At 52.9% G+C, this 141,475-nt stretch overlaps 2 long non-coding RNA genes across 3 annotated transcripts; one reads left to right on the top strand and one right to left on the bottom strand.

The window, feature by feature from the left end:
* Nucleotides 1-2,178: 2,178 nt before the first annotated feature.
* Nucleotides 2,179-6,331, bottom strand: LOC123285066 (uncharacterized). The gene is made up of 3 exons (XR_011503068.1): nt 6,097-6,331; nt 5,601-5,703; nt 2,179-5,482 (listed from the first exon to the last, which is right to left on the bottom strand). It is a non-coding gene; the product is annotated as an uncharacterized lncRNA (long non-coding RNA).
* Nucleotides 6,332-34,617: 28,286 nt separating this feature from the next.
* On the top strand, nt 34,618-136,864 carry LOC123285360 (uncharacterized). 2 transcript variants are annotated; one of them, XR_006527106.2, is made up of 8 exons: nt 34,618-34,755; nt 58,826-58,957; nt 100,253-110,397; nt 115,704-115,937; nt 116,068-116,130; nt 116,954-117,088; nt 131,782-131,926; nt 135,435-136,864. It is a non-coding gene; the product is annotated as an uncharacterized lncRNA (long non-coding RNA). The 2 variants fall into 2 exon arrangements; XR_011502726.1 differs by having other exon boundaries at nt 135,393-136,864.
* Nucleotides 136,865-141,475: the final 4,611 nt, after the last annotated feature.

Below are 141,475 nucleotides of genomic sequence, written 5' to 3'. Positions count from 1 at the left end.
GCAGAAGGGGAGCCATGCCTCGTGAGGGAGGCCCTTTCACTCAGCCCTAATCCTCCACCCTGCCCGCCCGGAGAGCAGGGAGAGTGCAACAAGTTTTAACCAGACTGACCCACGGACACTATTCTTCTGGACTGGATTTTTTAATACTTCAATGTGCCCAAAGAGAGATTTGACACACAGGGCTGAAAGTAGTGATTGGAGGAAAAATAAAGCCATTTTGCATTCAAACCACTCATCAGCCTCATAGGTCAGCTCAGTGCACAAGCTTTTCCTGTCCCACCTCCCAGGCACAGATGAAGAGTGCCAGGGGCCGGGGCCGGGGCCGGGGCCGGCATGGGGAGAGGTGGTCTCTGTACAGGTGCAGGTGCCAGAAAGATGGCTGTCATCCAGTCAGCCGTGTCCTGTCTGCTGTGTTCTGTCTACCGTGTCCTGTCTCCTGTCCCGTCTGCTGTATCCTGTCTGCCGTGTCCTGTCTGCTGTCCCCTATGTCCTGACTGCTGTCCCCTGTCTGCTGTGTCCTGACTGTTGTCCCCTGTCTGCTGTCCCCTGTCTGCCATGTCCTGTCTGCTGTGTCCTGACTGCCATGTCCTGTCTGCTGTGTCCTGTCTGCTATCCCCTGTCTGCCATGTCCTGACTGCTGTCCCCTGTCTGCCATGTCCTGTCTGCTGTGTCCTGTCTGCCGTGTCCTGTCTGCTGTGTCCTGTCTGCTGTGTCCTGACTGTCATGTCCTGTTTGCTGTGTCCTGTCTGCTGTGCCCTTCTGCCATGTCCTGACTGCTGTCCCCTGTGTGCTGTGTCCTGACTGCTGTCCCCTGTCTGCTGTGTCCTGTCTGCTGTCCCCTGTCTGCTGTGTCCTGACTGCTGTCCCCTGTCTGCTGTCCCCTGTCTGCCGTGTCCTGTCTGCCGTGTCCTGTCTGCCGTGTCCTGTCTGCCGTGCCTTGTCTGCCGTGTCCTGTCTGCCGTGTCCTGTCTGCCGTCCCCTGTCTGCAGTGTCTTGTCTACTTCCCCCATCTGCGGTCCTCTGTCTGTTGTGTCCTGTCTGCTGTCCCCTCTCCGCTGTTGTGGGGACACACCTGTCTGCAGAGGTAGTACAGACAGGTCTTGGGTACATCATCTATTCTTGGAGATCTGTTCTTTCCCACTTCGAAAACCAGACTAGTTTCTTGGGGGTTCATCAGGGACGTGTGCCTTTTGGTGGGTGAGACCCCTCTTTCCACCAGCCCCTGACTTCTTGGGGCTCCCTTGGGTGGGGGCCCCTCCTAAAGATCACGGCCCTAGGGTGGGGTCCCTGAGCTGCATTATCAAGGAAGACAGGGACCAGCATTCCTCCTTGGAGCTGGCCCACTGGGCACACAGGGAGCCTTGGGGGTGTGCAGAGGAAATCCCCAGGCTAGCCTGGGGTTAGGGTGTGAGTTCCCCTCGTCAGCGGGAGGGGTGGGGGTTGGGTTTGCTTTCCCCAGCGGGAGGGGTGGGGGTTGGGTTTGCTTTCCCCATCTCACCGTCTGAGTCCCGGGAGGCCAGGCCAGGGGGAGGAGGCGGAGGCCTGAGACAGGGGTGCATTTTTGGAATTCCAAGCATGTCTGCTTCCTTTTCAGGCCGGGCTTTGCCTGGAAGTCAGGAGCTGTGCAGAGCAGTTGGCTCCAGGCTCCTGTTTAGTCCTGCCCCAAGGGGCTGGGGGCTGGGTCTTTTTAAATATTGCCAGATGAAACTTGATCCGCCTGCCAGGCTTTCCGAATCTTCCCTACCGCCTCTGCTGGAGGGGAATGGGGGTGGGGAGGTGGGGGGGGGAGGGGGTGGAGCCCTACCACTCAGCCTCTCTCCAGCAGCTGGATGGGATGGCGGTGGGGGACTGCTCCAGGGGGTAATAGGAAAAGGCCATAGAAAATGCTATCACTTAATTTAGGGACCAAAATGTCATAGGGACATTTTTTCTTTTTACTTTGCTTATAGTAGTTTTGGGTCTGCAGACTTTTTTTTTTTTTTTTTAGCTTTTATGTAATCGAATGTATATATATATATTTTTTTTTAAATTATTTTTTATAACTTTCTTTTTAAATTTTTTTTATTGAGCTCATAATAGTTACATCGTTGTGAAATTTCAGTTGTACATTATTTCTTGACTGTCACCACATAAGTGGTCCCCTTCACCCCCTGTGTCTACTCCCCACCCCCTTCCCCTGGTAACCACTGAACTGTTTTCTTTGTCCATGTGTTTGTTCATATTCCACATATGAGTGAAATCATCTGGTGTTTGTCTTTCCCAGTCTGGCTTATTTTGCTTAGCATAATTCCCTCCAGGTCCATCCATGTTATTGCAAATGGGATGGTTTTGTCTTTTTTTCTGGCTGAGTAGTATTCCATTGTATATATATATATATACATCTTCTTTATCCAATCATGGGTTGATGGGCACTTGGGTAGTTTCCATGTCTTGGCTATTGTGAATAGTGCTGCGATGAACATGGGGGTGCATATGTTAATTTGGAATTGCTGATTTCAAGTTGTTTGGGTAGATACCCAGTAGTGGTGATGTGGATTAAGGCTGCCCCAGGTAGAGAAGCCCAAGGTGACCTGGCCTACATGCCAAACTATATGACCCGGTGGATTTTTATGGTATGAATTAGGAGTGCCCCAGGGAGAGAAGCCCAGGGCATCCTCAGCTACATGCCGATCTATATGACCAGATTCGTATCTAAAAGTTATATGACCGCACAATAACCAGACCCCATCTGCACTGAAATCATTTAATGACTTTTTACATCATCTTTTCTTTTTCCAGTAAAAATAAGTCACGTACCCATGCCTTGTAAAATTAGCCCTAACCCTCAACTCAGGGCAGCAGCAGCTCTGACTGCCCATGGGTCCTGTCTCCATGCTATTCCACACTATTCTCTAAATAAAAAGAGCACTACTGCCAGATCTTGAGAGTCCAAGAAATCTTTCTTTCGACTCCTCGGCTCACCGACCCCGCATCATTTCGATGGCTGGGTCGTATGGTATTTCTATTTTTAGTTTTTTGGGGAATCTCCACACTGTTTTCCATAGTGGCTGCACCAGTTTGCATTCCCCCCAGCAGTGTATGAGGGTTCCCTCCCCTCCACACCCTCTCCAACATTTGTTATTTTTAGTCTTAGTGATTATAGCCATTTTAACAGGTGTAAGGTGATATCTTAGTGTAGTTTTGGTTTGAATTTCACTGATGATTAGTGATGTTGAGCATCTTTTCATGTGTTTATTGGCCATCTGTATATCTTCTTTGGGAAAATGTCTGTTCATATCCTCTGCCCATTTTTTGATCAGGGGGAAATTTTTTAAAAAGGGGTTTACATGGGACATCATATTGCAATGCTAAACGAAAACATTTTTTAAAAAACTCACTTTTACCTAATTCTTAAATTTTGGTTCTGATTACTCCTGTGCAAAGATGATATGTGTGTGAGTGTGCCTGTGTATATGGTGTTCCCGACAGAGCTGGACATCTGGCTCCTGTGATGTGATCATAGGAAAGGTTGCTCTTGAAAAGCAACATCTGCCGGCTCAGCAGTTTCCCTGGGCACCCTGTGAGCCACGGCGCCCAATGGGTGGCCTGGTGCCACTCCTCCCGGTTATGGATGTCATCCGTCCTCTTTAGGTGGTTACCTGCCCACCCTGCTGACCCCTCTTTATGAGGATTTGGGGAGTGAGGGCAGCAGCTGTCCACCATCTTTCCTTGCCTTCACCACCTTCTGAGTTTTTCTTGCAGGATTTGCCATTTCCACGTGCAAAGTCTCTGACGGGTGTGTGTGTTGCTGAGATGGGCAGGAGACAATCCAGGGTTAAGACACCACGGACATCTCCGTGTGGTCACGAGAGGTCCCTCTGTGAGAAGGTTCCTGAATGTGACCTGGTTTCCCGCCCGCCTACTGGGAAGGGAATGCTGGAGGCTTGTGTGAAGCAGCCTGGGACCGGCAGTTCCTCCCAGACTCCAGGCTCTCCAGCCCCCGTGCCTGGCTAGGCTGGCGCCTGGCTGCGCTGCCGCTCGGGCCGCCACCCCATCCTCTCAGCCCCAGAGCTGGAGTCTTTTGTGGCTCAGTCCCCACTTGAATGTGGCTGCTCTCCGTGGTGGCCATCCCCGGGTAGTGCCCTCCGTGTGGGAACTCTGATGTGCCCCCTCCTGCCAGCGAGTCTGGGGATGGTTGTCTGCTGCTGAAATCAAGCGTGCTTTCCGAGTCAGGTCCTGCCCACTCTCACTGGGCACACGTCCTCAGGGGAGCTGTTATGAGTCCCCGGAAGAGAGGCAGGGCCGCCTGTCGTGGCCTTCCTCTGGGCTTCAGACTGCTGCCTGAGTTGACCCTGCCCTGCTGCAGCCTCATACTTCCCAGGGTCGCAGACGCTGGGGGACGTCTCACTCTCCACTCCAGCAGACTCTCTTGTCTTCACCAGAGCCACAGCCTGGCACCCGTGGGACTCCACATGCTCACTTCTTCCCAGCCAGGCTTGTGAGTTCTTCCTGCCAACCTTGGCCTGGGGGTGGTGGACTGGGAGTCCCTCAGGTTCATCCCTCCACTGAGAGGGGACTTGTGGGAATTGTATTGGTTGCCTATCATTGGGTAACAATCCACCCCAAGATTTAGTTGTTTAAAAATAACAATAATTTATCTTTCTCATGAATCTTCAATTAGGGCTGCTCATGGCGTCAGCTGAGGGGTCCCTTCCAAGAGGGTGCAATCACACGGCAGGTTGGTGCTGTGTCAGCTGGAAGCTCAGCTTGGGCTGTGGGTCCGGGGTCTCGGCTCCTCTCCATGGGCTGCTTGGGCTTCTTTAAAGCAGGGCAGCTGGGTTCCAAAAGTAAGCGTATCCAGAAAACAAGGTGGAAGCCTTAAAAGTCACATCACATCACTTCTGTCCCTTCATATGGATTGAAATAGTCACAAAATTTCATCCAGGTGCAAAGAATAGGGACATTGGCTCCACCTCTTGACAGGTGAATGGCAAGGTTCTAGAAGAGCATGTGGGGTGGGAGACACTGTTGCAGCCAGTTTTGAAAGATAACATTGCCACAGGAATAAAACATGGTAGGCAGCCTCTGAGATGGCCCCAAGAACCCCCTCCTCCTGGGATTTGTGCCCTCATGTAATCCCCTCCTGCAAATGTGGGCTGGATTTATTGGTGAACAGAATATGGCAGAAGTGAAGGGATGTCACTTATGAGGTTAGATTATGAAGAGGCTGTGGCTTCTGTCTTGGGTGCTTTCTCTTGTTCTCTGTTGGATCACTTAATGTGGGAGGTACCAGCTGTCATGTCATGAAGCATCCCTGTGGCAAAGCCCACGTGGCAAGGGATCATGGCCTGTCAAAACTCTGTGAGAGAGTTCGCAGGCAGAGTTCCCCAGTCAAGCCCTCAGATGAGCCTGTCGCCTCAGCTTACGTCTTGATTGCATCCTCATGAGAGACCCTTTGCCAGAGTCTCCTGCTGAGCCGAGTCCAGATGCTGACGCACGGGAACTGTGGGATAATAAAGATGTGTTGTTTTAGCTGCTAATTTTGGGGTAATTGGTTACATGGTAGTAGACAGCACAAATGGTTTTGCCACAGAAGCAGCTTGAACCCATGGTACACTCACGTGTCCTTTCAGCTGGAGAAGATGAAGGCCATTTCCTCTCCTGATGTTCTCTTGCTCTGCTCTGCCTCACGGCTCCAAGTAAACTGGATCATAGTGACAGCAGCTAAAAATTGTTTGAGTGAAGAGTGAAGGAAGGAAGGAAGAAAACGGTGTTTTGGTGAAACAGTTTCTGCATCAGGAAGGAGGGTTTGCCAAACTCCCAGCTCTCCGTGAATTCCCCAGTTCATCCATGTGATCCACCCAACATCTGCTGGGTGCACCCCTGGGCCATGCGGTGCTGGGGAGAGACCCACGTTTCTCCAGCCCCATGGCGCGACAGAGGCACAAGCCCCGTGTGGGGCAGGCCAAGGTTGCAGGAGGGGAAGTGTTGTAAGTCTTGCCTGGGGGAAAGGCCACAGAAAAGGGACATCTGAGTGGGCCTGCCAGGAGGCACAGGTGTGCAGAGAGGTTCGGGGAGGGAGGGTCAGGCTTGGAGTGGAGGGGAAGAAGGACTCACCGCTCGCTGCTTGGCTGAGGCAGGGGGCTGAGACTTTCCCGGGAGCTACCTTCCTTCAGCAAGGGTGGGAGCTGAAGGCACACTTTCCGGCCTGCGGTGGAGGCGACGATTTTGGAGAGGTTTTGGCAGCTGGCCTGGGCCCTGTGTCACAGGTTGTCACGGGAGAGTGAGGATGGAGTAGGTGCCAGGGCCGCAGCTCTTCTCCACAGTGGGGGAGGCTGTGAGGGGAGGGCTAGTCCTGGGACTGTCTCCCCTGTAAGGGGAGGCTCACACCCCCGGGCTTGGCTCTGAGGCCCTGATGCTCCAGCGCCAGCCCCTCCCCAGCCTCCACCACTCTCGTTCACCTGCCGCCACTTCATCACCCTGAAACCTGTGCAGCACTTGGAGTGGCCAGGCTGTCTCAGATGCTCCTCGAAGATGCTTCCCCCATCCCTGGAGCACTCCTTCCCTGCTTGCTATTGTGACCTGTTCAGGTGTCTCCTCCCTTCTGAGGTGGAGCGGGTCCTGCTGCCCTTCCTCCCTGTCTGGCGCATCTCCACCTCCTGCATCCCCAGCTTACCTCCCGCCCTGCTAGGCTCTCCTTCCAGACCCAGGGCTTCTCAGCTAGTGCTCAGTGGCCGTTAGCCCAGTTCGCTGTGTCCTGATGTCCTAGCTGGGCTGTGCAGACATCCTGACCAGGGCACCTGCCAGGGACTCATTTTGAGGCACTTCTTTGCATGAACACAGAGTGTTCTGGAAATTGAAGCTGGCCAGAAAGGACATAGGCCTCCAGGTCTCCTGACTCCCACCCCACCCCGCCCCCCCGAGATACACACTCCCCTCTACCCGCCTCACCTTTACTTTCTCCTCTCCTTTTGTAGTCTGGACCTTGAACCCATGTCCCCATGGTTCTGTGTCCAAGTCACACCCTATTCTGCTGACAGAGACTCCAAATTTTGTCCATCACCAAAGTCCCCACGGCTGGGACCTCCTGAAGGGACGTTAATTAACGTTTGGACAGATTCCAGGAGCCCCGTGTGGAAAGGTGCTAGGTGTAGGAGACATTCTTTCAAACCTGCTTCTAGACTCCCTCCTGAGACCTGGTAATTGGACAACTCTTGCTGCGCCTGAGTGGCTGCAACTTCAATACTCACCTAGATTGTAATTAAGTTGGGCCTCCCGGATCGGCCGCGCCTTGCTCTGCAGCTGGGGAGAGAAGAATTCCGTTCCTAGCAACTCATTACAGGAACGTACTTGGATTTCAGGAACTTTGCCAATTATTTTTTCTATAATTAAAATGTGGTTTTAGTCTCCCTTCTTGCAATTTCCTCTTAGCTGAGTGGAAATGTCTTCCCATCGCTCTACACTTCTCTGGTATTTAATTGATCAAACATCCTGCAGCTAAAGCCACATGTAGGTGCTTCAGTTTGAGCAGTCTTGGTTCAGCCCCTGTTGCAGAAGGAGACTCAGAGAGGCCATGTGTGGGGGAACCCAGGGGGAGCTGAGTGGTGGTGTGAGGGGAGCTAGAGCCTGGGTATCTGACCTGGGCAGGTGGGGTCCAGCCCGATGCCCCAGTCCCAGGTCCTCTTCCTGGGGTCACTGGGACTACATTTCCCAGCCTCCCTTGTACTAAAGCTGTGGTCACATTACTGTCTTGGCCAATGGGATGTGCGCTGAAATGAGGGGTATGTCACCCTTCAGGCCTGGGAACCACATCCTGCGCGGTTCTCCACATTTGCACTCATTGACCTGCACGATGTGCAGGGTCCAGGGAAAGGCCCCAAAGACCGCCGAAGACAGTGGCCCACACCTGGGGAAGTAAAAGTGCCAGAGCCACCACAGCAGACGGTGGAGGCAGGGCATGAAGGACTCCAAGAGTGGGCCTGCTTGAGTGGACAGACTATGAAGGAAGGAAAGTTACCAGGTGCCCATGTTTCCAAGAGGGCTTGGGCATGCCCCATCCGCTAGTGAGGAGGACCGGGATGGCGAGTGGAGCCGGCGGCCTGAGGAGCCCAGTGCTGCCTGTCCTCACAGGCTGATGGCAGGCGACGCTGCTGCAGAAGGGGCTCCCCCGCAGCAGTGGAGAGACGGGAGTGCACCCATACATGGGTACTCAACCTTCCCACCTGCCAAATGGACAGGATGACACTTTCTCCAAACCGCCTCACAGGGCTGTTGAAAAGGCAGACGAGAAAATACTTTGAAAGGGGTAAATGTCCTCAAAACAGGGACTATATTGAATGATCAGAGTTCATAGGCAGCATTTACGGCTGTGCTTCATATATGGTTCATAGGCTGGCTGGACCGAGGCCTGGGCGGGAGGGCATAAGCCTGGCAGCTGAAGCCCCAGGATGTATGGAGACTGTTGCACGGTGGTGGGAGGCTGGGCCTGCCTCCCCGGGCGCTGTCCTCCCTGGGACCATGGCCTGATCTGGCTCTCCCTAGCTCCTTAGGGAAGGGCCGGCAGGCTGGCGGTCAACACTCCCCCCAGAGGGCCACTCAGGGGAGCCCAGCCCGGAAGCTCACAGCCTCCATCCTGCCTTGCCAGCTGTATGGTGTCTTTTGTTGAGGAGAACGTGGAAGAGCCTGGCACCAGGAGCCGGGGAAACGTGTGCTCCTCCCGCTCCCTGTGCTCCTGGCTGGGAGCCCTGCACAGTGAGGGCTGGTCCTGGGCCAGTGCCCTCCTCGGCCAGGCACTTAGGTTCTCTGTAAGGGACTCTGCCCTGTTTACTGAGACAGCTGCTGTCTCCCTAGTTCTCACCACACCCTCCTTTGCTCCTGTTCAGCCCCTGCCACATTTCCCTCCCGGGCCCCTGAGTGGCACACCCCTACAGTGTAGGCTCGGGGAGGGTGTTGCCCGCGGCAGCCGCCCCTCCTGCCCCCGTGCTGCCCACTGGGCTCTGGAGATGGGCTTCATTCCTGGTTCTCAGATTGCCCGTATGGCCTTGACCACCTGCAGCCTGGGTTTCTCATTTCCTGGGTTAGTGATACCACTTTGCAGAGATCACACAAGCATTCAGTGAGGCTGTGTGTGAAGAGTGCAAAACGACAAGAGCAACAGCGCTTTTTATCAGGAATGCCTACCTGCACTGGCACTGCCCCGTGTCTGTGCCGTGCATCCTCCCACGGCCCAGAGAACAGGGCCCACCATGCACAGCCCCAGTGAAGATAGGGAACATGCCTCTGTGAGGCGCAGAGGGTGGGGGCCCATGGGCACACGGCGGCAGTGACGGAGCTAGCATTAATTATCCTGACTAGGTGCTCAGTGACAGTTGCTGGATGCCAGTTATGGTCAGCACCCCAGGCCCATTGGCTGACTCATCGCAGACACTCACAGGACTGGGGCTGCCTCTGGTGCCGCCGATCTTCCCACCCACCGGGGAGGCCAGGAGCTCTGTCTCTCTAGCGGGAAAGTGTGTGTGGGGGGTCCTTCACGATTGCTGGTTGTTCTGAAAGCCTGGATGCGGGCGGTGGGAGATGGGCCTGGGATTGGGAGCCCAAGGGGAGGCTGTGAGGATGCAGAGGTGAAATGGGGGCTATATCAAAGCTTCTGTGTGCCTCTCACCTCCCTCGAGATTCTCAGAGAACAAAGCTGTTGAGGGCACCATCCTGCCCAGGAAGGCCACGGGCAGGCCAGGAGGCGTGGGGGTGGGGCTGGGACGTCCCTCAGCTTCCCAGAGAAGTGACTGCTCACTTCTGGGGACAGGTTAGAATCGTCAGTAGGAGGGTGAGCTACGGACCTAGAGAATACATTCCACGGTTCTGATGGCTCAGAATCTGTAAAAATGGTGTATTCATCTGCTCAAGCTGCCATAACTGGACTCTGTAGACTCGTGTCCTAAACAGCAGACCTTTATTTCTCACACTTCTGGAGGCTGGAGGTCCGAGATCAGGGCACCAGCATGGTGGGATCCTGGGGAGGGCTCTCTTGCCGGCTTGCAGAGGGCTGCTGTCTTACTGTGTCTTCACACAGCAGTAGAGAGAGGGAGAGAGAGAGAGAGGGCTCTTTGGTGTCTCTTCTTATAAGGGCACTAACCTACAGATCAGGGCCCCACCCTTATGACCTGGTTTAATCTTATTACCTCCTTATAAGCCCTATGCCCAGATGCAGTCACACTGGGGGTTAGGGTTTCTATATAGGAATTGGGGGGTGGGGGGGTTACAATTCAGTCAATAGCAAATGGTGACTTTTTCATCAAAATAGAAAAAATGAAACATTAATGAGTAATTTCTGGGCACTCTGGTGGTTCCATGCCTGTGATCATCATATTGGGGTCAAGAGATCTGGGTTCTAATTCTGGCTCCACCTTAAACCACCATCTGTTTTCTATTTTAGGCTTCTCCTGTACCCAAGGCAGGCATCACCAATCCACCACGGAACACTTTCATTCTGAACTGGCAGGCAGCCTCAGAATCCTTCTCAACATACTGCTCCAGGCAGCTCTGATCAACCAGCTGCAGGTGGCCTCTGACTTAAAAACAACCTATTTGTTTTGTGTTAAAGTATGAGGCCGCTCGAGGCAGGGCAGGGCCTTCTCAGCTTTGTGTCTTGCCAGCCTGGCCCTCTGCCTGGCATGGGGCGGGCCCTGCAGAGGCTCTGGTGAATGAGGAGCTGGGGGCTGGGCAGGTTTCCCATCATTCACCTGGTGAGGATAGTGCCGGTCTCGCTACACCAAGAACCTAAGGGTAACTCGAAGGCAGCAAGGGAGGCGCGAGCTGCCTCCAGCACGGAGGCTCGTCCGGGGCCGTGTGCTGAGGGGAAAGTGTGCATCCTGAGAGCAAGAACCGTGAGTGCACGGGGTGCTCACCACCGGACAGAGCCTGCCTGAGCACTTGTCTCTGACTCCACTCACAAGGTGTTTCGAGATTAGGCAACTGAAGCACAGAGAGGGGAGGCCACTTGCCAAGGTCATGCGGGCGGGTAGGAGGGCAGGCAGAGAGGGAAGGGGCTTGGGGGGCACCCGCCTGTGCTTGCCCCAGGCCGTCAAGGCCTTCTCTAAGCACCCAGACTTTTCTGAGCAAAATGGCAGACACTGGCCCGTCCACCTGGGCCAGAGCCGGTGAACAGGCCCCGACTGTCTGTCGCTTGTTGGGTAGGGGAGACAGGACCAGGGCGCAGAGCCGCTGCTGGGCCGTTGGCAGAGGGGGCTGGCTGAGCGGGCGGGGGGCCCACGGTGTGTCTGGGCTGGGACGGAGCACCGCCCGGGTCTCTCGGGAGCTTCCTGCCTGCTCCCGGCACAGCATTGTTTCTGGAATGAGACACGCTTTTTATGTGGGTTTCCTGGGAAATCGGACCTGTCCAGGCCCCCTGCTGGGTGTCCGTGCCCTGCGGGCTGGCAGGAGACGCCTGTTCGGGCCTTACCACTTGAGAACAACTTGAACAAAACAAAACAAAACAAAACAAAGCAACCTTACTGTTTTCTTTCCTCCCCTGAGTTAAAAAGTAACGCACGCTTTCTGCAGAGACTTTGGGCACATACCGAAGAGAATAAAAAGCAAGTGAAGCCATCAGTAAGCCCACCGGCCTGAGGGGCTGTGGGGGAAACAACCCCTGCACACAGGGGGTGAACGCCCCGTGAGCTGCCTTTCTGACCCATCCATGAGGGACAGCCCACCCGACCGTGGGAAAAGGCTGCCGCGGGGCCTGGGCGGGGTGGCATTGTCCCCCGTCCCTCCCATCCCGTAAATCCTTCTCAGCTGGAGCCTGCACTGTCCCGTGGGGAGCTTGATGGGGACTTGGCGCCTGTCAGCTGTCCCTGTCTGGGACACTTGTGATTTAAGTCCCCAGACAACCTGGGGGAGCCTTTGAAACTGTCCCGTGCAAAACCAATGCCATTCCTGACCTGGAGTAGGAGGAATGTAGGGGATTTGGGGTCACCCCTCAAGGCGACATGTGAGGTCAGGGGTGGCCAGAGGCCAGAGCTGGCCCCGAATGATGAAACGTTTCTCTTCTTGCAGCTCCCCTGCGGGAAGGTCAAGGGGCACATAGGGACTGCGGGGAAGGTCAAGGGGCACAGAGGGACTCCCCGAGAACATCTGGGGAGATGAGCACCACCTTCTCAGCGAGGCTACACCTCGCCCTGGCCTCCCAGCCTTCTGTCTGCGCTGCTGCAGTTTTGGAAGAATTTCTCAGAATTTCCAGGAATGAAAATGTGAGGATTGAGAATGACCCCACTGAGTATCTCTGTGGGGAGATTTGAGTAAACAGGCTTGTGCTGAAGAAGCGGCTGGTATAAGCGAGGGGCAGAGTCTTGGGAGCTGGGGACCTGTCTTCCAGGCCCGACTGCCGCTTATCAGCCCCGCGCTCTGGGCGAGTGATTTCTCTCTCTGAACCCCAGTTGTCTTAACTGTAAAATGCGAGTGCCTCCCGTGCGCCTTCAGGCAGGAGGCCACCAGAGAAGGCTGCAGGAACCAGGGGTTACACTGTCATCCGTCTGCCCCTGTGCAGACACAGGCTCTCGAATCCTCCCACCAGGGCTTCTCAGTTCCACTGGATGGACGAGGAGAGCCAGTCCTGGAGAGCTGGAGCGGACAGCCAGTGGTTCCACGGTCAGGTGGACATGGTCTGGTCACCCAGGGCTCCTCTGGTCTCACCATCATTGAATCTTACTTCTCTGCGTCCTATCTAGTACCAAGCCGGCCTGTGCACCGAGCAGCCCCTGCCTCTGGCCAGCCTGGCCTCCGAGATGGCCCTCCAGGGCCTCCAGCCTCCAGGCTGACCTGCAGGGTAATGAAGAACCTCTCTCCCTGCGCAGCTTCTCCCAGCAACAGCTTCCACCCTCCTGTCCCTCTGCCGTGACAGGCCACACGGTCATGTCCCTGAGTGCGGCTCTGGGTCGAGCTCGCTGTCCTCCTTCCTCTCCCTGTCCCCCACCCCTCCGTTCCTAAACCGTCTCTACCTCGGCTGTCCTGAGGGCAGCTCTCCTGATGGGTGGTGGGCGGGCTGGGACTCAGGAGCCGCCTCCGCTGGGCGTCCTTCTCTGCCCTCTCCAAGACCGCTTTCTTCCCAACCCTGAGACGCCTCAGGAGCTGTGATGAGGAAACCACAGCCTCTCGGCAGATCACAGCTCCTTGGGGCTGGGAACCTTATCTGGCAGTGGCGGAGTCTCCACCCCAGTCAGGCAGGCCCAAGGGCAGTGGCGCCCAGGTCCCATGGCCTCTGGGGCGGCTCCCCGACAGACGGAGCGTGCTGGTGCTGGAAAGCGCCCCCAAAGCCTGGTGGTCCAGGGTCACCGCCAGCTCATGGCTGGTGGGATGGGAGATCCAGAAACTCCTCTGCCCTGCCCTGGAGATTGCTCCCCAGGTGTGACTGCCTGTCCGTGCGAAGAGCACAGGAAAGCAAGGCTCTGCTTTCTCTTGGCTCTGAGACCTTTCCTCCATGATCTTTTCAAGTAAAATGTTTGGCACGTGCAAGGACAACTGTGAAATGAACACGAGTATCTGCACCCACCCAGCACCCTTGCCTGATGGTCACCCGGGCAGCAGGGATGGGTTGGTGGGAATGTGGGTGTTGGGCTATCAGATATGGATTTGAAACTCATCTCCACCATCAGAAAGGTCACAGCTGCCCAGAGCTCAGCGTGTCCAGCTGAAAACTGGGTCGATGAAAGGTTCAGGGCGTCCTGAGGAACTCTCCCGCGGCTCTTCCTTTGCTTGCTTTCTACTCCCGGTAGCAGGACTGATGTTGGCTCTCTTCTGGGGGTCCTGCACCAAGAACGAGCTCTGAGCTGCCACACTCCGCCAGCGGATGCCCACGGCGCTCAACTGTGGGAGCTGGGTGGCTGATGGGGTGCTTGTCACCTGAGGACCCACAGCCGCCCTGGCCCAGGGGCCTCAGCCCAGCCTTGCGGATGTCCCTGTCAGGAGGGCCCCAGCTTTCTGCTGCAGCAAGAAGGCCGTGTTGATTCCCCAGAGGCTCCTGCCTCCCTCAGCAGCGCCTGGGGCCTGCGCCTTCTGTGGGTCACTTGTGCAGGTGCTCCTGAGTGATGCTTGGACACCCAGCAGAGAGCTGAGCGCGCCTGGGCCTTTGCCAGCCCTTCCCCACGCTGCTTGCCACCCCCAGGCCCACCCTCCTTCAGGGCCCACTGGCCGCCCTCCCTCCACGAGGCACCTCTCTGCAGCCGCGCCTGCTCCTCCTGGGCTGGAAGAGCCTTGCTGTGGCCACAAAGTATGCACATCCAGGCAGCCCGTGGACATTCACGAGCTCCTTTTGGCCGTGGACCCACGACTTCTCTCTTCCTCCTCATGTGCTCGGGACTGCCACCACCCTGGCTTGGTCAGCTCCCGGAGTGGCAGCCACAGAACCTGTGCAATGACCCATGACCACCACGTAGACAAGGGGAAGGGGTGCCGAGCCACGTTAGCAGCGTTTCTTTGGGAGGCGGCATGTGGGGAGGGGCGAGGTGGGCCTGGGGAGACACGTGTCTTGGGGAGACTGCGCTGTGGGCAGGGCAGGGGCGTCACCATGGAGCCGCAGGATCCCTACGGCTGTCCTATGGCCGAGAGCCGGGCCACGTGCTGCAGAGCATGCGGCACTGCCCGGCGGATCTGGGCTGGAGCTTCCCACTGTTTCCAGCTGTGTGTTCCTGCCCAAGGTGCCTGGCATCTCTGTACCTCCTTCCCTTGCCCCTGCGTTTTCACACCTAAGCTTGTCGGGAGGCTTCGTGAGAGAAATGATGGCCGCAGGCAGGACGCTGTGGTCAGTGTTGCTATCTGATACTCATAATTTTGGTCTCTGGAGGCAGGGTTTCGAGAACCCAGGGAGGAAGAGCCACTCGAGCCTGGGGCCTGTCGGGGGTCTGTAATGACACCAGGACCAGGGCTGGGGGGGACGTCCTCCCTGCCCCGCCTGAGTCACTCATTCCCATGTCCTCTGGGCACCCTGCTTCTCTTTCCTGCAATCCGTGTAATCATTCCAGGTGGGTCGGCCGGCAGGTTTCTGCCTGTGCACAGCCGTTGCTCAATGACATTTATGGCACCAGATGTCAGAGGCCTTCCAGGAACCCCGCTCCCCTTGACAACAACCCCTGGGGGCTCCTGAGGCTGCCGGGCCCTCCTGAGTCGGGGGGTCATTCCCTCCCGACTTGGTCCTTCCAGGCTGCAGGGTGCTGGCTGTCCAACTCTGCCTCCCTGAGACCCTGCCTGTGGGACCACACGGACCCAAGGCCAGGGCAGGACTTTGCTTGGAGAAAGTCTTGCAGGCCCTTTCGAGTCTGCTCTTCCTGACTCTCTCCAGCATTTCCTCTTTGGCTGCGTTCCTCCAACCCTCCACGGCGCCCCCAGCGATATGTCTTGGTTTCAAATTGGAGCTTTCCTCCCCAAGGCTAAAACCTGCCTTGGCTCCCCAGTGCCCTCAGGCTAGAGTCTGTGCTTTCTTTCTAGCCATGGGTCTTGGCTTCTTGTTCATTCCTCACCGCTGCTGCTTCAGCCAGAGAGCTGGCAGGGGGTGGGGGGGGGGCGTGTCTCTGAACCGGGGATGCCCGCTCCCCTGACCCTTGGCTCACACCACCCTCTCTTCCTGGAACACTTCCTAACCTGCAGGCCTCCTCTCCGGGGCTGCCTTCTCTCGGAACCCTCTCCTCCCTCCGAGCAGGCGGCCCGCCGCTGGGCCCTGTGCCTCTGGGCCTGCTGTGCACACAAACTCCACTTCAGCCCAGGACACGGAGGCGCCTCTCCTCACTTGCTGGTCTCTCTCGCTGGGGCTCTGGGCACCTTCAGGCATGTGGCGTCCTGGAGCAAGTCAACATACCTGCTCGCTGGACAAACAAAGGGCCTGGCCTTCCATCCCCTTCCAGACTCCAGCAGGAGCTCAGGGCTGGACGTGGGGGGCGTCCCCCTCCCCTGTCCACCTGGGTCTTCCACTGAAGACACAGCACGCAGCCAGGCTGCTGGAGCATGGGTGGGAGCCGGGAGGGAGCAATACCAGGCCATAAGGGAGGGGAGGGCTCAGCGGGCTGGCTGCGGTCCCCGTCAGGCTGGGAATGTCTGCGGCTGCGTTGGCTTGGCGTGGTGGCAGGAGAGGAATTGTAAATATGTGTGCCGTGGAAACACCAGGTATGTTCAAACGCACTGGCGTGTGTCAAGTGCAAGGCCAGGCTGTGTGGCTCCCCCTCTGGTCCCTGGCCCCAGGGGAGTCTGACCTGTACCCATGGCTCAGAGAGCAGTGGCTCAGGCCACAGCCTTCCTTTCGAGGGACATTGGGCATCTGGAGAGTGGGCAGTGTTGCCAGGTGTACCTACCCCAGATCCCACCAGGAATCCCGTGCTCTTACTCTAGTGAAGGGGGTGTGGCCAAGCTCCCACAGCTCATGGGTGGCACCAAGATGGGAACTCGGCTCTGTGCTTTGACATGCCTGAGGACTTTCCTTCAGACCACGCTGCACTGCATGTGGCTCATGGGGAGCTGCCCTCAGGGCTGGGCTCCATCGTCAACCCTGGTGCTAGAGCAGACCCTTGGAGGCGGGCAGAGTTGAGGGGCTCCGAGCTGTCAGCCCGTTCAGGCCCTGCCTGACCCCGCCTCTGTGAGGGCCCCCAGTGCTGGCTGTCCAGCCTGATGCTCCCCGGCCCAGGACCCAATGCCGGGGGCAGGAAGAGAGCCCTGTCAGCCCTGGGGCAGGGCGAGGAGGAGTGGGGCGAGAGATGGGCGGCAGGGGTCAGCTCGCCAAGGACCTCAGAGGGCCACTGATGTGGGGGCAGGCGGCATGGGGAGAGTGAGCTTTTAAATTTCACTCCAGCTTACTTCATTTCTCTTTGCTGTCTAGATTTCCTCATTTTCCCTCCAGGCTCTTCCCCTCTGGCTCTGTTGCCCGGGCCCAGAGCCTCACATCCAGCAGCCCGGTTCCGTGGGGGAGAGCTGAGAGCAGACGCCACAGGCCTAGGAAGGCCCATAAATAAATGATGGCGGCGCACTCTCCATCTTGAGGAATTTGGAGGAAAAACAGATGGTTGTAGCTGGGCGACATTTACTTTACTGTCTGTCAATATTTGAGAGCTTTTATTACTTTGCAGTGCCAGGTTTTAGAATAAATTAAATGGCTAATGGAAATATTAAAATAGAATTAATTTAACTAAACAAATAAAACTGGGAGGGTTGTGCGATTTGTTTAGAAGTTACTAAACGTATTTTCAAATGAAGCCTCAGGGAAGGGAGTAATTCCTTACTCACTGGGTAGGGCCCCTGCCAGCTAGACTTCACCCGGCACTTTCTGGGTGCCAGGGCCTGGGCCGGGGTTGGCGCAGAAGCCAGGCTGGCCTGGGCAAGTCCGCCCCGGAGGGCTCACAGGCTGGCAGAGGGATGAGGGGGAGACAGACATGTGAGCTGCAAACTCGCCCCGGGATTCCATCGTGTGCGCAGGGCTGGGATGGAGGCCCGGAGAGGCCGGACTCCTCCTCCTGTCCCTTCACCCAATCCCCAGGCACTTGCTCAGCGCCCAGTTGGAAGTTAAAGATTCAGAGAATAATTGGTCATCCCTGACCTCAGCGAGCTCGCAATTTAGGGAAGGGAGCAAGACAGGTGACAGGTGACAAGTAAGATACTTTTAAATAGCATGGTGCTAGAGACATGCTCAGCTTGTTGGGAGAGTATAAAGGGAAGTTGTGTGTTTTTTTAAAATTTTTATTTCTTTTTACAAATATTGGTTTGTTGCCCTTTGAAAGAAATATGGAAGCAATTCTTTGGCCGACAGCACTTGACTGCCTCATGGCCCTCCCTGCCTTTTTGCCAGAAATCGCATCATTAGAAAGTCTTTCTTAGGCTAGAACATTGCTTTCTTTTTGTGTCTTTTACAATGCAGGGCGTGAGACCATCAGTGCCCACTCCTGGGTGGCTTTCCTCAGAAGCAGAGGTGGGCCTTCCAGGTGTGGCTCTTGAGAAGGAGAAGAAGGAAGCAGAGAGGAGAGGTGGCCATCCAGGACGGGCAGGGGACCTGGCTTTTATCCAGGGCAGTCTGCGGGATCTTCAGCACTCGCAGCTCCCAGGGCTCCAGAGCCCGCAGGGCCTGGGCCAGGCAGGGCTTTGAAAGCCACATCCTGCCTCGGAGCTCATTCCGCCTGGATGGGGCCCCAGGGAAGGATGAGGTCTGGCCTGTGCTTTGCCTGCGGTGGGTGGGTGGGTGGGTGGAGGGGCCTGTGTGGAAGCAGGGGGCCTCTGCGGCTGTCCCCTCCAGAGGCGCCTGGTCTAGGAAGGCAGGCAGAGCGGGAGCGAGGTAAGCAGCGTGGGGTAAACAGCGTGGGCTGCGGCTCATTGTGCAGCGGGGGGAGGAAGAGTCTGGACGTGTTCCCTTGGAGGTGCCTGCGAGAGGTGAAGAGAGGCCCAGTGAGGGTGGGGAAGAGCCTGGAGGGAGGGCTGGGCTCAGACATATTTGGGAATCAGCACATACAGATTGGCCTGGATGGGAGCCGGAGGGCTTGGAGAGAAAGGACACGGGTCTGGAGTGGCCCTGGGGCCCCCTACACTCAGAGTTGGAGACCAACAGGCCAGTCCAGGGACCCCGTGGACCAACTGTGAGCTGAGTGGGGCCAGGACTCTGTTGGTACCCGGTCCTTACACGCCCGGTCTAACAAAGCAGGGAGGCCTGGGCATTCCCATCTCCCCAGCCACCGTTACCGCGTAAACGGCCTTGGGGCCCTTTGGGGAGGGACTGAGGAAGATCACTGAGTACATATGCCAGCCCGGATGTGTCGGGGCCTCCTCCTGGGTTCTCGTCTTCTCCTCCAGTCGGTGGCCCCCAGACTGAGAGCCAGCTCAGGACGTGGCCCTGGGCCAGGGCTTGGGGCTCTTTGGGGAAGCCTCCGTCCTGTCTTCTGATGCCCCAGCCTGAAGTATTCCGATGCTGTGAATGAAGCAAGCCCTGTTCTCAGCCCTTCTCTTGCCCATAGGAACTAACTCCATGTTCTTTGGCCACCTGCACCACTCCACCCGTGGGCGCCGCCGGCTGCCCCTCAGGTCTTGTGGTCTGTTATGCTAACACACTCGCCTGGCTCCTGACGGCAGGCAGGTGCTGCCACCTGGCCCCGTCAGGGTGCGCTCCCGTCTCTCCACTGCTGCGAGGGAGCCCCTTCTGCAGCAGCGTCGCCTGCCGTCAGCCTGTGTGGACAGGTAGCGCTGGGCTCCTCAGGCCACCGGCTCCACTCGCCATCCCGGTCCTCCTCACTAGCGGATGGGGCGTGCCCAAGCCCTCTTGGGGACATGGGCACCTGGTGACTTTCCTTCCTTCATAGTCTGTCCGCTCAAGCAGGCCCACTCTTGGAGTCCTTCATGCTCTGCCTCCACCGTCTGCTGTGGTGGCTCTGGCATTTTTACTTCCCCAGGTGTGGGCCACTGCTTCCTGCCAGCTTCCAGGAGCTACGGGTGTGAGCTTGTCAGAGAGCTAAACCTGTGTCCAGGAAAGCCCTCCCGTATCAGCACTTCCTGCTTTATCCAGCTTCTCTGTCCTTGACCCGGCACTCCAAATTCAGCCGCACGCATAGCCTGGCTCCCGCTGCGCGCTGCTGGCCGGCCCCGCAGTTGCTGGGGACGCCGTCTCCTCCTTGCCTGCGCAGGCCCCGTGCCCTCCTGGCCAGGCTGTGCTGGCGGTGGTCCTGGCGCTCGGGCCCGTTGCCAGGAGGGAGGTGGGCATGTTCTCAGCTCGAGGCGTGGTCTTGTCCGCTGACACCTGGTGTGAGCCGCTGCAGGGCCCTCTGTCAGGCGGGCGCCTTCTTCTGAGAGGGGAGTGGGCTGCCCCGCCCTCTCTCCGCAGGCTCAGGGACCTGGGAGCCGCACCCCAAGATATCCCGCTCCTGAGTCTTGGGTCCTGTTCTTCGCACAGTGGGGCCCTCGCCTTGGCGTTGGGGACCTGCCGGGCTGAGACTCCGTCTCTCTGAAGGCCCGCACACTCACAGTTACAGCTGAGCTTGGTCTCCACTCTCTGTTCTCAGCTCCGGGAGATCAGAGTTTCCTTAAAAGCTGCCGAGGAGGCCCCTTTAGCGCTCACATTTTGCCTCGAGTTGGTAATTCATCACCCTGAAGCTCTCATTTTCTTTCTTCAATGAATCAATGACCTCAGCAAGTGCCACCCGCTCCCTGGTCCTTGTATAAACCGCTTCTCTCAGCTTCTCAAGGGCCCCGGGGCACTGCCTGGCCTCTGTGTCCTCTTCTGCACACCTCCTGTCCCTGTTTCCGCCAGCAGGCTTACATGTATGCCAGCACTCCAGCAGGGCCTCCACCCGCCACCCGCCACCGCGCTGGCCCAGGGCCAGGGCCACCGAGAGCCGGCTCCAAAATCCTGTCTGCTGTCTGCCTCCCGGGACTGCTCCGGCCCCAGCCGTCTCAGGTTGGGTTCTCGAGAAACAGATTTTGAACTGGGGAGTTGGGTGCAGGATATTCACTGGGGAGTGATTCCAGGGGGGCAGGGGGCAGAGCTGGGCAGGGGGAGGCGCTGATGGCAACTTGGTTGCAACTGAGGCCTGGGCCCATCCTGAGGGCACTCTGGGGCAGGGACGGCCCTCAGAGCTGTCCCAAATGGAGGCAAGGGGCTGAGCCTTTGGTCCTCCCTATCAGGAGGACTGCCCTGCAGACCAGCCCTGGAGGGGGTGTGGGTTGGGGGAGTGGCTCTCTGGGGCTGGGGGCAGTTGCCGGTGGAAGACGCAGCTCTGAGCCGTCTTCCCAGCAGCTGGCTGAACACGTTGGCTTTGTGAAGATCTGCTCTCCAGATGCCGGGGCGGGGTGTGTGTGTGTGTGTGTCTGTGTGGTCAGTGTGCTTCCAGAAGGAAGAAGGGGTCCATCTTGTTTATTGCTGCTTAGGGTCCAGTAAGATGTGGACAAGGAGCTGTCCCTTGTCACAGGCGAGTGGTGGGACTAAGGCGCCTGAGCCTCTGCTCAGGAGTGAAGACTCACCTTTTGAGTAAAAACCCCCCTGGAGTTGGGGGGTGCCATCCTAGGCACGGGAAAGTGGCTGGACCAGGAGGCAGGAGGGCTGTTGTGGGGTGTCCACTGTGCGCCGTGTGGAGGCCTCTACCTGAACTTGGGCCTGGGGCAGGGCAGTTAGTGCCTTCCGTCGCTGCGCTCCTTTCTCTCCACCCCAACGCGTTCCAAGAAGGTTGAAAAGGAAGAAAAGGAAGGGGGAGAAAAGGAAGGGGGAGAAAAGGAAGAGGAGAAAAGGAAGAACAAAACGGCTGCTGGGGGAGGACATCCTGCTCTTCCCTTCCTTGCACCCTGCGGGGAGCCGCAATCTGGAGCCGGCAGCTGCAATCTGGAGCGGGCAGCCGTCCATGCCTGGTCTGGGGCACAGGCTGCCTGCGCCCCTTCCCTGGGCTGGGTCCCAGCCTGTCTCTGAACAATGGCACAGCTCCAGCTTTGTTCAGTCAAGAGAGAGAATGTTCTGGAAAGAGGCTACATAGAACTTAATTGGCCATGTGGTGGGAACGAACAGGAACACCTCCCAGCAGACTTTGAGGGATCTGCTGGTTGAGGAGCTTTGCTCTCTCTGCCAGTGGGCCCGGCTTTCACAGCCTTGTTGTCAGGTCTGAGGGCTGGAGGGAGCCCCGGACAGCCTTGGCCTGCACAGTCCCTCCCTGAGCCCCGTGGAGGCTGGCTTGTGGCTCACTCCGGGGGAGGGACATGTTACTAGGGTCTGGGGAAGGGCAGGGCTGGCAGGAGGGATCCTGGGGTCTCCCTCTATGCTGCTCAGGTCTTTCTCCAAACAGCCGGTAGCCAGGTGTTGTGGGGAAAGGCCGTGTGGGGTGCAGAAGGGGCATGGTCTGTGTCATTAAGGACTCATCAGACAATATTTTAAAGGCTGCATAATATTCCCCCCAGGACCACACGACAGCATCCTGACCAGCCCGTATTGTTGGGTGCTCCAGTCGCTTCAGTGCTGGCAAGTCTCGTCACCTCTTCAGGCAGGCTCCCTTGACTTGGGCTGCTGGGGGCAGGCGGGAGCACTGTCCTGTGCCACCTTATGACTTGAGCTTTGCACACTCCACATGGTTGCTGGGACCCATCTTGCGTCCCCAGCCCCTCCTCCTGCACCTCCCTCTGGGCCTCTTTCACATGTGTGCACGTGCTGTTCCTCTCCTTCCCGCGTCTGCCGCTGGCGCAGGCTGTGCTGTGGGCTGTGGACTCAGTAGGTAGTGTGGGTGGCCATCAGCAAGTCCCCGTCCCCAGGAGCACTGCACCCCCCTCCCAGCCTAGTTTGTCACAGAGGAGGGCCACACCACACCTCCGTGGGGCGGCAGTCCTGGGGAGACGGAGCTCCGTGAGCCTGTGAGCCCCAGAGCCCCGACAGCTGACGGCTCGCATGGTGAGGATGCCGAGCAGAGGACAGTGCTCCCAGGCCTAGATGACATCACGGACCCCAGGGACCCGCCTGTCAGTGGAGGAGGAACATGCAGGTTGTCCAGCCCCCTGGAGCCTGGCCTGGGTTCCTGCTGCCCTGCTGTCTCTCTAGAACAGTTCATGGGGGTCCTTTCCTCCTAACAGCGTTCTGACATCTGCAGAATCTGGGAGGCATCAAGGGCCTGGCCGGCTGCTAACATATCAGGGTGAGTGTGCAGGGGGGACCTCTCTCTCCTCGGGGTGTGTGCATGTCACCCTGAAAATGCAGTCTGGCCTCTCCCTCTGTGCTCCCTCCCCCATCCACGGTGCAATATGTCTCCTCTGTGGGCTCTGAGGTGAGAGGCTGGTGGGCCCCGCTGCCCCCTCCCTCTTTCTCCAGTCCACAAGGTGTCTCATCCTGCGGGGGTTCATCCCAAACACGTACGAGGGCCTGGGACCCAGCTGTGGGCCCAGGGCCAGTTCAGACAGGCCTGGGTGGGGGGATGATGGGTCCTTGACCCTAACACATGATGCTGACAATGGCTCAAGAGTGTGTCCCTGCTGAATCCAAGGAGGAGAGCCCCATGGGAGGGTGCTCACCCCTGGGAGGGAACCCCTGCCGGGTCCCAGGAAGTGAGCCCTGGGGTGGGGGCAGGGGATGAGCGTGGAGTGGGATGGGCACCCAGACCACCAGGCTCGGGTGTAGGGGCTGCTCATTGCAGGCCTGGGCAGGCCCCTGAGTCCAGGGAAGCTCTCCCCTGAGGCCCGTCCAGAGCGCCCATGTGGGTGACTGTTTATCCTCCCCGATGTCTGAGGACCAGGCCTGAGGAGGGTGGGCAGTGCCAGCACAGGGGTCAGAACTCCAGCCCCACCAGAGCCGTGAGCAGGGTGGGATGTTGGCAAGAAGGGAAGGAGTGGCTGGCAGCCCCTTGGGGCCTGGACGCCCAGCCCAGCCAGCCTGGCGAGCCCCTGCTGGGACAGAGCTGCTCCTCTGGCTTGGCAGGCCCCTCGTTTCTCTTCCCTCTGCCTGGCACCCAGAGCTTGCACGCTGTTGCTGCCCTGTCGTGTGGAGGCTGAGCTGCCTGTGGCCGTGCTGAGGGTCCCCACGACTCTGAGCACGTGGGCTCTCTGGCTGGGGGAGAGCTTCTTAGACACAGATAACAGCTCCTGTTTGAAAACAGTAGGCACCACACTAAATAACCTGCACTCATTAAACACCTGCTGTGTGCCGGCACTACGCTGACTCATTTCATGCCTGACCTTGTTTGATTTAGTTCCCACAACAGTTTGACTAGGTATCTATCATACTTCCGATTTCATGGATGAGGGAACCAAAGTCCAGAGAGGCTGAGGAACTTCAAGGCTCCATAGCTACTCACGGATGGAGATGAGACTTAAACAGAGCTCATCATTATTGACCAGGACGCTGCACGGTGAGGTTCTGGAGATCCTGAACATGTCCGCCTCACCTTTCATCTACTTAGGCATCTTTGAACTTCGATATCACAGTCCTGACCCGTGACCAGCCGGCTGAGTGTGGGCCCTGGCCTGGGCCAGGGTTTGGAGCTGGGCTCCGCCTCTCACCAGCTGTGGGCTCTCGTGCACATTACTTAACCTTTCTGTGCCTCCGTTTCCTCCATCGGCGGTTTGGGGATGTTTGGGATTACGTGAGTTAATACCCGTAAAGTGCTTACAAGAGGACCTGGTACTACGTAGAAAGTGCTTAGTTCTTGAGCCGCTGTAAACACTTAGTCCTGCTTATGTGCAGCCACAGCCCAGAATCTCAGGATGTTTTTTCTATGAACGAAATGGCTCTTGGATGTGCTAATGGGCCCTGAACGTCTGAGATGATCAGGCGAGAAAAGCCGGGTCTACACAGCTGCGCTGGTGGGAGGCACGGGAGGGGCTGGGGCAGGATCTCTGCCTGGAGGCCGTGCTTCCAAGTGTTGGGTGGGGGCAGACGTGGGGAAGCCGTCTCTTCCCACATGCCCGTTATTTTAAAATGTTCTACTGAACAATGTATACTTCCTTCAAATGGTAGATTTTCTTATTGTTTAAAAATTCTAAAATATATTTTTTATATATTTTATATTAGAAATTCCTTGTTTAAAAGACGTATTTGTTTTATCTGGAGTGGCTAAGGCCAGCCCCGGTGAGGAGAAGCGCAGGGCAGTGGAAAGGCCGAGGGGAGGCCGTCCCGCCGGGCACCCCCACCCCACCCCCAGTGCCGGTCACCGATTCCTCCCGGCCTTTCCAGAAGCATTCGACTCCTGTACACCTATGAGCTCGTCCCGCCGCATCCTCAACGCTCAAGAGGCCGACCCTGCTTTTCTCAGTCCTCGGGACGCCTTGGGGAGGACTCGGCCGGGCACGCAGGAGTGAGGCCTGTGCCGGTGGCTGCGGGACCCCCGTGCAGGGACTGACCATCCAGTCCAGTTCACCCTGGTGCTGGCGGCCGGGTTGTGCGAGTTAGGGAAACACTGTGCTAAAGCTGCATCCAATCACGGTGGCCTAACCGGGGGACAATCCTTCTCGGTCACTCAGGGGCCCAAAGCGTTTGATCAGCCTTCCACCTGGGCGCTGCCATCGTGCCCCACACAGCAGCCTCCAGGCGGCCACGGGGGGACGGGTCCGGGGATGGGCGCAGGAGCGTCTCAGGGCCACCACGGGGCAGCGCCCGCGCTCCGGGGGGCGCAATGCCCGCGAAGAGGGGCTCCGGTCGGGCCAGAGCCCGCAGGAAAGGGAAAGCGGGTAGAACGCCCATCGCTGCTCGCTGGGCTCTTCCTAGGTCCACTTCAAGGCGAGGCCGCGGCCCGAGAGGAGAGCCGGCGGGCGATGGGGGTGGGGGCGCTCCTCGCGCGGACGCCGGGGCCACGGGCGTGGGGGTGGGGGTGTCCTCGTGTGGTCGCCGCAGTCGCCGGGAGAACCCAGCGCCGCCTGGGCCCAGGCTGGCGGCCTGCCTCCCTGTGTGGGGTCCTGGGCGGACAGCACTGCAGACCCACGGGGAGAACCCTTGCTGCCGGGGCACACTGGCCGCAGGGAAGAGGGGCGGCGTCAGGTCCCTGAGCCGGGTGTGGAGTGCCTGAGAACCGCAGGAAGCCAAGGGCGCCTCTACAGAGCGCTGGGAACGTACAGCTTTCTAACCTACTGGTGTCTGATCCCAGGTAATCGAAGCTACTATTTTTGTATACACAGCCATGCATCGCGTGACAATGGGACCGTGCTGAGAAATGTGCCGTTAGGGGATTTCGCCTTGTACGAACATCACAGAGTGCACTTACACACACCTAGACGGTGTAGCCTATGCACACCTAGGCTGTGTGGTACTAATTAGTCTTACGGGGACACCGTGCTCTACCCGCCCCATAGTTGACCAGAACTGGTTAGGTGGCCCCTGACTGTGGTGCCAAGCTTTAGCACAGGCATGTAGGGTGAACAAACTGTGCAACTGCTCTTTACCAGTCACAGCTTAGGGTCACTTTGGGGACACATTAAAATCACCTGAGTGTTCACAAACAGACCACGCCTCCCCTTACCACCCACCTCCTCAGACACTTTGACTCACTTGGTCTGCGGTCGGCCTGGGTGGTGGCATTTTCAAAGAGGCCAGGGAATGCTAAGGTGCAGCTAGGCTGATAACCTCGGCTCTAAGGAGAGAGGTAGACACAAGCCTGTCCTCCAAAGCTGCTAACAGGGATCATTAGAATGACAAGTCTTCTGAAGAGTCTGAAGAGACCTGTAAGATGGGGACAGGGACCCCAGTATCTGCTGGACGTCCTCTCTGAGCCTGGAAGTTTACACATTACCTCATTTAATGGGCATTCCAAGAGGATTGTCCCAGTGTACAGATGAGGAGACTGAGGCTCCAGGAAGCCTAAGGACACACATCATGTGGCAAAATTGGTTTTGAGCTGAGGTTGGCCTGAATCCAGGGTTGGGCTGTCACCACACCTGACCTGTCCCAGATGCTCCTCCCTGGTTCTGGGTTTGGGCCCCAGTGCAGGTGGCCCCAGGGCAGTGGAATTTTGACACAGCTGAGCCCACCCGGCTTTGAGTGGAGGGTAGACTGGGAGCCAGCGTGTCAGAGTTGCTGGGGGTGGGAGGGGTTCATGGAAAATACAGATTCCTGAGCCCTCCTGTGGTTCTGATTGTGAGGGTTGGGCAGGAAACTGCATTCTGATGCAGCTGGTCAGCTGACCGGCCTGGAGATCCCCGAGATCTTTCTGTCTCTGAAAGACAAGGGTGTATTATTAACCGGCCCAGGGCAGAACAGTCTGAATCTTGTCCTAGGACAGAATCCCCCTCAGTCAAGCCTGGTGGACTCAGGGGTGGCTGCACACAGGAGTCCTGGAGGGCTGGGCGGAGAGGGCAGGGGAGAGAAGGGAGGGGATGAGTGTCTGCCAGGACTTGCCAGGAGCTTGGGGCTGGGCTTGGCACTCACACACTTTACCTCCCGGAACTGTCACAGCAACCCTACAAGGAGGATCTTGTATTACTCTCCAACTTCCTGAGGAGAATATTATTCTATTTATATATTGCTGCTTAAGCCATTTCAAAACTTAGTGGCCAAAACAAAACTATCATATATTTTCCTCAGGAGTCTGCCGTTTGGGTAGCGCTCAGCTGGGGCAGCTCAGCTCTGCCATGTGGCTTCGGCTGGAGCCGCTCGACCTGGGCTGCTTCCAGATGGCTGCCCCATGGCTGGCGAGGCCGGCGGTTGCTGTCGGCTGGGGCTCGGCTGGGTCGGGGTGGTGGCCCTGCTGCCTCTGCGTGTGGGCCTCTCCGTCCTGCTTGTGCTTCCTCACAGCATGGGGGCTGGGTTCCCGGAGTGAGGGGCATGAGGGGACAGGCACCTCTAGTGCTGGCATTTTCATGATGCAGCCTTGGAAGTCACGTCTTGTCAGCTCTGCAGTACGCCAGTCCCCCCTGATCCACGGAGGACACCTTCTAAGACCCCCAGGGGATGCCCGAAACCATGGGTAGTACTGAACCTTATATATACTGTGTTTTCTCCTATACATACAGACATACCTGTAATAAAGTTTAATTTATAAATTAGGCTCAGTAAGAGATTAACAACAATAACCTAATAAAATAGAACAGTTATAACAATGTACCATACTAAAAGTTACCACAGATCTTAGCAACCTCAGGATACGGTTTTTTTCTTTCCTTATTAACTCAAGAACTTTCACCTTTTCGCTTAAAGGGAGCACCTTACAACTTCTCTTTGGCATATCCAAATTGCCAGCACCACCACTCCTGTGCTTTGGGTCCATTATAAAGTAAAATAAGGGTGATGAACACAAGCACTGTGCTATAGTGACAGTTGATCTGATAACCAAGGTGGATACTGAGTGACTACTGGGCCGTAGTGTATACAGTGTGGATCCACCCGACAAAGGGGTGAGTCATGTCCTGGGCAGGACGGAGCAGGAAGGCGCAAGAGTTCATCATGCTACTCAGAATGGCAAATAAAATTTAAAACTTATGAATTGATTATTTCTGGAATTTTCCACGTAATATTTTTGGACTGTAGTTGACCATGGGTAACTGAAACCTTGGAAAGCCAAACAGCAGCTAAGGGGGGTGCTACTGGACTCTCTTGCTTGAGCACTCACAAAGGCCTGCCCGAGTTTGTGGGAGGGAGGTGGAGACCCTTCGCAATCTGATGGGAGGAGTGACAAGGTCACGTGGCAAGACGAGCCTGTGGGACTGAAGACAACGTTGCTGCCATCTGTGGAAGACACAGCCTGCCCCAGATGTGAACATTTGGAGAAGCTCCTGGCTGTCTAAAGCCATGGCTTAGGGAAGGAAGGCCCCAACAAGACAGGAAGCTTTTCCTGCTGGGCTCCTTGGTAGGGAGGCCCTGGGTTCACCAGTCAGAAGCCGTGTTTTGTGTCCTGTTTCTGATCTACAACCATGCCTAGTTTCCAAAGTTAATCTTTTCATTGGGAAAATGGGTTAATAATGCCCATTCTTCTCAAATGTTTCGTTTTCCTAGAAAAATAAAGGCATGGGGTAGGGCAGCATGATGGAGGGCTGTCCCGTCCCTAATTCACAGCGTTTGGCAATTTTTGAATTCAACCATGACAGATTTCAAGTTACCAACAGTTTAACAATAAGCCTGCAAAATTCCTGGATATTTAACAGTGCCAATAAACTGGCTTTCATCACTGTAAAATGAGGCTAAGACAGCAGCCTTTCGCTCCAACGCCCGATCCCTGTGGGAGCTGTCCCTGAACATGCTGCACCCTTTGGCCTTTGCCCCTCCTGTTCCCTCTGCCTGGAACACCTGCTCCGCTTGTCCACCCATCTGTAGGGCCCAGCTCACATGCCACCTCTCCTGGGAGGCAGGCCTGGGACATCCTCCCTGCCTCTGTGTGCCCTTGCCTTGGAGATCTGAGTGCACGCTCCTTAGTACACGCAGCCTTTGGGTGGAAAGCGTTCTCTTGCATCCAGCAGTGCTTATCAAGTGCTTACTGTATGCCAGGCTGTGTGCTGGGTTCTGGGAAACAGCTTACTTCTGGGGTGAGTACCTACTGCACATGTTAGATGCCAGGCATCATGTAGGCACCAAGGTAGGGCTGTGTGAATGACAGGCACCAAGGTACGGCTGTGTGCAATGACAGGCACTAGGTAGGGCTGTGTGCAATGACAGGCACCAAGGTACGGCTGTGTGCAATGACAGGCACCAAGGTAGGGCTGTGTGAATGACAGGCATTGGGTAGGGCTGTGTGAATGACAGGCACTGGGTAGGGCTGTGTGAATGACAGGTCCTTCCAGAGTGTAGCAGAGGCAGCCAGAGACTGGGGAGGCCTCTGTGAGCCTTGAGGGTCAGATGGCAGAGCAGGGAAGCTCGTTGTCGGGGGCAAAGCTGGGGAGCCTGAGTGCTTGCTGGAGCACTAAGGGACAAGGAAGGCCTGGCTGGGGGCCAGAAGAGGCCACAGAGAGCCCTCGGAGCGGGCTTGGGCTGCAGCTCTGAGCAGGGAAGTCTCGGGGTCTGCCCCCCATGCTGAGAGATCCCCTGGCTGCCTGCTCAGGACAAGGATGGACGGGCTGGGGTGGTGGGCATGGGGGGGTCCAGTGTGGAGACAGATACGGTGGTCAGGGGAGAGGCCAGCCTGGAGGAAGGGGCTGTGGGCAGGTGTGCTGGTGTCTGTTCCCCGCACTGTGGCTCCCCAGTGTCCTTGAGGCCCTGGCCTCTCCCCATGATTACTCACTCACACTTTTCCTCACGTATTTAACAAAACACAAAGTTTGTTTAGATGTCGTGGTCCCAGGAAGCTGTGCTGCTGGTCAGTCTCCTAAAAGAGGTGGGAAGGTCTTCACCTCCAGTGCTGCCGTCCAGGCTGCCTCATGCCTGGCTCCAGGTAGAGTCCCCTACTTTTGCGCTCTACTTTATCTGTTCCCACCTTGTCCTTATGCGATCCCATGTTATTTGATAGCCATGGTGGGCAGGTTTCAGCAGAGCTTCCAGACTAAGATAGGCTAGGGAGAAGGAACCAGCCACTCACTTCTGGAAAAATTGGCCATGAAAACCCTGTGAACAGCAGCGGAGCCTAGTCTAGGGTTGCCAGGAGTCAGAATTGACCCAATGGCACTGATGACAACAACAGACGTTATTTTGTGCATTTTTGTGAACTGACTTAAATCCTTTAGGGTGTGAGATGGTGAAATAAAATCAGTTAAATGTCAACCGTTTGGTTCCCTGACTTGCGCTGGAAGTGCTGGTGTGTGTGTATGTGTGTGCACATATGTGTATCAGGGGCATGCCTGGCTCCAGGGTGCCAAAGGGCAGAGGAGACGAGGCTCTGTGCTCAGCTGCCCCTGCATTCAGTGGTGGTTCGTTCGTGTGACTGAGAATCCGGGTCACAGGAGGCCCAGGCACGTGGCAGTGGCCAGCTCTCTGGGGCCAGGCTGTGCAGAGCAGGGGATACAGACGGCTCGGGGCAGCCCTCCACCCGCTGCGCAAGAACAAGCCGCAAGCACAGAGCCTCCATCACAGACTCAGCTCCTCCGTCTGCACGCTGCTATGGACAAGACAAGTACTTGGCATTAATGTGATGAGATGTAGATGACAGAGTTGGGAATCAGCTAGAGGTAACACCTTTGCATTTTACAAAGTGCTTGTGTATTTCTCACATCACTTAGTCTGCCTTGGGCTGAGTCTCTCCTGTGGAAAGAATTTCCAACTTGTGTTTCAAAATGCTGGACCAAGCCTAAGTTCACCCCCTAGAAATGATAAAAAAAGATATTTTAAAAGGAGACTAACTAAATACACAGCTGTGTTCAAAAACAAGAATGAGAACTCTCAGGAGGCCAGAAATTGTGAGGAATCCTGCAAAGAGGAAAGCAGACAGGAGTGGACTGAGAAGGCACGTTGTCCCGTGGCCTGGGGACTCCGGGGTGCAGTCAGGGCTGAGGAACAGTGCCACTGACAGCAGGACAACATGGTGGGACCTGGAGAGGACCAGGCTCAGACACAGCCTCGAGGGAACCAGTTGGGGCACCTCAGTGGCACAGCCAGTGGGCCCACCCCAGTGCTTTGCCCTCTTGGTCCAGGCAGCAGTGATGGGGATGTCTGACTCCAGTGGGGAGCAAGGAATGTGGGGTCTTAGGTTAGAGACAGAGCAGTGCCCCAGGTGCACGGGGGGCCCAGGAGAACAGGGTTTTCATCTGCTCAGGCCGCCCTAACAAAGCTCCATGGACTGGGAGCTTGAACAACAGGTATATATTGTCTTGCAGTCTGGAGGCTGGAAGTCTAAGGCCGAGGTGTTGGCAGGCTGGTTCCTCCTGAGGGCTGAGAGGGAGGATCTGTTTCATGCCTGTCTCCCAGCTTCTGGTGGTTTGGCGTGCTTGGCTGTGGAAGCATCCCCTGATCTCTGTTTTCATCTTCACATGGCGTCCGCCCTGTGTGTGTGTGTGTGTGTGTGTGTGTGTGTCCGAATTTCCCCTTTTAATAAGGACATCTGTTATGTTGGATTAGGGGCCCCTCCAACTCTAATATGACCTCATCTTAACTAATTACATGTACAACAATTCTATTTCCAAATAAGGTCACATTCTCAGGTTCTGGAGGTTAGCATGCCAACAGTTGAATTTTGAGGGGGGTGCAACTGAACCCATAACAAACAGGGTTACCCAAATTTAGAAAATGAGCTGTAGAGATATCCCACCTAATGGCACTTCCCACCCTTCTCCCTCACATCTGCCCCCAGCTGGGCTCATAAACTATGAAGCAGACAGTGTAATTGTGCCTCAACTACCAAGATGAATACATGATTAAGAATCACTAAATATCAGAGGAACACCAGCATCAGAAATGAATGTATAAATAGAAAAACTCACACCCAGGGAAATGAAGTAGTAAAGAAATTAGAACTTAAGTAAGAGTCGATAAGAGAAACTATTACATCCATGAAACAAGAACAGGTGGTTATGAAAAAGAATGAATTAAGAGATTTTGGTGATGAGAAACTCAATACATTGTTGGACAACAGAATAGGCAGAGCTGAAGAGTGCTGTGTAACTAGAAGAAAATGTGCTACAACCTTGCTGTCAAAGTGTGGTCCACAGACTGGCAGCATCCATATCACCCAGGAGCTGGTTAGAAATTCAGTCCATCTCAGGATCAGAATCTGACTTAACAAGATTCCCAGGCAATGTGTATGGATATGATGGTTTAAGAAGCAATGGACTAGAACACAAAGGGATAATGAGATGGAAAATGAAAGAAAAGTTGAAATGGGAAGACACATTCTGACATTTAAGCATTCCTCTACATAGGTGTTCCGGAGGAGAAGGATAGAGAGAAAGGAGAGGAGGCAATATTTAAATAAAAATAGATGAGACTATTGCAGAACCCCCCCCCCCAAAAAAAAAAAGACAAATCCTCAGGTTATAAGAGTTGAGTAAATGCCAAGCAAAACAAAAAAAGTAAACAACCAAGAAAGTCTCATACCTGGTCATCTATATTGAAATTTCAGAACATGAATGGTGAGAGCTCTGAGAAAAACCAAAACAGTAAGAAATAAACCAAAGAAAAAAAACCTTTTTGTCTACAAAGGAATGAGAATCACATGACATCAGTCTTCTCATTAACAAAGTGCAGAATAAAATAGTAACTCTGAGCCTAAAATTCTACACCCAGCTAAAATATCAATTTTGTGTGATAGCTGAATAAGGACGTTTTTGACGTACAAGGACCCAGGAAATCTCTGGTTCACAGTGCTTCTCTGGAGGAAGGAAGAGAGGATTACTTCCAGCCAGAAGGAAAGTGAGTTTGTGATCCCCTTTTTTCTAACATAATGTGTGAGGAAACTGAGGCTCAGGAAGTTCGAGCAATGTGCTTCAGGTCATGCAGCTCGTCGGGGGAGAGCTGGGACTCCAAGGCAGCCCAGGGCCTAAAGGCTTTAGAGCTTCCCCTCATCAGCAGTTCCCCACCAGGAATGTGTGTGGCCCTTGCCCAAAATGCAGATCCCCAGAGCCGCAGAGTCGGCCCTCAGGGTGGGCCCGGCCTCGCACTGTTAGGGCTCCAGAGGAGTTCTAAGGGCACCTGCGAGGTGCAGTCTGGGGAGGCCCTCTGCCACGCTGAAGAGGGACCAGGCGCCTGGACTTCCTAGGAAGTGCTGTGCGAAGGAGCAGGGGCCTCCGATACGGGGTGGGCTGAGGAGGGGGGCAGGGAAGAAGGCATCCTCACTGAACCAGGGACAAAGGCAGGAAGGAGGACAGATGGCAAACTTGCTGTGGACAGGGACCGACTCCTACCCGTCCACTCAGCAGCCTTCTGCCCAGCCTGGCCAGTAGTTTTCGTTCTCAGGTCTTGGCAGCATGCTTGCAAACTCCAGGCCTTTGAGGATTCCTTGCAGGGAATAAAGCTCTCAGACTAAGAGTTGTGTCTGCTTGGGCTGTCATAACAACATACCACAGACTCGGGGCTTACACAACAGAAATATATTTTCTGACGCTCTGGAGGCTGCAGGTCCGAGGTCAGGGGGCCAGCATGGTTGAGCTGTGGTGAGGGCCCACTGCCCGGCTTGCAGATGGCTCCCTTCTTGCTATGTGCTCGCATGGCCCTTCCTCAGTGTGTGTGCATGCAGAGAGACCTAGCTCTCTGGTGTCTCTTCTTCTAAGGGCACTAATCCCATGAGGAGGGCCCTGCCCTCATGGCTTCCACTACCCCTAATGACCTCACTCAGGCCCCATCTCCAAACACCATTATATGGGGGGTTAGGGCTTCAACATACGAATTTTGGGGGGATGCTAATATTTGGTCCATAACTCTAAGCGTGCACAGATCAGGGATAATTTCGGCTCAGTCCTCACTGCAGTGTTATCATGCCCAGTTGCGTTAGTACCATCCCCGCACTTCTTCCATCCCACCTTGGTTGCCCTTGGGCACTGGTAGTGTCTGGGTGACTGGTTTACTGTGTGGCCCTGCTCTCTTGTATACGCACAAAGCAGAGTTCTCTCGTGTTCCACAGGTGCCCAGTCTTCCTTTAGTGTGGGCTTGGTGCCGTGCTGCCTGCCACCTCTTATGCCCAGCACTCGGAGAGCCCAGGTGTGCTGGTCACCAGCCTTGCCTGGCTGTGCGTCCTCCCCAGCACAGAGTATTGCTCAAAGCCACATCTCCCAGGGGGGCTTGCGGCTGCCCAGCGTGTGGGGTTCCCCAGCTGAAAATCTCCCGTCTAGATCCCCTAGGATGTCTCTGTTGGGGGCCCGTTGGATGTGGGCAGAGGCCAAGGTCGTAGACCCCATCTAGTCTTCATCCCCAGTTTTGTTTGGCGTGTGTGTGTGTGTGTGTGTGTGTGTAGATCATGCTTGTTACAATCTTGGGCTGTATTTGGAGACTTTGGGTGGGGGTACAATTTCCCTTCTCAGCTTGTCCAAGCCCCGCGCGAGTTTACCAGCCCGGGACTAAAAGCTGAGCCGAATTAAAGCGAGGACTTTATTCTTGGCAAAAATACATTTTCCTCTTCCTTGAGAAAAGAGGACTAAATGACGTATGAGGTTAAAAAAAAGAGCTTTGTGATGTTAAAAATTATTGCAAAACATGTTTTTAATGATTTGAGTGTAAATTAATAAGAAACAAATGCGTAGTATTTTCTTTCCTAGACTATGAAAACAAAAACAACCGTAAGCAGAGTCTAAGGGGAAATCACGTGTGGGGGATTTGCCCTTTTCTGTATGGCTGTGCGTTCCACCCAGCCTGAATCCGCGTCAGCTGGGACCCACCAGGCAGCTTCCGGCTCAGTCAACAGAGGCTTATGGGATGGACGACGCTGAGGCCCCTCTCCCGGCCACCTGGCAGGGCTGGCTCGTCCGCACTGGTGCGTTCAGGATCCTTTGCTGCCTGCCCGTGACCGAGAGGACCCTGGACACGTGGAGGTGGGTCAGCCACGTGGGCGTCCTCAAGAAACTCACAGGCAGTCACTTTTCCAAGGAGATATGCTGTCTTAAAGGGCCCCAGACTTTGAGACTAGACAGAGACAGCAGTCACAGAGCCTACCAGGCAGGCTCACTCCCTGTGCGTTGGGAGTTCGAGACAGTCCTGATGTTGGCCTTTGATGCCCGGCAGTGCGTATGCCCACCCCATCTTCCCTCGGGGTGATTGCTCCTTCCCTTCGAGACCCCCAGACTCCTCCCCACGGGGTTTGAAGCCCCCTGTGTTGGCCTCTCTCCATGTGTCTGACCTGGTCTTCCCTGCGCCCACTCGCCTTGAGTTCCCTGACACATGCTGCAGGCGGTGTACCCTGCAGGAGGAGAGCTGTGGAGGCCTCCCGCTCAGACCTCACACCACATCAGCAATTAGCAAAAGGGATCTCCTCGAGGGTCCCTTTGACCAGAGCGGTGTTCTCCAAGGTGAGGTTTGCAGGGAGCAAACTTGTGCCATGACGGAGGCAGATGGCCTACTGGAAACACAGCCGCTCTGTCACCACTTGCTGTGTGACCTCAGGCAGGTTCTCTGTCTCGTTTGAGTCGTGCTCCCTCCACCTCACAGGTTTAGTGTAAAATGAGTCGAGGTGACAGACATAGGCCCACCGGAAGTGGTGAGTCTTGCCGTGTGTTCTGATGCTGTGGTTGTCATCTCTGAGATAGGACGCCTATAGTTACAACAAACCGGTCCTGCCTTAGTGATCTCAGCAGCCCCCTGTTTGTAAACCTTTTCCAGGCAGACAGATTACCTTTTAATGCCTTGAACTTAAACTAGCACTCATAGCCGGCAGAGGAGGGCATTTATGAGGGGCCCTCCCGTGCTGGAGGCAGGGCAGCCCTGCAGGGAGAGTGCGGGTCCGGGCGCAGCAGCCTTGACAGTTACCCTGAGCAACCCATGCCTGATCCCGTGCCCACGGGACACGGTGTTGACACCCAGTATTTCAGTTCCACTGTCTTATATTTGCAAATCAGTATTATTATACTGATTCATACAATCAATGTATTATTTATATAGTCAATGCTTGAATAGGTTTGCAAACTTCTTTACCCATTTTGTTGTTTATCATTATTTCTTGTGCCATCACCTCCTTCTGGCTTCAGTTTTCTTAGAGTTCTTTGAGTGTTCTTCAGTGACAGTCTGGGAGAGGTAAACTCTCTGAATCCATGGTCATCGCCCTGTGTGAGGGGGTGGGATCCCCCGACCCCGGTTTCCTCTTCTCTGGGTCTGCAGCCCTTTGCAGTGTTGACCTAATCCCACCCACTCAGTGGGGGACTGCCGTTCTCACCTCCATGTTCACTCACTGCAGGCCTCGTCTGTGCTTCCCCATGCCTTAGCTTTGCTTTCATATTTCTAATCGAATCCCATTCCTCCTGTCAATGTGTGTAAGTACCTACCGTGTCCCGAGCACTTGGAGCTCCAGACCCTGTCCCGCTGGCTCTTTCACACATGTAGATGAGCCCCACCCCACCCCACCCCGGGCCTGCCTCTGCTCGAGGAGCATCAGGCTCCCCGTTTTCTCCTCCCTTTGCCTCTGAAGTAATCCCTGAGTTCATTCTCTTTCCACATCTTAACAGGAGCAGTAGGAGAGCAAAGGTTTTGGTCAGACCACGCGTCTCTCTGTACTTGAGTGGCGTGACTCCTCTGGTCGTCTTTGTTCTTAGATTTGGAAATGACCTTAGTTTAGTTTTGATTTCCCTTCTCTCTGTGGCAGCCAGCCTCTGCTATCTGTTACAACTGAAAAGAAATGTTGGCTAGCCAGTTGATTGAGGAAGAAATCAGCTGTGCTGAGGACAGGACGTTAAGGAACTGTTTTCAGGCAGGCCTGGGGACAGTGGGACCAGCACCAGATGTGGAGGCAGGAAACGTTTGTCCTAAGGCTGCTACTTTGCTGTGTGACCTTGGACAGATCCCTTAACCTCTCTGAATCTTGGTGCCTTGCAGGGTTGTTGTGGAGTCAGATAAGGTAATACATAAGAAATTGTTTTTTTGGAAACAGTTTATAGTATGAAAAAATGTAAAAGACTATAAAGGAACCTGATTTAATCTGAGAAGGTTTTTGAACACCAATACTTCCAACAAAAGAGTGAGATGACAAATGACCTTTGGTCTGGGCCAGGCTTTGAGAGTTTCTGTCCTTTCCTGCGGGAGAGACTTTTAAGCTTCTTAATTTGAATTGTAGACATACCCAAGGTGCACCGGATATGTTTCAACCAAGTGGAGAGGGTAGACCACCATTTCTGCCCTTGCTGGGAGTTGAGGGCTGAGGCTGTCCACCACGGGCAGCAGGCTCCCCGGGAAGCTGTGTTGGGTGTGACTGCACGTGGACTGAGGGCTTCTCCAGGGGCCACACGCTCCAGGGCAGCCTCTTGGCCTGACGCCTCCTGGGACTGCCCCACGCTGGGGCCTCAGGTGGGCTGCAGCTGGGCAGAAACCCTTGCCAGGGCTACAGCCTTGGTTCACACGGGCTTTTGTCTCAGAAAGAAGAATTTAGAACATCGCCTCCAAGTTTAAGTGTATTACACGAGCACCTTTGTTACAAAAAGAATTTTGAAAGGAAAGAACCCTTTTATGCTGCCAGTGATTATTTCGTTAAAGATTTTGGTTGGAAAGTGCATGTTTTCATCTTTTGTATGTTCTAAAACGGGGTCCCTCTGAAGGCTGGAGTTGTCAGACTGCCTGTAGAGCTGACGGTGCTGGGAGCGTGTGCAGGAACCTGGGCGTCGCTGGGTCCTGACTCTGCCCATCCTTCCTTGCTTTTCCTCTTTTCACTGGGCAGGCCTGGGGAGGCCAGGGCCCTGTTCCCTGTCCTGCCTTTCTCTCGCCCTGGAATTTGAGCATGTGGCCTATGCTCTCTGGCTTTAGCATTCTCACCTCTAAAACCAGGGGATTCAAATACTGGGCAGAGACAGAGGTGCCTCAGTGCCCGACAAATGCTGCTGGGCGAAAGAATGCCCAGGTGTAACTCCAGGAAGCTGGCACTGCCGGTAAAAGGCCGCCTCCAGCTGGATTCCGGGTGGGGGTGAGTACCGTGCATTGTGGGCCATCGCAGCTCTGCAGGAAGGAGGCAGGATCGCCAGGTCACAGAGTATGGCAGCCTCTGCCAGGATCCTGACTCAGACGTCTTCCGGCAGGGCTCCTGCTTCCCCCACCAGGTCGCCTTCCGGGTGGCTCCGAGCCTCAGGGTCCAAGCCCTCCCCACCTCCCACCCCCGCAGCACCCCCCCCCACCAGCCCCGGTTGCTGTGGGCGGGCTGCTAACTCCCTGATGGCTTGCACATCTGGCTAAGTTCTCGCCCATTTCTCTTTAGGGAGGGAGCACGGCATCTCCTGCCAGTCATTCCTATGGCTGCATGTGAGGCACGCAAAGCTCACTGGCATTTTTTGAGGCCAGGTTGTTAATTGGCTTAACCAACAGTCACGGGAAAAGGAGGGGAGTGCTCTGGAGGCTGCCAGCCAGGACTGGAGAGCGGCAGCACCCCCAGCCCTGCGTGCCCAGGGGAAGCCCGTGAGTGCCCTGGCCGCCGAGGTGGGCTTTGCCTGGCTCCCGGTTCCCTCGTGCTTTTGCTGTCTGGCGTGACGATGGTCACAGAGGGGCTCTTCCTTCTCTTCATTTCTAAATTTTGCGGGGAGCAGCTGCTCCCTGTGGCAGGGGAAGAGGGACAGGTAGTGGCAAGGTGTCCTGGTCTTGACTGCACTTCCGCGGTGGTTGGTGAGGGGACATCTCATGTGCTAATGCGGCATCTGTGCATCCTCTTCTGAGAGGGGTCTCCTCTGCGTTTTTGCCCGTTGTCTAATTGGGTTGTTTGTTAGTTTTACTGTTGGCCTTTAGAAATATGTGTATATATATATATAAAAGTGTTCATTGTATATTCTAGAACAAGTCATTTGTCAGCTATGTGGTTTGCAAATACTTTCTCCCAGTCTAGTGTGTTTGTTCATTAAGATCGTTCACAGAGCAAAAGTTTTAAATTTTAGTGAGGTACAATTTATTTACTCTTTCTCTTTTGTGGATAGTGCTTTTGGTGTCAAGTTAACTGTTCACCAAGTCCTACGGCCTGAGGACTTTCCCCTATATGTTCTTGTAAAAGTTTTACAGTTTTATGTTTTGCATTTAAATCCATTTTAGGATACGTTTTGTAGATGGTGTGAGGTTTGGGTAAAGGATTCTTTTTGGCCTTTAGATGTGTATTTCCTCCAGCACCATTTGTTGAAGAGACTCTTTCCTCCATTGCTTTTGCACCTTTGTCAAAAATCGGTTAGCCCCGTTTGTGTGGGTCTCTTTCTGATTTCTCTCTTCCGTTCCTCTGCTTCGCGTCTGCCTCTCTGCGTGGTCTTCACTCCTGTGCTGGTCTTCACTCCTGTGCTGTATATGTCCTAAAGTTGAGTAGAGGGCTTTCTCTCACATTTTTCTTTTTAAAATTGTTTTAGATATTCTAATTCCTCTGCCTGTCCATATGAACTTTCGAACAATCTGGTCTATGTCTTCAGAAATTCTGGCTGGGTTTTGAAAGGAGTTACATTAAATCTATAGATCGATTTGGGGAGAATTGACACCTTTACTAAATTGAGTCTTTCTGTCCATGAACGCCACGTGTCCCTTCGTTTCAGAGTTGGATTTCTTTCCTCAGCATGTGTAGTTTTCAGCTCCTAGTCAAGTACATGTTTTATTAGATTTACTTGTATTTCATTTTTCTTGCACAGTTGCAGTGTTGTGCTTCTGGTTTTGGCTCCATGTGTCCGTTACTAGTATATAGAAATACAGTGGATTTTTGTGTGTTGAGCTTATTTCCTGGAACCTTGCTGAAATCACTTACCAGTTCTCAGAGTGGTTTTGGAGATTCCTTGGTCCTCATAGACTGTTGTGTCACCTGTGAATAGCTTTATTTCTTCCTTTCTGATCTGCACCTGTCCTTCCCTTCCCTTTTCTTGCCTTGTTGCACTGACTTAGAACTTCCAGTATGCTGTTGAATGGTGGTGGGGAGTGACCATCCTTGCCTTGTTCCAATCCTAGAGAAAAACTGTTAGTCTTTCGCTATAAGTCTAATGTTAACTATAGGTTTCTGTAGATTGGCCCTGAGCTAACATCTGTTGCTAATCTTCCTCCTTTTTTTCCTTCCCCAAAGCCCCAGTACATAGTCTTTATCAAGTTGAGGAAGTTCCCTACTATTTCTGATTTTTTGAGTTTTTTTAAAATTATTTATGAGTATTGAATTTTGGCAAGTGCTTTTTCTGCATCAGTTGATATATGATCATGTGATTTTTCTTCTTTAGTCTGTTGATGTGGTAGCTTACACTGATGGATTTTCAAATATTGAACCAGCCTTGCATACCTTGACTAAATCCCACTTGATCATAATGTATAATTCTCTTTATTTATTGTTGAATTCTGTTAGTTAGTATGTTGTTAAGGATTTCTGCATCTATGTCTGTGAGGGGCTTGGACTGTAGTTTTCTTTCCTTGCGCCCTCTTTTCTTATTTTGGTGTCAGGGTAATACTGGCCTCTCCATTCTACTTTTGAGCCCATCCATTGAGAGTTTTTTTGTGTGTGTGATTATATTTTTTCAGTTCTAAAATTTCCTTTTGGTTCTTTGTTAGATACTCTATTTCTTTGTTCAGATTTTCTGTTTTTTCACTTATTTCAGGTGTGCTCATCATTGCACTTCTGTGTCATCATTGTAGCATTTTATCAGGGCTGCTACAATCCTTGTCAGATAATTCCAACATCTGTGTCCAGTCAGTGTTGGCATGAGATGACTGTTGTTGTTATCATTGACTGCTCTCATTTGAGTTGAGGTTTTCTTGGTTCTTGGTGTAATGAGGGATTTTCATTTGAACCCTGGGTGTTTGGGGTCTTCCAGACTCCAGATCTTAGCAGGTGGGGAGGGATGCAGCCTCGTCGCTGCCAGGCGGGCTGGGATCCTGGTCTCGTGTGGCCCGTGGACACGCTGCGGGGGGAGGGATGCCTGCCAGTGCGGGCAGGGGTGGGAGGGCCCCTCTTCCCGTGGTCTCCCCGACTCTGCGGGTGGGAGTGGGGGCTGAGCTCCTTGCTGCTAGATGGTGGTGAAAGTTCCAGCTTCCTCCTAGGCCTCCTCTGACACACTCCAGCATGGGGGAGCTCTCATTACCAATTGGGGACAGGAATAGGGTCTTCATGTGGACTCCAGGGACCCCAGGTGTGCAGGGAGAGCAGTGTTGCTGGGCTCTGAGCTTTGGAGCCTCGTGGTGCGGAAGGGTGTGTGTGCCCCCAAATGACAAAGATCTGTCAGAGACTTTTCTCAAGGCCAAGACAGCTTCTATCTTAGCTCTTACTGAAGTCTCAAATCCGGGGGACTCTAAATGAAAAAGGACAAAATTCAAGATTAAAGTAAATAAATGGAAGATTAGCCCCTGTTAGAACTGCCTGGTGATTTGAGTATTCAGCCCTTCCAAGCGGAATTCCAAGGGGTTTTCAGGAGAAAGAAATGAGGATTATCCACATTTGTAGAAGATCTTAAAATAAATTTGTTAAAAGTTATGCTCATCAGTTAGCGGCTGGAGCTGGCATGGGGGGGATGGCTCTTTTCACCAGACAGTGCTGGGCTGGGGGCAGGAGGCCTGAGTGTGAGGTCTGCCCATTTCCCCTGAGTCCTTCTGCTGTGTGAACTTGGGTGATTTCCTGCCCTCTCTAGGCTTGGGTCTCATCATTGGCCATCTAAGACAGTTGGACATGTGGTCCTTAAACCTAATGTTGAGTCCCTTAAAATTTTTCAGGGGATCTCTGTGAACACTCAAATCAAGTCCAGACTTGAAAGGGCCTCCTCGTAGCCCAGAAATAGACCCACATGGACATGGTCAACTAATCTTTGACAAGGGCACCAAGAATGCACAATGGAGAAAGGACAGTCTCTTCAATAAATGGTGCTGGGAAAACTGGAAAGCCACATTGAAAAGAATGAAACTGGACCCCTATCTCACACCATACACAAAAATGAACTTGAAATGGATTAAAGACTTAAATGTAAGTAAAACTCCTACAAGAAGACATAGGGAAAATGCTCATTGACTTTGGGCTTGGCAATGATTTTTTGGATAAGACATCAAAAGCATAGAAGACAAAAGCAAAAATAAACAGGAAGGACTATATCAAACTCAAAAGCTTCTGCACAGCAAAGGAAACCATCAACAAAACGAAAAGACAACCTCTAGAAGGGGAGAAGATATTTGCAGACCATACATCTGATAAGAAGTTAATATCCAAAATATATAAAGACCTCATACAACTCAACAGCAAAAAACCAAATAATCCAATCAAAACATGGGCAGAGGCCAAAAGAGACATTTTTCCAAAGAAGACATACAGATGACCAACAGGTGGATGCAAAGGTGCTCGACATCACTGATCGTGAGGGAAATGCAAGTCCAAACTGCACTGAGATCTGACCTCAGACCTGTCGGAAAGGCTGTGAGCAGAAAGACAAGAGACAACGAATGTGGGTGAGGACGTGGAGAAGAGGAAATCCTGTGCGCTGTTGGTGGGAATGTAAATTGGTGCAGCCCCTATGGAAAAGAGTATGGAGGGTCCTCAAAGAATTAGAAATAGAACTAGCGCATGATCCAGCAATTCCACTTCTGGGGATTTATCCAGAGGAAATGAAATCAATATGTTGAAGACATGTCTGCTCTTCCACATCTATTGCAGCATTATTCCCAAAAACCAAGGTATGGAAGCAACCTAAGAGTCCTTAGATGGATGAACGGATAAACAAAATATCATGTTATATATACACACACACACACACACAACTGAAAAATATTATTCCACCTTATAAAGAAGGAAATCCTGCCGTTTGTGACAACATGGTGGAGCTGGAGGACGTTACGCTAAGTGAGATAAACACAGAAAGACAAACACTGTATGATCTCACTTATGTGGAATTTTGGGGGAGATGTTGTTTGAAGGGTACAAACTTCCAGTTGTGATGAATAAGCTATGAGGATCTAACACACAGCTTGATGACTATACTTAATAATACTGTATTATGTTTTTGAAATTTAAGAGAGTAGATCTTAAGTGCTCTCACCACACACACACAAAGGTAACTGTGTGAGGTGACGGACACGGTAACATGACTGTCGTAAATATTTCACAATGTATATGTGTATCAAATCCTCACATTGTACACTTTAGGTATAGAGAATTTTATTTGTCGATTATACCTCAATAAAGCTGGAGAAGAATAAAGAACAAAGGTATATAAGATTAGAAAGAAGAAAAGAGATAGAATCACAGGTATGTAAGACATTTAAAACAAGAAATCATTAAATGCAATTGTATGGCAACACTTTTTTTTCTTTTAAAGGTTTAGGGGTTTTTTCGTGAGGAAGATTGGCCCTGAGCTAACATCTGTTGCCAAACTTCCTCTTTTTTTTCCTCCCCAAAGCCCCAGGACATATTTGCGTATCCTAGTTGTAAGGCCTTCTAGCTCTTCTGTGTGGTGGTAGGACGCCACCACAGCATGGCTTGACGAGCAGTGTGTAGGTGTGTGCCCGGGATCTGAACCGGCAAACACCAGGCCACCGAAGTGGAGCACAAGTACTTAACCACTCAGCCATGGGGCCGGCCCCTGGCAACACTTTTGAAAATGTGCAGAAAATAGGTGATTTCCTTTCAGAATATAAATTGGTGAAGTTCATCCCAGAATAAATAGGTAATTAACAAGGTACAATTGCTGTGATCAAGATCAGAAATGTCATTAAAGATTTAGTAAGACGGAATTCTTAGCTTTGACTGCATGTTCGAATCACTTGGGGAATTTAAAAAATTCCTGAGACCATGGCAATGAAAGATGGTGCAGCTGCTGTGGAAAAGAGCTTGGTGGTTACTCAGTAAGGTAAACACAGAGTTACCGTATGACCCAGCAATTCTACTCTTTGGAATATACCTAAAAGATTCGAAAACAGCTGTTCAAACAAAAGCTTGTACGCAGTGTTTGTAGTAGCACTATTCACAATAGCCAAAAGGTGGAAACAACCTAAAGGTCTAGCAGCAGCTGAATGACAAACAGAATGTGATATACCGCACAGTGGAGCACTGCTCAGCCACGAAAAGGAAGGGAGTACTGATACACGCTACAAGGCGGACGAACCTTGAAAGCATCCTGCCGAGTGGAAGAAGGCAGTCACCAAAAGCCACTTAGCAGTCCATTTATATGAAATGTCCGGGGCAGATAAATCCACAGACAGAGAAAGTAGATTAGTGGTGGCCAAAGGCTAGGGGGTGGGGAAAGTAAGTGACTGCTGATGGGTATGGGGTTTCCTTTGGGGTGAGGAAAACCGTCTGGAACTGGATAGAGCTGGCGGTTGGACTCTACTGAGAATGTACTAAACACCACTGAATTGTTCACTTTAAAATGGTTCATAGGATGACTTTTACATTATGTGAATTTTACCACTTGAAAAGAATCCTGATTTCTGGGCCCACCCCAAACCACTGAAATCCAGGTGTCTGGGGGTGGGGTCCAGGCGTCAGGACTCACAGCTCCCAGGAGAGTCCAGCGCGCAGCGGGGGCTGCGATCACTGGGGTCCAGGGCCCAGTTAAAGCGTGCGGGTTCGTCAGGGTCGGTGATGTTTGCACAGTTCTAGGGCCGAATAACACATATAACAATTAAAGACTGCTATTTATGACATCTAGAGCTCCTCCAAATAAAGCACAGACAATCTAGATGTGTCCAAACGTGCGAATAATCTTTGAACCAGGCAATCAGGGGACGGGACATCTTTAAAAAATAAAAAAAAAACAAATGAGAAGAGGTTCCACTTTACCAGGAGTCAGGAAATAAAAGTGAAAGTAACAGCGACTTGCTACTTTTCATTTGTCAGCTCGGCAATAATTTGAAAAACAAAACAAAACACCCAGCGAAAGGGCCCTCCCGTGTGTCGTTAGTGGGGCTGTGACAACTTAGTGCCTTTTTAACGTGACAGTGTGCGTTTGACACCTCACATCTGGGACTCCACTCCACAGAAAGCTGGTTCCTGAAGAGTTGTTCATGGCGTCAGCAAAAGAACCTGGAAAAGTCCCGCGTGCCCTCCAAGGCGGCATGACTAACGGCTGGAGCGCACACAGCATGGGGCGTGACGCAGCTCTGAAAGACTATGAGTTAGACAGCTCTCTATCCACCTGGAGGAGTTCCATGTTGTACGCACTGCCAAGTTAAAAGAAAGACGAAAAGCAAATTTTAAAGAAGAAAAGGCCTCCTGTGTGAGGCTTCTCTCTCTGTCCTCTCCTCTTGCCCTTTTGCCGTGTTCCTGTCACACCTGGGATTCCTGGAACAGGCACGCTCCGCCACCCCTCGGCAGCTTGCCCACGCCGTCCCAGGTGCCTGGGATGCAGTCCCCAGCTTGCCGCCTTGCTAGTTCCTACCTAAGGCTCACATTAAGGAGATAGCTCCTCCTCTGGGGAGCCCTCCCTGACTGCCCGTCCCCTGGGCTTCCCTCTGCCCGGCCCTTACCATGCTGTGCTGTCATCCTTTGCCTTTTGGCCTGGTGGCTCCTTGTGGGGAGGGGTCTGTGTTTTGGTCACTCTTGAATGCTCTGTACCCAGCACCAGGCCTGGCGAGGCAGCTGGGGCCAGGGAGGTGGCGGAATTGACATGGGACTGAAGGCAATATGTGGCCTCAAGGGGCTAGGATGACCACTGGAATCGGGCTGTGGGCGAGGAAGTCAGAAACTTTCTTGTCTGCTTCCCCCGGGCTCCGTCTTAGGAAATGTCCATCTATTTAAAAGGGATGGGCCTAATGTGATATTCTTTGTCAGCAAACTATTTTGAATGAACCATTATGCACTTTCCAGTTCTTTCAAAGTGTTAGAACTAGGGTGGCCAGCGTGTCCTGGTTTGCCTGGGACTGAAGTCCCTCGTCCCCGGCAGAGCCCAACAGTTGTCCCCCGCGTCTGAGTTGCCAGGGGAGCTCTCGTATCCTTCTCCCCTACAGTCCAGCTCACTGTGTGAGGTGTGCGGTCAGCTGGAAGGAGCTTTCTAGGGTAGCAGGGTCCAGGGTACTGGCATGGCCCAGTCTGGCTGGGTCCTGCCACTTGTAGCGAGTCATCTCAAGCAACTTATTTAACTCCATGAGCCTAGTTTCCTAACGCACAAAATGGGCACAAAAGTCCTAAAGCAGGTTGATGAGAATTTTCAGTGTGATGACATGAACAAAGCCCCTGGGGCGAGATGGTCATGGTGAGAACTGCCTCCCAGCGGGCAGACCATGGCCGGCCTTAGGAGCCGACATGACTCTTGTTTACAGACGTGAGGACTGAGGCTCTGGGGCTAAGCTGCCCCAGGTTACAGGGCCTGTGTCTGTTTCTGACAGGCCACGCGGCAGTCTCCGGGTACTGAGGTTCCTCAGCTCTGGGTGTGGTCTGGGATCCGGACAGCCCGTCCACTTTCTCTTGGACCAGGCCTCCCCACAGTTGTTGGACCATCATGCTAGGGAGCCCCGACTGGATCCTCTGGCCCAGGGCAGTGGGAACAGCCAGCAAAGCCAGCAGCCCCCTGGGTGCTCATGCTACACGGCCCGGGGCTTCCTCAGTCAGAGCTGGGAGAATCAAGGGACCCGGGGAGGTGCCCTGGGCTTCCATTCATTACACAGTGATTCCTCCATGTGTTAATTCACACAGGCATGCCCTTACCATCTTTGCACCTCCAAGGGGGGAGAGCCCCATCAGTGAACACACCCGTGCTGGGAGGGAGGGAGGAGCACCCAGGAGTACTGTGGCAGGCGGCGAAGGCTTCCTGGAGGATGCATCTGAACTAAGCCTGGAAAGACTGGCTGTGCGGCTGGGTGGGAAAGCCACGGCAGCATTCCAGCAGGAAGGCCAGTGAGCAGGGCCAGGAGGCCAGGGCCAGTTTGACAGAGCTTGGGAGAGCTTGGCAGGGGAGTGGAGGAGGAGGTCTTGGGAAGTGCTGCAGGCATCCTGGAAGCCAGAAGCAGTCGCTGGAGGGTTCTGAGGAGCAGGCAGCAGCCAGCTTTGTGGCTAGGGAGGCGCGTGCAGCGGGGATTACCGGGGACACAAGCGGTCCAGGCGAGGGATGGCAAAGGCTGCCAGCAGGGCGTGGCCCGGTCTCTGTTGTCCCGTGTCCCTACATACTGCACTCTGTCCTCATCGGCTCCCCAAGTGGTCCCTGAGAGTGGGCCTGTGCCAGGTGGCTCCTTGGCACGCCTTGGACATCACAGACTGTTGATGGGATGATGGTGGCTCGGGAAGGGGCTCAGTGACTGACTGATGGGACCTAGTGGGGCTGGTGGGAAACGGGGGGGTCTGGGCTGAGGCTCAGAGCCCAGAGCGGGGGCAGGTGGAGGGGCGGGAGGGGACACGAGGGGGAGGAGGCTGTGGCTTTCTGGGTTGAGGGCTGAGTAAGGGGCGGTTGAGGAAGTGATTTGAATTTGGAAAGAAAGACATCACTCCTGCCTTCCCCAGGAGGAGGGGGGCCTCTCGGTGGCCCTTACAGCTCCTCATCCTGCTGTTTTGCACAATATACAATTTCTTTGCATAACAGACAGAATAATCTCATTTTCTCACTGGCTACACAGCTTTGCTTTCAATCAGTTATCCCCAAATACATTAAAAAAAAAAAGGTCTCCATGTCACATCTCTGCCTGCTCCGTGCTCCGTTTTCCCTGTCAAAGAATTTGCAAATCAATTGCTTTAACAATACTTTCCACAAATTACCTTCGGATTCCTGTGATGTCACCCATGGTTAATGTGCGCCTGATAAATAATGCATCAGGAAGTGGTGAGGCTTTTTTCCCCTCCCCAAGAGGCAAGAGGGGAAACAGCAAGCTCTTGTGATGAGCAGCTGGGCTTTGGCCTGGGGCTGGGCACATGGTTGGGTGCTGGAGGCAGTTTGGTGAGTGGAGAGCGAACCAGCTGGGAGGTGGAGCTGGCGGGCTCTGCACCCGCTGTCTGGGACAAGACCGTGAACCGCCCTGTGCCTCAGCTTCTGCGCTGGACATGGGGATAGTCAGTCACGTCCTTACCGCTTTAGTGAGGGCCAGCTCACTCCATCCAGGAGCTTGCTCCGGAGCTGTGGGAATGGCAGCTGTCCTCACTGTGATGCTGAGGCCCCGTGGGGAGGGAGCGACCTTTGGCCCCCAGTCCTTGAGAACTGTGGGAAGTGGTGGGAGATGAGTTTCCCCAATCTGGCCAAGCTCCTAGCGGGAGCGACCCCTGGGGCTGCGTCCCCAAACTCACCATCCCATCTCCAGGGCAACTGTGGAGAGGCCTCTGTGCTCTGAGTGGGACTGGGGACCCTGCATGCCGGGCCCAGGAATGCCTGGAGGAGTTGTGGCTTTGGGTGAGAGTTGTGTGTCTGATACCGGCTCAGCACAAGGTTGACATAAGGGGAGCCATATTGTAGAAAAGAAACCGTGTTGTAACTTTGAATGATATCTGATTAACTAGCCTAGTCATGCTCTGTAGATTTCATGGTCCCTCGCAGCTGCTATAAGTTGATGACTTTGTTCTTTTGAGTTCCTTAGGAATGTGATGACCCCTGGGCAGAGAGCCTATGCCGATAGCCGTCATCAATGACAAGTGAAAGATCAGGGTATAGCGCTGCTCCAGTCTCTGACGTACATCCAGTAAACAAAAGACTACCAGGAACTGGGACCAGATGTCTGCCCCACCCAGAGGCCAGCCCCCTATATAACTGCCTGTAGTCTCTGTTCTGTGAGATGGTTCTTTCAGACATCAGTCGGCCATCTTCTCCCTTGCTAGCCAACTGTAGTAAAGTCCCTTCTCTCCCACCACCTTGCCACCTGACTATTGGCATGTCTTGCAGCGGGCATTCGACCCCCATGCCTTGGGCGGTAGCATATCCTGGGGCTCAGGCGGCACCTGAGCTGGCCTTCCCTGCGGGTGGATGCAAGAGAGCCTGGACCTCTGGCTGGGTCTTACACAGTTCCTCCATCGCATGCTGTGTGCAGCGCGTGCGTGCGTGCTCACAAGCACTCAGTGAATAAGACAGGGTGGCGGTGCCCTCTGGACTGACCCCTCCACAGCAGGGGCCGCAGGACCCTGGAAAGGCCCTCCTCTGGAGCTACAGAATTTGCTTGCAGGAATAAAGTTTATTTTTTTCCTGTATGACTGTTGCTAGCTCTGCTGTCTTAATAGCTCTAAGTGTATTTTGATATTGTAAGCTAAAATTGCAAAGTTTCTGGAAAATCAAAATAAACTGCATCACAGTTTACAAGAGCAACCACAAAGCAAAGATTTGGCAGTGACCCAGGCTCCCAGGTGCACAGAGGAAGGACCTGGTTCCAGTACTGCTGTGTTGCCCCCAAGTGTGGGAGGTCCCCGTGTGGAATGCACACCGTGTCTCTTACTTTCCCGACCGTGCTGTGTCTAACGCACGTCGTGGGAGCTTACCCCACAGGAGAAAAGCCTGTCTGTTTGCAGGGCTGCAAAGGCACAGGAAGGAGGGCCTGATTTTTCCCAGGGAGGCCAGAGAACATTCTGGAAGAGAGGGCTTTGGGTGAGTGAGGGCGAGTAGGGTGTGTGGGAGCTCCTGAGGCCAAGAGAGGGAGCTGAGAGAGCACACAGCATTTGGGGAGTGTTATCAGGAGCTCACTGGGTGGAGGCCTGGGAGACAGAGAAGGCTCCCTGGTGACCGCTGAGGAGCCTGTGAGCAGCGGCCTTCCCTGGTTGGTGTCTGAAACGCTGCCTCCCAACGATGTGCTCGGGTGGCAGCGAGCAGGGGCTTGTGGTTCAGGCGCTCTGCTGAGTGCTGCCCACTGCACTGCAAACCCAGGAGGGCGATGGCACCTGGGGACCATCAGAGGCTCTGGGAGGTCCTGATGCTCTTCATACCTAATGAAAATGTCCTCAGATACAAGGCCGCCGAGCCTCTTGTATTCTGTAATTCGTATTAACGTAACATAGACGCGGGTTTCGTGGAACAGACTGGGAACCATTATCTCGGGCAGTGAGGAGCCACTGCCTGTCCCTTGTTCCCCGTGAGCTCCTCGCTGGATTCTGGCCTGTGAGGGAGAGGGTGTCTGATCCAGGGTGCTGGGCTGACTCAGAGTGGCCCGGCCCCTCTGGGCTCTTGCAGCGAGATGCTCTGAGGGCCGGCAGTGTTTGGGGACATGTGAATGTGGGGTCATCTGTGGCTGTAGCATCCTGATCTTCAGGCCTTCACACAGAGGCACCTGCTCTGGTATTTTGGAAACAGAGGACAAAGTGGGAATTGCAAAAAGGGGCTCCTGGACCCAGTTCCAATGTGTGTGCGTAGGCGGGGTTCCCCCACATCTTCAACAAGCAAATCTCAGATGCCAGCGGGTGTCTGAGAGTTCAACTCCATTCTGACACGATCTACCCAGAGCCAGCGTCAGATTCCACAGGCCGAGGGCTCCTACAAGACTGCACGTCCACACTTCAGACAGCGGCCACAAGCCCGGGTTGATATCCATGCTTCTGACCGACGGGCTACAGACTGGAGGTTCCCACAGCTCCTCAACTCAGGACGCCAATTGCAAGTCCAGGCTGTCACCTGTGCTTCCGACTGGCGGGCCACAGACCAGAGGTTCCCAGGACCCCTCCTCATGTTTGATTAATTTCCTAGGGCATCTCACAGAGCTCAGGGAAACACTGACTTACGTTTACCAGGTTATTGAAGGATGTGAGGAAGGATACAGACGAGTGTCCAGCTGGAAGAGGTGCGTAGGGCGAGGTATGGGGCGGTGGTGCCGGGCATCCATGCCCTCTCCGGGCGCACCACTCTCCCAGCACCTCCCTGAGGTTACCACCTGGGAAGTTCTCTGAAAACGGACTCATGGGCTGTCTTTTTGGGGTTTTATGGAGGCTTCATTATGTAGTCAGGATTGACTACGTCGTTGGCCATTGGCAATTGGTTCAACCTCAAGCCCCCTCCCCTCCCTAGGTGGGGCTGAGCACATGGCTGGTTCTCCTGACAGCCTGCACCCCCCTTGGGTGGGGCCCAAAAGTCACCTTCATTAACATAAACAAGAAATTCCAAGGGTTTTGGGAGCTGTGGATGAAGACCACATATAAATGAGAAATATATTTTGGTCATCTGAATGACCACATACATAATTCCTATAAATTGCAATATTGTAGGAATGCAGAAGAAATAAACTTGAAATGTATCGAGTCAGAGCTAGTCAGGATTTTTTTCTGAATTTTCTGCGCCTCTCAAAACCTGAGCCGACCCTGGGGGATTTGGGGCTACTTGGGGGGCACATGGAGAGGAGTTAGGCCCAGTGGGCTCTCTGCCCTGACATGCGCCCCTCCTTCTCCTTCCTAAATGTCTTGAACTCACTCTGAGGGTGACCAGCAGGGTGGCCAATACTGCTGGGGCAATGTGAGCTCAAAGGCAAAACCCCGAGGAAGCAATGATGCTTCTCCAATGGCTGACAGGCAGGTGACGCTGCTGACTCGGCCGAGAGTGAGAGACAGGGAGGCACTGCTTCCCACCCATGGGACTGGGAGAATTGGAACGTGGGCATAGCAAGTGCTGGGCAAGATGGGGAGCAGGCCCCTTGTGTTCCGTTGGCACGAGAACAGTCTTGGACCAGGTGTGCCATAGACCAGTGGTCCTGCTCCTGGGTCTGTTCCAAGAGACACTCTCACAGGCCCCTAAGCAGCTTCATCCCAGGGGAGTGGAGAGTGACCTGCAGCAGCGCCATGACTGTGCAGCAGGGATGATGGGCCTAGAAGACACCTTGAGTGGACTGAGAACTGGGGGTGGGTGCAAAAGTCAGGAACAGGAATGAAATTTGTAGTACAACTCCACTTATGTAAATTAAAATGCAAGTACTCAAAAGATAGATTCAAGGAAGCCTCCGCATTGCGGGAAGCCCATCCACCCATGTGCGTAAGTGTCTCCAATGGGAAGGAGGGTGGAGAGGGGCTGTGGATAAAGGGGAAAAGCAAAGGCAAGACCCAGAGCAGTGACTCAGCCTGGGTTCCCTGGAAAACAGAGCCTGAGGCAAGGATTAAGTACTAATGCTTTGTTAGGGAGGATGGATGGGAGCCTGGGTGGAGGTCACCCCATGTGCGGTCTCATTGCCTGGTCTTTGGCAGCCTCTCATCTCTGAGTCTGAGCCATGGACTCCAAGAGTGTGCGCAGTTGACCTCAAGCAGTGGAATCACAGAGTGGCTGGGTGCACCAGTGGCAGAGGAAGCAGGAGGGTGAAGATCAGGAGACTGAGAGGCCAAGAGGGTCTGAGAAGATGCCCGGGAGGAGGCCGTGTTGCCCAACAATGAGGGAGTGCCATGGACTTGTGGGTTGAGAAAGCTGAGCCCAAGACTCCTTGCCTGAGAAGGTGTAGTGTACACGTCTTAGGTTTAAACAGCCCTGAGTTTGAATCCCTGAGCACATTACATAACTGCTAGCCTCAGTGCCATGTCAGTGGAATGGAGGTATGAGACCATTACTTCATGAGGGTTTTGTGAATATAGTGCTCAGCAGGGTCGGCACCCCACAAAGGTACCCTCTGTCACCGTGGGGGCTGGGCAGGCCTGCTGTGCAGCCTTGGAACCCAAGATGTCGCATTTTCTAGCTCCCTCGTCAGGAGTCTTTCTGCGCAACGCAGCCTTGGGGTCTCGCAGTCCAGTGCCCCTCTCCCAGGAGAAACCCCGGGGGGCGCTCCTTTCTGACCACGCACACCAGTTATGTGTTTTCCTGAGGTTTCTGTATTTTGACGCCTGATTATAGCCAGCCTCACACTCAGAGTTCTCTGGGTACTAAGCACTAATTATTTCACATGTCCTGAAAGAATGCCACTTATTGCCATAATTGGGTTTGTTTTACCCCAGGAAACTTGTTACGCACACAAGTCTATTCCATGTTTGTTCATTAATCCAGCCATCCACTTACCAGATGTTTGTCAAGGGTTACAATGTGCCAGGCGCAGTGTGGGCGCGTGGGTTCCCAAGGGAGATCCCGAGCTTCCCCAAGCCCCACAGACCATGGGGGACAGATGATGTGTGGAGGGGGCACCTGAGGCCATCAGGGCTGAGCTGTGAAGCATGATGAGATTTCTCAAGGTGGCAAAGTGGGGCCCGTTGGGTGCTGTGTCCTGATGAGGTGCCCACATTTGGAGTGAAGGTCCCCGGAGGGAGAGGAGTAGCCTGAGGTGAAGCTGGGGCCAGATGAGGTTGGCTTTGAATGCCAGGCCTGGGCTCCTTCTATCGTTTAAGCAGGATGTCCCTCTGGTGGCGGCAGTGTTGGGGGGCAGAGGTAGAATGGGGTACAGGGCAGCACGCCTGGGGGTGGGGAGAGTATGGGAGGCGGTGACCACAGGCTGCCCCAGCGCCAGGAGGGCCTGGCTGTGCAGACCAGAGGAGGCGGTCTGGCATGGTCTGGGGGCGACCTGGCGGTGTCTAGGTTTGTCATGGCGGGACACACGGCATCTGGCATCCTGGGGGGCTGTCCACCTTCTCATGCTCTCCAGGGGACAGCGTGGATGCCTGGCTCTGCTGCTGCTCCTGCCATGCCGAGCCCACACCGAGGAGAGCAAGAGAAGCCCAGCTTACGGAAATCCAGCTTCGGCCCTGCAGAATCCGACCTGCTTTATTTTAGGGAATGTACATATTTTATAAAACGGGACAGATTTCGTGTGTTAATACGGTATACTCAATAAAAGGAATAAAGTTTTTAAACAGTAACATCATGAACTACCGCTGGGGGCTGGGGGTTTAACGGTATTTCCCAGGAAGCGTCAAGGCCCTTTGCAAAGAGGTGTCCACTTTGGCTTTTCCTCCAAACAGCAAGTGACCCTTCTTGCCCAAGTGACAAGGCTGAGCTTGGTGGAGCAGCCGAGAGAGGGCATGAGTGACCCTACGTGGGGACAGGAGTGAAGCACTCGCTGTGGCCTTCCCTGAGTGAGCGAGTAAGCGCGGGTGTGGGGACTGGCTGGTGCCTGGCCTCGAGCAGGGCCGAGGTGGGGCAGGAGTGAGTCCGCGGCCCTGGGCAGCACTGCGGGCCTTCTCCAGTGTGCGTTTTCCAGTCTAGAGAGAGGGTGCTGTGCGGGCGGTCCGCACTCTCTGTTGCTGAGGATCCTTTGTAACCGCAGCGCTGGGGCCCTTCACCTCTGTCCTCTTTGTTATGCAAGATTCATGTAATTCCGGTATTTTTTCTTACCTACTGATGCTAGGTACTGGGGGCCCTTGGCAGGATCTAAGCAAGAGTGGTGCCAAGGTGTGTGAGGCGGCAGATTGGCCTGGGGAATTTTCTGTGCTCAGGGCCAGACGTTGTGTATCGTGAAGTAAAGGGAGCAGGTGAGAGGCACAGACAGGCCTTCAGGATGAGGAGCTCCGGGTCGGCCCTCTCAACAATGGCCCTATTGCTGGTAATGGGATGTGGGTGGTGATGGTGACAGGAGGCGACGTGCCGTGTGCACAGGGTGTGAACTTCTCCACACTGAGCAGAGGGACCATGTCTCCGTCTCCCACAGTGCCGATGGGACCGCGTCCTAGGATTCTGCACGTCAGACTCATCTCCATCTCTGTCCCAGTGCTGCCCCTGGACTCAGACAAGCTGTGGCTCCCCGTGGGTGCTCTCCCTGTGACTGCAGGGCTTCCTCACGCACAGACCTCCATGCCTGGGAGACATGGTCTCCACGCACTAGAGGGGCGTGCCCTAGGCTTTGCCCACTCTGGGCACCAGAATCATGACTGTGGGTGCCCAGGCATCTGTCTGGAGGGCTTTTTAACTCGGGACTAGACACAGTTAGCCAAGGGGTTATCAGGCATTGAGGGAGACACGCAGCCAGATGAGACCCATGAAGGGTTGACCTCTGTTAATGGAGTGTCCAGAGGCTGCAGCCTGCCATGGCATTCTGCAGAGCATCGTAAAGCAAGCAAACAACAGATGACTGTGGGCAGTTCTGTGTATTCCAGGGTGCATGTCTTGTGGGCACGCTCTTCATCAGATGTAGAACAGCTGGCTGGGCCCAGGTGTTCAGACTCCAAACCCAGTGCTCTTCTTGCGGAATCCCAGGCAGAAGTGAGGTTCCTGGGTAAGTCAGAGTGAAGTAGACAAGCCTTAGCGCAGTGGATGGGTGAGGCGTGCCTTGCACAGTCAGTGCAGAGAGCTCTTGGGTTCCGTTTCATCATTTAATTTGCCACTGACATCTGGAGAATGGCCGTGGGCCTGCCACGAGCCGTGCTTGCTACAATTCCAGTACCATGAGGGAGAGTTGTTTTCTGTGCCTCCTGGTTCAGGGTCTGGTCCACAGTTGGTGGAGATAAAACTGGCCTGGAAGGACGCTGTAACGGCCAGTGTAGATGGTGGACGATTCTGCATCTTAAAATGTGATTGCGAAATCAACAAGCCAGTCACAGTGGTTAAATCTTTGCCTTTTCAGAGCTGCTTGCGAAGCCGAGTTGCTTGTTGCTGCATCAGGTGGCCATGCGGCTCAGAACGCAGGGCTCGGGGTGGTGAAGGCTGCAGGGGAGGCTTCCTCTCTCTTCTTTGGGAGTCCTGTCCTCCCTCTGGCCTTCTCAGGAGAAAAAGCAATCACTAAAGCCTCTTTTGCATTTAGGTGTTGGAGATGTGGGTGGAAGTTAAGGAACTTTGTTGAGCACCTCTGGTGACCTCATATTCTTACCGTTGCATCTTAACAACTCTGACATAAGGATTGGTATCATCATTTCACATAGAGGCTCCATCAGTTTTCCTTGCTACAGAGTAGAGCTGCTCAAAACTCAGTGGCTTAAAAAAGCAACCACTGTCTGTTGAGTCCACCATTCTGCTGGGTGGTTCTGCTGGGCTGGGCTGGACTAACTTGGTGGGGCTTGCTCAAGTGTCTGTGGTCAGCTGGTGGGTTGACTGGGGGCCTGTTGGTCCTGAGTCACCTCATCCCCAAATCTGGAAGTCCGCTGGCTGTGGGCTGGGGGATGGAGGTAGCTGTATCTCTCACCCTCCAGCAGGCCAGCCTGGATGTGTTCCCACGTCGGGGGAGGGTTCTGAGAGCAGCAAGAATGGAGGCTGAAAGGCCTCTTTTAGGTCTAGACTCAGTATGGGCACAACGTCACCCTGCCACCTCCAGCTGGTGGAAGCGAACCACTATCCAGCCCTGAATGGTGGGCGGAACTGGGAAGGACGGCGGCCATCTTTGCAGTCCACCCCCCGCAGAGGCTGAGGCTCTGAGGCTTTAAGCAGAAGAGCATGCGGCTGGAATCGGAAGCCAACCTATGCTTTTCCAATACTGCATGTGCTGTGCAGCCCCAGCAGGGAACGTCCACCCTAAAAGGGAGAGCAGTACTCAGCTCAGATAAATCAATCTGTAATGTGGAATCTGGGGCAGCAATGGCTGGTGGTGGGCGGGAATTTGGGGATGGATTTGAAATTGCCAAATATGGAGAGTATCCACTGTTGTGTGGCTGCTGAGTCCTCCCGGACTGTGGGCATGTGTCTTCCATCAGAAGCTGTGCTTCATCTTTTGGGAGGTAATAGGGTTTAAAAAAACAAATTCATGTCAAATAGATTGCTGTTTGCAATGCTCACAGGTGGTATTTATTTCCAGATTTCTAAATAACATGTTGATGCTGCTATCTCCTGATTAATCAATTTTAAACATCGTCTATTGACTGCAACAGAAGATGGAGGTGTGGCCTCCCCGGACTGCCCTGCCTTGGCCCTTTCCCCGTCCTTCCTTATTCTCTGATCACAACTTTTGGTTAATCAATAGTCAGTGTTTATGTTACTACGACAGACGTTTTGCCTACTGCTAGATGAAGGAGACGATGATGAGACTCCCTGGACTTAATATGTGCATATTTCCCCTTTATTAGGTTTTCTATGTGTCTATATTTATTTTTTGTAAACGCTTTACCAGATCAGTTATATGTGAATCAATATTATTTTCCAAATAGTCAAATTGACACTCCACCAATTTCCTGGTTTCCTGGACCCTCCCATGTGAGTTTCTGGCTCTTAGCTGCTCTCCAGACCCCTGTGCAGCCTGTCATCCTGGGACTTCCCTTTGCAGCATGGATTCCTGGGTCTCACGACTTCCTTTCCTGCTTTACACCATCGTTTTGCTGAAGCATATCCTCTAATAGCTTCCTACGCCTTTAGAAGTATATTTTTAGAATCCCTGCATGTCTGAAAATATTTCCCCCAAATGGACTCTGAGACATGGGTTTATATGAAGGTGATGCATTAAGAAAGCAATCCCAGAGAAACTGGGAAGGGAGTGGGGAGAGCAGGACAGGGAAGGAGAAGCCACGTCAGGTGCGATTTCAGGTGGAGTGCAGTCCTAGCCTGATCAGGGAACCCTGGAGTGGAAATTACAGCACAGAGTTTGTCCAGTAAGAGGCTGTAGGTCACCTGTAGGCAGGGGTGGGGTGTGGGGGAAGCTCAGTTCCAGGTGTTCTATCTGGGCCCGAGGGTAGTCGTCTGGAGGCCATTGTGGTGTGAGCTGCTGGGAGCCAAGCACACAGCAGCTGGTGGCATAGGACTGGAAGAGGTGGTCTGGGGGATCAGACTGAACATCACCAGCCATGCTCCAGTCTTCACCGTGACTTCATGCTTGGTTGGCAGTTTGCAGCTGTATCAGCAGGGTCCAACGTTCAACGAAGGAAATACAAATCGTTAGAGGTGGTCACACAGTGGGTGGAAGGGCTAAAGAAGCCCTTTGTAGGCGAGGCCTCTTGGAATGACTTTCAGAGCAATACAGAACTGCCACCAGGGAGCTGTTCCGCCGACGCGGCCTGGGTCCTGTGTCTCTCCTACCACGGCAGCAGCCTCTGGACCCTGGAGCTGGAGGACAGACCCTCAACTCTTCCATCCAGGCTCAGAGTCATATAGGAAGAAGCCACCCTGACCACGGCCACTGCTTGTGTCACACAAGGAAGCAGCAAGGAGGAATCTGGGAACCCGTTAAAGGGGAACGACCCCTTCTCAACCAGGACTGGCTGCCAGAAGCTGCGGGAAAACTGCCTCCACCTAACGTAGAACCTAATTTTTTGTCCAGGACCCCAGCTGTGAGCAAGTCCGGGAAATAGGGTTTTTACCTGCCCCATCCTCACAGATAGAAGGAGGGTAAACTGGAGGTTGAGTGAGGAATACAGATATTGTACAGCTGGATATACAATTGTAGATTAAACAGATTTTTTTCCCTGAGCATTTTGAAGGCATCACTCCATTATCTTCTAATTTCTGGTTTCGTTGTTGAAACGTCTAATGCCATTCTAATTCCTCCAGCTTTCTTTCTCCCTGCGGAAGCTCTGAGGATCCACGCTCTCTCCCTGGCGTGCTAAGCTGTTGCGATGGTGTACGCTGGTGCAGGTTGCTTTTCTTTCCTTGCGCTGGGCACTCGGGGGGCCCTTTCAATCTGAACCTTACATCCTGGGCTAAGGACTGAAATTTGTGTCTCCCCAAATTCCTGTGTTGAATCTTAACCCCCAATGAGATGGTAGTAGGAGGTGGGGCCTTTGTGAGCTGCGTAGGTCAGAGGCGTGGAGCCCTCATGAATGGGATTAGGGCCCCTACAATAGAGACTCTAGAGAGCGCCCGCACCCCCTCCACCACGGGAGGACACATGGAGACGACAGCTGTCAGTGAACCAGGGGGCTCTCACCAGACACAGCACCTGCTGGCACCGTGATCTTGGACTTCTCAGCCTCCAGAACTGTAAGAAATAAAAGTTTGTTGTTTACAAGCCACCCATTTGTGGAATTTTTGTTATAGCAGCCTTAATGGACGAAGTCTGGGAGATTTTTAGTGTCATGTCACTGATGACTCGGCTCTCCTATCTTTTTTAGTCTCTGTTTCTGGATCACATATTAGGCAGGTTGCAGAGCTTCTGAACTGAACCGTCCAGTTTCTTATCTTTTTTGTTTTCCATTTTTTTCAATCTGATTCTTGTTCCACTTATTTCAGCCATTATAATTTTAATTTCCAAGAGTTCTTTGGGCATCTGTTTCTTTTCTCTATTCTTGTTCTGTGCCTGCAATATCTTTCTGATTTAAATGTTTCCTCCTTTTTGTCTGTTTTGCTTTCATCTTCCTGTTAGAGGACTGCCTCAAACGTGGGTGACTGCTGGCTGCCGGCGCATGTTGAAGCAGGCAGCTGCGAGTGTGAGTGGCGGCCCCGCCGCGTGACCACGTGAGAGCGCTGCTCCCAGAGGCTCGGCTACAGAACGAAGGTGGGAGGAGAACTTACCCTGGCGGAGCCCCAAACATCAGGTCTTGGAGTCTCTTTTCTGCACAGTAATCCTCCTATGTCCCTTCGGGGGTGGGGGTGGGTGAGCTAGCAGAGGACTGGGAGGCGGTGGTGCCACTATTTTGAGTGTAGACTCCACCATCCTCGGTTTCTCTTCTGCATCTCACACTCACCCTCCACTGCGCTGGGGTCCCCAGTCTGGAGTCTTCTGTCTTAATTTCTTCAGAAACAAGCCTCTGATGTCCTAACTTTGGAGGGGAGAGGAGTCCTTGGCTTTAAGAGGTGTTGGAGACCCCTGAGTCCATCGACTGTCACAGTCCCAGGATCGGCCAGCCTGAGTTGTGTCGGTTGTCCTGGCATAATTACTAAAGGTGCCCCTCCCTTATATAGTTGTATAGGATGGATTTATATATATATATATATATTTTTTTTTTAAAGATTTTATTTTTTCCTTTTTCTCCCCAAAGCCCCCCGTACATAGTTGTATATTCTTCGTTGTGGGTCCTTCTAGTTGTGGGATGTGGGACGCTGCCTCAGGGTGGTCTGATGAGCAGTGCCATGTCCGCGCCCAGGATTCGAACCAACGAAACACTGGGCCGCCTGCAGCGGAGCGCGCGAACTTAACCACTCGGCCACGGGGCCAGCCCCGGATTTATATATTTTAAAAACATCCATTGATGTCGTTGTAGTGGAGGGCTGTGACGGAGCGCAGACAACAGGCGTGACCAGTCTCCCACGTTTCCCTCCCAGTCTGGGGGCACTCTGGAGGGAAACCCTGGCCAGTGGGGAGGAACGTGGCTGCTGCTGGGCTCCCTGGGATGCTCTTCCCCCGCTCAGAGGTCGCTGTTGAATTATTTTACAGGTGGGGTTTGCTGGCTCCAGGTGTTCACAGTGTCCAGGATGCTCATCGGCCGTGCAGTGCCCGGCCCCCGGGCCGGCGGAGGGCCGGTCCGGCCACGTGGGTTCTCGGCCCGCCGCGGGGACAAGTCTTGGGTGTGGGTGCCGGCAAGTTGCGCACTGGCAGTGGAGGAGGGCTGCCCTGGAGCCCGGCGGGCATCTCTGGCGGGGAAAGAGGCGTGAGGCTGCCCGGGATCCTCCGCAGCGGGTCGGTGGAGGCTTCGTAAGGGAGAAGGGGTGAGGGAGGCAGAGCAGCTCCTGCAGAAGGCAGGCCCCCTCCCTCCTTCGCCCCTCCGTGCGGAGAGGCAGGGACAGAGGCTCGGGGCCCTGCTGCCTCTTCGGGAAAACCCACAGCAGCACTGAGCGCAGTGGGTGGCGCGGCTCTAGCGCACCTGCTCCTGGGGCAGAATGCAGGCTTCTTCCGGGTGGGATTCGCGTTAGTTGCGAGGAGGGCGTGTGCGTGGGCTCTGCGCGCTCCCCCAGCCTGTTCCAGAGCGCTGCCGTCCAAGGCAGGCCTCCGCCCCATCAGACCAAGGACGGCTCCGCGCAGTGCTCCTCGGAGCAGGGCCTTGAGCCTTTGTCACCCTCTTCCCAGTGTCAGTCTTCCAGGCTGGGTAACAAACGGCCACACACCTGGCAGCTCCATTAGCTCGCACTTCTGTCAGTCAGCCCTGCGGCCCGCGGGCAGAGCGCTCTGCTCTGGGTATCGCAAGGGGCAAGTTAAAAGCGTTGGCCGGGCGTTTCTTCTAGAGGTTCTGGGCCGAAACCCGCTTTTTCGCTCATTCTTTTTTTTTTTTTTTTGGTCATATAAAAATTGTGCAGTATGTATTTAAGAGGTACAACGTGAAGATGTGGTGTATGTATACATTGTGAAATGGTCACCACAGTCGTTACCGCATCCATCACCTCACAGAGTTACCGTTTTGTATGTCTGTGGTGAGAACACAAGGTCTGCCTTCTCGGCAAATGCCAAGCATGCCGTGCAGCCTTGTGAACTGTAGGCGCCATGCTGTGCCTCAGCTCCCCAGAGCCTCCTCGTCCCGCGTCACTAAGACTCTGCACCCTTGGCTGCCATCTCCCCATTTCTCCCTCCCCGAGCCTCTGGCGACCACCACCCTCCTCTCCTCTTCTGTGAGTTTGACTGCTGTAGATTCCACACACAGTGAGGCCACGCGGGATTTCTCTTTCTGTCTGACCTATTTTGCTTAGCATAACGGCCTCCGGGTTCATCCACGTTGTCGGAAAGGGCAGGAGTTCCTTCTTTTTAAGGGTGAATAATACTCCATTGCATGTTGGTACCCCATTTTCTTTTTTCATTTATCTGTCAAGGACATTAGGTTGTTTCCATGTCTTGGCTGTTGGAAATAATGCTGCAACGAACATGGGAGTGCAAATATCTCTTCGAAATCCTGATTTCAACTTCTTTAGATATACACCCAGAGGTGGAATGGCTGGACCATCTAATAGTTCTATTTTTAGTTTTTCTGAGGACTCTCTATACTGTTTTCCATAGTGGCTGCACCAGTTTACATTCCCACCAAAAGTGCACAAGGGTTCCCTTTTCTCCACATCCTCACCAACACTTATCTTTCGTCTTTTTGATAATAGCCATTCTGACAAGTGTGAGGTGATAGCTCATTGTGGTTTTGATTTGCATTTCCCTGATGATTAGTGATGTTGAGCACTTTTTCATGTACCCGTTGGCCATTTGAATGTCTTTTTTTTTTTTTTTTTGATGAAGAAGATTGGCCCTGAGCTAACATCTCTGCCAATCTTCCTTTACATTGTATGTGGGATGCTGCCACAGCCTGGCTTGATAAGCGGTGTGTAGGTCCATGTCCAGGATCCAAATCCACGAACCCTGAGCCACAGAAGCAGAGTATGCAAACTTAATCACTATGCCACTGGGCCGGCCCCTCACTGTCTTCTTTTGAGAAGTGTCTGTTTAGGGCTTTTGCTCACTCAGTTGTTTTGTTGGTGGAGCTCAGCTGCTTGTGGTGGTTGGGCTGAGGTCCCCTCTTCCTTGCTAGTGTCAGCCGGGGACTGCTCTCAGCTCCTGAAGGCCACCTGCTCTCTTTGCCAGATGGCCCCCTCCATCTTCAAGCCAGCAAAAATGCCTCATGTCCTTCTCATGCTTGGAATCCCTGACTTCCTCTTCCGCCATCAGGTGGAGAAAAGTCTCTGCTTTTAAAGGGCTCATGTGACTAGGTCAGGCCGGCCTGGATAACGCCCAGTCTTGAAGCCAGCCGTGCCATGTAATGTAACCTAATCACAGAAGTAATGCCCTCTTCTTCACAGGGCCTGTACCCAGCGGGGTGGAGATCTCGGGGGCCACCGAGAATTCTGCCTACCGCGTGCCCCGAGCCAGGCTCCGAGTGGGCAGGGGCTTGATCTCAGCTCTTCACAGCCACGCTCTGTCCAGGGACGTGAGGCTCACGCAGGACCTCCGTCTTTGGGTGGAGAGTGTCGCGAGAGCCGTGTTCTACTCCCGACACTGCCACTGAGCAGCAGCCTCTCCCCGGGGCTCGGTTTGTAAATGGCTCCGTGGGGATTGACCAGTGGACTTTATCCCGGACGCCAGCTCTGACTGGTTGACAGTAGTGCTTGGGGTGCTTGTCGAGGCCTGTGAGGTAGCCTTGGCCCTGCAGGGCGGAGCGCTTGGTGACTTGGTGACTGTGTCTGTCAAGGACCCTCGATGGGCCCTCCTGTGGGCTGGTGCTGACCTCCAAGCCCTCGCGGCTCATTTGCTCAGCACGTGCTTGCGGGTGCGTGCTCTCCGTGGCAGTTCGGGCTGCTGCCAGTTCACAGTGAGTTATCTGCGAGGTTTTGGAGAGGAGAGGGGGCCCCAGGCCATGGACATGGACGGCTAATTTGATCAGAGGCTGTGATTCCCTCCCCTCCAGCCGTGTCTGGGGCAGATAAAACGGAGGGAGGGCAGCGATGCTTAATTGGCCCTGTAATTCTTGCATAGGCTAATTAGCATATAGATGAGGGTGGCTCTGACTGTCTGGGAGCTGTCTGCTGTCTGTGTGGGGCTGGGCCTTCCTGGGCAGCCTCCTTTCTCTATGGGCAGGAGGACAGTCGGCGGGTCGGAGGGGTTGGGGCGTCTTGCAGACCTAGGAGTTTTTAACACAGCCCCTCCACCAGAGCTTGAGGACAGTATTACAGGGGAGCTTAGGCTTCCATTATTGCGGCCCAGTCCTGGCATTGGGACCCTCTGGGGTCGGCTCCCACCTCACCCTGGGGCCTCTGCGCCCCCGTCTTCCCGTGCTGAGCTCAGAGCCTGGCTGTGGCCGTTATCCAGGAGGAGGGACTGGACTCAACTGTGGAAAGACGACTTGCCCCGCCTGACCTGGAGCTGCCCGTCAGCTCTCCCCTCCCACGCGCGGTTGCTGTGTCCCAGGCTTGGGGAGTCGCAGAAGCTGCCCTCCTGGAATTTCTCCTGGTGCCTCCTGTCCCCACTCTCCGCAGTGACCAGGCCCTGGGCACACAGAGTCCAGCCATTCGTTGGGTGGTGGGCTGGAGCTTTCCCCCGTGAGCCTGATGAAGGTGCTCCAGCTGGCACAGCATGCTGCGTGTGGGTGACAGGTGGGCCCAGGCAGGGCAGAGGTGGAACCGTCGGTGAGCCACCCTGGCCCCACCACCCCTGCTCTGTCCCAGGCTCGCCGATGCACCCAGACGCTCTGCGGCTCTTGCCCACCTTCCCTTACCCGACAGCTCTGGCATCTCTGCCCACGGTAGACTGTGAGGCTGGGGCTGTGAAGAATGAAAACATTTGTTTAACAAAGTTCAGGTTTGAACTCAATATGGGCTGAGCGTGTGCACACTCCTAATCCCCACAAATTCCACAAGCAGGTGACTCATGGCTCAGACACATGGAGGGAGGGAATGCAAAGGACAGAAGCGCCAGGGCAGGGACACTGACCCCTCCTGCCCTGGCCGTCCCTGTCTGCCCCGTCCCCTGTCCCCCCACTTGTGGGCCTACCTCTTGCGTGAGTGTGGTGTGGTAGTTTATTAATAACAATACTCATTGGCCCTAGGTTGTTCATCTCTGAAACGGAGATGATGATACCCCTTTCGTGGATGCTGTCTCCGTTCTCGCAGGAAGAGCCCTGTGGGGTGGAACCGTAGCACCACATTACAGATGAGACTGTTGGGGTCGGCGTGCTCATGGCTTGCTCAAGAAGTGAGAGCTGGGAATGGAGCCTGGGGTCAAACGCAGATCTGTGGGACTCTGAGCTCCATTCTCCCTAGCGAGAGAGGGCGGAGGGCCCCGTGCAGGGCCCGTCAAGGTGTGTGTGCCCATGTGTGTGTGCCTGTGTGTAAACGTGTGTTTGCACGTGTGTGCCTGTAGGGCTGCTCAGCTGAGGGTGTGTGTTGGCCTCACCAGCTGAGGAAGGGCCTGTTCCTCCTGTTACTTATCTCGGGGCAGGGGGGGGGGGGGGGGGGCGGAGTCTGCAAGTAGCCAGACATTTTTTTTTTTTTATTAATGTTATGATAGATTACAACCTTGTGAGATTTCAGTTGTACATTTTTGTTAGTCATGTTGTGGGTACACCACTTCCCCCTCTGTGCCCTCCCCTCATCCCCCCTTTTCCCTGGTAACCACCGATCAGATCTCCTTATCAATATACTAACTTCCACCTATGAGTGGAGTCATATAGAGTTCGTCTTTCTCTGACTGGCTTATTTCGCTTAACATAATACCCTCGAGGTCCATCCACGTTGCTGTGAATGGGCCGATTTTGTCTTTTTTTATTAGCCAGACATTTTTTTAAGTGAAATTTTTAATTGAAATAATTGTGAATTCACGTGAAATTGTAAGAAATGATAAGGATCCCTTACCCTTCGCCTGGTTCCCCGCAATGGTAACATTTTACAAGACGATGGTGCGAAATCACCAAGTGCGTCCTGACAGCCGTGCATGCACTGGTCTTATTCTCATCTCCCCAGGCTTGCTTGCATTCAGTCGTGTGCATGTGCGTGTGCGTGTGTGCGTGGGGGTGTGGCTGTTGAGGGCTTGGGGCTAATCAAGGGGAGGCTGTGACTGTAAGAGTAGTAACACACAGCAAGCTTCCCAGGGTGGCGCTGGGACAGGGGTGCGTGTGGGGGAGCCCCTCCCTGCAGAGGGTGTCCAGAGGCTCTGATGGGGGGGGTCACTACTCAGAAGGAGAGGGGGACAAGGGACCTCCCGGGAGAGCAGGGGCCGGGAGGGGCTCCTGTGTCCGGTGGTGCCGCTCAGTGCTCATAAGGGTCTGGGTGTACAGCCAGCCGGGCGGCAGCAGCTTTGGGCCTTGTCTGCCAGTTGGGAGCTGTTGAGGGAGTTTCCGTAGGGTAGGAAAGCGGGCAGTCTCTAAATGGCTAAAACTTTGCTTGTTTGGGCTAGTTTTTAAATAGTGGATGTGTGAAAATTGGAATTTGGTGCCTGTGGGCTTTTGACCTAATGGGTCTTAGCCTGTCGTGAAAAAACAAACAACCCAGGGGCCAACACACAGGCCATCTTTGGCTCATTTATATAACTCTGTGTGTGTGTGTGTGTGTGTGTGTGTGTGTGTACAACTTTACCACCTGTGTAGGTTCATGTATCCACCACCACAGTCAAGACACTGAACAGTGTCGATACCCCAGAGTTCGCTCCTGTTGGCAGTCTAGAACGCCCCTCTGACCCCAGCAACCACTTGTCTGCCTTCCCCTTCTGAAGAATTGTCATTTCAGAGATTCTGCATGACTGGAATCACTCAGTCCCTTTGGGACTGGCTCTTGCTCAGCATGCTTCCTGGAGGTTCATCTGGGTTCTGTGTGCTGAGGGGCCTCCTCGCGCTGAGCAGTGCCCGGGGACAGAGTGTCCCCCATGCTTCCCTGCTCCCCGTTGAAGGGCCTCTGGGCTGCCTCCAGCCTGGGCTATGACAGATAAACCGCTGTGAACATTTGTGTGCATCCTTTTGTGTGAACACAAGTTTGCGTTTCTCCAGGAGAGTGTCCCTGGTCATATGGTAATTGCTCGTTTAATTTTTTAAAGAAATAGCCCAACTGCTTTCCTGAGAGCCTGCACCATTTGGCACACCTGCCCGCACAACTTCTCTGGTTTTTCTGCAGCCTCTGCCAGGATTTGGTGGTGTCACTGTTTTTCATTTTAACCATTCTCATGGGCATGTCGGGAAATTTCATTGTGGTTTTAATCTGCATTTCCCTGTGGCTGAGGATGTTGACTATCTTTCCTGTGCTCATCTCCCATCTGTGTATCCTGTTCGGTGAGAGGCCTTTCGTGTCTTTTGCTCATCTTCAGACTGGTTTTATTTTTTTAATGTTGAGATTAACTAGTTCTTTATATATTCTCAATACTAGTCCTTTTTCAGATATGTGCTTTGCAAATATATTCTCCCGGTCTGTAGCTTGTCTTTTCATCTTCTGTATGTTGAGTATTCACAGAACCAAAGTTTTAAATTTTATTAAGGTCCAATCTATCAAGTTTTCCTTTTATGGATGATGCTTTTGGTGTCAAGTCTAAGAACTCTCGCCTAGCCTTAGATCCTGAAGATTTTCTCTTATGGATTTTTTTTCCTGAAAGTTTTTTTTTTTTGAGGAAGATGAGCCCTGAGCTAACATCTGCTGCCAATCCTCCTCCTTTTGCCGAGGACGACTGGCCCTGAGCTAACATCCATGCCCATCTTCCTCTACTTTATATGTGGGACGCCTACCACAGTGTGGCGTGGCAAGTGGTGCCATGTCCGCACCCGGGATCCCAACCAGCGAACCCCGGGCCGCTGAAGCGGAACATGCGCACTTAACCGCTGCACCACTGGGCTGGCCCCTCCTGAAAGTTTTATAGTGTGATGTTTTACATTTCAGTTTATGATCTATTTTGATGTTAATTTTTGTATAACGTGAGGTTTAGCTCAAGGTCCATTTGTCTGTTTTTTGAAAAAGCTATTGTTCCATCGAATTGGTTTTGTAATTTTGTCAAAAATCACTTGGGCATATTTGTGTGGTTCTATTCCTGTCTTCTTGCTTCTGTTCCGTTGATCTGTGTATTTGTTTCTCTACCAATGCCACGCTGATCACTGTCTCCCTAATATCAGAGAGATTCCTTCCACTTCATTTTTCTTATCTCAGGACTGTTTACTCCTTTAGTCCCCGCACCTTTCCATATAACTTTTTCAGTAGGTTTGTCTATGTCTACAAAAAGCCTTGCTGGGATTTTGATGGGAATTGCATGAAATCTACCAGTCAGTTTAAGGGGTAATTGACATCTTTACTGTTCTGAGTCTTCCAATCCATGGGATGTCTAATAAGCGAAATAGCTCTTCACTTGTTTGTCGTCTTTGATTTCTTTCATCGGCATTTTGTAATTTTCAGCATACGAATCCTATGCATGCTTTGTTAAGTGTATATCTAACTATTTCCTTTTCTGTGGAGCAATTGTGAATGGTCCTGTGTTTTCAATTTTCCTTTCTGTACTTCAGTGTTAGCATACATAAATGTGACGGATTTTTGTGTGTTAATCTTGTATCCTGTGACCTTATTAGTTCAAACACACTTATTTGTTCTAGGAGGGTTTTTTTTAAGATTCCTTGTGATTTTCTATGTAGATAATCATGTCATCTTCAAATACAAATGGTTTTATTTTTTCCTTTATGATCTGTATGCCTTTTATTTCTTTTTGTTGTCTTATTGTACTGACTAGAACTTCTTATGGGGGAAATCAGTTTTTTACCATGAAGTATAAATAGTCTTTTTGTTTTTTGGTAGATATTCTTTAAAACTCCTCTCTATTCCTAGTTTTCTGAGAGTTTTTTTTTTTTTTAATTATGAATTGGTGTTGGATTTTGTTAAATGCTTTTTCTGCACCAATTGATATGATACATGATTTTTCTTCTTTAGCTGTTGATATGGTGGATTATATGGATAGATTTTCACACGTTGAGTCAGTCTTGCATCCTTGGAATAAATCCCACTTGATCATGGTGTATAATTCTTGTTATACCTTGTTGTATTTCTTTTAAATTTTGTTGAGGATTTTGGCGTCTAAGTCCGTGAGACATACTGGGCTGTGGTTTTCTCTTTGGTTTTGGTATCAGGGTGTCTCTCCTCTTCTGTTTTATGGAAGAGAATGTATAAAATTGATGACAATTCTTATTTTAAATGTTTCCTAGAATGCTCCAGTGAAACCGTCTTGTCCTGGATATTTCTTTTTTGGAAGCTTTTAAATTATGTATTCAATTTCTTTGATGATGGGCCTATTCAGATGTCTATTTCATCTTGATCGAGTTTTGGTACTTTATAGTTTTCAATGAATTGAGTCGTTTCTTCTAAATTGTCCAATTTATGAGTGTAAACCTGTTCATAGTATCCCCTTTTTACCTTTTTAATGACTATAGAATCTGTAGTGATATTGGTGATTTGGGTCTTCTTTTTATTTTTGTCAGTCTTGCTAGAGGTTTATCAATTTCATTGATTTTTTTTTAAAAGAACTAAATTTTTGTTTCATTGATTTTCTATATTACTTTTCTATTTTCTGTTTCATTGATTTCTCTCTTATCTTTATTATTTCCTTCCCTGTGCTTGCTTTGCATTTATTTTGCTTATTTATTGAAGTAGGAACTTAGGTTGTTGATTTGAGATTGATTAGGTTATTGATATCTAATGTAAGTTATAAATAATAAATACAAATATAAATTTCCCTCCCAGCCCTGGTTTAGGTGCATCACATTCATTTTCATCTAAGTATTATTAAATTGCCTTAAAGGCTTCCTCTTTGACTCATGGATTATTTAAACGTATTTTGTTTAATTTCCATGTGTCTAAAGATTTTCTTGTTTTGCTTTTGTTATTGATTCCTAGTTTGATCCCCTTATGGTCTAAGAACTCACTCTATGTGATTTCAGTTCTTTAAAACTTGTTGAGATTTGTTTTGTGGACCAGGACGTGGCCTGTCTTGGTGTATGTCCCATGGCGACTTATGTATACTGGGCTATGTTTGGGTGGGCTGTTGTCCATTTGTTAATTAGATCTTGTTGGCTGACTGTGTTGTTCACAGTCCTTCTATATCCTTGCTGATGTACTATTTAGAGGTTCTATAAGCTGCTGAAAGGAGGGTGTTGAAGTCCTGACTATAATCTGAGCATCATCTGTTTCTCTTTTCAGTTCTGTCAGTTTTTGCTTCATGTATTTTTGAGGCTCTGTTCTTTGGTGCATGTACGTTTAGGATTGTTATGTCCTCCTGGTGGTTTAATCCTTTTATCATTACTTAATATCCCTCTTTGTCTCTAGGAATTCTTTTTCTCAGAAGTCTACTTTATCTGATATTAATATAACCACTCGTTTTTTTTTCTTAAAAAAATAATGTTTGTATGTTATGTCTTTTCCCATGTTTTTACTTGCAATCTACATGTGTCATTTAATTTGAGGAGAGTTTTTTTTAAGTGGCATGTAATGGGTCATTTAAAAAAATCTGCTCTCTCAATTTCCTACATTTGATTGGAATTGACTATTTACACTGAAGGTAATATTGCTATGTTAGCACTTAAGTTTGCCATTTAATGATTTGTTTTCTATTTGTGTCCTCTAGTTCTAGCTCCCCTGTTTCCCTTTTCTTGACTTTGGGTAGGTTACTTAAATGCCTTTTAGGACGCAATCTTGATTTATTTATAGTGTTATAGTTATATACAGTGTTATGTAGCTTATCTCTTTGCATTGTTTTTAGTGCTTGCCTGGTGTTACAATATACACATGTGACTGACACCACCAATCTGCCAGCACCAGCATCTTAGCTCTGTGGATGAGGTGCAGAAAGCGCACTTTCCTGCAGGTCACTTTATCTTTCCCACACGAAATAGCGTTGTCTTTGGTATAAGAGGCTGTTATAATTTCAATCATCAAATATGATTTATACAGTTCATGAGGAAAAGGACAATTTATTATAAGTATGCACATTTCTTCTCTTTCCATTTCTTGTTTGTGTTCCAGAGTTCCTTCTTTTCTGTTTGAAGAACTTCCTTTAACCAACAGTTAATGGTAGGTCTACTAACATTAACCGCTTCTGATTTTCTCTCAGCCAGGGCTGTCTTTATTTCCCCTTCATTCCTGAAGGATGGTTTCACTGGATATAGAACTTGTGGTTGGCAGTCCTTTTCTTTAGCACTTGAGAAAAGTATTGTGCTATTTCTTTGTGCCCTCTATCGTTTCAGATGGAAAATCCACTGTTGTTCAAATTGGTGTTCCCCTATAGGTAATGTGTCATTTCTTTCTTGCTGATTTCAAGATTTTAAAATTTGTCTTTAGTTTTCAAAAGTTTAACTAAGATGTTTCTTGGGGTGGAATTCTTTGGGTTTATCCTATTTTGACTTTGTTTAGCTTCTTGGATTTGTAGGTTTGTGTCTTTTGCCAAATTTGGGAAGTTTCCAGCCATTGTTTTTTCAAATACCTTTTCAGCCTCACCCTTTTTCTCCTTTCCCTCTGAGATGTCAATGATATAAAAGTTGGATCTTTGTTACTGTCTGACAGGTCTCTGAAATTCTGTTCATTTTTAAAATTTGTCTCTTTTCTCTGTTGTTCAGATTGAGTGAATTCTATTGTTCTATCTCAAGCTACCTGATTCTGTTTTATGCTGTCTTCATGCTACTGTTGAGCTCATCCAGCAAGATTTTTATTTATTACATTTTCAGTTCTGTAATTTCCATTTGGTCTTTTTTATAATTTCTACTTTTGGGGCTAAGATTTTCATTTTTTTAGCTGGTTACAAGATAATTTGTTGAAGCATTTTTATGATGTTTGCTTTAAAGTCCTTGTCAGATAATTCCGACATCTGATTCATCTCAGTGTTGACGTTAGTCAATCGTCTTTTCTCATTCAAGTTGTGATTTTCTTGGTTCTTGGTATGGTGGATGACTTTTTCACTGCGTCTTGGATGTTTTGTCTATCATGTTAGGAGACTCTGGTTCTAAATAATCTTTAACTTTAGCAGACGTCACCTTGTTTAGGTTTAGTCTTCTGTCTACTATGTCAGTTGTGGCTGCAGTGTAACTTTGGAGGCTTTTGTGTTGCTTTGGTCTGCTCGGTTTATCCTGAGCTGCTGAGGCTCCTGCTGGTCCTGCTGCTGCCTGGGGGGTGGGAGGAGCTTTCCTGGCGGGCTTCCCAGGGTTTCTCGGTGGAGGAGGGGATGATATCACCATTCTACTGCTGCCTCCTGGATGTCCAGGTCTCTGGGTAGGGGAGAGCCTTGGGCCCATGGGGACAGAAAGGCTCCCCAGGCTGGGCCACCTGCTGTAGCTTGGCCCCTCACCCACCTGCCCAGGTATGTCTGGTCAGGGAAGGACAGAGAGCTTTCAACTAAGCTTTCTGGCAACCTCTCATGCTACCTTGCCTACCGCCCGCCCTGGGATCTCTCAGTGCACAAGGGGGCCTCAGGCTCAGCTGGGAAAGAGAACACTTCCTCTGCTACTGATTTCCCATAGTCTCTTGGTTGATCAGTCTTGCTGGTGGGTCGGGCTTGCCTGATGCTGTGTGTGTGTGGGATGCAGACTCCTGGTGGATCCAGGGGAGGAGTGAGCCCACCTGGGCTGCCTGCTGTTGCTAGGCTGGAGGTTGAAAAATGCTGCGCCTGCGTCTCTGTCTTCTGTTGGGCCAGGTGGTCGGGGGGGACACAAGACTCCCTGCGGCTGTGCTGTCCCTTGGTCCTGGAGTCCCAAACTGGCTCACCACCTTCTTCCTCTTTTCGGAGACCTCCTGTGGCAGTTTGTCTGCTGCACTGTTTCCAGGGTTCCTGGTGAAGCCTGGGAAGGAGCAGGGAAATGGGTCTACGCTGGAGAGCAGCAGCCAGAAGGCCAATCAAAAGTCTCGGGTGCTCCAGGATATTTCCTCACCTCGTGGAGCTCCAGGTGCCTCAAATATCTCCACCAAGTGCCATCACCTTTGTTCCGGTATACCGTCTTCCTTGGGGCCTGGCAGAAGCATACCTGTGAGAGGGCATTAAGTTTTCATCTGCGTGAAGTTGGTCAGAGACCACACAGTGCAGGAACAGAGACAGGTGAGGCTGGGAGGATCTGAAGCAGCCCCTTGGCCGTGTCTCCTCTCCTGTCAGTGGTACTCATTCCTTCCTTCCCTCATTGCCTCAGGTGAACACATGCAAACCATTGTGGCGTGTACAGACCATTGATTATTACTGGTCCGCTTCTTCAACATCCGCGCACATGTGACCCTTTTTTTCTCTATGTGACGGCTTTAACCACCTGGCTCGCGGCTGAGCTGGTGGAGCAGAGCTTCCCACCTTCTGTGGTGCAGGTCAGGCACTGCTGCATGCCGTGGCGTCCTCTGCACGTCGCTGGTCCTGAGCTCCGCTCCAGATGAACCCCGCAGCTCGCGGGTGCAGGGGCTCCAGCCCTCCCGTCATGGTGGAGCGCTCTGCCGGGCGCCCTGACAGGGTGCTGCGCATGTGGATTTGGTGTCTGTCAGCACCCCCCGCCCAAGCTGCCTGGGGCAGGGACCTCATCTGGCTCAGCTCTGTTGTGCCAGTCACCAGGCGTGTGGTAGTGCCTCTGTGAAGATTTGCTTGCTCAGTGAATTGCCTTGTGTACTACTGTGCCTCATCTGAAAGACTAACATTAGCACATGGGTCTTGCTGGGTTTCCAAGACATTCCCACGGGTCCCCAGGCTGTGGCGTGATTGCTGAGACAAAAACCACTGCAGGTGGGAGATGGAGCCATTGGGAAAATCCCAGAGTCAGAGGGAAGACATTTGCCTGATAACTGCCCCAGTCTGAGGAAAGTCAAGAAAAACCATTTTTTTTTTTTTTTTGGCTTGCCTTTTTCTCTCTTTTTTTCTGGCAAGTGGCAGCAATCTAGGCTATGTTTCCAATTAGGACATATGGTAGAAGGAACGAATCTCTTCCACTGTGCATTGTGGGCCAGATTTAGCATGCAGAGGATGTGAAGTTTTCCTTGATGATAATGCCAGCAGCTGCCATCTCTTGAGCACCTCCTAGGTGTCAGATGGTGGCCTGCGCTGTCTCATTTCATCCTCACGACAGCGGGAAGGTAGGCCTCATCACCTAATGTTACCTGTTCTGGTTTGGAAATCCCTTTGTTCAGGTAGGAGGTGGGGCTGGGTCCTCTCAGTTGCTCTGAACTCTGATGAGCAACCTGGACGAGGTGCATGTCAGCAGGTGGGTGCTATCAGGAAGGGCTGTGGAGAGGCGAGGATGGGAGGCTGGTACCCTAGGGAGTGGGAACCCGGCGGGTGGGGCGGGAGGAAGCCCTGGGATGCAGAGGAGGCAGGGGGCCTGGCATCAGCCTGGCCCCCAGGCGGCCCTACGTTCTGGGGCCTTATTGGGCCCTGGGGACAGTCACCCTTCTGGGGGCAGAACCTCTGCTTCAGGCTGTCCAGCTTTTGGAGCCATGAGGCTCCTCTGGAAGCAGGATTTGGAGAACCTGGGCTGCGTTTTCTCCCACGGCCACGTTCCTGGGCCTGTGCTGAGCATCCACCAGGGGCCTGAAGCCCGGCGGGGCCCCGAGGAGAGGAAAGTAGAGAGTGGGGAGACGTGCCGGGTGTGTGGCGCCCTGTCCCCACAGAGGAGGCTCAGCCAAGTGGCCCTGTGCTGCTCCACATGTGGCCCTGGACGGGGCTTCCTTTCCCCAGGCCTCCGACTCTTCAGCAGGAAATGAGAGGTTCCAGGGAGGCGATTTCTAGGAGCTGCCCTTTTATCTCACAGAGGTCCCCAGCTCCAGGCACTGGGGACTGCAAAGGCACCCTGAGGCCCGAGGCCAGCTGGTGGGACTGGGCCGACCCAGGGCTAAGACTGGAGTCATGTGAGTTCTAAGGTCTTCCAGTTTTTCAAGAGAAGCCAGAAATCTAGATTTTATGTGGTATCTCCTGAGTTTTAAAAATTAATAACCAATTAAAAAAAGAAACCCCCCCTGGCTAACCAAGGCCCCTTAGCTATCTGGATGTCCTGTGGGCACCATTTTGCACCTCTGGGGTGTTAGATTTGAGTGTGTGAATTATGAAGCCAAACCTTTAAGATGAGAAAAGAGGGTGTTGCCATCTGGATGCGCACGGCTCCTTCCAGCCCTACCCTCTGCCTCTTTCCTTCTCTGCTGCTCCCAGCACCCAGCACGGGCCTGGGGTGGGGGACTCCAGTTACTCATCTCAGGGAGGTGGTTCCTCTGCACACCCGCCATGCCTGTCCTCCGGGGGTCCAGGGCTTTGTGTTTTGGTCATTATGTGTGTAAGCATGTGTGAGAGGCTGTGAGTGTGATTGTGTGTGGATGTGAGTGTGTGGTGGCTATGACTGGTGTATGTATGTGTATGTGAGTGTAGTTATGTGTTGATGTGAGAGTGTGTGTGTGAGTGTGAGGATATGTGTGCATATGTGTGATTGTGAGTGTGTATATGAGACAGCCTATGTAAGAGCAGGTGTGAGTGTGGGTGAGTGTGTGTATGAGAGAATGTGGGTGTGAGCAGTGTGAGTGCGGGTGAGTAGATGAATGAAACAGCATGGATGTGAGCAGGGCGTGTGTATGACTGTGTGGGTGTGAGTGTGGGTGAGTGTATGGGTGTGAGCAGGTGTGAGCTGGGTGAGCGTTGTGTCAGATCTCTTCACAGAGCTCTGCAAGCTGAGCCCCTTTGCTCCAGCCGTGGCCTATTGCTGACAGAACATAATTATTCCAGGCTGCTGATCTCTCGGTTCCTCTCCAAGATGGTTTTCAACAACACTTTCCCCATCTCTGGCGTCAGCTTGGGCTTGACACCACCTTCTCTGCCTAGTCTACTTGTCACTGGGTCCCTGAGCCACTGTGTCGGGGCCTGAGGGCCCTGCTGGGCAGGCTGTGTGGGGAGGCCCTGAGACCACAAAGACAGGGCCTCGGCATGCGAGTGGGGCCGTCCTGGACCAGCTGCGCTGCCAGTGGACACCATGGAGCAACCCTTGTCAATGTCACGCAGCGCATAAGCATCTCCCCGCCGAGTCCTGCCCCAATTCCTCGCCCGCGGAATCGGAAGGCATAATAAAGTGCTATTTTCTTGAGCCACCAGATCTTACGGCGGTTTGTAAAATTGTAATAGATAAGCAGAATAATCAATTCCTTTAATATTCCCCAAATGATAGCGTGTCATGTTTGGTAAAAGGTTTCTTTCACGCTGCTTCAGTTTTGGAAGAACTATGTCAGCAAACTGTGACAATTAAAAAAAAAAAGCCTCAGTCCCAGCGAGACCCAGGCGAGCTCGTTCATTTGGATTCAGCTCTAATGGTGATGACTTACTTTCCCCTGTTAGCAGCCTCACTGGTAACTAAAGTTAGCCTTGGCTCGAAAATCAATGTGCTATTTTAGAGCCCAGAGGCAGTCAGTGAGCTGTCTGATGATTGACGACAGGGCTGCTGGGGCTCTGGCTGGCCCCGGGCCTCCGTCCTCCCTGTTGCTGCCTCCTGGGTGGCAGCAGGGAGTGGCCGATGGCCCTGGGGGCCCGCGGCCTGTGCAGATGCACAGAAAGCCTCCAGCAGGGCTCCTGCGGTCCTCAGGCCGGGCCTTCCTTGATGAAGAGAGGCAGTGCCAGTCCAGAGATGCTTGGTGCCGTGGGCTGTCTGTGCCCCTGATTCATGCTGAAGTCCTAACCCCCAGCACCTCAGCAGGTGACTTTATTTGGACGTAGAATCTTTACAGAGGGAATCAAGTTGAGACGAGGTCGTTGGGGTGGGCCCTATTCCAATATGACTGGAGTCTTCCTGAGAGGAGGAGGTTAGGATGCAAACACGTGCAGAGGGAAGATGACGTGAAGATGCAGGGAGAAGACGGTCACCTCCAAGCCAGGGAGAGAGGCCTGGGACGGATCCTTACCCGTGTCCTTCAGATGAACCAGCCCTGCTGACGCCTGGCCTTTGGACCTCCGGCTTCCAGAACTGAGAGAGAATGGATGCCTATTGTTTAAGCTCCCAGTCTGTGGCCCTTTGTTATGGCAGCCTCAGCAGACTAATGCACTTGTGTTTTCATGCTGGCTGCAGCCTCACCTGTGGGGGCCACGGGCTTCTGCCAGCCTACACTCCTGGGCACTCACCACATGGCCTCCCTGGGTCCCCAGGTCAAGTGAGGTAGGGACAGAAGCCCCTCCCAAGCTACCCTCCTCCCTCCCAGGATGACGCTGACAGGACCACACTTCACCCATCCCAATGACCCTTCACGTCCCTTGTGGGGTTTCTGCTCTTTGTGGCTTCATTAATGTGAAGTAGAGGTCCCACAGTTGGGACAACAAGCAGTGGCACTCCAGCTGGGCCCTTGGCCCCTCCACTTCTGTGTCTCATGGATGAGACATTCCCCAAGGTGGGACATCCCAGTACCTTCTAACTCGAAGCCCCACTATACGTCTTAGTGGCCCACCCCCAAGTTGTCACTCATGGCAGGCATCTGCACCCAGTGGACCCATTCTTCATTTGCTCTGGCCAGGCTCCCCATGGCACAGCTGTCCCGCCCCATGAAGGCTGAAGCCAAGGAGGAGGCTGGATGGGGCCCCAAGGAGGGGCAGACTCAGAGGTGGAGGGGGGGCGGAGCCCAAGAGACCGCAGTGGCCGGGAGCAGTGGGCGACAGCAATGCTGCAGGAAGGAGATGGAGGGGACGCAGGCTCAGGAGTGGGGAAACCAAAGCTTCGTCAGTGCCTTGACAGGTCCCAGGTCACGGGGGAGCAGGCATGGGTCCCGGGTCACAGGGGAGCAGGCGTGGGCCCCGGCGGAAGAGGCGGGGGGCCGGAGCATGGCGGCTGTCGGGTCCTCTCTGTTCTGAGGCAGGCCGCTGGGTGAGTGCCTGATGCCACTTTGCCTGCACGGGTCAAGTCGAACTTCCGTGGGCCTCTGTGGTCTCACCTGTGTGATAGGAGCACTGACTCCCCCACCCTCACTGTGTGGCAGGCGGGCAGCCGCTTGAGGCAGGCTCCCTGCGCGTCTCGTCCCAGGGCCTGGTGCTGGGAGAGTCCTCGGAGACACAGGACTGCAGGAGGCAGAGGGCTGCAGGTCAGGGCAGCCTCGGGTCAGAGCTCGGTCTGACCGGTGTCCAGCGTCCAGGCAGGGCCAGGTCATGCTCACGCCCGACACCTCCATCCTCAAATGAGTGACCGAACGGTGTCTGAGTCTGGGGCAGACATTTGTCTTGCCTGAGGCTGGCATTGCTGAAGGATGCAGTAAATGTTCCCCAGGATGGTCACGCCTCTGACCTGTGCGGACCAGCAGCTGTGTCAGGAAGGGTCTTCCCAGGCTGCTCCGGGGACACTGGCATGTTCATGTCCTGGCAGGGTCCCGAATGTGAGAATGAAGCTACGTGACCAGTAACTCCCAAGGCTTAATTCATGCCTCCCCTGCCCCCCCAACCATCCCCGCCTTTCACCACTGCATTTCTGGCATCCCCGGGGCTCCCAGCTGCCTGCCAGCGTGGTCCTCCCTTTCCTCCTCTCTTCCCCACGAAGCTGCGCTGTGCTCAGTGCCTCGTGAGTATGCTCAGACGCAGGCACGAGGAGGCCCCAGGCTGCCCATCCCAGAGTACACCCCACCCTCCCCACCTGGCCCCAGAGCCTGCCGGCTGGGGCTCTCCCTCCTCTCTGCCCGGGCTCAGAGCTGGTCCGGGCCCACGTGGCACCCGCCCACTCCCCTGTCTCTCATCACCAGGCAGCCCTAGCCAAGCCCTGCTGTGGGAAACACGGGGGTGGGTGGTGGTCAGTGGGCTGCTTCCTGAAATGCCCAGCTCTCCACCTTCCGGATATGTGGAAGGGGGCTTTTCCTGGTTTCCTCGTGGTTGGGTGGCCCAGTGACTGGTTCTGGTTGACAGAGAGGGGAAGTGCTGAGTGCACCCTCCAGGCGGGCATTGATTTCCGTGTCAGGTCCCTGAGTTCCTCCTTCGCCTTCCCGTGACCAGCAGAATCCCCGACAGTCACCCTGAGCTCTGCCTGAGTCCTGGAGCGAGGGCTCGGGAGAGCGCGGGCTGCCCCGCGGGCTCCACGGCTGTGCCGCTGCGGCTCTTTGGTTTGTGCGGGCCGTCAGGGTCCCGGGCTGGTGGGTCCTGACTGAGGCAGGCCCTGCGGAGACAGCATCGCCCGGAGAGGGGAGCCGTGCCCAGCTCGCGGGGCCCGGGGGATCTGTCTAGTTCAACTTTTCCATTTACGGGGGGGGAGGGGCGTGGAAATTGAGGCCAGAGCCGGAAGGACAGCGTCTCTGGTCACACAGCGGGTAGGTGGCACTGGTGGAACCGGGTCTCAGCGTGCTGCGCTGGCCACGTCTTTGCTGAAGCCTGTTGCCTCCAGAGAGTGGATTTGTGGCAATGCTTTCCCAGCAGAAGAGAGAAGTGGAGGCCTGACTCCGGGGCGAGGAGGAGTTAATAAATAAAGCGGACCCTCACGCGCTGCCCTGTCATTGGCGGGAGCCTGAGGCCGGAGGGCGTGTGCCTGCTGTCACCCAGGCTTCCCTGCAGGAGCGGCCGGCCAGGCCCAGGGCGCCGGTGGACGAAGGGCGTGGCCCTCGCTGCGGAGCACAGACAGGCCTGAGGAGGGAGGGGGAGAAAGCAGAGGCAGTGTGGGAGGGATGGAGAGGCCTGTATGGGTGCACAGCCTTGCATGGCCGAATTGAGGCGGTCCATCAACCCTGTTGCAGAGGAGGCTGGCGAACATTAAGTGACTGCTCTAGGGCCAACGGCTGGTAGGGGACAGAGCTGAGGTTTTGCCCTGGGTGCTGTGGCCCCAGGCCCCGTGCATTCCTGGAGCTGGCCCACGGAGCTACGCAGAAAGCCTGGCTTTGCTTCCAGACCTTGCCACCTCTGAGCTGTGTGTCACCTCTGAGCCTCGCCTGCCCTCAGGTAGAGCTCCCAGGGCAGGTCCTGGGACTGGTGTCCTGGGTTCCCACAAGTTTTGCCACAAAGCATGTGGATGCCAGGTGGTGCCCAGCTTGCAGCAGGCCTGACCCCCGGTAGGATTTCCGAGGCCCCGGGCTGGGGCGGCGCGTTTCCTGGGTCCTCAGAGATGAGTTCCCCTAGCCAGGGACCGGGGCCCATGTGGTGCCTGCAGCCAGCACTTCCCCAGAAGAGAAGCCTGTTTCCCTGAGGCTTCGTGGGTGGTTTCTGAGAAAGGGCCGGCCCCTTCTGGGAAGGAAGGCGGGGAGAGGGTGGTGCCAGGAGCAGTGAGGCCTGAGCGGAGAGGTCAGGCGAGGGCAGCAGTCAGTGCCGGGAAGAGAGTATTGATTTCCTCTTTTAAAAATGGACTCGAGTGGAGTCATTCATAATGCGCTCCCCTGCCACTGAGGATACCCATCCCCATCACTATGGGGAAACTCATCTGCAGCATGCTCAGAAGAAAGCACATCTCCTGAGATGAGCAGAGGGCTTGGTTCTGTCCCCGCATGCTTTCCGGAGAGCCCGCTTGTGGCTTTCTGGAGGCAGAGGGCAGTGGGATATGCTGTCAGGGGCTGCTCCTAGGACGAGGTCTGCGTTGAGCAATGTGGCCATAACAAGGGGTCAAGCCGTGGTGGGCAGGGCCTCCAAGGGGGTGTATCAGGAGGCTGCGTGGGAGGCAGCATTTGAGCGGAGTCTCAGAAGCAGGAGTGGCCACTCAGAGCATCCTAGGCAGAGGAATGCCACGCCCAAAGCCTGGCTAAGTGGCTCCTTGCAGGGAACCAGCAGGAGCCTGGTGTGGCTGCGGCCCACAGGGTGAAGGTGGGAGGTGGGGTGGCTAGAGAGGTGGGCAGGGTGGCCCTGGGGGTCCTGATGCCTTTCTCTGCTGTCATCCTTAGGGGCTGCGTCCGGGCGTGGATTGGAACACCTTTGGAGACAAGAGGGCCGGTGTGTGTGGCCCCTCCCTGTCAACCCAAGGTGCCCCCCTGGTCTGGAGCCGGGCAGAGGGAGGCTGACGGGGGTCCCTATTCTGCTTCCCTTATGCTTGGCCTGAGGCTGCCTGGCAGCAGGGGGCTTCAGTGGACACGGGGCCCAGGCAGCCGTGGTCCCTGTGAGTGGCGCAACCTGCTCTGGAGAGGACCCAGGGGCCAGTTCCCTGCCCAGGCAGACTGCTTCCCCTGCCAGCAGGAGACTGCCACACTGAAGGTGTCTCGGTGATGTTTGGTGGGTTCATTCATTCATTCATTCATTCGTTCCCCAGGAGGAACATCAACGCCGAGGCCTGCTGGGCGAGTCCGCGGTGGGCATCGTGGGGGGTGGTGTGGGGTGGGACTTGGACCCACACAGGTTGGAGCCAGGCAGACCTGTGATCAAGTCATACATGCCAGCATGTGACCTTTAGAAAGCCATCTAAGGTCTCTGTGCCTCAGTTTCCTCAGCACCAGAATGGGGCTCACCCTCATCAGATGCTTGTGGGGCTCCAGGGATGTGGTAGCAGTGAAGTCACTGGCACATGCCGGGCTCCCACCTGGCCACCAGGAGTTCAACAAGGTGTCTCCAGGTACCTGAACACAGTGGGAGGCTGAGCCTCAGGGCCTTGGCACGTGCTGTGTGCATGCCTGGAACACTCTCATGTCCTGATACTCTGGTCAGCTCCCAAACTTCCTTCAGGCGTTTGCTTGACTGTCCCCTTCTCAGCGAGGCCTCCCTGGTCACCCCTCTTCACCCTGCTCATGTGGCCATCTGACGTGGATTTTCGAGCTTGCTGAGGGCTGGGGCTTTGACTTGTTTTGTCCCTGGGTCCCCTCCCTGCCTGGAACAGCGCCTGCATGTGGTAGGGGAAGGGATGCTGCTGGGATGCACTTTGAGCTGAGAGGGCAGGAGCACTCTGCTCGCTGACCCCACAGCCTTGGAAACCAGGGCCCGGGGCCTTAGTGAGGGGCTCTGCAGACCCTTCCAAGCTCAGCGAGGTGGGAAGAGAGAGCTGGGCTTTGAATCAGGCTGGGCTGGGCTGACCCTGTCTGTGTGTGTGTGTGTGTGTGTGTGTGTCTAGGCTCAGGCCCCAGGTGAACCAGGCTCCGTCTCTGCTCGTGAGGATCACCTGGTCAGAGCGGGACATAGGCCTACAGCCCTTCAGGGTGTTGTCAGAGCAGGCCAGGCAGTTACTCTCCAGGCAGGGGACGCCCCGTGGAGACCTTGGAGCGGGGCTTGGCTGCAGCCCATTTGCGCCCTAGGGAGGGCACTCCCCCTGCCCCCGTGAGGCCTGGGCTTCTTCCCACGCTGTCCCTAGCTGCCGAGAGCTGCTGTCCTCTAGTGTGGGCATGGCGGGGCACACCTGGATGGAAAGGGGCTCGGTAGAGCCTCTGAGGGAGTGTGGCACAGCAAGGGACAAAGTCAAGACCCCCACACCCTCCCCAGCCCATGGGCCCCTCTCTCAATGAGAAGCAGCATGGCTGAGAGCACGGGTCTTCCTGGGAGAGGGGCCCAAGCTGGTTGGAATCCTGCCCCTGCAGACACGCTCTGCTCCCCTCCCCGAGCCTCGGTGTCTTCATCTGTGAGGCGGGCGTGGCGACAGTGACTGCCTTGAGGGGTCCTCTGGGGGCTCCTGAGAGCATGCGCAGCACGATCACACCCTCACTAAATGCTCCTTGTTCTTGTTATAACCGTGGGTCTAAATTCACACCGCAGTGCAGGTGACAGGGTTGGAGGCCACTCCTGAGACCCTTTCGGAGGTGGAGACCTTTAGGCTCTCCCAGAAGGGGGCTGCGGGCCGGGCATGAGCAGCCACCTTCCCAGGCGAGCTGGCAAAAGAGCAGCAGGTGCCCTCGGTGTTGCTGCTGTGGAGAGAGGGAGCCCGGGCTCTGGCCTGTGGGCCCGCGTCCACCCGTCAGTGCCCAACCCTCGGGGCCTGGCAGGGCCAGCTCAGGCAGGCAGGGACCGAGGCAGTTTGGGAGGAGAGGTGTGTGGGGCATTCTTCCGACGGTCGGTTGTCAGCAAGACAGCATTTGCTAAGCGCCCACTGTGTGTCCAGCTCAAAGCTGGGCTCCAGTCCCTCCTTTCAGGGACCCAGGCCTCTGGGTTGGACTTCGCTCAGCCCCCTGGCTGGGTGGCCAGCAGCTCCGGATGGTGCAGGGACATCTGTTTCTGGGATGAGAAAGTTGTGACTGAGGTTCACTCCCATCCTGGACAGGAAGGGAGCACACACGGGGAGAGACAGCTGGTCTCTGTCCACAGGATGGAGGTGTCCCGGGACCTGTGCTGAGCAGGACAACTCCGAGTGGACATGGCTGCCTGGGAGAGGTGGCCTGGGCTGGTCTGCCCGGGAGGGTGAGGGCAAGGGGACAGGGAGAGACAATTGGGAGATGCAGCTGGCTTCGATGCTTCTGTGTTGTGGGCCCAGTTCATGTGGCCACGGCTTGCTCCCACTGGACAGCGAGCTGGATAGCCAACATGTGGAGAACTTTCCTGACAGTTCTGAAACCTGGAGTCCCCTCAATGCAGATGGCTGGTGACCCCATTCCCTTGGGGGTCACTGTCGAGGGAGGGAGGCCAGTGCCTGGTTCCTGTCTCCTTGAATCATTGCAGCAGGCTGGCTCACCCCCAGTGCCACTCTATCTTGCAGAAGAGGCAGTGGAAGGTCAGGGAGGTGCTGGCGAGTGGTGGATGAGGGTCGCACGCAGGGCTGTCCAGGTCCAGGCAGCCCTGTTACTTTCAGGAAGATGGTATTCGGATCCATGCCCCCTGCCCCGCCCCACCTTAGCCCCTCCTCAAACTCCCCAGTCCCCCTGCTTTGTCTAAAGCAATGAGTGCCGCAGAAAGCCAGCCACAGGCTCTGGGGAGCCGTTTCTAATGGGAAAACACACCATTTGCCTAAATGAATCAGATCCATTTCTCCCCATACATATTTCATGGGCTTCCTCTCTGTGTAATTTAATTATCGCTGCTGTTAGTGTTAATGTCCTGTTGGTGCAGCTCCGCTCCCCAGACCCCCGGAGCCTCATGCAGCAGTGGGGCTCCGAGGAGGAGCCCAGAGAATGGAACCATCTCTATGGCAACAGGAGGCAATAATATTTCCTGGTGATCTATGGCTTTAATCTTGAGGGCTCTGAGTATATTGCCAGCATTAATAAATAAGTCTAAATAACACCCTGGTGAGATTGATATTATTCTATCCATTTCACTGATGGATAAACTGCAACTCAGTGGGGTTACATGTCCAGCCTGTGGAACGAGGTGAGAAAGATGGGGATGTGGCAATGTATGCTCAGTGCCACCTTGGCACTGCAGCCCTGCTGGAGGGGCTGGGTCAGGTGCCACAGAAGCCGTCTGGGAGCCGGGGGCCTCAGGGCTAGCGTGCTCTGGACGTTCCTCTGTGGCCGGGGGGGCAGCCCTCCCTCCTTGGCGTCTCTCTCTGGTCTAAGTCTGATTGTCCACCCTGAGAGCGTCCGTCCCTTCGTCTGCATGTTCAACGATACAATCCTGGAGGAAATACCCTTTCATCCCACCCCAGTCTTGGCACCCCATTGTGAGAGTTACAGGGATGAGTCCTGAGTCTGGGTTCATGGTGGAGAAGCGGGAATGAGGAGGGAACAGGCCTCCGTGATGGGTGCTGGCGAGTGCCCAGCATGCCCACCTCTCCAGCAGATACACGTAGATGTGTGTTCTCATTTCCATTGTCCTGCTCCGGCCGGAACCTCCACCTACCCTGGGAGGAGGCCTCCTTTCCCTGTGGCTGTCCTGGGGTTTACTCAGCTCGAGGAGTTGGTCCTGTTTCCAAGTGTACTGTCTGCTTTCTGGCCCTGCCACATAGTGTCACCACTGACCACTGGCCCTGTGCAGTCTGGTGGCTGTTTGTCCAGCCTCTCCTCCCCTCTCGCCCTGCACATGCACCCTGTGGCTTGGTCCCCGCCCTGCTCCTCCTGCGCCCGGCTGCGTTTCCTCTCCTCTCTCCCTTCTACCTGCACATGGGCTAAAGCAGCCCGCCTGGCCTCTGGCTCACCCTCACTCGGCCAGCACGGCCCTCCCCGCAGTCCTTGGCCCAGTTCATTACCCAGCCTCCTGCTTCCTTCAAGGTGAGGACCCTTTCAGGAGTCCATCTGAGAACCTCAGTCAGGGCTAACCAGTCCCTCAGAGGCGTCCCAATAATGTGGGATCAAAAGACAAGGTGTCTGCAACCCTGTCCCTTTCATAAGGGGCCTCCTTTGCTCCTGGACAAATGGACCTGTCCCCTCTCTCCGAGGCCAGTTATGTCCACCTAGGAGATGTTGGTCAGCATCAGATCAAGGTGTCCCCCTTTGGCAAGGAGGCCACGTCATTTTAGACTGAGATCATTTTAGACAGTTTCAGCTCTTTCTGGAAAAGAAGGTCACTTCCAGGATGCTGTGCTCCACTTCTCTGGCTAAAGCAGGTGGTGTTGCCCCCAGGCTCCTGGCCCCACCATGTATCTCCTCCCATACTGTTCTGGGAGCTCCTGCGTGTCACCTGCCATTGTGGGCACCGAGAACCTTGTCTGCGGAGCTCACGCATTTGTGGGGTCTCCCCAGCCCACACCACCTTTCTCTGCACCACCCCTCGCCATGGCTGACTGGAGCAGGTGCGAGCAGCTGACTCAGGCTGGGCCAATCGGGTTCTCTCTCCTAGTCGATGGAAATTGGGCCTCAGACAACTGTGACTGTCCCTGAACCAGGAGAACATGTAGGGCAGTGGCTTGGGGCAGACGCCTTGGCCCGTGTGCCTATAGAAGGAGAGGATGCTGGGAGGGAGGGAGAAAAAGAGGGAGGGTGGGAGGGAGGGGAAAGGGAGTGGGAAGGAGAGAGGGAGAAAAGAGAAAGGAAGACAAGGAAACAGAGGGGCAGGAAGAAGCGCGAGGGAGAGTCCAGGCGGCCCCTGCAAGAGGGAGGAGGGAACCCTGATGCCTAGTGACTTTCCTGTTCTGTTCTGCTTCCCCGGACAGACGCCCAGCTGTCAACCCTGCCTCAGGCTCTGGGAGGTCCTTTGTCCTTATCCTGCTTTGTGGCGGGGCAGGAAAGGGTTGACTCAGCAGGCCTGCGTTGCTTGAACTCTCCCCTTATACCTTCCAGATAAAGGCCTGTCTTCAGGGACCTTAGAATACTCTGCTGTAAGAGTGTTTTTGCTGCCCGAGGCCTTGGGCCATGCTGTGCCAGTCTGACCACACTCGCTGGTCCCGACAATGTGATTCATAGCGAACACCTGTGTCTCCTCCCGCAGTGGCTGGAGTCTGAGCGGCTGCAGCCGGTCCGCAGATGCTGCCCGTCTGCATGACCGACCCCGGGAAAACCCTGGACGCCAGGGCTCAGGGGAGCTTCCCCGCTGGGAACTTTGCGTGTGTTTCTGCATATTGCAGGGGAATGAAGCGTGTCCCCGTGCCACTCCAGCGGGAGGGGGCGCCTGGAAGCTCGCGCCTGGTTCCTCCTGGCCTTCCCCACGAGCCTTTCCCTTTGCTGATTTTCGTCTGGGTCCTTTCACTGTGATCACCGTCCCTGTGGGTGTGATGGCTTTTTTTGCGTCCTGTCAGTCTGGTGAATCCCTGAGCCTGAGGATAGTCTTGGGGACCCCGACACAGTGGCTTAAGGCTGCTTATGCATACTTCTCTCCCTTGCAAACAAAAGAGGCTTGTCTGAGGTAGCTTGGAATGAAGAGGATGTTCCAGAAAGGGTCCAGCAGGGACTGACACCCTCAACCTGGGTGACCCGGGAGGCAGCCGGTGAGCACAAGAGACAGCAGCCAAGGAGGCCCGAGTCGGGGGAGCCCAACCAGAACCTGGAGAAGGCTCTGGCTGTGGGGAGCACACAGGAACAGGACCTGCAGGTGGACGACACGGCCCTGCCCACTGTAGCCTGGCAGGGAGACGGCGAGAGGCCACCAGCCGGGTTCTGACTGCCTCCTGCAGCTCTAGGCTCCCGCAGGGGCCTCTTATCGGCCTGATCCAAGAGGAAGCTCCAGGGCAAGTGGGTCTGCAGGGGCAAGGGGAGGCTGCGCCCGCCCTGACTGCAGTGCTGGGAGGAGCAGGCCTGTGTGGCCGGGGCCGAGGCAGGGGCTGTCCCCCGTGGTCCCCAGTGGAGGCTGAGGCCCAGGGTGCCAAGGGGTCTGCCCTGTGCCTGCGAAGCTCAGCCCAACTGCACAACTGCAGGGCCTGGGCGGAGATGAGCGTGGGGTGGAGCTGGTGTGGCTGGGGTACAAGTCCCAAGTGAAGCTGGGGAAGGAGGAGGGAGTGGGGCTGTCCTGTCAGCAGGAGGCAGAGCGGGTGGGAAGGCCCTGGTGGCAGGGCTGCTCCCCAGGGTAGCACCCAGCTATAGAGCTCTGGGCTTCTGTCTGCTGCCCACAGGGCCTGACGGGGGAGAGGCTGTCAGGCTCCCCGAGTGGGGCCACCTGCCTACCAGCAAGCAGCCCCTCCCAAACCTGCCCTCCCCCCTGCAAGGTGCTCAAGGCGGTGCTGTGAAGGGAACGGGCAGCCCCAGGTCCCCCACCTCCTCCAGGCCTTTGCTCAGGAGGCCCCTGGCCCCCTGGCTGGCAGCAGGTGTCCCCCTGCCTGCCCATGCAGCACTGCCACCTGCCTGCCCTGGGCCCCCAAGTGCAGCCCCCAGGCACACTGCTGGACCCCAGGCCCAGAGCAGTGCGGACCCACTGGGACGCTCACTGAATGCCTGCTCATTGATTTGACTAGTTAGTTAATGATGGTAAATCAGGGTGTTAACACCCACGTGGCGAGCTTGCTGGGTGCAGCCGGCGCCAGTTCGAAGGCCATTCCCTCCCTGCCCATTAAGTACCCACGGGGCCGGCTGCCAGCCTGTCCGGGCAGCCCCAGGCCTCTGCCCGCTCCCCTCACTCTCCAGCCCACGCAGCCTTGGGTTCACTGCAGCCCTCAGCCCTCGGCCCACAGAGGGCACCTCCCTGGAATGAGTTCGTTTTGGAAAAGCCCCAAGTTGCCCCTTTCCCCGTCTCAGGAGCTCGGTGCCTTTGCTGGCGCACGGTTGTGCTCCTGGAGAAGGTCAGCGTGCGGAGCCGGCTCGCCCCAACCAGAGCAGGTGCTAAACTTTTCGAAGCCTTGCAAGTGGGTTGCTCAACACAACCATTATTAACAACTAAATTGCGTAACCTTACACCTATTGTATAAACAGAGATAGTCATCGCCTTCCTAGTTACTGCATGAACTCTTACCTTTCGCAACACCCTTGGCATTATTCATGCCTACTGTGACTATGAGTGACTAAGTGTCACTTGTGTGCACCCTTACACACCCCTCATAATGGCACTACAGACACCCCGGGCCACCTGCGGGAAGCCCTGGGACCTGGTATGGAGGGCCCTGTCCAGTCTGCCACATGACCTGCCTGGCCACTGGCTGCAGGGCAGGGCGGGGGGTGAGGGCAAGGAAGCGGAGGGAGAGACGACGTCCACTCTCCAGGATGTCTTGTGGCCTGGCCACAATCCCTCCCCTCAGGGTGTTGGACCACAGAGCCGGCCACCAGCCCTCCACGTGAGATCTGAGGGGGAGGCTGTGAGGACATCCACATGGAAAGTGAGGGGATCCAAGACGACTCTCTCGCCAGGTTTTGGGTGCATATCAGACTTAGAGTTGTTCAAGGAGGAAGATGTAAGCAAAACAGGGAGGGCTGGGCGCAGACGTGCGGGCAGCAAGCCATCGGGCCTGACTCCATCAGACCATTAAACCACGCGAGGAATTATATTAATTGTTGTAAATAAGAGCACAAAACAGAATGTCTCTAAGAATAATGGAAGATAAAATATATAATGTAAATGATTTAAAATAAGTAACTCCAACAGTTTGTCATATGTGAAAGCAGCATTTCAGATCCTCTGGGAAACATGGCTTCATTTGCCAGCAAGTATACTGAGTGCCCCGAGTCCCAGTTTTGTGCTGCCCCCGGCCCACTTGGGCCTGAGCCTGCCTGGCCTTGGCGGCTCGCCTCATTAGAGGCTGGAGGGTCCTCGTGATTGTTCTCGGTCCTTCTGGGGGCACAGAGCCCCTGTGGTGACCCGTCCCCTCACACTGTGCGGGCCTCCCTGGGGCCGAGGGTGAGAGCCAGCCTCCGAATCCCGCCTCCACGCTCTGTGCCCAGATCTGAGCCAGTGGACACACAGGGGCTGCCCAGAGGGGCCGGGAGCTGCAGGCGAGGCAGTGCCCAGGGAGCAGGCCTCGGCCAGTGAGGGGAGCGGGCAGGGAACATCCAGGCCTCCCCTCCGCGGCCTCTCAGGCTGTCTGGCCCTGTCCCACTGGCCGCCCACTGTCAGGTTTTGCTTCCCTCCCTCCCGCTTCACCTCTATTCCCCTCACCCTCGCTCCCTGGAAGTACTGGCACATGTTTGACCCCAGGCTCTGGTTTCTAGGGATCCTGTGCCACAACACGTGCATATGTGTGCCAGGCAGGGTCTGGGCACTGGGGCACAGCAGTGCACAAAACAGGAAGACATCCGTCCTCTTGCAGTTAACGTTCTAGAAGTGGTGGCAGATGGGGAAGACAATCAGCTAATAAGCAAGTCACAGACAATGTCAGAAAGTGGGGAGTGCTGTGAAAAAGCCAAGTGGGGCCCTGGGTTGGGAGTACCAAGGAGAGGAGAGAGGAGCAGTTTTATGCAGGGTGGTCCCAAAAGCCTCAACACCAAGGTGGACTATGAACAAGACCTGAAGAAAGCAATGGACAGAGCCACGTGGGTTCAGGGGGAAGAGTGTTCTGGGGGAGGGAACAGAAGGTGCAAAGGCCCTGAGGCAGGACTGTGCTCAGCATGTCTGATGCCTAGGAAGGAGGCCAGAGTGGCTGGAGCAGAGTGAATGAGGAGCAGGACAGAGGTTACAAGAAGGCCAGACCACGTTGGGTCACTGAGTCTTGTCAGTGTCTGGGAAGCAGGGAGGTTCCAAGACACTGATGCACTGAAGCAGGGAGAGATGGCAGGGGCTCAGTCCAGCATTCAGCAGAGGAGCTGGTGGCCAGAGTCTGGATAGGGTTTGAAGTGGAGCCAGTAGCGTTAGATTTAGACATGAAAGGAAGAGGAGAGGCAAAGATGACTTCAAGGTTTTGGCCTGAGCGCTGGAAGGCTGGGATTGCCATTCCAGGCATGGGAGGAGCAGGCTTTGAGGGGAAAGTTCAGGAATTCGGACAGTGCCCTCTGAGTGTGAGATGCAGGTGGGTAGGGTGGGTGGGTAGCTGGCTACAGAAGCCTGAGGCAGGAGGGGACGTGGGCCAAGACTGTGAAAAGCCCTTCCACTTGCTTTCCTGGCTCACTGCTCCCTCCCCACGTTGTTTGGGAAGGTTGTCTATGCCGTTCCATGGGCCACAGTCTACTTATTTTACTGTATGGCCTTCCAGTGTGTGAATACACCCCAATTTATTTATCCATTCTGCTTTCCATGTCCTATGGATCGTGCCCCATGTTCGACTAATCTGGGTGTTTCCGCTGTGATGGCTCGCAGTGTCTGGGGTGCCCCAGAGTCCCCGTCTTCCCTGGGGCTTGCTGACTCTTGGAGTTGTCAGACTTCTACTGTTAGCCGGGCTCGTGGGTGTGCGGGCACTCACTGTGCTCCTCGTCTGTTTGCCTGTTTCATTTGTGATGCACGCATCCCTGTTTTAGTACAAGTTGTTAAAGGATGTTAGCTATAACAAAACCAAAAAGAGACTGACTCTCAAATTCCAAAGATCGATAAGAACTGGAAGAAAGGAGGAGGGAGGTGTGGGAGGGAGTAACAATGTGCCTCTTTTCATCTTACACTGGATTGGTCAGTGGACATCGCCTGGAGCCCGAGTAATTTACTGGGCCTCATGTAACGTGAATGTAAGAAAAACCAGGCCCTGGAAAGTCACACTGGAAACTACCTCTTTGAGTTCCTTAGTTCTGCTTCTAAGGGGACACAGAGGCTGAAGCTATAAAGGGGCAGAATTGGGTGAGGACAAGTATGGTTTTAAGCAGGGCTGGTAGCATAATTCACTTCCCTTAACTGGTGTCGTGTTCTTACAGCTCCCCAAGCTGCTTCTGTAGACTGCTTGTCCAAAGCCATGGAACCCGGAAGATCTCCTAACATGCTGGCCTGGGCCTGGGGTCAGAATGTGGAGGGGTGTAAGGATGTCCTGCGAGCAGCAGGCCCCGGGTGGGCGGCACTCTCGCCTGCGTGGGCGGGCTGGGCTCTACAGGGCCCACGCGGCTCCCACTGCCCCTGGAGGCAGCGCCTCTCCTCTGCTCAGTGACCGTTTCCAGTTGTATTTCTTTGTAAACAGCAGCATTCCAGAGTAACATCAGCCCCTAGGTTGACGTCAGCCCTCTGCAACTGCACCCATGAACGCAAGGAAAACATGAAAGAAACACAACAATGTGAGAACCTGTAACAGAGCCATCTGACGGATGGATGTACCAATGAGGCCACAGAAACTGAGCGCCATGATCAGCGCAATAATTAAAGTCTACACGTCAAACTCCATGCCCTTCAGACTGAGAGGCCACTTTCTCCCCAGTGCCCAGGGGACACTTACAGGTAAGAAAAATCCCAGTAAATTCCTCCTAATGGAAAACGCACAGGGCAGTATCTTGACCCAGTGCAGTGAAAAAGGAGATTAACTACAAAAGTAAAAGCGAAAACCTCCATCCATGTGAAAATTGAACATAAACACAAAAACACTGAAATTATTTCCTAAATAACTTTTGAATCAAAGAGAAATTCAAAACTACAACTGCCGAATACTAAGAAAAAGGAAATGTGAAAACCCCGTATGTCAACACCAAGATCTGTGAAAATTATAACGAAGGAAATTCATGACTCTAAATGCCTTCAATGTTATGAAGAAAAGAGAAATAAATAAGCCTTCAAGCTAAAAAGAGAATAAAGTAAACTCAAGGAAAGCAGGACAAAGGAATTAATAGAAAAGAACGGAAATTAATGAATTAAAAACCCCAAGCCATAAATAAATACCAGAACTGGTTCTTTGGAAAACTTCCAAAGAGAGATAAATCGTTAGCTAGTCCTGCTGGCCCCAGTGTGTTTCGCCAGGACCTACATGATGGATGGCACTGCGGGCAGGATGGCTTCCCACGGGCGGACCCAGGGTTAGTGTGCAAGTCCACACTCCCTCAGGGAGCTCCAGTGTCAAACACTCGGGAAACTCTCCGAATGCAAGCGAGCAGTGTGATTGATCCAGGGGTAAACGTGGATCCAGTCTAATGAATAAAAAGGAGTCTGCAGAACTTTGGAAATTGAACTAGAATTAGAAACAAAATCTTTCACTGTTATGTTCAAGCTGATGCCCCGAAGCATTGCATGTTGGTGGTGGAGAGGAAGGAAAAAGCTAAAATACTAACTGTTGTATAGCTATTTTAGAGGAAATTCCTGGGGCTGGCCCCGTGGCTGAGTGGTTAAGTTCACGTACTCTGCTTCAGCAGCCCAGGTTTTGCCCGTTTAGATCCTGCGCACAGACATAACATGGCTCATCAGGCCATGCTGCAGTGGCGTCCCACATAGCTGAGCCAGAAGGACCTACAACCATGGACTGGGGGGGCTTTGGGGAGAAGATGAAGAAGAAAAAAGAAGATTGGCAACAGATGTTAGCTCAGGTGCCAATCTTTAAAAAAAAAGAGGAAATCCCTTGGGGGTGGGGGACAGTATCTCAGATGTGGAGGAGATTGAAATAGGCTTAAGAAATCACTAAATACACCCAATAGATGATTTCCCAAATAAGTATAAATGACCCAAACTTCCTCCAAAAGAGAGAGAAAATCTGAATATAGTAATAATGTGGAAAAAGTGAAAAGGTGATCCACAAAATGGTAGATTAACAGCCAGTGACATGTCATAGAAGATGGCAGAGTGGGAAGTTCCAAGAATTGGTCCCTCCACCAAAACAGCTATCGACTTGGCACAAACTGTCAGGATCAACTATTTTGAACTCTAGAATCAAGCCAAATCCTTGCAGCATCAAAGGGGATGCTTGACAATAAAAGAAGGTTGGTAAATTTTGGATCCTGGGCGCAGAATTACACTGCTCATCAAGCCATGCTGTGGCATGCCACATACAAAATAGAGGAAGATGGGCACAGATGTTAGCTCAGGGCCACTCTTCCTCACCAAAAAAAAAAAAAAAAAAAGAAGAAATATTTGAGGAAAGAATGGCTGTAAACTCTGCAAATATGAGGAAAGATATGACTCTACGTATCCAAGAAGCTTAAGGAAATCCAAGCAGGAGAAACTCAAAGAGAACCACACTGAGAAACATCACAATCAAACTCTCAAAAGTTAAAGACAGAGGAAAACAGCAAGAGAGAAGCAACTTGTCAGATACAAAGACTAGCCAATAAGATTAACAACTGGCAGGACCGGCCCCATGGCTGAGTGGTTAAATTCACACGCTCCACTGCAGTGGCCCAGGGTTTCACCGGTTCAGATCCTAGGTGCAGACATGGCACCACTTTTCAGGCCACGTTGAGGTGGCATCCCACATGGCACAACCAGAAGGACCTGCAGCTAAGATATACAACTATGTACCAGGGGGATTTGAGGAGATAAAGCAGGAAAAAAAAAAAAAAAGATTGGCAACACTTGGTAGCTTAGGTGCCAATCTTTAAAAAAAAAAAGATTAACAACTGGCTTTTTATCAGAAACTATGGTGACCAGAAGGCAGTGGGATGATGTATTGAGCTCACCGAGAGAAAAAAACTAAGAATTCTATATCTGGCAAAGCAATCTTTCAAAAATGAAGGTGAAATTAAGACATTCCTAGCTAAACAAAATGTGAGAGTTTGCTGGTAGTAGACCTGCCCTATGAGAACTGCTAAGGGGAGTGCTTCAGGCTGGAATAAAAGGACACTCAAAGCTGTATGAAGGAATAAAGATGTCCAGTAAAGGTAACTACAGAGGAAAATATAAAAGCTAATGTTATTGTATTTTTGGTTTATAACTCTTCTTTTTCTTTCCTACATGATTTAAAAGATAAATACATAAAACAGTAATTATAAATCTATGTTAATGAGCACACAGTGTATGAAGACATAATTGATGACAGTAATAACAAACAGGAGATGGAGCTGGACAGGATCAGAGTGGACAAATGCTGCTGAAGCTGAGCTAGTATCAGTCCAAACTAGATTCTTATAAATTTAGAGGGTGAACTGTAATTCCCATGCGGACCACCAAGAAAATAAATAAAAAATATGCAGGAAAGGAAATGAAGAAAGAATCAAGATGGTGCACTAGAAAAAAAGAATCTAACACAAAGGTTTGCAGTGTTGAAGGAACTGAGAAAAAAATGACAGGACAGAAAAAAATATCAAAATGGCAGAAGCAAGTCCTTCACTATCAGTAATTACTTTAAATGTAAATGGATTAAACTCATCAATTAAAAGACAAAGATCAGCAGAACAGATTAAAAACAAAACAAAGCAAAACAAAACATGATCCAACTGTATGCTGCTTACAATAGACTTACTTTAGACCCCAAGACACAAGTAGGTTGAAAGTGAAAGGAAGGAAAAAGAAAGCCAAGCGACTATACTAATATCAGACAAAATGAATTTTAAGTAAAAAATTGCTTCCAAGAAGAGTATTACATATATAAAAGTGTCTATTTCAAAAAGAGGAAAAATTATAAATATGCACATAGCAAACAACAGGTCCCCAAAGTACATGAAGCAAATGTTGATAAAATGGAAGAGAGAAATAGCAGTCTACAACAATCATAGGAGACTTTGGCATCCACCTCACTAACGGATAGATCTCCCAGACAGGAGATCAGTGAGGAAGCGGAGGACCCGAACATCACTACGAACCAGCCAGACCTAACAGACATTGAAGAACACTCTGCCCGGCAACAGCAGGTACGTGTGCTTCTCAGGTGCCCTTGAAACTTTCCCCATAAAACAATGCCTAGTAAATTTAAGAGGACTGAAATCTTAAAAGCAGCTCCCCCAACCACAAGGGAATGAAGCTAGAAGTCGATAACAGAAGGAAAACTGGAAAATAAGAAAATACATGGAAATTAAACAACACACCCAAACAGCCAGGTAGTCAAAGAAGAAATCACTAGAAAAATTAGAAAATGCTTTGAGATGAATGGAAACAAAGTCAAAACACACCAAAACCCATAGGATGCAGTGAAAGCAGAGCTCAGAGGAAAATTCATAACTGTAAATGCAAATGTTAAAGAAGAAGAGATCTCAGATCACCAACCTCACTTTAGACCTGAAGTAACTATAAAAATAAAAGCAAACTAAACCCACAGCTGGCAGAAGGAAGGAAATAACTAAAATTAGTGTAGAGATAAATGAAAGAGACAGTAGAAGAACAACAGAGAAAATCAACAAAACCAAAGGTTGGTTCACTGAAAAGATCAACAAAATTGGCAGACCTGTGCTTAACTGACTACGAAAAAGAGAGAGAAGACACAGATAACGGAAAGCAGAGATTAAAGTGGGGACGTTACCAGCAACCTTACAGAAACTAAAAGGACTATGAGGGAATATCACGAATAATTGTACACCAACAAATTAGATCATCTGGATGAAATGGACTCATCCCTGGAAACACAAATTGCCAAAACGGACTCAAGATTAAATAGAAAATCTCAGCAGACTCATAATGAGTAAGGAGACTGAATTTGTAATCAAAAACCTCCCAACAGAGACAAGTCCGGGATCAGATGGCTTCACTGGTGAATTCTACCATATGTTTGGAAAAAATGAACACCAATCCTACTCAAACTCTTCCAGAAAAGAGACGAGCAGAGGATACTTCTCTCTTGGTCGGCTTGGGCGGCCATAAAAGGCCTCGGCCTGGAGAACTTAAACAACCGCTGTTTACTGTCCCGCAGTTTAGATGCTGGAATCTGAGGTCGAGGTGCCAGCAGGATTAGTCTCTGGTGAGATCTCTCTTCTTGGCTTGCAAACAGCTGCCTTCTCATTGCGTCCTCACCTGGCCTTTCATCTCTCTGGCGTCTCCTCCTCTTCTTATAAGGACACCAGTCCTTCTGAATTAGGGTCCCACCCTTATGACCTCTTTTAACCTTAATTTCATTCCTAAAGGCCTTATTTCCAAATACAGTCCCATTGAGGGTTGGGGCTTCAATGTGTGAATTTTGGGGAGACACAATTTAATCCTTAACAACTTCCTGACACATTCTTTGAGGCCCTGATAACAAAGCTGGACAAAGATACAAGACAACTATAGACCAAAATGCCTTATGAATATAGAGACAAAAACCCTCAAAAAAAATACCAGCAAACCAAATCCAACAGTGCATGAAAAGGATTATGCATGACCAAATGGGATTTATCCCAGGAATGGAATGGTGGCTCAACATAAGAAAATCAATATAATATGCCACATTAATAGAACGAGTAAAAAAATCCCATATGCATCTTAATAGATGCAGAGAAGGCACTTGAAAAAATTCAACACTGTTTCATGACAGCAACATTCAGCAAAGTAGGCATAGAAGGGACCTTAATTCACACGAGAAAAGGCATTTATGAAAGTCCCACAGTGAACATCATACTCCGTGAAAGACTGAAAGCTTTCCCTCTAAGATCTAAGATCAGGAACGAGACAAGGATGCCCACTTTTGCCAATTCTGTTCAACACTGTCCTGGAAGTTCTAGCCAAAGCATTTAGACTACATCAAGAAATAAAAGGCATCCAGATTGGAGACAAAGAAGAGGAAATATCTCTAGGTGCAGATGACATGAATCTGTACATAGAAAATCCCAAAGAATCTGCAAAATAACTGCTAGAGCTAATAGACAAATTCTGCAAAGTTACAAGGTCAACATACAAAAATCAGGCTAGCACTGACCAATCTGAGAAGACATTAAGAAAACTGTCCCAATTACAATAGCATCCAAAAGAAGGAAACGCCTAGGAGTAAATTCAACCAGAGGTGAAAGACGTACAGTGAAACTACAAACATTGCTGAGAGAAATGAAAGATCTACTTAAATGGAGAGACAGCCCATATCCGTGGTTTGGAAGACAAAATTGTCAAGTCGGCAATTTTCCCCAAAGTAATCTACAGATGCAGTGCAATCTCTATCAAAGTGCCCATGATTTTTTTGCACAAAAGGAAAAGCCAATCCTCAAATTCATATGGAATTGCAAGGGATTGCAAGGAGTCAACAACATTGAGAAAGAGAAGGAAGGTGGGAGCTCTCACAGGTCCTGATTTCAAAACTTATTTCAAAGATACAGTAATAAACAAGCCAGAGGTGGCGCTTGTCCAGACACGAAGTGAGAGAGACCCCACATCTCAGCCCGTTTTCACCACCATGATGGGGATCCCCTCCCCGCTGGATGGAGACTCCCCTGCCTGGGGATCCCTTTGCTGGCGCCTCCCTGCCCTGGGCTGGCTCTTTTGGGCTCACTCTCCCATGCTTGGCCATTGCTTCCCAAAGCCCAACCTCTGGGCCAGGACAGCCTCTGGGACCAGGTGCAGGGTGGGACCCAAACAGTGTCCCCTGTCTCCACTGGCGTTGACTCCAGGTCAAGCAGGGTCAGCCTTTCCCAGGGTAATGCATTCACCAGGTGACGCTCGTTTCCCATCACAGGGAGCAGAGGTGGGCGTCTGTCCTCACCCAGCGCAGGGCTTGGTCTGTGCGCAGTGACCCATCATGGGCACACCGGCCGTTCCAGAGGGTCCATGCTTCCACGCCTGCTGCTCCACACTGCAAGCGGGAGGCTGCTTCAGGGCAGGAAAACCAGCTCCTACGGATGAAAACAAACAGGAGCAAGACACTGTGCGCGTTTCTGCCCATCTCTACACGTAGGAAAACACCAAAATACCACAGTAAAGGAGGATGATGGACACTCGCTTTTTTCCTTTGTGTTTTCCTGCATTTCCTAATTTTTCAGAATTGAGACCTATCATTTTCGTCAAGGGAAGATACGTTATAAATGTCGGGGAGCGTCTTGTCTTCTCACAGCACACAGCACAGGGCTGGGCATGTGCCAGGGGCCTGCAGTGCATGTAGCTTGAATCCTTGCATCACTGAAGGGCGACTCCCACGCTTGGGCCACAAACAAGGAGAGACCCCACCAAAGGAAAACAAAGCCCCAGAGGAATCTGCCCCTTCTAGCCCTCCCTCAGCGGCCACCTGAAATGTCCCAGCAGCCTTGGGAGAGAGGGGTGGGCATGGGAGAATCACAGAGGAGGAGCCCCTGGAGAGGAGAATCACGGCAGGGAGCAGGCTTGAGAGGCCTGGCGGTGGCCAGCTCTGCTTTCCCTGGGGGGCACTTGGCCCCCGGATGTGCTCTCTCTCTCTGGCCTCTCCTCTTGCACCAGTGCCCCTCCACCTGCCCTGGCCTCAGGACCCTGCCTGAGCTCACCAGGCCTTTGCATGGAGTGCCCATTCCCCCCAGGGACTGGGGTCTCGTGTCCACACTCTCAGGCCTCTGCTCCCTGGGGTCTTCTTTGAGAAACCACTCCTGGCCACTCCATCTGAACCAGCACCTTCCCCATGGAGCCTGTCACAGTCGTCTGCTGATTCTGCTCCCCTCTCTGGGCCCCTGGAGGGCAGAGGCCTCACCTGCCTGTTGCCTGTTGAATCCTGCCAGGTGCTCAGCAGGCTGGACGTGGCCGCAGTGCCTCACACGCTGTCTCGTGGGGTGGTCACCTCAGTCCTGTCTCTGTGTGGCTCTAAGAGCACCCTGTCACCCTCCACCTCCAGGACTCAGTGCACATCCCTGACTTGGCCTCCTAGGCCTCCTGTGAACTGGCCTCTGCCCCTGACCCAGTGCTGTCGCTCCGACCACACCCAGCGTCCTCTGCATTCTTGCCCTTGTGGGAGCCGTGTCTTCTGCCTGGAGCGTCCTCCTTCCTTGACTCACCAACAAGCCCTTCTTCAGGCTGCCAGGCCGCCCCGGATGTCTGCTACCCAGGAAGCTTCCCACCCGCTCAGCCAGCTTCTAGCCCGTGTGCCCGCATGGAGCCAGGCCGAGGCCGAAGGCTGGCCCTCCGACCAGTGGGCTCCCTGAGGAGGCGGAGGCCCTGCCCCGGGGGCGGCCTGGCTCGGAGGAGCGGCCCAGGCTGGGGACACCTTGCCGGCAGTCTGCCCGCCCCGCCTCTCTCTGGTTCCCGTCCTGTCTGCTTGCCGCTCCCTTTGCGCAGAGCCAACTGAGCTGATGAAAAACAGGCTGTCATCTTAGTGTGTTTGCGCCTTGTCCTGCCGGCAGCCACAGTGTTTCCCGCCGTGTTTCCCGATGTTCGTTCCTGCTGTGTTGGTCCAGGTTGCTGGTGATGCTCGGCCTGACAGTAAAACTGATCTTCAGAAGTTGAGCTGATTGCTCAGGTGTGTGTCTTGTGCTAGCTGAGCAAAATGGAAAACCCATGCCATGTGGCACATGCGGTCTTTGATCCAAGGGCTCAGGCTGCGTGTGAACTAAATGCCAGACTGCACACTGACTGGAGACGGTGTGCACAGGCCGGGCTTCCAGGCCTGCTGTCCCGGGTGCAGCCCGAAGGGACACAGTCCCTGAGGGGGTGCAGCCCTGGGGTGCTTTGTGGTTTCTGGCTCCTGCTGTGGGGAGAGAGAGGCCTGTGGAGGGCGGAACGAGTGTAGACCCTGGAGTCAGATAGTCCTGGTCTGAATCCCAGCATTGCCATTTATTTGGGGTGTGTGCTTTTGGAAAAATCCTTAACCCCTGAATACCCTCACCTGCAAAATTTGGACAACAGTTGGGGCATGTGCCTCCCAGGCAGTCACGAGCATCCAAGACAGAGAGGCGGGACTGGAACGCCCCTCCCCAGCGCGGTGGAGAGGCAGATGAACTGCCAGCGACTTCTCCAGCCTTCATTAGTAGGAAGGGCAGAAATCTCCCAAATTATCCAAGCATCTGGAGCTGGTCCTGCTTCCAAACCCCAGAGGGGAGACAGCTGGAGAATCAATCAAGCCAGAGGCACTGCTGTTTCTGTCGCTGCCACACAGTGCCACTGTTGCATACAAGCCCTGCACAGCCCAGTGGAGGCTGGTCTGGCGCCGTGGCGAGGGCCTCCTGCCAGGTCCCTGGATGGGCAGCAGGGCTGTGACCTGTTCCAAGGAGGCCCTGGGGTCCTTCACTGGAGACTGTACAACACAGAAGACTAATGGTCCTCTTACAGCCTTTCCTGGGGCAAGGATGCTTCACCGCTGTCATAACTGGAGAGGGACCACTCCTCTGATTCCCCCAGAAGACAAAAATGGACTGTGAGGTGACTTGTCTCTACTTCTGGCCACAGAAGAAACCGTCTTGGTTTTTAAAACTCCAGCCCATCGCACCTCCTCACATGTGTAGATCTCTAAGCTCGCGTGATTGCTGCGTGGTGCTCTCCCAGCCAACACTAGCTAACTCCCTTTTCTTTCCACCCAGGTGAGCCCGAAGGTCGCAGGCGGGGTCGGAGGCCCTGGCAGGGTGTCTTGGTGCCCAGGAGATTTACTCATTGATCATTCTACTGCCCTTACTCCTGGGAGCCCCTGGGGGTGGCAGATCAAGGAGACCAGGTCTGGCCAAGACAGCTATCTCCTCTCTGCTCAGAGCCTGCCCAGTGGGCCGAGGGGTAAAGGGCCCGGCAGCTGAGCATGGCCGTCTAATGGCTGGCTGCGGTGCCCGGAGCACGTGTGTGTGGGTCCCCAAACAGAGGGCTCTCTGTGACCTGGCGTGGAGAAACTCAAGTCGGTATGGGCAGAGCCCTGACATCCTTCTTGAACAGTTGCTGGGAAGGTGGGATGGTGGCCCTGGAGCCCCAGGCCATACCAGAATCCCAGCCTGCCACTGGTTAGCCAGATGATCTTGGGCAAGTCACCGTCCCTGTGATTGGTGTGGTGAGGGTGGAGTCTGGAGCTCTCTCGCAGGAGGAACCCACAGCACACACAGCGGCGAAGGGTGGGGAGGAGGCTGGGATCCTAGGGGCAGGGGGCAGGACCTGAGATGCTGGCTGAGAGGAAGAGACGAGAGGGAGTGACTGCATGAGGCCTGGGCTCGGGAAAGGAATGACTATTCTGTGCATGAAGCCAGAAATGTTCTCAGTTGGTTTGGAGCGAACAGTCTGCTTAGAGGAGGAGGAGGGAGAGAAGAGGGAGAGGAAGGGGAGGGGGGAAGGGGAGGGGGGAAGGTAAGGCAGGGAGAGGGAACTCTCTCTGCCCACTTTTGGTTTGCCTAATGCTTGCAGTCAGCTGAAATGTCACCTCCTTAGGAAGGCTCTCCCAGTTCCCCAGCCTCAGACGAGGCTGGGTCCCCTGATTATCAGGTCTTTCAGCCCCACATGCCTTTACCACAATTTATACTAAATAATGACTTGTATGACTGCGTGTCATCTGCAATCGGACGGGGCACCTGGCCCGAGGTCCTGCCCACAAATGGTGCTCCCTGGACCTCTGCACCTGCCCCTGGTGGAGAGGGGGAGTTCCGACTCTGTCTGAGAAAGTGCTGAAGGGGCCGGAATTCTCCTCCAGGGGTTGTCACTCAGTGTCACTCAGCATTCTCCCTCTGCTGTCAGTTTTCTCTGAGAAAACGGCAAATTATTGAAGCCAATTATCTCTGTGTTTCCTTCCAGCTCTGAGCTTCTGTGCGTCCCGGCAGAGCGGCATGTTCAGATTCTGCACAGACTCCTTGGTCTGGGCTGGCCGGCCTCTCCCTTTGTTCGCTCCCTTCCTCTGTGTCCTCCTTCAGCCTCTGCAGGCCTGCAGGCCGGGCTGTGCTGGGGGCCCTCCATGGAGGCGGACGGCACCGTGGCTCCCCGGGAAGAGCTGTCAGCCTCTGCAGGCTCCTGACGAGTTTTCAGTTGAGCCCACCTGGAGATGTCAGATTGCTTCCTGATTTGTGTGCCCCCATTTCTTCTTTGTGCGGCTGCCTCTGGGCCCCTTAGTTCCTCGTTCTGGGGGTGATGTCTATCTGTGGCGGGATGTGGTCGAGAAGACCAGTGGGTGGGTGATCACATTGTCCACAGATGTGCTTCCCGTCTCCAGGCCGTTACGGGAGATGAGTGATATGGTTCTGGCAGGCGGAAAGAGATGTCTTTCCAGATCATGCACCACAAATGTGGCAGATCATGGGTTTCCTGAAAAGAGTTGGTGGTTTCCACTGACATTTGCGTTAGGGCGAACCCACACCAGATTTTGCAGATTGTTTTATTTGTCGTGTGGAGCGCTTGGCCTTGTCGTGGAGGGCAGGCCTGGTCTTTTCCTATGGCTGCTGTCTCGGCAAAGGATTGCACTGCAGAGATGGCTAAAGGGGAGAGGGAGCAGCCCCTCACCGTCAAATGGGCCACACCCAGGCAGGAGAAAACAGCACCCAGGAGAAGGCCTCGGGGGTCCAGATGGGGGTCTCACCTCTGAGTCTGCAGGTCCCTAAACAGACCAAGAAAAAGTCGGTTTGAGCCTAGTGCAGTGGCTGGCCATGCATTTAGAGGTGTCTGGTGCTGGCGTGGGTGCGGTACAGGCCTTTGCTCACGTTAACTCCTCCATCGCCTGGACGCCTGTCGGGGCGTATATCACACCCCATCTTGCAAAGCTCCCCAGGCCACACCAGCTGGAGGGGCACCGTGAGGGGCAGGGGCTGGCAGAAAGGTGTCATACATGGTACAAGTCTTGCTGGCTGCCTAGCCCGGCCCCCTTCTCCCACCTGCTCTGCAGTGGGTCCCTGTTCCTCAAAAGGGGTGAGCTCAAGCTGAGCTCTGAATGAGCTCTCATGACACACTCCTGTCCCCAAGGACACTCCTCTCCCGGGGAGGAAGGGGCATGCACTTTCATAGGCGCCTGTTTGGGGTCCCGCACAGCTATACATTCTCAGGGTGTGGTGGGTACTAAACTTACAAAAAAAGGCAGGGGTGGGATGTGAGGGGACCAGCGGCCTCGCCTTGTGGTGCAGGCTTCCTTCTGAGTTCAGTAGGCTCTGAAGGATGTGGACAAATTCCCTTGGGAGGTCTGGGCGAGATGCTGATTCATCGACCCACTCTGAGTGCTTCTGCCAGGGTTCCGGACTTGATGGCCCTCTCTGACCCTCTTCTTGGGTCTGCATGACCCCACCACCCCCAGATGGCCTGGGGAGCTAAGGGGACCTGCCTGGCCCTTCTCTTGGACTCAGCCCTATGGACTCCTCAGTTCGTCCCTGGAGACTGCTGGCCCCTCAGCACACAGAGGGCCTGGTGGCCTCCCACCTACACCTGGCAGAGCCGAGTCCCTAGGGGCTGCAGGGGAGACCTCTTCTGGAGTCCTCCGCATGTGTCGTCTTCCAGAGGGCCTTGCAGCATCCTGGGGAGCACGGAGCCCGTGCCCTATCTGGGGTGGTTCTGTCCTTTGTCTACCTGCCACGTGGTGTTTGAGGGACCAGTGCTATTGACCCAGCCCCTGGCGGGGCACTGTGGTACTCATTCTGTGGTGGGCCTGTATCCCTGGGCAGGATTCTTCAGGAAAAGTAACAGAAAATGTGTGTGGCCAACTCAAGGCAAAGGGAAAGTTTTGGAAGACTCTGGGGCAGCCGCCAGAACAGAAGGCTGATTTGAATTGAGCCAGGACAGGAGCTGGAGCAAAAGTCCCAGGACAGTCTCATCCTGGGGACCTAGCAGGATGAGTGACCGCCAGCCTAGAAAGGGCTCTGTGAGGCCGCACTAAGATTATGTCCCAGGGAGAGAGTGTTTGAGGCTCCTCGGAGGAACGTGGGCAGGCCAAGACCCCTCCTCCCTTGTCTCCACTTCCACTACCATGTTTTCCCACGTGTCTTCCATGCAATTGCTTAATCAATCTTTCTTAACCACCTCTTGCATCTTGTTAATCTTCTTAAAAATGCCTTTGAAGGGATGAGGAAGGGGCCTGACCTCTGCGGGGAGGGCTTGGGCACTGCTCACCGCTCTCCCTGCTGCTCATGCTGCCGGCTCCCATCCTGCCCCTCCCTGCCAGGCCCCACCCAACCCCCTTGGCACTTAGCCTCTACCGGGCGCCTGACTCAGAGCAGGCTACGTGGGGAGTTTCTGGGGTTCTATCCTGCTCAGAACCTGAGGGCTCATGTCCCAGAGCCCCCACGTTGGTGTTGAAGATGGACTGAGACATTTTATCTTTTCTCCCAGGTTTGTTTTTTCTCTTGGTTTTGAATTGCAGCTTTGCTAGCTCCATGCCTTCCAAAATTCCAAGTCCATTCTTGTGAGGCCATCACTGTCGTTCAGGGCAGGGATGATGTCACACCCTGCCTCCTCTCTCCCTGTCCTCCCCGTCACTGGCCCGTCACCCCACCAGTACCTGGAAGAGGGCCCTGTAATCAACGGGGTTGCTGCAGTGGGGGCGCTCAAGAACTCAGGTGCAGTCACATGATGAAAAATCAGGCAGCCAGCAGATTCATGTCTGGAAAGAAATGTTAATGACATGGGTGAGCGGTCGTGGAATGCTAAGTGAAAAAAGCAGGACCTTACACAGAGTAAATACACAGAAGACGGAAACAGCAAGAGAATGCACCAAAGTATTAATTCTGATTATTTTTGAATAAAAGATTTTTGGGTGATTTACATGTTCTTCTTTTTTAATGCCTGAATTATTTTTATAATGAGAAAAAAGTCTTTAAAAATTATTGAAAAGTGACAGAACTATTTGTATTCGGAGGTGATGCTGCCTCACTTGATGCAACACACATGCGATTCAGTTTTTTTCCCCTTAAGACAAGTATTTCATTATTTCATGGGAAGGTAGAGGGAGTTATAATTAAAGAAAACCACAACAATACACATTTTCTCTCCTGATCATTGTATTATATCAGAGAAACAGAGTAAAACCAGGTGCATTTATCAGGGAACCTCCTGGAAATGTTCTTTGCCTTCACTCGCGGAACGTGCCCGAATGTGGGTAAAACACACGCCCCCTCCAACGTTGTAGGAAGCTTATCTGACTCTGGCACTGTAATCAGGCAAGTGTGTTAAAATCTTTTCTCAGCTGTCTCACATTAAGCAAGTCATTTAATCTTTCTCATTTGCAAAATAGGAATGATGATATGTGTCTGGCCAGGCTGTTAGGAGGATAATGATCATGTATGCAGCATGCCTTGTCTGGTCTTGGCACACAGTAAGGGCTCATCCATAATGCACTTCTTCTGTGATTACCTCCAGGCAGGCCCCAAAGGTGGAGAGCTCACCATGGCCTCCCTTTTGTCCTGGTCTGATGGAGCTCACTTTCCAGGGCAGCTCCTACACTGGTCAAGGGAGGCACCTGGATACTCCTAGTTGTAAATGCCACAAGAAGGTCTGAAGATGCCTGATAATGGGCCAAGGGAGGGGAGTCAGAGTAGGGGAAAAGGAAGGATAGAAAGAGGCAGATGGGCATGAAAAATAAAAGACAATTGTGAAACTATAAAAGAGTATAAATGCAAATTTTTCTCTTTTCCTTTTTAAACTGATTTAAAAAGCAATTGTATAAAAATAATATGTTTATAATGTATTGTAGCGTATGTAACACATGCACCATATAACAAGGTTTCGATCAACAACGAACCACATATCTGACAGTGGTCCCATAAGATTACTACTATGTACCATCTAGCTTTGTGTAAGTGCATGCTGTGATGATCAAACCATGACAAAATCACCTAACGATGCATTTCTCAGAATGTATTCCCATCATGAGTGATGCATGACTGTATATATATTGCCAATAACAGTACAAAAGAGGTGGGTTGGAGCAAAGCTGCACTGGGCTAAGGAAATAACTTCAGATAGTGAAGCAAAAATTATAACTTGTTGGGTCTATAACATTAACAGATGTAGTATATAAGACAATAATATCACAAAAAAAGAGGGAAAGAGAATAGCACTATATAGGAGTAGCATTTCTTTCTTTTGTTTTAAAGATTGGCACCTGAGCTAACATCTGTTGCCAATCTTCTTTTTTCTTTCTCCTTCTTCTTCTTCTCCCTAACCCCTCCCCGCCCCGAGTACATAGCTGTATATTCTAGTTGCAGGTCCTTCTAGTTGTGGCATGTGGGATGCCACTCAGCATGGCCTGATGAGCGGTGCCATGTCTGTGCCTACTCAGGATCTGAACCAGCGAAACCCTGGGCTGCTGAAGTGGAGCATGAGAACTTAACCACTTGGCCACTGGGCCAGGCCCAGGAGTATCATTTCTGTATATTATTGGAATTAAACCGATGCAAATCTGAAGCTGATTCTGACAAGTTAGGATACACGTGGTAAACCCTAGAGCAATCACTAAAAAAAAAGCCCTTAAAAATATAGTTAAAAAATTACAAAGAAATTAAAATGCTACATCAGAAAATAGTTGTTTAATATAAAAGAAAGCAGTAGAAGGGGGATAGAGGAACAAAAGAGATATGAGACATAGAAAACAAAAAGTAAAATGGCAGATGTCAATCCAACTATATCAATAATAACATTAAATGTGAATGGATTAAACAATCCAATCAAAAGGCAGCGCTTGTCAGATGGATAAAAACATGATTCACCATATGCTGTCTATAGGAGACACACTTTAGATTCAAAGATACAAATAGGCTGAATGTAAAAGGATGGAAAGAGAGAAGTCATGCAAACAGCAACCACAAGAAAGCTGGAGTGGCTATACTGATATCAGACAAAACAGATTTTAAAACAAAAAATGTTACTAGAGACAAAGAGGGACATTTTATGATGATAAAAGGGTCAATCCACCAGGAAGTTATAACAATTATAAACATATATGTACCTAATAACAGAGCACCAAAACATAGGAAGCAAAAACTGACAGAACTAAAGAGATAAATGTAGAGAAAAATTCAACAATAATAGCTGGGGACTTCAGTAACCCACTTTCAATAACGGACTGAACCAGACATAAGATTTACAAGGAAACAGAAGACTTGAACAAGACTATGAACCAAATAGACCTAACAGACACCTGTAGAACACTCCATCCAGTGACAAGAGAATAGATATTTTTCTTAAGTACACATGGAGCATGCTCCAGGATAGACCACAGGCCATAAAAAAACCCTCAGTAAATTTAAAAGGATAGAAATAAAAAGTAGCATGGTCTTCAATTACAATGGAACAAAACTAGAAATGAATATCAGGAAAAAAGTTGAGAAACTCACAACATACTCCTAAATAACCAATAGGTCAAAGAAGAAATCAAAAGAGAAATCAGAAAATACTTTGAAATGAATGAAAATGAAGACATAATATATAAAAATTTATGAGATGCTGCAAAAGCTGTACTTAGAGGCAAATTTATAGCTGTAAATGCCTATATTAAGAAAGAACAAACTCAAACCAATAGCTAAACTTCCGCATTAAGACATGTAAAAAAGAAGAGCAATCTAAAGATAAAGCAAGCAGAAAGAAAGAAATAAGAAAGATGAGAGTGGAAACTAATGAAATAGCAACTAGAAAAACAACAGAGAAATTCAATGAAACCAAAATCTGGTTCTTTGAAAAGATCAACACAATTGAAAATCCTTTAGCTAGACTAACCAAGGATAAAAGAGAGAAGACAATTACCAGAATCAGAAATAAAAGGGGACTTTACTACCCACATTAAATAAATATGTAAAAAAGGATTATAAAGGAATACTATGAACAACTGTTTGCCAAAAAATCACATAAATATGATGAAATGTACAAATTTCTAGAAAGACACAAACTACCAAAACCGATTCAAGAAGAAAATAGACAATCTGAATAGACCTATAACAAATGAACAGATTAAATTAGTAATTAAAAAACTACCCATGAAGAAAAGTTAACATCCAGGTGGCTTCACCACTGAATTCTACCAAATGTTGAAAAAAGAATTAATCCCAATTCGTCACAAACTCTTTCAAAAAATAGAAGAGGAGGAAACAGTTATGAACTTATTTTGAGGCCAGTATTACCCTGATACCAAAACCAGACAGAGACATAAGAAAACTAGAGATCAATATTTCTTATAAATATGAATACAAATATCCCCAACAAAATGCTAGCAAAGTGAATCCAGCAGCAGATAAAAGAATATACACCATTGACGAGTGGGATCCATCACAAGAATGCAAACTTGGTTCAACATGTGAAAATCAATTACTGTAATAAATCATACCAATAGAATAAAAAAATAAAACCCACATGATCATCTCAAAAGATTCAGAAAAAAATGTGACAAAATCTAACCTTCTTTCATCATAAAAACACTCAACAAACTAGGACTAGAAGAGAACTTCCTCAACTTGATACAGAACGTCTACAAAAAACCCACAGCTCATATTGTATGTAGTGGGAAAGATGGGATGCTTTCTCCCTAAGATCCAGGACAAGATGAGGAAGTCTGCTCTTGCGACTTCTTTTCAACATTGTACTGGAGGTTCTAGCCTGGGCAATTGGACAAGGAAAAACAGGCATCCAGGGCGGAAGCAAGGAAGTAAAACGATCTCTATTCATAGGTGATAGGACCTTATATACAGGAAATAGTAAAGAATTTAGGATATCCACTTAAAAACTATTCGAATTAAAAAATGAGTTCAGCAAGGTTTCAGACCACCAGATCAATACATAAAAATCAATTGTACTTTTATACACTTGCAGTGAACAATCCAAAAATGAAATTAAGAAATCAGTTCCACTTACAGTAGCATCAAAGTGAATAAAATACTTAGGAATAAATTTGATAAAAGAAGTGCAAAACTTATGCTCTTAACACTACAAAATATTGAAAGAAATTAAAGAAGATCTAAATAAATAGAAAAACATTCCATGTTCGTGGATCAGAAGACTTAATATTCTTAAGACAGCAATGCTTCCCTAATTGACTTACACATTCAACATAATCCTTGTCAGAATATCAGCCATTTTCCTCACTGAAATCGACAAGCTGATTCTAAAATTCACATGTTATTGCAAGGAGTCCCAAATAGCTGAAACAATTTTGAGAAAGAAGAACAAAATACAAGGACTCACGCTTTGCAATTTCAAAACTTACTACAAAGCAATGATAATGAAGACAGTGGGGTATTGGCACAAGGATAGATACACAGATCAATGAGACGGAATTGGAAGCCCAGAACTAAACCCATCCCTCTGTGGTCGACTGATTTTTGACAAGAGTGCCACGACCATTTAACGGAGGAAAGGACAATCTTTTCAACAAATGGAGCTGGGACAACTGGACAGCCACATGCAAAAGAATGAAGTTGGACCCTTACATTATATACAAAAACTAACTCAAAATGGATCAAAGACCTACACGTAAGCACTAAAACCATAAAACTTTTAGAAGAAAATATACAGGTAAATCTTTTTGACTTTGTCAAGATATGCCACTAAAAGTATGAGCAATAACAACAAAAAACCGAGATAATTTGGATTTCACAAAAATCAAGAATTTTTGTGCTTCAAGGACAGCAAGAAGAAAGTGAAAAGACTTCTGACAGAATGGGAGAAACTATTTGCAAGTCATATATTGATAAGGGACTTGTATCTAGAGTATATAAAGAACTCTCATGACAATAATACAATGACAGGGAACCCAATTAAAAAATGGGCAAGGGATCTGAACAGACATTTCTCCAAGGAAGATACACAAATGGCCAAGAGGCATATGAAAAGATGCTCAACAGCAGTAGCCATCAGAAAGATGCAAATCAAAACCACAATGAGATGTCACTTCACACACACTAACTAGGATGGCTAGAATCAAAGTCAGGTAATAACAAGTGTTGGCAAGGATATAGAGAAATAGGGAACTCAGACACTACTGGTATAAAATGGCACAGCCATTTTGGAAAACAGTCTGGCAGCTCTTCAAATGACTAAATGTAGTTACCTCATGACCCAGCAATTCCACTCCTAGGTACATCCTAAAAGAAGTGATAACATACATCCACACAAAAACCTGCACATGAATCTTCACAGCAGCATTCTTCATAATAGCCAAAAGGTGAGAGCAGCCCAAATGTCTGTCAACTGTTCAATAGATAAACGAAATGCACTGTATTCACACCAAGAGATATTATTCTGTCATAGTGAGGAATTAAGTACCGATCATGGGTGAATCTTGAAAACATTATGCTCAGTGAGAGGAGCCAGTCACAAGTGATGCACATTATGTGATTCCATAGGATATAAAAGCCCAGATTAGGGAAATCCACCAAGACAGAAAGTAGATTAGTGGTTGCCTAAGGCTGGGAGGGGACCGTGGGGGTACGGAGGGGCGATGGCTGGAGGATACGGGGTTTCTTGCAGAGCTGATGGAAACGTTTTAAAATTTCTAAATGATCACTGGGTGATGGTTGTATATGTCTGTGAATATGCTAAAAACCATTGAACTGTATACTTTAAATGGGTGAATTATATCACAATAAAGCTGTTAAAAACAAACATCAGTAAAACAAAAAAACTAGGAAAAGAGAAAATGGAGAGAGAAACAAGGAGAAAGGAAACAAAGAAGACATTACTCAATGTCAGTAGGTAAGTCCTTGACTTTAGCTGGGGATAGACGTAGTTAAATACATGAAGATACCAGAAATCTGTGTGGAGCAGCACGAAGACTGACATCAAATGAAATATCATCAATTCTGAAAAGTACGAGAGCAGCCCCAAAGACTGTGAACGGGTGCAGGAGAGATGAGGGGGGCAGGGAGAGCACGGGGTGGTGGGAAACGAGCCAGTGTCGTCCATCCCAGGATTTAGAGAGGAGCAGTGACCCCTAACCGGGGAGCAGACAGACAGTGGGATCCTTGACTTTGGTAAATCAATGGAACTGGCCACTACGCACTGACGTGGAAAGATGTCCAGGACTGTGCGGTGTACAAGCAGGGTGCAGAACAATGTATGTAAGATGACATTCCATTTTTGTTAAAAAATAAAGATGTAAAAAAAAAGATCCGGACAGTGGTTAATTTTAGAAGGAGGGATTGAGCAGGGAGTTTATGCTCTATTTTGTTTTTTCTAGATCATTTGATTTTTTTTAACAAGCATATATTATTTTCGTAATCAGGAAAAGAAAACCACGAAAAGGTATTTCCACAAAACACAAACAAGAAAGACAGACCTGATTCGCATTTGTAATTTGCAAATTTTCTTTTCTGAGAGACGGTGTGTAAACAAGAAGGATTATCATGATAGACCCAGCCAACCGCGGACGGCTGGAAGTCAGCAATCGACATTCCCAGCTCTGCCGGAGTCTCTCCAGGACCAGGCTCCAGGTTCTTCCGCATGGCGCTGGTGGCTCCTGGGAGCCCACCCAGCCTCTCTGGAGCCCCGTGGCCCACGACTTCCCCGGTGGGCTGCCACCTTCCACGCGTCCCATTCAGTCACCATCCCGTTGGAACTGTCTTTCCTCCCACCGCTTCCTCAAAACTGAGATTGTCACGGCCACCCAGGACCTCCAAGTTGCCAAATGCAACTTCGCTCTGCTCCCCGCAGGGGCATGTGACAGCTTGGCTCCCACCTCGGGCTTGGAATGCCCTCTTCCCCTGGCTTTCGGGCAGCCTGGCTCACCTGCAGCTTCTCCTTGCCTCTCTCCGGCTGCCCTTCTCAGCTGTCCTCCTGCTCTGCGCAGTCTGGGATGTGGGTGCACTGGGCTCTACCTGGCCTGGCTTTTCTCTGCCTTATGTCTGCTCCTCCCTAGGGAACCTCATCTGGGCCCCGCAGCCCTCTCTCTTGGCAGGATCCCAAAGGTCGTTTGCCTTCCCCTGTATCACATTGAGGAGAAGAAAGAGGCAGAAACGGAGATTGAGAGAGAAGATTCGCCAAAGGTAAGCAAGCTCGTAAGGCTGATTTTCCTCTCCCCCAAACTAGGTAAGGCCAGGCAAGGGGAAAGGAGAGAGGGCAGGTGAAAGCTGGGGCCTCGTGACCTCCTCTAACCCTAACTACTAAGTCAGGGCCCTATCTCCAAATATGGTCACATTGGGGTTTCAATATAGGAATTGGGGGGGACATAACCCCTCTTCCCGCCATTCCCGCCCCACGTGAGGACACAGTGAGAAGGCGACAGTTCAGGAAAAACTCTGCCAGCAGGAAGAGAGCTCTCACCAGAACCGGACCCTGCTGGCCCCTGAGCTTGGAGTTCCAGCCTCCAGACCCACGTGACACACGTTGTTGTGTGAGTCCCTGTCTCTGGCTCTGTGTTATGGCAGCCCAGCCACCCAGACAGCCTTCTCTCAGGCATCTCTGCTCCTCTCTGCCGCTCTGTGTGCTCCTTCCTCCTCCCCTCTCTCCTCCTCAGCCATCTCTCTCCCCGTCAACACTGTCAAGAAGATGGCTCAGGATGTCTGGCCTCAGGGCTTCAGCTTCACCCCCAGCTAAAGGGGAGCTTTCTTCTGGGTCTCAGGTAAATCCTGAGAGGCAGTCTGCTCAGCTTGGCCTGTCTGTTCCCACGGGCCCCGCTGCCAAGGGGCGGGTGCCTCTGGATGAGCTAGTCCCTGGGCTGAGGGCTGCAGGCACCCAGCAGGCAGCTGAGAGCGCTGTCAAGCGTGCGGCCTGCCGGGGCAGGCGGGCGGGTGTTGGGGGTGGTCGCCCAGAGTGGAGGGGCCAGTGAACACCTGTGACTGCCCGCTCTGCAGTCGTCACTCGCATTCACGCCTTTTGTTTGACCTTCACAACCGCCTGGGAGGCCGGCGCTCCCTGCCCCAAGCAGAAGCCAGAGGGCAGGTCTGCAGCCTGGGCACCCTGGGCCTCACCGCGGACGCCGTGCTGTTCCTGGTGAGCACCCAGGGCGTCAGCTAAACAGCCTGGAGGCAGGGGCTCCCTTGCGAGAGGAGAGAGGATCCTGGGGCGCTGGCTGAGGGGGCGGCAGAGGAGGCGGTTTGAGGGCACTGACCCTGGGCCTGGCCCGCCCGTCTGTCCGGATTAAGCTCTCTGAATTAAACATGTTCCCTCCGGGCTGTGATTTGGATGCAAATACCAGTTACAGACGGAGCCCTTATCAGCAGCAACACCTTGGTGTGACTTCTTTATCAGATCTTCTCCCCTAGACTGAGAATCGTACTAGAAAATAGACCTTTGGGAGGACTGGAAGGGCGAGAAGATGCCCTTGCAAAGGCGCCATGGCCCCTCCAGTCCCCAGCGTCGGAAGACACCTCTGTGGCAGCCATGGCTCTGTAGGCTTCTTCACTCCCTCCGCAGCTGGAGGCTGGGCGGGCGGCTGGGCGTTGGCCTTCCCGGCCTCGATTTTTCAGCCACAAAGTGCACATGGTGGGAATCCCTGCCTCCTGGAGGCCTGGCAGGAGCGGGCCTGGTGTGCATTAAAAGTGATCAGTTACGAGAATCACGGCGGAACCACGAGCATCACCGGCAACTTGCAGATTACAAAGCTCTTTACAGCATCTCCTTTGAGTCACAACAGCTCAGGAAGCAGCTGACTCCCATTTCACAGAGGAAGAAACAGGCTCAGAGAGATTAAGAGCCTGGCTCTATGTGGCACAGCTGTTAGGTGGTGGAGACCGGAGTCAAACCCAGGCTTTTTGATTCCACATCTGCAGAGGCTGGGAAGACCTCAGGTTTTGGGTGTAGCTGGACTTACGGTTGAGCACTGGTCCTTGACAGATGACCTCTGCCTTGGTTTCCCCACCCGTACAGTGGGGATGCTGGCATGGGTCTGCAGCCCTGCAGGCAGCAGCTGTCTGTAATGGAGGATGCTATGGTCATCACACAGCTGCACGGTCCCGCAGGCCTAATGGCCTTCTCTGCTGTTGCTGTCCATGTCTGGGCTTGGTTTGTCTGTCTACAAGCGCTAGCAGAGACCTCGAGGGCTGGGAGTGGGTCAACAAAAGATAAAGCACAGCCCCAGCCTGTTATCTCGGCTTCAGATATCGACATTGGCAGAATTTTCTGTGCTTGGAGAGGGAAAGCATTGAAACTCCTGCCAAGAGCAAAAACTGATTTGCCCACATGCTGTCCAGCCCTCTGATCTGTCCTTGGGGACAAATAAGGAAACTGGCTCTTTGATCCAAAGCTATTTTCATCTGCCTCTGAGCAGTGCTTGCGGTGCGTCTCGTGGTTCACAGGGACGGGGCTGGCGGCAGCGGAAGTAACCGGCCCCTCACCCCGGCCCTCTGAATGGGCACCTTTTGTCTTCCCTGAGAGTGCTGCCGGGGCCAGTTTGGGTCCTGTACTGATGGCGGCTGAGAACTGGTGTGTCTGAGCCCCGGCCAGCTGGTGCTGACCAGATGGTGAGGGGGGCAGAGGGGTCTGGAGTGCATCCTGTCCCCAGAAGTGCATGCTGCAGAGCTGGAGGCCTGGGTGGTGCCCACGCCTGCTCTCAGGCTCTCCTCCCCTGCCCTGACCCCTGGTCTGGCAGCCAGCCTTTGGCCTTTGTGTTGGCCCCCGCCTCCTACTGATGAGGATCAAGGCTGCCCCAGGGAGAAAAGCCCAAGGTGTCCTGCCCTACATACTGATCTACATCATCCTCTGGGAAGCAGGGGAGTCCTGCCTTAATCCGATCTGATTCTTCTCCAAAGTCCTAGGCCCACACAATAACCAGACCCCACCTGCATTGATATCATTTTCATGATTTTTTTCATGATATTTCCTTTGTCTTGTAAAGAAATAACTCACATAGCCATGCCTTATAAATGTAGCCCTGCCCTCAACACATTGCAGCTCTTCACTGCCCATGGGTCCTATCCTCATGCTACAGCTCTTTACTGCCCATGGGTCCTGTCCCCATGCCTGCAGCTCCTCCTGCCCATGGGTCCTGTCCCCGTGCCTGCAGCTCCTCCTGCCCAGGGGTCCTGTCCCCGTGCCTGCAGCTCCTCCTGCCCATGGGTCCTGTCCCCGTGCCTGCAGCTCCTCCTGCCCAGGGGTCCTGTCCCCGTGCCTGCAGCTCCTCCTGCCCATGGGTCCTGTCCCCGTGCCTGCAGCTCCTCCTGCCCATGGGTCCTGTCCCCACGCCTGCAGCTCCTCCTGCCCGTGGGTCCTGTCCCCGTGCCTGCAGCTCTTACTGCCCATGGGTCCTGTCCCCGTGCCTGCAGCTCCTCCTGCCCGTGGGTCCTGTCCCCGTGCCTGCAGCTCCTCCTGCCCATGGGTCCTGTCCCCGTGCCTGCAGCTCCTCCTGCCCATGGGTCCTGTCCCCACGCCTGCAGCTCTTCCTGCCCGTGGGTCCTGTCCCCACGCCTGCAGCTCTTCCTGCGCACGGGTCCTGTCCCCATGCTGCAGCTCTTACTGCCCAGGGGTCCTGTCCCCGTGCCTGCAGCTCTTCACTGCCCACGGGTCCTGTCCCCATGCTGCAGCTCTTCACTGCCCACGGGTCCTGTCCCCATGCCTGCAGCTCTCACTGCCCATGGGTCCTGTCCCCATTCCTGCAGCTCTTACTGCCCAGGGGTCCTGTCCCCATGCTACTCCATGCTATTCTCTGAATAAGAGAGCTACTGCCAGACCTCAAGAGTCCAAGAAATCTTTCTTTCGACTCCTTGACTCACCGAGCCTGCTCACTACCATCAGGGTCCAGCTGGGCGCTGGCTGCTGCGCTTCAATTCACCCACAACTCTGGGCAGAGACCACCCCCGATCTGCCCTGCCTGCCGCCCTTTCTGGGGTGGGGGAGCTCAGACAGAAGGGGTCCGAATTTTGCTGGCCTTGAGGGGTCATTCAGACAGGGATAAGCCTCAAGGAGGAAGGAGGGACTGCACAGCTGGGGAGGCTTGCTAGTGAAACCCGGAGATGGAAGTTGGCGTGCGGGCTGGTGTGAGATCCTATGCCAGCTCGCTGTACCGTTGCCGCAGAAGTGGCTGCCTTCCCTGTGCCCTGCCTCCAGTGTGCAGAGGTGGATACGGCTTGGAACCAGGTGTGACAGTTAATTTTATGTCAGCTTGACTGGGCCTCAAGGTGCCCAGACATTTAGTCAAACATTATTCTGGGTGTGTCTGTGAGGGAGTTGAAATTAGCATTTGAATGGGTGGACTGAGGAAAGCAGATGGCCCTCCCCAACGTGGGTGGGCCTCATCTGATCAGTTGAAGACCTGAATAGCACAGAAAGGTAAACACCTTCTGCCTGACTCCATTTTCCTGGGACATCGGTTCTTTCCTGCCTTTGGACTCAAACTGAAGCATTGGCTCTTTCTGGGTCTCGAGGCTGCTGGCTTTTGGATGGGAGCTACACCACTGGCTACCCTGGGTCTCCAGCTGACTAATGTCTGATCTTAATATAATAAGCCTCCATAATCGTGTGGATCAATTCCTTATAGTAAATTTCCTTACACATGCACCCCATTGGTTCTCTTTCTGAACACTGACTAATACACCAAGTGTCAAAGTTTGACTTTGATTCCAAAACATGCCCCTAAAACCTGGTAGCAGAGACATGGTCTTGACAGCCTCAGTTTTCAGTGGTGGGGGCCTGGCCTTCTGAAAGAGAAGGACTCAGCCCGCAAAGTCTCCAGTCTGCATGGAAATATCGCAGCTGCTTGCCCCTCCTGAGAGGTCAGGTTCTGGTGGGAGGAGGGGATGTGGATGGAGCCTAGAGGGTTGGGTCCCTGAGAGGGCCAGTGCCCTGCCCCCACACTGTCTGGGCTTGGAGCTGGTGGTGATAGAACGCACTGGGTTAAGTGTCGAGATCAAGCACCGGGTGAGCATGTACTTGACTCTCCCTGAGGAGAAGGGGGCAGAATCCTGAACTGACTGAATATTTACCCAATTGTTCAAATCAAATTTGCACACCACACAATTTTTTTCTAGGGTCAAGAGAGTTGCACCTGCAAATGTTGCCTTTTGTAGCTCTTAAGTAAAAATCAATTAGCTTATGAAATTTCTCTCAGTTCCTCTCTCTGCCTCCATCCTCCACTCCAGGTTTTGCCAGTGGAGCTGTACCACATTGTGGCCTGCCATCCTTTAAAAATGTATAAAAGTGTATCTGGTAGGGTGCTTTTGATCACAAGCAACAGGAAAAGCAGTTCAAACTAGTTGAAACAATAGAGAGACTTCTTTAACTAACTCAAATGAAAAGTCCAGACTGGAAGGGGCTTCAGGTGAGGCTTGCTCCAGTGGCTTGACAGTGTCATAAGGGCCATTTCTCCATATTGCCCTCCACAATAAGTCAGATTTAACTAATAACTGCTTCCTATCAGGTCCCAAGATGGCAGACTGTAGCTTCTTGGGCGGCCTGAGTCTTCTTTCACGTCCAGCCAGAAGGAGCCTTGGTTCTGGTGCTTACAGTTCTTGTAGGCACTGCCGGGATCAGCAGAGACATGTGCCCATCTCCATCCCAAGGACTGGATACAGGAGCTGGCTCAGCCCAGGACATGGGATGTGTGCTTGGAACCTGGAGAGGAAACACTTCACTGGGGGCTCAGGGTGGCCAGGTGAGCTTAGGGCTGTTGGGAAGGGGAGGGAGTAGAGAAGGTGAGGAGGTAGCAACAAGTGTCCCCTACAAATGGGATGCTGTGTTTTCACGTTTTATTAAAATTCATTTTTGCTACTGTCCTCCCACAGTTTTCCTACTCACTGGTGAGGAATCCGTCAGCTCAGCAGAAATGCTAAACTGGTACCGTCCAGGTGAGCGTGGGAAGGGTCCACCCCCTGCGGTTGGGCGGGCTTCGGAATCATGCTTCGTGGCCACCCCCACACTGGCCTTGTTCTGCTCACCCGTGAAATGGGTTGGTGGTCGGCTTTGTGAGGTCCCGGTGAGGACGAAGCCATGCTCCCTCCCGAGCGTCCTGCCCGCCTAGGGAAGGGTGTGGAAGCGCTCTTAGGAGGCACTATAGGTTCATGCAAACACGCAGAGTCTGCTCCCTGCCGAGCGCACTGGGGGTCTTGGTAACAGAGCAGATCCAAAGGGTAAAGGGGAGGAGGAGGCACAGGGGACGCAGGGCTGTGAGCCAGGACCCCATGAGCACCAGGCGGAGGGGAGGGACCCCAAGAGGAGTGAGGGCCCAGAGTCTTCTGCTAACCCTCCCTGCTGCTCCTAACAAGAACCTGGGGACCCGTCCTCAATTCACCGTCCAGCCGAACAGGAGTTACTGAAGGTGGCCGTGCTCCTACGTGGTCACTCCCTGGCCTGGTGTGGCTGTGAGCCTGATGCCGACAGCATCCTAGCTGCTGAGGGAGGGGAGCTCTGCAGTGCCCAGCTCAGGGCTGGTCCTGGGGTCACCGCCCGGCAGGCCCTCAGGGCAAAGGCACACTTGGAGCTGCAGCGCCCAGGGCTCTCAGAGCCGCCGAGTGTGGCAGGGAGGGGATGCTGGCAATGTGGTAGGGACAACCCGGGCCCCCGCCAACCCCAAAGGCGGGTCTATGGCTGGAGGTGGGGGGGTCTGGCCCTGCTGTGTGGTCTTGACCAAGATGTTTAAATTAACCCGGCCTCCGCTTCCTCATCTATAAGAACCTGGGTGATGAATGACCGCTCGGGGCCTTGGGAAGCACCCCCAAGGGCAGAGAGTGATCCTGTAACAAGATGTTACCGTGGGCCGCTTCTGTCGGTTCTGTTGAGACCCCAGATGCAGAGGAGAAGCAGATGGTAAGTGTCCCACCTTCGGAGGCGGGGGTGGCTACACGGGTGGGACTTGCGCTGTCAGTGGCAGCCGGTACTTCATGGCCTCAGGCTGCCACCTCCCGGGCCTCCTCCTCAACCTCCCCACCAGAGGTCCCAATTCAGCCCTCGGCCCATTTTCTCTGATGCTGCTGGCTCCCTTGGTGACCTTGGCCAGGCCCAGGTGCTGGGGCCCCAGGTATGTCTCCAGCCTGGCCTCTCTCCTCAACTCTGGACAGGAATACTGTCCGCCTGGTGGACACCTCCTGACCTCAGCCCACACGGGACTCCCAACCGCTGTCCCTGACCAGCACGATGGCCGTCTTCCCTGGCTCAGGGGACGGCAGCTCCATCCTTCCATTGGTCAGCCCAAGGCCCTGGGCTTGTCCTGGCCCTCACTTCCTCTTTCTCGTCACTTGCAGTGAAGTAGAAAATCCATTTGCCTCGATCTTGAAGACATACCCTGACTGTGACCCCTCTCACCACTTCCATTTCCTCTTCTGCGGCCCAAAGTTCACCTGGAGTTTTGTGCTGACCCCTCGCTGGTCCCCACAGCCACATTCCCCCACCCTAGACTGTCTGCTCTTAAAGCCAGCCAGAGCCAACCTTTTAAAATGCAAGATATAAGCTGCCGCTTCTGCTCAGAGGCCTGCAGCGGCCTCTCATCACTGGTTTACCATCATCACCCACCACTCTCCCTGTCTCACTTGGTCCTGTCTAGTTTGGCCTCCAGGTTGTTCTTAGAATATGCCAGGCCTATTGTCGCCCCAGGGCCCTTGCACTGCCCCATCCCTCTGCTCAGAATGCTCTCCCTCCACAGTCCACTCTCTCCACTTCCCCAGGCCCTTGCTCTAGCATCGCCTTCTCCCTGAGCCTCATATTTAAAGCTGCAGCCTCCTTCCCACTGCCCCGTGGCCCCGCCTTCGGGTTTCCCTCCCCAGCGTGGGCGGCATTCTGACACCGTGGGGTCTGCTGCACTGTTGTGCTTCCTTTTGTGTTCTCTCATGGCAGGACAGCTCCCCCAGGTCAGTGATTCTGTCTGTGCTGTTCTCTGAGGCCCCCCCACCCCCACCCCACGACAGCTCCTGGCTCAATAAATATTTGGGGAAGGAGGGGCACCTCTGGATGGTGTTAAAAGTTGAGCTTGAAGGAGGCAGGAGAGGGTTTCTTTGGGGAACAGTTGGGCTGCTCTGGGGCAGGCGGGAGAGGGACTTCAGGGAGACTAGGGGTCCTGACTCGTGCCCTGGGAGGTGCCGCTGGTGGGCTCTGGGCTGAGTCAGGTGTCAGCTGACGCCAGGGGAGACTGCCCGAGGGGCGGCAGGCTGGGACACACGGCCCGCCCTGTCACCTGAGGACCAGAGGTGTCCGTGCCCGAGACACCGGGCCGGGAGCAGCGGCGGAGAGGCCGTGAAGGGAGAGCCGGGGCGCCGGGCGGGCAGCGGAGCCCGACGGTCAGACAGGCCCGAGGGGGTTCCGTCCGGGCACCCGGGGCTCCTGTGGGCCGTCGCTCCAGCGAGGGGGACCGACCGTCAGGCCTCGTGTGCAGACGACGTCTGCGGGGTCCCGCCTGCGCCTGAGCTGCCAGAGGGGGTCCCCGCCGCGCGAAGGGCAGGTCAGCGGTAGGAGGGACGCGGTTTTGGACGGAAGGCGACAGGGAAACGTTTTGTTATATGAGCAAGAGCAGGAGACGCAGGACCCGGCGAGCTTCCTGCGGGGAGCAGGTCCGACGTCTGGGTTTCAAGGCGTGGTGGGAGCAACGAAGACAGACTGCACTGTCCCCACGCAGCCAGGCTTTGTCCCTGTCCTGGGGGCAGCTCCCTAAAGCAGGCCATGAGGCCACGTGCTGAGGACAGCCCGGAGGCGGCGGGCTGGTTGAGTCTGCCCCAGTCCACGGCCTGCCTGTGGCTGTGCAGGGAGTCGAAGGCCCCGGCGTGGGGGCGCTGTTGGGTGCTGGACCCCAACTCCCAAATGGGGGAGGGGCCTCCCCCTCCCCCGAGCAGGTGAGAGGGGCTTCGAGGGGGGCACTTGGGAAGGAGCACTGGGTTTTAGGGGGACACAAGGACTGGAGCCTGACTTTGGGTGGTGCGTCATCAGGACCACCCAGATGGTGCTGCAGTACCGCGCCCCCGCAGCTCAGAGGCCGCGCTCGGAGCTTCCGGCCACGGCAGCGCCCAGCGTGAGCTCGCAGAGGTTTCTGCTCACGCAGTCGCTCAGGGACCCTCCATCAGCTTCGCTGTGCTCTCCTGTTGCCCCAGCAGAGGGAAAAGAGGATGTGGCTAATTATGCCTTGAGCTTTAAAGCTTTCTCCAGGAGGTGACACAGCTCACAGTTGTCCACACGTCATTGTCCAGAGCAAATCACCTGACCACCCTTTGAAGAGGTGCATGGGGGTATGCATGGGGATGGAACGTCACCTGGAAGGCAGGGCCCCAGAAATATTTGGGGACCAGCACTAGTGACCACTGCTGCTGGGAGGAGCCCAGAGACAGGCTGTTAGGGACTGGCAGAGCAGGGGGAGGGGCGGGGCCCTTCTACCAACAGTGAGATGAAGGGTGTGTGCCACAGGGAGGGTTGTCTTGAAAGGACCATGGGGACCCCACAGAGGGATGGGCCCCAAAGCCTCGGTGGTGGGGCAGGACCTGAGAGCAACCAGCGCAGGAGGGCACTGCCTGTGCGGACGGCCCAGCAGGGGCCACAGAGGAGCCTGCAGACTGTCCGCGGGTGACATCAGCTTGCCCTGCTGGGCTGGGTAGTCTTTCCCTGTTCCCTCATTCCCCAGTCCTGCTCCCCAAGACTTCCCCATAACCTGGAGCTGCCTGGAACAGCAGCCACCGGCAGGGCGGGGTGGAGTGAGAGGGTGAGAGGAGCAGGCGGCCACTGTGTGACAGGGTCCAGTCCAGGGAGGGCTGGGCGGGCAGGGGAAGAAGCTTTGCCTGGGACTGAAACTGGATTCAACTGGCGTTATGAGATCACTGGCCGGGCTGGACTGTCTCTTGTCCTGGAGAGGCTGAGAGGCTGCGGGCCTGTCCAGGAGCCCCTCCGGGGCGTGGAAGACAAACTGGCTGATTTGAATGCGCGGCAGGAGCAGGAGCATGCTGCGACCCTCTCTCTCTGAGACGAACGATTCCATCTGGAATGGGGAACCTCGTCCTTGCCTGGCCTGCCTCCCGGACAGCATGATGCGCCAGTGAGAAAGGGCTGCATCGCCGGGTGCTGGGGGCCAGGAGGCTCTGTGAGGGGCACCCCAGGTGCTGGGAAGCAAGCCCTCTCTGGATGGCTCCCCCTCTGCACCCTGAGCTCCAGGGCCCTGCGGCCTCCCTTCCCCTCCCTCCCACTGCCTCCTTGCCTCCCGTGCTCCCCAGGCCCTGCCCTGGCCCTTGTGGCCCCCTCAGGGGCAGACATTCTCACAGGTGAGCCCACCACTGTGGGCCCAGAGCTGTGTGGGGGACAGCTGTAGACTGGGAGAGCTGGGGTGATGGGGGTGAGCCAGGAGGCAGCCAGCCGGGGGAAGGGACGGGGTGACCCGGACAGGAGAGGAGCTGGTGCCGTTAGTGCTGGGGTGGTGTCTGCGGGGGCGTATGGGCAGCAGGCAGGGGCCAGGCGGGCTGGGCCTGCGCTGAGGTTTCCTCCCACAGCGCCTCCCCTTGGGCCAGACGCAGCTCCGCGTCCCAGTCCTGCCGCTGGAGCACGTTCTAGGCCGGGGATGCCAGCTCTAAGCAAATGCTGGAAGGGGACCGTGCTGTGGAGAAGAGGGGAACAGGGAGCCCACAGAGATGAGGGATCAGGGGATGTGAGCCAGGAGCCCCAGGTGTGAGGGGTGGCTGCGGGACGCCAGGGCACTGTCAGGTGGGGCAGGGCTGCTGTGGCAGGAGAGGGGTGGGGCCGGGCCCTGCGGTCCCCATGGGGGCTGCCACCCCGTGTGAGTGGGGGGCCCTTGTAGGTTTTGAGCAGAGGGTGACAGGATCTGATGTAGATTTTAACAGGCTCGTTCCAACTTTGAGTCAAGAATACCCTGGAGGTGGGCAAGGGTGGGCAAGGGGTGCCAGCGGGGGCTCCTGCAGTCCGAGGGTGCAGGGCGGGGAGAGAGGCTGGGTTCCGGACATATTCTGAAGGTTGAGCTGAGAGGAATTGCTACGAGGGGGGATGACAAAAAGGAACCGGATGAGAATGTACCCAAGGTTTTTGGCCTGCCGATGGAAGGATGAGCGTGCGTTGATCGAATGGGGAAGGCTGGCAGGGAACAGTTTTGGGGGACAGGTGAAACACAGTCTAGTTTTGGACGTGGTAAGCTTGAGATGACCGTGAGGCCTTGAGCCGCTGTCTGGAGTAAGGGGTTGGGTTCTTCGCTCCTGCCTTTGGGGGAGGGGTGTGCATAGCAGGAGGCTGTATGTATGTCGGTGATACTGTGTTTGAAACCCTGGCGAGGGAGCCACCACAGGAGGGAGTGGAGACAGGAAGAGAGAGGTTCCAAACCGACGCCCAGGAGAGCTCCTGAGAGCGGCAGAGGAGGCTGAGAAGGAGCGGCCGGGAGCCAGTGTCTGGCAGGCAGCTGGGCAGGGGCTGCTGGGGAGGACACGGGCGCCCGTGCCAGTCAAAAGCTGGCCTGGGCCCAGGAGAACAGGCGTCAGCTCTCTGGAGTGGGGCTGGAAAACCTCCCTCCGGGTGAAGACTGAGGCCTCAGCTGGAGCAGGGCTCCCCGCTTCCTCCTGCTGAAGCAGCCACGTGGGGAGAGGGAGAGACTCCGCATTGCGGCCTGGTCTGCTGGCGCCCAGGCTGCCAGGGTGGCAGTTCTTCTGAGTTGGCTCTGGGCTGGGAGAGGGGTGCCAGAGGCTGGGGTGCTGCCATCGGCCCTGGAAAGAGGGTGGGTGGGGAGGCCTGTGTCTGGCCAGGCATAGCCCACTGCCTCCCTATCAGGAGATTAAGAAACTAAGGCTGGGAAGCTGTGTGATTTGCTGTGGGTCACACTGCCAAGGGCAGGCCGGGGCTCCCGGAATCTTCCCCCTGCTGGCCACCCATCTCTGTAGCACGGCTTTGTGAGAATGAACCACAGAGCAAGTTGCACAAAGTCACGGATGTTCTGGGGCCGTTTCCAGAAGGCTCAGATATGCACAACAGCGCTGGGTCTGGCTTAGGGTGCGCAGACATGCAGTGGGAGGACGAACGCCTGTGCAGAGTGGTGGGGGTCCACTCTAGCGGACCTGTGGCCTTTGTGTTCCAAGCTAGCGGTGCAGGCACAGGTGTCCTGCTGTTCCTTCTGCCTTAGCTCTGTGGGAACAGTGATGAGGGAGGGAAGAGAGGCTGACGGCAAGCCCCCAGGCAGCCCTCCCTGGACACCCTGGAGTGGAAGGAGCCTGGGGCGGCTGGCCCTTCCCGCTGTGTGCTGGGGGTGGGGGGTGGCTTGGGTTCCTTGGAGCTGCCCTCGTCATGGTCCAGGGGCACAGCCAGGCATGAGTCACTTGTTCTTGCCCTGTCTGGCCGTGAGGCGGCCTCTCCTCGCCTTCTCAGCCTGGGAGAGAGCTACAGACCCCTGTGGGGCTCCTTCTCTGTTTGAGGCTCCAGCTGCTCCTTTATTCTCCCCGAGTGGCCTCAGTGCCCCACTGTGCCAAGCTCTGCACCTCCTGTGGGACCCGCTAAGTGCCTTGTAGGTTGTGTTATGAGGACCAATGCTGCTCTGGGGCTGGCTTGGAACGACTTGCAGGAGCCAATGGCCACATTTTCAGAAATTCTGTGAGCCAGTCGTCAAACTGTCAGCCGCTTGAAACAGACGGTTTGGGAGCATTTACACCACAGACGTGGTTCTGCTACGTGGGCCTCAGGGCGTTTTTATGCTGGAGAGCTGATTGTTAAGCATTTGCCAGCACAGCACTGTGGAGCGCCCCGGGGAGACTTCCTGAACTTGCCCATCTGTGTGTCCGGCCACGTCCGCTCACACTCTCTCCCAGGTGTCCCGAGGCCCCTGAGGCCTGTCCGGCAGCAGTGTGGGCTGCGGAGGGTCACTCTCCTGCCCTGCCAGCACTCATGCTCTAAGCACATGTTGGGTGCTGCCTGGTAGGAGGAGCTCAGGCCCCTGAGTCCCACAGGCCCAGGTTTTACCTCTGGTTGTGGCTGTGCCAGTCTGGCGAAGTGACTTAGCCAGTTTCTCCCTGGTGACAGGATGTTAATGCCACCTGCACATAACCTCCACTGCCAGAAGGCCGGTGCCACTCCGGCACACGGCAGTGCTGCACCAGCCACAACCTCGAGCGGTGGGGCTGCTGCGCTTTGTCTGGGGACTTCTGCAGATGGACTCCGAGATGCCTCCCCCCTCCTTTCTCCGTTCAACGCCACTGGTCTGCAAGCAGATGTGCGCAGTACAAGGAGAACACTGCCTCGAGATCCCTTGCTGACGGAGGGAGTCACCCTCAGTGTCATCCTGGCGTGGGGGTGTGGAGGAAGGGGGCAAGTGTGCTCTCAGGGGTCCCAGCAGTGTGGGTGTGAGGAGCAGGAGCATGGGCGCGGGGCCTAAGGCTGCGTGGATGGGGAACGTGTGCATCTGGGTGTGGGAGGAGCTCCGGATGTGTGCGGATCTGGATTTCTGTGCAATGAATTTGTTGAATCCTGGCCCGGCTTGCAGATGGAGGACAGACACCGTCCTCGTGGTTGAGTTCAGTAGATCCTATACCCAAAGCTGACTCTCTCTCCTTTCTAGTCCCCACAGTGGCTCGGTGCTGGACCCCCACGGGGACCCCACATTGGCTGCTCACGGAGCGACTGTCTCCCGTTGTTATGGATCCAGTTGTGTCCCCTCCCCCCATTTATGTGTTGCAGCCCTAAACCTCAGTGTATTTGGAGATAGGGCATAAGGGTGGGCCCCGATCCATCCGACGGGGGCCCTTAGAAGAAGAGGAAGAGGCATCAGTCTCTCGCTCTCGCTCTCTCTCTCTCTCTCTCTCTCGCTCTCTCTGTGCTCACGGAGGAAGCCATGTGAGGACACAGCGAGCAGGCCGCCGTCTGCATGCCAGGAAGGATCTCTCAGCAGACACCCCCCGCCCGGCACCGTGATCTCAGACTTCAGCCTCCAGAGCTGCGAGGAACTGTCTGCTGTGGAAGCTGCCCCGGCTGCGGCGTTTGCCGTGGCAGCTGAGTGGACTGAGACGCCAGAGAGAGCTCTCTTTCGTGGAGCACCATGGGCTTCGCAGACGTTATTCCCACACAATATTTATTTGTCTTTGCATGATTTGTATGCATTATGCCACTAGATTGTCCCTGCTTTATAAATGAGGTGCCTGAAGCACAGTGAGGGGAAGTGACTCGCCCAAGGTCACCGTAGCAGAGCCAGAATTTGAGCCCAGGAGGGGGTCACCTGGCAGCCATGACCCTGACCCCACACCATGCTTGGGGTCTCTTCATGAAGCCCGTCGGTCTGACTCCTCCTGGCCCCTGCAGCCTGCGATGCTGTGACCTGAGGCGGCCTTGCCTGTGAACGGAGCCAGAGCCACTCAGTCCTTAGCACCCTGGGAATTAGGCACAGGACGAAACCCCCAGAGAGTGGGGCCAGTGCCAGGCCCGCAGCGATGGCTCTGTGCTGCACCCTGGCATTTTGATGGATGAAAAGCATTTCAAGTTTTCTTGTAAAAATGTCTGTTGTGGAAAGATAAGGTAATTTGGCACATGCAGCAGTGACTTCTTAACTAGTCTGTGCAAGAATGGTGTGCTTATTTTTAGCCTTGGGGCTGGGAGCACTGTGGCCCTAATCAGCTTCAGGGAATTGCTGGCCAGGCCAGCGCCAGTCCAGACCCAAAAGGCAGCTGGGCAGGGCCTGTGTCTGCCAAGGGTGCAGGCGGGACCCTCAGCTGCCCTCCTGGTGCCACATGCACTGGCCATGGGGGCAGTTGAGGAGCCCTGTAGAGAACCCAAACTTCAGAACCAGAGGGCCTGGAGCACTCTCAGTGGTCAGGGGGGACGCGTGCCCACCTCCGAGGTTGGGGGGCTGAGTGTGACACTGAGTCCTGAGTCCTGGGGCCCAGAGGCACTTGCCTGCCCTGTGACTCAGGCAGCTCCTTTCATCTGTGCAGTGGGAGGAAGAGATGAGATGAGCTCAGAGTCCTGGAGCCTGAGCCTGTCCAGCTGCCAGCTGGGGCGGGGCTGTGCCCTGGGTGGGTGCAGATGGGGCGAGTGCGTGGGGCAGAGTCTTCACCTGTCGTCTGTAGTGGCGCTCCTTCCTGTGGAGACCTCCTCGAGCCCCACCCGTGCCCTAGCCGAGCTGGAGTGGCGGACAAGGCATCCTCTTATTTGGCCAGTGCAGGACCCAAATTTCCCAATGGAAGTTTCCTCAGGGGCCACCGGGTGGAAGGGGGAGGTCCAGTGGGGAGCTTGTGTTCAGCCCCCCGTCTGACCTCCTTTGCAAGCTCCTCTGGGTGTGGCCCCTCCCTCTGCCTTGGCCAGGCCTCCACTCTTTTGCTGAAATCCTTAGCTCTGCTGATGCCTTGGTCCCACCCCAGTCTGGGAGCCCTGAGGGCTGACAGTGATGGGTCGCCTTGGGGTGCCCGGAGCAGCATAGGGGCTGGACCTGGGCAAGTGCGAGAGTAGAGGGACCACAGGGAAGACTGCTGTCCTTCGTGTCTCTGGGATTTGCTGTGTGACCCCATGACCCCCCTCCCTCTTCTCCCCAACACTCCAGATTCTCTGGCTCCAGAGGACTGCGAGGGGCTGGCCGCGGCTCTGGGCTCAGGTTTCTCCAGCAACTGGCTTTTCTTGGGGACCCTTCCCCCTCTCCTCCCACCTCCAGGCCTGTCTTGTTGGAGGGGACCCAGTGTCCTCACCCCAGTCTGCAAAGCATCCTTCCTCCATTTCCAGCAGCAGGAAGCCCAGAATCTTCTCTGCTCCTTGTGTGGCTACCCCTGTTAGCATCCTGGCTCAGCTTGGCCCTGCAAACTGCCCAGGAGGCTGTCAGCCTGTGTGCAGCCCACCCAACGCCTTCCTCCTCAGCACCCCCTCAGGGACCAGAGTGCTCAGGAGGGAAGAGGCGTGAGCACTTGGGGGCCCTACTCTCTGAGAGTGGGCTGCGCAGTCAGAGGGGGCTGTGGTTGCCTCTCAGTTCAGATGTTGACCAGCTGCGTGACCGAGCCTGTCGCCTCACCTCTCTGGGCACCGAGTCCTTCTGTGACAGGTGGGAGACGGGGTTATTGTGAGACCCGGGGAGATGCCTCCCGGCGCCCTCTGGGCATGGGGCTCCCCACAGTGCTCGCACAGGGCCCCCTGCTGCAGGCTGCCTCCCCTCAGGACTGCTGCAAAGCTGCCGTCAGGCTCAGATGCGCCCTGTTGTACTTTAGGTAGCAGTTTCCTTCTGTGTCTGGGGTGGGGGACAGTTGCCTCCATGGTCTCTGGATGCTCAGCTCAGTTTGGAATGGTGGTGAAAACTTCAGGCCCCAGCTCAGACAGGGCCTCAGCTGCTCCCCTGGGGCCGGCACTGTCCCACTTTCTGATTCTTAGAAATCACTCTCTGAGAAAATGCAAAATTCCTTTACCCTTGGGGCGCCCTTGGCAGCTCTGGGTACATTTCAGCCCATCCGTGCAAGGGCCAAATATTCCAGCTGGAAGCTGCAGCCCCAGCATGCGATCCTGCCGAGTAGGAGAAGGAAGTGGGTTGGAGATGTGATTTCTGATTAGCACGATACAAGGAGCAGCAGTCTGGTTCCTGGTGGAGAAGACAGTGAATTAATTGCACACTGATATGAGAGATGACACCCGATCTATGCAGCGCCCGGCCCTGCTGCAATCGTGTGTGTGATGGGTAATCACATCGTATTGCAAGCAAGTTGTGGCAGGGGTTCACTTACACTGCAGAATGACTAAACATCCCCGACACCCTCTCTCATCTCCTGATCACACTAGAGAACACGCTGCTCAGCAGAGGAAGCGCCAACAGCTGGGTCATGGCTCCCTGGTCCTTTGTCCAGCGAGGGAACTTCCCACCTCTGCACAGAAACCCTCTGAGCAAGTGTCATGGACTGAAAGTGTGTGTCCCCTACATTCATGGGTTGGAGCCCTAATCCCCAGTGTGACGGTATTTGGAGGCGGGGCCTTGGGAAGATAATTAAGTTTAGATGAGGTCATGAGGGTGGGGCCCCCATGACGGATTAACGTCCTTATGCAAAGAGAAAGAGGGGTCAGAGCTCTCTCTCTGCCTCGTGAGGACCCAGCAAGAAGGTGGCCATCTGCAAGCCAGGAAGAGGGACCTTCCCAGAGACTCAATCAGCTGGAACCTTGGTCTTAGACTTCCCAGTCTCCAGAACTGTGAGAAATAAGTGTCTGCTGTTTAGGCTGCCCACGCGGTGGTATTCTGTTCCAGCAGCCTGGGCTAAGACAGCGAGCAGGAGTCAGGAAATGCAGCCACTCCTGCAGGCGAAGCAGGCGCCGTCCACATGGCCCCAGGCCTCCCGCCATCTGAGGACCCACTTACACATTCACCAGTCCCTACAGGCTCGGTCAGTGCTCTTTACCTTTTATTAAAGAGCTGTTTGAAGCGAGGGACTGGGGTTTGCCGCGTTCCTTGTTCCTGTTCCTTGCAGAGTGTTAGATATTTTAAAAGTGTTTTCCTTTGATCCTTGCATCAATAAGCACTTTTGAGGCAGGCTTAAGATTTCATGGGGAAATCTTAAAGAATGGGGAAGCTGACTATTCACAGGGTGCCTACTATGTGCCGGGTACTGTCGCTGGCACCGGACAGAATAGGCAAACAGCCCCTCTTTGCAGAGCTGCATTCCAGCGGGGAGCAGACACATGAACCATGGGCATTCTATCATCAGACGGGAGGAGATTGCACGTGAACAAGTTAGAGCTGAATCAGTGGGATTAGGAGGCCCCAGGTGGGTGCAGGCAGGAAGTGGGTCACAATCCTATATGAAGGGTCAGAGCAAGCCTCGCTGACAAGGTGATGTTGAGAGGAGATTTGCAGGAGGTGAGGGAGTTAGCTATGTGGATATCCAGGTGAATTCTGTTCCAGGCAGAGGGAAGAGCCACTGCTGCAGCCCTAAGATGGGACATGCTGGAGGGCTCTGGGAACAGCCGGGAGGTGGAGTGGCTGGAGCCGGGGGAATGCCGGGAAAGCAGTGGCTCAGGTTAGAGGCCACATCACATAGGGCTTGGCAGGTCGTTGTGAAGACTCAGGATTTTGCTCTGAAATGGGAGCCCTGGGAGAGCTGGAGCCAAGGAGTAGCACGATCAGACCTTTATTTTATTTTATTTTTTTTTTATTAATGTTATGATAGGTTACAACCTTGTGAGATTTCAGTTGTACATTTTTGTTAGTCATGTTGTGGGTACACCACTTCCCCCTCTGTGCCCTCCCCCCACCCCCCCTTTTCCCTGGTAACCACCGATCAGATCTCCTTATCAATATACTAACTTCCACCTATGAGTGGAGTCATATAGAGTTCGTCTTTCTCTGACTGGCTTGTTTCGCTTAACATAATACCCTCGAGGTCCATCCACATTGTTGTGAATGGGCCAATTTTGTCTTTTTTTATGGCTGAGTAGTTTTCCATTGTGTATATATACCACATCTTCTTTATCCAATCATCAGTTTCTGGGCATGTAGGCTGGTTCCACAGATCAGACCTTTATTTTAAGAAGGTCATTGTGACTTTGTCTGGAAGCAAGGGTGGAGCCGGTGGAGTCCGTGGGAGCTACTGAATAATCCTGGTGAGAGGCCATGGCGGCTGACACCAGGCCATCTCAGTAGAGGGAAGTGGTCAGATTCTAGATATATTTTGAGTAGCGAGCCATCAAGATTTCCTGATGAACTGGGAGTGGGACGCAATGGAGCAGATGAGGCAGTGATGACCCCAGAGTTTTTTACCTGAGTGATTGAAAGGAGGGAGCGGAGTTGGGAAGGTGCAGTCAAGCAAGCTGGGGAGGAGTCATGAGTTCAGTCCTGAGCGGTTGAGTTTGAGTATCCCGGTGAGACTGCTGAGTAGGCGGTCGCCCAGTGTCCCAGAGCTTGTGAGGAGCAAGACTAGTAGAGGACTTAGACTTGCCAGGTCTCTCTGTCCAAGCCTCTCTCTGCTATTCCATGAGGATTTTCTCTCTTTTGGGAACAAGACAAGAGAAGGGACCTTGTGCAGCAAAAGTTGTATTTGCTTTGGGATTTGAAAGCCAGGATTCCCCCAGGATTCGACCTTTCCTCAAATGCCCTGGGTGGAGCCTCTGTGCAAACATGCGTTTGGAGGGCTTTGTGCAGTGGGGTGATTGTTCCTGCCCCGTCTCTCCCTTTCATCTGTGAGGTTCTAGAATGCAGGACTGGACTCGTCCATCTCTGGCTTCTCCGTGCCTGGCTTCTGAGGAGTCCTACAGAAGATACTCAGGGAGTGACTGTTTGTCACCCGGGGAAGCACGGCCACCTGACCTTACAGGAAACAAGGGTTTGAGGTGGCCCCCGTTTAAAGGGGGTCAACGCTTTCAGAGTCTGCGGATGTATTTCTGTCTAGAGCTGTGGCGTTTGGTGTGGGCTGGGGACTGTCAGGGCTGGCCACCTCCATGGCAGAAGTCCTGAATATCTTTCCCCAGTTATGTTTCTTTTGGTTTTTCTCTTTTTGGGAATTGTTCATTCATGTTCTTTGCCCATTTTTTTCTATTGGGTTGTCTGTCTTTTGCCTTTGGATTTGTGGGAATTCTTTATATATGTTGGCTACTAGTCTTTTGTTAAGCTGCAAGTATCTTCTCCCACTAGTGGCTGTGCTTTCATTTTGTTTTTATCTTTTGTTCATAAAATTGTAAAATTTTGTTATAATCAAATTCGTGATCTTTTCCTTTATGATATATTCTATGTCCTTTGAGAAAATTCTCTATAATGAGATCATAAAAGATATTTCTCAATATATTCTTCTAAAAGCTTTCAATTTTGACTTTTCATGTTTGGATTGTTAATTCACTTGGAATTGATGTTTGTATAAGTCAGGATTTGCTTTCATATTTTTTCATGTAGATGACATTGTCTTTGTATCATTTATGGAAAAATCTCTCTCCACTTATTTTAATGCCAACTCTCTCATACACCATTTTATAAAGCTGTGGGTCTGTTTCTGGGCTCCTGCTCTGTTCCATTCTCCTGTTTGTTGGACCCTGGACAATGCCACACTGCTTTAATGACTGTAGTTTTCTTATGACTCCTGATATTTGATAGGGTAAATACTCTTATTGGTTTCTTTCTTTTTTTCTTTTCTTCTTTTTTTTTTTTTGAGGAAGATTGGCCCTGAGCTAACATCTGTGCCAATCTTCCTCTATTTTATTTGTGAGATCCTGCCACAGCATGGCTCGATAAACGGTGCCAGGCCTGCGCCCAGGATCCAAACTGGCGAACCCCAGGCTGCCAAAGTGGAATGTGAACTTAACTGTTATGCCACTGGGCTGGCACCCCTATTTGTTTCTTTCTATTAAAAATTTTGGTGATATTTTGGCCAAAAATATTTTGGTCAGATACATTGTAAAGTCATTAATTTGTCAAGTGCCATGAAATACCCTGTTGGATTTTAATTGGAATTACATTGAATTTATAGCATAATTTGGAGAGAATTGATATCTATATGACATTGCATCTTCTCACCCATGAACATAGTAAAAGTCTTCATTTGTTTATATTTGCCTTCGTTTGTCTCAGTGCTGTCCTAGGACTTTCTCTACAGGCAGGGCTGCAGTCGTGCAGGTTGTGTATCTCTGTAACGTCTGTCTGTGTAATGATGCCCTGGGATCGTGCAGTGTACAAACCTCATGGCTGCCCAGGTCAACCACGTGTACAAGTCTTGCACAGCTGTTCTTAGATTTATTCCTAAGTATCTTATAGTTTTTGTTGCTACTATAAGTGTATCTTTCAAAATTTTACATTTTCTAACTTAATGTTTAACATTAATTTAATTTTCTGATTTAATGCAAACACACATTATCTTGTATCCAGTGAACTTGCTGAACTCTTTTATTAGTTCTAACAGTTTGTAGATTCTTTTAGATTTTTCTATGTAGACAACCATAATATTTACAAATAACAAAATATTTGTTTTTTCTTTTCTAATCCCTATATAAACTTTAAAAAAAAAGTGTTATTGAGCTGGCGCAGTGAGGAGTGAAGCAGTTGTAGTAGGTATCTTTGCTTATGCCCGACTTTAAATAAAATATGCTAATAAGCATGATATTGGCACTGGATATAGAGAGACAGCCCTTATCGAATGAAAGACATTCTCTCCTATTTCAAGTATGTGAAGAAGTACTTTTTCATTGATTTTTAAAAATCCGTTTGTAGCAAAATTACCATCCCCACCCCTTTCAATCTTTTAAGGTGGTAAATTATATTGCAATATTTTCTAATATTAAGTCAGTCTTGCTTTCCTAGGGTCGGGTTGGTCATGATACGTTCTTGTTTGTATTCACTACTGGGTTTGGTTTGCTAACATTTTATTTATGATACTGATCTCTATGTTCATGAGCATAACTAACATGGTTTTGACATCAAGGTTACACTACCCTCATAAAATGAGTGAGGAACATTCTCTCTGTCCGTTTGAATAGTTTGTACAATATTGGGGTTGTCTATTCCTTGACTGATTTTTTAGAATTCACCCTAAAATCATCTGGCAGCTGGGTTTGATTTTTCTCTCTGTCTCTTTATGGTCTTTCCGTATCTCTACTTCTCTCTCTCTCTCTCTCTGTAGATTTTCAAACACTGAATTTGAAATATGACGTACATCCGAAAAAAATTAAAATTAAAAAAAAAAGAAGAAAGTATGACGACTCTGAGTATCTGCGGCTGTATTTTAGTTCAGAAGAATCAACAGGGAATCGACAAGGATGACAAAGGTAATTTCCAGCCCTTTGATGATGAGATTGTGGGCTGCATTTCACATAAATTTTTGCTATGAAAAGAAATCCAGAGGCCTTTCCAGTGACTCCTAATATAAACTAGGACAGTGAAACCACTTGACTTGGGGTCTGAAAACAGATTTGAACTCAGATTTTGTCATTTTCTAGCTGACCAACTGTGGAAAAGTTGCTTAATTTCTTCGAGCCTCCATTTTCCTCATTTGTAAGCTGTGATAGCACAATGTTGTAAAAATTAAATTAAATTAGGTATATCATTAAAATTCATCCCCCATGTAGTCGGTATTCAAAATGCTTAAAAAATAAATCCCAAATTATATATATATATTAAAAAAAGCCTATTTAGCTTTTCCATTTCTTCTTGAGTCAGCTTTGGTAAGTAGCGTTTGTTAGGAAATTGCCTAAATTGTCTAAGTTTGCATAAAGTTTTAAATAATTCTCTGATTTTTAAAACTGCAGTCTCATTTTTCATCCATTTCTGGTTTTTGTCATTATCTTCCTTCTGCTTTCCTTGGAAAAGTTGTTTTTCTGTTACTGAGTGGATGCCTTGCTCGTTGGTCTTCAGGCCTTCCTTCTAATGTGGAACAAGCACGAGAGACTCTGAGCTTCTGTCTGAGGACCCCCACGAGTTTGGACATATCGTACTTCTATTATTGTTCTTTTTAAGTATCTTCTAATTAACATTTTGATTTCTTTTTTAGCCCATGAATTATTTCTAAGTATGGTTCCACATACTCAAAAGTATGCTTTGTTTATTTGTTTCTAGTTACTTTCCTGTGATTGATTTCTAACTTAACTGCACGATACAGCCTCTTTGAAACTTGTTGAGACTGGCATCAGGACGAGCATATCATCAATTTCTTGTTACTAATCTGTGGTTATTGAGAACTATGTGCACGTTTTGGTGTTTGTGCCTTATGGCTGTCAGCAGATCAAGCTCCTTAACTGTGTTGTTCAGATTCTCTGAAGCTGTGCAGTGTTTGCTGGGCTCCATCTGCTGATTGCCGCGAAGTGACTTAAAAGCTCTCGGTGAAGTTGTGGATTTTTTCCTGGTAATTAGGTCAATTTTTGCTTTATAAATATGAAGTTATGTTTTAGTTGTAGGCAATTTAGAGTGTTTACATCATTCTGATGATTCTTTCGTTTTTCCACTGTGTAGTGTATTCTCTAGTTTTCTTGATAATTTTTTTCTTTTTGTAGTATTTCCCTGGTATGTTTTTTTAAATTCTTTACTATTAACTTTTCTGTTTCCTTATGATTTAGGTGTGATTCCTGTAAACAAACTATTTCTGGATTATTCTTTTAATACAACCCAATAATCTTTGTTTTTCGTTTTTAAACAGGAACGTTTAGTCAGTATATATTTACTGTGATTATCGATGTGTTTAGGTTGCTTTCTGTCACTTGATTTTGTGCTTTCTGTCTTTCTACGACCTTCCCCTTTCTTTCTTGTCTTTTATTGGCATGACTGAGTTTTCTTAGTCCTCATTCTCTCCTCTGCTTGTTTGAGAGCTGTGTCTTCTATTTCTATTTATCTCATGATCGTATGTAGACTTTTTAAATCTTTTTATAACACATACATTTTTTTCAGTTTTATTGAGATATAACTGCCCTACAGCGCTGTATCAGTTTGAGTTGTAGAGCATAATGATTTGACTCCCATATATTGTGAAATGATCACACATTGAGTTTACCACAAGTTTAGTTAGCACCCATCATTTCATATAGATACAAAAAAAAAAGAAAAAGAAAAAATGGTTTTTTCCTTGTGATGAGAACTCTTACGATTAATTTCCTTAACTACTTTTGCGTATAACATATGGCAGTGTTAACTATAGTCACCATGTTGTACACTATGTCCCTGGTACTTATTTATCTCATGACTGGGAGTTTGTACCTTGTCCACTTTCATCCAGTTCCCCCTTCTCCTACCCGCCGCCTCTGGTAACTACAAATCTGACCTCTTTTTCTATGAGTTTGGTTTATTTTTTTCAGATTCCACATATAAATGAGATCATACAGCATTTGTCTTTCTCTATCTGACTTATTTCACTTAGCGTAATGCCCTCAAGCTCCATCCATGTTGTCACAAATGGCAGGATTTCTTTCTTTTTAAGGTTGAATAACATTCCATTGTACATATATACCACAACTTCTTTCTCCAGTCATCTGTCAGTGGACATTTAGGTTGCTCCATATCTTGGCTATTGTCAACAATGCTGCGGTGAAATGGGGGTGCAGACGCTCTTGGAAACAGTGTTTCCACTTCCTTCAGGTAAATACGCAGAAGTGAGATGGCTGGGTCATATGGTAGTTCTATTTTTAAGTTTTTGAAGAATCTCCATACTGTTTTCCATAGTGGCTGCACCAATTTACATTCCCACCAACATTGTACAAGGGTTCCCTTTTCTCCACCCCCTCGCCCACACTTGTTATCTCCTGTCTTTTTGATGACATTCATTCTAACAGGTGTAAAGTGATATCTCATATGGTTTTGATTTGCATTTCCCTGATGATTAATGGTGTTGAGCATCTTTTCACATACCTGTTGGTCACCTGTATGTCTTCTTTGGAAAAATGTCTATTCAGGTTCTTTGCACATTTTTAAATTAGATTATTTGTTTTTTGCTATTGAATTCTATGAGCTCTTTATATATTTTGGATATTAACCTCTGATCAGATATATGATTTCCAGATATTTTTTCCTCTTCTATAGGATGTCTTCATTTTGTCAATCATTTCCTTTGCTGTGCAGAAGCTTTGTAGTTTGCTGTAGCCCTACTTGTTTATTTTTGATTTTGTTGTTTGTGCTTTAGGTGTCAAATCCAAAAAATCACTGCTGAGACCAAGGAGGTTTTTTTTCCTGTTTTCTTCTAGGAGTTTCCTGTCTTACGTTTAAAAACACTCACTGGAGAAAACAGTCTTTTTAATAAATGGTGCTGGGAAAATTGAATATTCACACGTAATGGAATGAAACTAGACCCCCATTTATATCCCTCACAAAAATTAACTCGAAATGGGTTAAACACATAAACTTTTAACATGTCAACAAGTCTAAAAGTGGTCAGCCCTGCCCCCTGTCCCCAGACGCTCCTGGACCCTGAGAGTGTTTTTCCTCCGATCACCGTCCTTCTGCTTAACTTCCCTGTTGCTTGGGATGGCTCTCGTCCCAGCAGGTTTCCTGGTGGCAGGAACTCTGTCGCTGGTCCCTGCTGCATTCGCAGGGCCTGGAGCAGCTGGGGGCACGTGGCAGGAGCTCAGTAGAATGTTGAACGATTGGACGTTGTTGCTATTCATCCTTTAAGTTCTGTTATGTTATGCTTCCCGCGTTCGTCAGGATCGTTGTTATTGTTTTATATGTTTATTGAGTGGCTGCCACTTTTCCCTTCGTTAGGAGCACAGCAGGAAGTTTTTCTGAGATGAAATGTGTTCTCTCCTAAACTAGGGTAAGCCTTATGCATTGATGAGCCACTTCCCTGGTCCCCAGGTTGCGGCATCTTCCAGTTTGCGTTTCTACACCTCAGAAAGCACGTGCTGTTCCGGGCCCTTCAAGAGTTCCCCAGGCTGGAAAGCGTCTCTGAAATAGTGTGCGCTGGCCCTGGTCCGCCTCTCTGCCACGACGGAGAACAGACTTTCAACACACACGCCAGGGAGTTTAGGAGAGGGCTCCCTAATTCTCCCCCTTTCCCACATCATCGGTTCCCTCCTTGTTCGTTCCAGATCGTTCCCATGAGCATACAAATGTGCTGTCATTTCTCCCATCTGGGCAGCAACCCTCCTCCAGATACCCCCCGAGAGGGGCATGTTTCGAGCTGGAGCCGGCACGGCTGCAGATGGACTGGCTGCATCCCAGAGATCGGTGCTGAGGCTGACACCGGGTGTCTGGTCTTCTCTCTGCCCTGCAGGGGTCTGCAGGCTGCTGCACATGAAGCTTGTCCTCCTGAGTGGGCAGTGGGAGTAGAAAGGGTCACAGGGGAAGGGCCTAGGCGCCTTGGGCTGTGTATCCTCCTTGCAAGTGTCAGGGGAGCCTGGAGCATGTCCTCTCCTGCTCTCCAGACAAGGCCTCTGCCCGCTGCTGCCAGATCTCTGGAGTCTGCAGAGGTGGGCTCGCCCCCAGGCACAGCATTGCCTCCTGGGCCCAGGAGCAGGTGGATGTGCAGCCCAGAGCCCTTATGGGACACTCCTTGGACTGGGAGAAGCACTGCCGTCAAGGGACATTGAGTCCTGGGGGGCCTGAGATGGGCAGAGCAGTAAGAGGAGGGGGCTGGCTCAGTGAGGAGGAGGTTGGCCCCAGAGGCAGGTATAAGAGGGCCCTCAAGACAGGCTGTGGTCAGCTGTCATCCTGCTGACCTGCTGCTCCTCCAGGTCAGGCCGGACCTGTCGGCACCAAGGCTCCAGGCCTCTGTGGGGCGCCTGGGCGCTGCTGCGGTTCCCCTCAGCTGATCGGGCTCCAAAGGCCCTGGCCTCCCCTTGAAGCTGTGGGGGGCACGCAGGAGGGACAGCTGCCCCGGGTCCTCTCTGAGCCCACACAGGGGCCGACTGGATTGACCCTCGCCCTCACTGTGGCCGTGTGAGCAGAGCCCGACCTGCTGCGTCTCACCTCCCTCCCTGTCCTGTGGGCCCTCCTCGGGCGAAGTCAGGGGAGTCAATAAGACTGTCTGTGCAAAGGTCCTGCGCAGAGCCTGATGCACAGTCAGCTCTTTCTAAGGACTGTGCTCTCTCCTGTCACCACCTTGGCTTGTGTGGTAACTGAGTCGGGCCCGGGGCCTCCATGTAATCATCTGCTAAACAGAGTTAATAGGCCGTGTTCTCCTAACCTCCCAGGACTACTGAGAGAAACGAGTCAGAGAGTGGACTTGAGAAACGCTCACTCCAGGCCACAGGCCTGCACACGGCGTCTCCAGCTCGGCCCCAGCACCCCCCCCCCACCCCCCCCCACCCCCCCCCACCCCCGGCAGAACGAGAGCCCTCTGCTTCCACCTGCTGAGCCCCGGGAATCCCCTGGGCTCTTCACTCAGACGACTTCGCTTGTCTGCTCCCAGCACGTGTCTCCTCCCTTGGACGCCCGGCCCGTCTCCCCTGACAAGACTAGTGCAGGCCCTTCCCTGGGCCCAGGCTCCATGCCCCTTCACCCCAGAGCCCGTCCCTCTCTGCCTTGGCTCCTCTGCTGGCCTCCTGAGCAACATGGGGGTCCTTGGACGCAGAGCAGTCTGACGAGAGAGCCGTGGGCGTTTGGAAGCAGTGGAGGCGTGAATGGACGGGTGAGGGAGTAGACGCACTGTGAGCGACGGCTGGCTCGGGGACTGAAAGCGGACGCTGTGGCCCACAGCTGGTGGGCCTGCTCTGGGTGGGAGGATGCCCTGGGCTTGCCGAGTTCCCAGACACCCTGGTGCTCAGTCCAGAGCAGCCCCGAAGGAGCGTGAGCCCTGAGCAGAAAGGGCTCCTGGGCTCAGGCCCCAGTTCCCGCCCTGCGCTGGGCTCCTCGCTGCCCTCACCTGTCTGTGTCCTCTTTGTAAGTAGCAGCATTTTGCCTGGAGTGGAAGTTGACTGTTGAAAATAAAGAGAACTCCATATGGGTTTCATTATTGTTCCCTATTTAAGTGGCATCATCAGAGATGTTTCTGGTCCTATGTCTAATTCCTTACCTCCTGTTCATCCTGCAACGTGCTGGCTGGCCGTCCCCCCATGTCGTCAAGTCCAGGCTCCCTGTTCTCTCAGCAACGTCACACCGAGTGACCGTCTTCCTGGAAGCCCACCCCTCGTGCCTCTGTGAGTCCATTCTGCCTGCCTTTCCCCGTCTTCCCAGGCCCCGTGCTGCCCCCGAGCTCTCCCGTCCCCAGGGCCCGGGCACCCTGCATGAGCGTGTCTGTGGGCCGGGCCCCTTGGTGGCTCACCACTCAGGGGCTGCCCGATCCCTCACTTCTCAAACCTGACATCCCCAAATTCAACCACTAGTTTTCCTCTTGCAGTCTGTTCTCTCCTGGTCTTGTTCAGCTCTGTAGAGGGCTCGTCTATCCACCCGGTCACCCGACCCCGAGTCTTCGCAAGGGTCCTGGTTCCTCTTGCTCTCTCACACGCCGCATCTGAGCCACCCACAAGTCCCACTCGTTCTGCATTCACACAGATCCATATCTGCCCACAGCTCCCTACTTACTGTCTGGGTCCCCCGTGAGGTGTAAGCCCCGCCTGTTAAGTGAATGCCTGAATCTCATTCATCTTTCAAGGAACCCCATGAAGCAGGGAAGGTAGGGTCTTCACCCTCATTGTAGAAATGGGGGTGCAGACAGGCTTGGGGCCAGGATCCTCCCCAGGCCTGAGTCCTTCTGTCCCTTCTGTTCTGTGAGTCTCCACCACCATCTTGGTCACAAATTTCGCATGGGGGTGACAGTGCATGCACACAAGACCAATCTCAGCTCAAGTTCAAATTCAGACACCACCCTCCCCCTTCTTAAAGGCTATTTGTGCCTCAGTTTCACTGACAGTAATTCAGGAAGGAGCATGTTGCTGTCTCAGGGGGTTGTGGTGAGGGTTCAGAGAATGAACACACGTGATCGCTGGCCCTGCGCCGGCACACGCACAGCTCCCAGGGGGCCTGGGTGCTTAGTGTTGTTTTTGGCCTCTGAAGAGTTTGGCACCAGGTTTCTTGGTAGAGCTGTCCCTGCGTGCTGGCTCACTTCCCTTCCCTTTCACTTCTCAGCCCACGCCCAGCTGGTGCTCCTCCTCTGCTGGGAGGCGCTCCCTGGGGTCATCGGGAGTGGCCGGCCATCAGCTCAGCACGCTGGGCCTCGCACCTTGCCAGACCTCACAGAGCACTTGGCTCCCTCCCTCCTGACACGGCCCCTGCTCTGGGAGCCTGGGATACTCCCAGTTTCCCTCCACCTCTCAAATTTCTCTCTCTCTCTCCTTTGCTGGCTCCCTCTCCTCCACTGGACCCTCAGAACTGGCATTGGTCCCCAAGGCTCTCAGCCTTTCTTGCTCAGGGTCAGCTCTTTAACAGACCTTGTCCACCTGTGTAGCATCACTGGCCAGCCGTTCACTGGTGAGCCCCCGCCCCTCGCCAGTGCTCACCTCCTCCCTGCCTGTCCCCAAGCCCCTAATCCGGAGATCCGTGGCGGTCTGACGCCTCCTCTCGGGGTCTTCTGGGTGCTGGCACCGAATATGATTAAACTGAGCTGTACTTTTGCTGGAACCTGACTCACCTTGTCTTCCCACAGGCACGGGCACGACCCTCCACCCCAAACCCAGTATCCTTCCCTGTTGCCTCTGCTTCCACCCTCTGTCGCCTCCTGTGTCGTCACACCTGCTCCGTGTTTCTCACGTCCATCTACCTTCCCGTCTCTGCTGATCTCCCTTGTCCAGCCCTGGATTTCTCCCCTGGCTGCACTGCTCTGCCGCTCTGATCCAGGCGCCACAGAGCAGCTGGGGTGACCCTTTCACTCAACTCAGTTCGCGTCACTGCTGCTCCAAACTCCATAGTCTCTGCCGGTAGCTCTGCTGATAAAAGCCCCGGTCCTTGGTGGGTTTTCTCGCAACAGTGCCCCTCAGCCCCTGAGTTCAGTTGCCACATGGCCTTTCCTGTTCTGTCAGTGTCTCACACTGCTCCCACCCGACCTCGCCTCTGCCTGGCTGGATCCCCCTCCATCTCCCCTTCACGCGGCGTCCCAGGACACCTTGCTGTGCCCTCAGACTGGGTCAGGACTCGGCCTGTCCTGGCTGGGAGATGCCACTCCCCTGCAGCCCATCCCCGATGGTGTTGGAGAGCTGAGGGTGGACCATGTGTTGTGTGTCTGAGGCCACGCCATCCTGTCTGTCCCCTGGGGTTAAGTGCCGCCTGAGTACCGAGGCTTCCCCGCTTGCCCTCTGCAGCCCGGCCCTCTCCCCTGAACTCTAGGCCTGGACGTCTGACCGCCCGCCTGAAAACTCCACGGGCTGTCAGCAGGCACCTCAACAGGGAGCACGCCTGGGAGCCATGTCCTTGATCCCCAGCGCGGCCAGCCTGCCCGCTGCGGCGTCCCTAGGGCGGGGCTCGGTGCTCAGGCTAAGACGGCGGCACCGGCCTGCTCCTCGGCTCTCGCCCTGGCATTCAGCTCTCACCTGTGGGCTCTACCTCAGAATACATCCCAACCCCCAGGGGCATCCTGAGCACATCTGACACCCAGAGACGGTTTGTGCTAACATCCCCCTTCTGTGGACCAAATGCCTGTGCCCAGTTCACACGTTGGAGCCCTGAGCTCCAGTGTGATGGCGTTTGTGGCTGGGGCCTTTGGGAGGTGATTCAGTCATGAGGGTGGAGCCCTCATGCTAGATTAGTGCCATTTTAACGGAGGAGGAGACACGAATGTCTCTGTCTGCATGCTTCCACCAGAACAGGCTACGAGAGGACACAGCCAGAAAGATCGCCCTCATGGAGGACGCCCGTGCCGGCCCCTGCTCTCGGGCTCCCAGCCTCCAGAACCGGGAGGAGAGGGCTTTGTTCAAGCCGCCTGGGCTGTGGTATTCTATTGTGGCCGCCTGAACTGGCTGGCACCCCTCTTCTATGTGACGCAATTATTTTCAGTAATAATCATGAAATAAAACAAGAGGTCTAGAAAAGAGCGCAGAGTGCAAACGTTCTTAGATGATCTTTGTGTGTATAATCATGTCAACAAAAAACGTGAATTTTGATAAAACAGAATCAATCACAAGAGGTAATTTTAGGTAACCACTAAGAGATACCGCTGATGTAACATTTTATTTCCTTTATTAATTCTTTAGTTTTAAAACGACCATAGTTATATGGTCATTTTATTATAAATTATAAAAGGCTAAATTTCAACTTAAAAGAAATTATTGACAATCAGTAATAGTTCATCTACAAGCTAAAATATGTACTTGTCAAACAAAAATGCCACACCCAGCAGTTTGCACTGTGTCACTGCTGCAAATTTTAAACACAAACGTCCCAAGTGGTCGCACAGCATGACAGGGTCGAAGTCACTCACATTCTGCTGCCTCGTCTTTGTCATCGCTGTGCTCTTAATGTTGATTTCAAATCTGCCTTTTAAGTGCAGGACCGGGACCTGACCTGGGCCTGGACTGAGCTGCGTGAGTCTGACCCTGTGAACTTACTGTGACCCGGCCGCTGCAGGGTCAGCCGTGCATCTGAGAATTCTCGAGCTGTCGTCCACGCCGCGCACGTTGTTGACTGGAGGACAGGTCATTAAATGTGCTAACTGGAGTTTACAGATGTATCGGTAAAACTCGATAGTAACTAGTCGTCTAGAAATTAGAGAGGCAGAGTGCCTTACCGATGACGGTCTTTAGAATTGCCTGTTGTGGATGCTCCATTCTCTGCGGACAGCGCGCCCCTACTGTCTTCACTCCCACGCCCTCCCTAGAACCCTGCGGGGTCAGCCCTTCTCACCATCTTCCATGCCACTGCGGGGGTCCCAGCCATGGTCTCCATCGTAGGATTCCTGTCATTGTCACTGTTATGTGCTGAACTATGCCACCCCCGCTCTGCAAAATTCATATGCTGACGTCCTAACG

This window comes from Equus asinus, chromosome 4 (assembly GCF_041296235.1).
Source record: "Equus asinus isolate D_3611 breed Donkey chromosome 4, EquAss-T2T_v2, whole genome shotgun sequence".
Taxonomy (NCBI): Eukaryota; Metazoa; Chordata; class Mammalia; order Perissodactyla; family Equidae; genus Equus; species Equus asinus.
This window is presented reverse-complemented; position numbering and strand designations above follow the sequence as displayed.